General features: G+C 37.5%; 1 long non-coding RNA gene and 1 pseudogene across 1 annotated transcript; one reads left to right on the forward strand and one right to left on the reverse strand.

Moving 5' to 3' along the window:
• Positions 1 to 30,866: 30,866 nt before the first annotated feature.
• LOC129011710 (uncharacterized) lies at positions 30,867 to 85,968 on the reverse strand. Its single transcript, XR_008493408.1, has 5 exons — positions 85,858 to 85,968; positions 70,681 to 70,793; positions 35,689 to 35,830; positions 33,046 to 33,113; positions 30,867 to 31,027 (listed from the first exon to the last, which is right to left on the reverse strand). It is a non-coding gene; the product is annotated as an uncharacterized LOC129011710 (long non-coding RNA).
• A 9,147-nt stretch (positions 85,969 to 95,115) lies between these two features.
• LOC129011349 (60 kDa heat shock protein, mitochondrial-like) lies at positions 95,116 to 96,780 on the forward strand (annotated as a pseudogene).
• The last annotated feature ends 47,399 nt before the right edge of the window (positions 96,781 to 144,179 follow it).

Here is a 144,179-nt window from a genome sequence, read left to right on the forward strand (position 1 = left end):
GAGACTTTTATATTTTGTAAATTGTAGCCTAGGTATAAATTTTTCATGGTCCAGTTCACCTTTTTAAAAAACTTTCTGTCATCCTTTCTAGATGTGAGAATTTTGATTCATTTAGGAGCTGTGGCAGAATAAAATGCTGCTATCCTGGGATATTTGAGCAGACTTTTATCTTTAATTTTAAAATATGTAATCCCTATTTCTCCACTGAATTTTGAAAATTACAGGCACACATTCTGTGAAACATTCCTGTTTTTCTTTAGTTGTGTGTACATTAATTAATGGTTATTTATACACATGTGTTAAAAATGTCTCAGATAATGTCACTTGAATAAGACTTTGTATAGGTAGAACTAATATAGCAATTTAATAATTTACATCAGCATTAAGATTGGCTTAACATTCAAAATAAAAGATATTTAAGCAGGCAAAGAATTTAGCAGTAGCTTTTTATGTTTTTATGTAACCTATAATTAAAATTATTAATGGTAGAAATCTTTCAGTAACTCTACAGAATAACAGCTTGAATTCTCATGAACACTTGGTTACTGTCTCTAATATTGAGGATTGTACTGGCTCATTTCATCCCAGGTCCTAAATTTACTAAGGGATAGTGTCAAACCATTATTTAAAGGCTACACAGTTTTCTGATCATGTGCTAACTCCTGAACATATTTTGTTTATTTGTGTAATTACTCCTCTTAGCTGTGAGAATTTGGAAGTGCAAGTACAGGAATAATATCTGCATACCATATTGCATTTGTTCCATATTTTCATTTAAAAAACCCACACACATTCTGCAGTAAGATGACAAGCTAGAAATAGTCCCTAATATAACCTTTCCCAGCTTCTCATGAAAATACTCTCAAACAGCTCAACATCTTTTAGAAAACAGAGGCTCTTGGAAAGTTCCAAAATGTCTCATGGGGGATTGAAATGAACAGACAGGAAGAGCTACTGAAGAAAATAACCATTGATTGATGTTTCAAAAAGCAAGGGAAAGAAGGTCAAAATGTAAATATAGTAAAATTAAAAGTATGTTAAAGGGAATGAAAAGGTTTGAATGCTCCAGAAAATTAAAGCTAATACTAAACCATATGGCAGAATCTGAGGTGTGAAGGGGTTTGCCATCTGTGATTTGGAGACACTGGTTTGAAGAACCCAGTTGTAGCCTACACATGCATTTGAACCTGAACAGCATGGCTGGCTGGCATGCAGGATGGAGGACGTGTTGACTCATCAGTCAGCCTCTTGGATGAAAGAGTAGGGGCAGGTAACTGGACAGCTATCACCCATGTTTAGGACACATCTTTTGCATTGGCCAATACAGAAACAGCCTTTATTTTGTGTATACTGTTACTTACAGACTCCAATCATCCTGAATTGGGTGGTAAACAGATGCATACTGAAATTCTAGACCACATTTTGTTATTAGGTAAAGATCAAGCCCAGACACACACACACACACACACACACACACACACACACACACACACCACATCCATATATATATATATGATGTGCACATGTGCCCTTGGTAACATTTTGGAGAATTTGGAAACTATAATTTGTAAGGTTATATAGGCCACATTTTCTAACCAAAATAAATAAGAAATTCTATTTTAAAAAATCTAGATAGAAATGTTCAGGCCCTTAAAAGCTAAAAAACACTGTCCTAAAACTTGGTTAACGGAAACCAACCATGCAGTTGTAGATTAATTTAAACATACAAATATGAGAATATTATACATCAAAATGTATGGCATATTTAAAGATATGCTAAGAAATATACTAACTATTAAAAGATAGAAAATGTAAGTCATTTAATCCTTAAATTCAATACTTAGAAGAAAGCAAAGAAAACCCCAGAAGGAAAGAAGACAAAAATGATAAAACTGAGATAGGAACAATACAAGGTGGTCGCAGGAGAATAGAAAATTCCTGAAGGCCGTTTCACATGACTGGCAAAAGGGAACTGTTGAAATAGCTGCAGAAGCTAGTTACTGATAAGACCTGAAAAACCAGGGTGTGGGCCAAATTTGCTAAGACTGACTGGACCCAACATGGCACTGGATTTGACTTAGGTTCACCTAGGGCCTCATTAGATGCTCACGAACATACTAAATCACACACACACCAGCACCATGACAGTTCTGGGAACACACATATTTGATGCAAAAATGGGCGGCACCACAGTTCCAAGAAACCTCCACCTATTTCCAGGAATTTTTATGAATATTCTACCCCTTGGTTAAAGAAACCCATAAAGGTAGCAGCCCCAAACCCCCTTGCATGACTCTCTTGAGTACACTCATACTCCCCTTTCTTGAATGTGTACTTTTCATTCTGCAATAAATTTCCACACTTTCACCATTTTCCAACTTGTCCTTGAGTTTCTCCTTGCAAGATAGTGTCAACAGCCTGGACACTGGCCAGGGTCAGAGGTCCCACCAACGTTTGGAGACCTCCCTTAGCCCACTGGCATCAAAACTAACTGCAGAAATTAGTGAATTAGAAAGTAAAATGTGTGATTACAAAGTAAATCTGGCTGGGAACGGTGGCTCACGCCTGTAATCCCAGCACTTTGGGACGCCGAGGTGGGCAGATCACGAGGTCAGGAGTTCGAGATCAGTCTGGCCAACGTGGTGAAATCCCATCTCTACTAAAGACACAAGAAATTAGCTGAATGTGGTGGAGCGTGCCTGTAATCCCAGCTGCTGGGAGGCTAGGGCAGGAGAACCGCTTGAACCTGGGAGGCGGAGGCTTCAGTGAGCCAAGATTGTGCCATTGCACTCCAGCCTGGGCGACAAGGTGAGACTCCGTCTCAAAAAAAAAAAAAAAAAAAAAAAAGTGAATCTAAGAACTGCTTTAATTTTTACAAAATTCGGAAAGATAAATGTTTAGCAAAGCTAATTAATTAGATAAAATACATAAAATCAGAAATAAAAGTTATAAAAACTGCTTACATGAGCATATTATGTACAATTTTATATTAATAATTTTAGTCCAAATGAAATACATGATTATTTGTGAGGGGGGAACTATATATGCTCAAAATTGACCTAACAATTGAAAATCTGCATAGACGATTTTTTTAAATCTAAAAAAACTTTCCCAAGGTATTTGTACAATCAATAATTTTAAAATTATCTGCAAAATTTACTGGGGAAAAAAAAGTTACAAAGCAAAAGTGACATGCGCTTGGGTAGACACCAGCACGGCTTCACTAATCTCTGAAGCAAGGTGGACATGGGTCCTCTGTCAACTGTCAGCCAAGGTCCTTAGGAGACTTTGATAAGCAGAGCCCCCTACTGACCCACACTGAACATATATAATGTGAATGAGAAATAAACTTCTGTTTTGTTAGGTCACTGACATCTTGAAGTTATTTATTACTACCTATCTTGTCTGATACTGACACTGATATAAAAATATATTCAACAATGTAGAATAAATAACCAGAAAACAGCCCAAGTATCTAAAACAATATAATATGCAATAAAGAGCGGCTGGGTGCCATGGCTCACACTTGTAATCCTAGCACTTTGGGAAGCCAAGCTGGAAGGATCACATGAGCCTAGGAAGTTGAGACCAGCCTGGGTAACACAGCGAGATCCCATCTCTACTAAAAATTAAAAACATTAGCTGGGCCTGGGCATGGTAGCACATGCCTGTAGTCCTATTTACTTGGGAGGTTGAGGCAGGAGGATCTGTTAAGCACAGTATGTCAAGGCTGCAGTGACTCATGATTGTGCCATTGCACTCTAGTCTGGGAGACAGAGAGAGACGCTGTCTCAAAAAACATACAACAATCGAACAAAAGTAAATAAATAAATGAGGCATCACAGATAAGTGGGAAGGCACAAAGATAACTAGTTATATGGAAAAATAGAGATTTTGATTCTTACGTTATATCATAGAAGAAAAGAAAAATCAAGACATAAAAGTAAAAGGCATCATGAGGGTGAATACTGAAACTCTGAAGAGGGCTGTAGGCTTTTGAGGGGATTTAAAAAAATTTGGAACTGGAAAAAAGCTAACTCCAAAGAAAGTCTCATAAAATTTAAACTAATAAATGTTATATTAAATATTAAGAAACTAAAACCTAGTCCGCTGCCACTCAAGTCTTACATACAGTAATTATATGGTTCCAATCACAAAGATAAAATCAAGTAATGTCTTCTTAGCAAAACTCATAATTTAGCTTATAAGATCTTATAAGCAACATTGAATTCATCTTGGAGAATCCCAAAGCATCATTGGCCAGACTTAGAGCTTGGGTTTCCTACTTGGCTTTTCTGCTTGTCAGAGATGTGAGCTCTGATAGTCACGTAACTCTTGAAGACAGCTTCTTTTTCTGTGAAGGCATTGAATCAGGTGATATTTAAGGTCTCTTCCAATTGTCAAATACTGTGATAATGTAATTATCCATAGCAATCAAAATATTTTAAAATATTGTTAAAAGGAGATATAAAATAACACAAAACAGACTGGCCTAAAAGAGAAAGCGTATATTTATAAAAGCATAGCCTTTCGGCCAGAACCACCATCTTCCAGTAAATCGCCAAAACGATAAACAAAAGGGAAAGAGGAGAGGCACCCGATATATGTTCTCTAGACCATTTAGAAAACACGAAGTTGTTTCTTTGGCCAGGTACATATGAATCTATGAGAAAAGTGATATTGTAGACATCAAGGGAATGGGTACTGTTCAAAAAGGAATGCCCATAGGTGTTGCCATGGGAAAACTGGGAGAGTCTACAATGTTACCCTGCATGCTGTTGGCATTGTTGTAAACAAACAAGTTACGGGCAAGATTCTTGCCAATAGAATTAATGTGCATACTGAGCACATGAAGCATTCTAAGAGCTGAGATAGTTTCCTGAAGCATGTGAAGGAAAATTATCAGAAAAAGGAAGAAGCCAAAGAGAAAAGTACCTGGGTTCAACTGAAGCCCCAGCCTGCTCCATCCGGAGAAGTGCACTTTGTGAGAACCCATGGGGAGGAGCCTGAGCTGCTGGAACCTCTTCTCTATGAATTCGTGGCATAATAGGTGTTAAAAAAAAAAAGGCCTGTGGACTGTAAAAAAAAAAAAAAAAAAAAAAAGCATGTATTAAACAAGTTAGTCTTATTTTCCTCTTGGAATTCGACAATTTGATGCATGTGTATACTTAGATAAGATACAAAGAAGACGTGTGAATCTTTTACTGTAGCAAAACTCCAGAATTCCACAGTCATAAATTCAGTCCTATGACCTGGTGACCTATTTTTGATGAGCAAATTTTTTGCGAATTACCCAGTAAGAAGCCAACACACAAAGTAAAAGGATAACATACCATGACAAGTATTTAGGTCATTTATTTTGATATGTGAGGTTTGATTTTAATTATTTATACAATTTCATAGTGCAGGAGTAAGTGTCTTGTGGTATTTTTCCAAAAACTAATGAAGGTGTCTAAAGATAGGCTCTCACTAGAGCACTTTTCTGCGAAACTCTTACAGAAATATTTATTTAGTGAAACTTGCCAAATTTAGATTAAATGACATCAAAGTCAGTGAGGTTCGGACAAACTAAATGTGTTTTTAACTTACAAAATAATAGAAAGTAGATATGTGCTTAAGAATAGGAACTGAAGTCACCAAGTAATAGTTCTGATCTTTGCCCATTCAACCACTACTGCCCTTTTTCAAGTCCAGCAGTCAGACTGGACTGGGGGATGAGATCCTAGGCTTTCTTTTCACATTCAAGAGAAAGAATAGGTTTTTATCAAAGGCTATGAAATACTAGATGATGTCAACATCTGTCATTGACAGGAACATGATTGTCAAAACATTTATGAAGTAGATACTCTGTGCCAAGCACCGTACCAGATTCTAAGAATATAAAGGTGAACACAACCCAGTTCTTACTCTCAGGGAGCCTGAAGTCTACTGTGGAGATAAACACATGTATTAGTAAGGATGAACACACTATTCTCTGTAATATACAAACACCCAAAGTTCATATGACTCAACATAATATAAGTTTACTTCTTACTTGTGAGTGGCCTTCTATGTTGTCATTCAGAGGCTTGAGTTTCTCCCATTGTTGGCTTGCTTTCTCCTAGATCTGTGGGGTCTTCTGCTGGATCTTTGCATCCAATTAGAAGAGAGAGTATGGAGAATTGCACCAGAGGAGTTTATGAGTAAGGACAGACAGTGATACACATCCCTTCTGCGCACCTTCTATTGCCCAGAACTTGGTCACAAAGTCATACATAACTGCTGTGGAAGCTGGAGACTGGGGAACATGGGCCAATTTTGTGCCCAGGAGGTGGGAGAAACATGTCGGTTTGCTGTACTATGTGAAGAAAAGGGATCACAATTAATGCTCATTATTATAACAGAGATGGAATGCATTGTGTGGTGGAGGTCAAAGGAAGGAGGAAATGACCTCAGCTGGGATAAGCTCACACAGGATAGAAATTAGTTAAGGGCACCTATCAAGTTGCAATTGCAAGTTGCAATTGCAGTCATAGGCTCAATAAATCCTTGTAGAATAAATAGAATTAAAAGTATTCCTAAATTAGGTTAAATGAAACCTCAGGAAATTTATAATAAAAAAGTAAAGTGTTCATTTAGTTGAAATTTTTAATGTTTTTATTGTTGATTTTTACGCTGTTGTAAGATATAATACAAAGGATTTCTTGTACGCTCTAACCAGTTTCATCTAACGGTAATATTTTGTAAAACTATGGTAGAATATCACAACCAGAATATTGACATTGATCAAATCCACCATTGACATGATCCCCATTTGAATAATTAAAATTATTCATATTTTCCTAATTTTACTTGCACTCATTTGTGTGTATGTGTGTATTTCTATCAATGTTATCAGTTCCGCACTCCCAACCACATGACACAGAACAGTTTCATCACCACGAGGACCTCTCCCCCACTGCTAACTTCTAGCAACCCCTCTTCTTTCCTTTATTTCTAAAATGTTGTCATTTTAAAAATGCTATATAAATAGAATCATACAATTGTAACCTTTAGTGGTTGGTTTTTTTTTACTCAATATAATTTTCTGCATAGTCAACCAAGTTATTGTGTTTATCAACAGTTCACTCCTTTTTATTGCATGATATATTAATTCCATGACATGAATATATCACAGTTTGTTTAAGCATTTGCCATTTGAAAGACATCTGGACTGATTCCAGGTTTTGGCTATTGCAAGTACACTGCTATGAACATTCATATACAGGTTTTTGCAGGAACATAAATTTCCATTTTTCTGGGTAAATGTCTAAGACAGAGTGAAATTTGCTGGGTTGTATCATATGGAAATCACACATTTAACTTTATAAAAAACTACCAAATTGTTTTCCAAAGCTGCTGTACTCTTTTACATTCTCATCAGCAACGTAGAGAGATCCAGTTTATCTGCATCCTAACCAGCATTCCATGTTGTCATTATTTTTTGTTTTAGTCATTCTGATAGGTGTGGTTTTAATTTGCGTTTCTCTGGTGGCTAATAAAGGTGAACATCTTTATCAGTGCTTATTTTCCATCTGCATATCATAACCATATTATTTTTTATTTTAAAGAAGTTTAGAGGTTTTCCAGTTCTTACAAGTAATTTCCCCTTCTTTTTATTTTAATTTTAAAAAATTGCGGACAATTCCTATTCATCTTTGTACACCCCATCTAAACTTCCTGTTTTCTTTGAAGCCATCTTCAACTCTCGAGCCTAGTTAATTAAACCTTTGTCTGGCTTCCACAGGAAAAACGAATCTCTGGCTTTGCTCGGTTCCAGTTTGTTTTTCTTTCTATTGTAGCGGTTATCAAAGCATATTTTCATGAAGATGATTACCTGTCTGTGCTTCCCACTAAACTGTGTCCTGAGGGAAGGGACTGTCTTACATATTTTTGTCTCCTCAGCACCTAGTATGATGTCTGGTGCACTTAAATCCTTATAAACATTTTCAATTACTTTGGGTACTTTATGTTCTGCCTCTTTCCCCGAAGGATTTGAGGGTCTACTTTTTGGGCAGGCACCATGCCGGACACTTTCACAAATGCCATCTCATTTAATTCTCCGAACCACCATGAGGTATAAGGATTCTCTCTCTATTTTGCAGCTAATGAAGCATAAACTCAGAGGTAATGGGTGCAGCACACCAGCATGGCACATGTATACATATGTAACTAACCTGCACATTGTGCACATGTACCCTAAAACTTAAAGTATAATAATAATAAAAAAATTAAAAACAACAACAACAACAAAAAGTTAAGACATCAGCAAACAGCGGAGCTAACCCTTGGCTGTGGATACTTTTGCTGCTATGCCATATTGCACAGAGGGGGCGCAACAGAGCTGTGTTCTCTCCCCTGCACTATGGCGCCCCCGCCCCGATTTCACTCACTGTCTGCTACAAAATTGGTTCGTGCATCCTACTGACAGTCTGTACCTTTCTGGCCCACCACCTCAGAATGGGCAATGGCCATTGCTACATCGCCCTTCCCTGACCTACCTTTCCCAGAACACCTTCTTCCCCACTAGCCCCGAGGCTTAAGGCTTCTATTAACTCACTAAACAACTCTGCCAATGTCTTCACGGCTCTCCACTTTCTGTGGTGACCCCTGTGCCTTTAGCCTTTGGGTTTTTCCTTCCCATTTCACCTCTAACCTCCCCATACCATCTTCCTAGTTTTATACCACCTATTTCTCAATGGAATTAGATTCCAGTTAATTAGATATTTTTGAGGGTCTATTGTGGGAAACACGCAATAGGCTGTACGAGGAAGACAAAGATGGAGGCAGTGTCTTTTACTCTTAGAAAATTACCATCTAAGGGAAGTACGAAAAATAAAACCCCTATTCTTACTATATATGGCACTTAAGGTGCAGGCACTCTTTCTTTAGTTAATTCTGCTCTCAAATGCCCCAAATTTATAAAAATGAAAAGCCAAAGGGGACGGTGCTCTGGTACCAACCTGAAACCTGTCCCGTCACCAAGACAAGGCTGTGTTCCACCACGCTCCATTTAATGATACTAACCTCACTTTTTTTCTATAATATTGTTTGAATACTGAGAGCTTAGTGATTTTTTTTTTAATGTGAAGGAAGCACTGATGAAGAATAGACTCCAGATAGAAGAAATTACTATTATTTATGTATCAATTTAATAAAAAACATCTTGCACAAAGTTTATAGTATACTATGAATAAAAGATAAACTCTAGAACATTACACCTTGAAACAACCTAAGTAAAAGCAATGAAGTGTTAAAATTTCATTCCTTTACTCTTTCCGGGAGCAAACTGGTATTAATAACACCAAATCAATTCTATGATGAACAATTTCACCTCTGAAATTGAGACCTGTCTTAGAGGTAATGACACTGCATAGTTTAATTGGCACCATTTTTTCCTTCTCAGTGTTACAAAAATGGTGCATCTTGCAATAGACGGTGTCTTGGATTCTATGATATACAGTATCTGTTTGTCAGGTCCTAAAGGAAAAGAGGACTATTCCCATCTTATTTGATCTTATAGCTCTAGTCAGGGAGATAGATGTGTAACGAGATAAATTACTAGGTAAAGGGACAAATGCAGACAAGTGTGGCTGTGCAAATACCAAGGGAATTAATGAGGTGTCCAATTCAAACCCATTTCTTTCTTCTTTCTTGTTGGCAGCAGGTACTCTCAGAGGGGAGGAGGTGGGTACAAATGTCTTTTACAAGCTGAGAAAGGCTGCAAAACACCTGTAAAGATGTTTAGTCATCTGTCCTTGCTGTGTGCCCGACTCCAATTTTTAATTTTTATTTATGTATGTATTTATTTTTAACCAGAGGCCAAATGGATTCTCAAAACCATGGCTGGCAGAACCAAATTTCATTTGGGTGTTTCCCCTACCTCTTAGGGTACAGTCTGCTCACGGAAAGAGCTTCTCTCCAGCCCCAGGGGCACAAATCCTAATTAAGGAAGGCAATTAAAGTCAGCCATCCAGTTCCCTTCCCAATGACTGGTGGAGGCCTCAGCATGTGACTTCATCTTGGCCAATGACATATGGAGAGCAGTCTATGGGATAATTTCCTCAGTGATAAAAAGATGCTCAGGAAGAAACATTCTTTTTTCTTTCGAAAAACTCGCTTTGAACCATTATACCCTTCATCCATATAACCAAAGCCACTTGTACTCCAAAAGCTATTGAAATAAAAAATATGTAAAAATATGATATATAAACATATATGCTATTGACTCTGTTAGCTACATTTTGTTTTACATCTATGATCATAAGTGAAAATGGTTTTATAATTTTATTTTTATATTATCATTATTTAATTTGAGAATTTAAAATTCTAGTCTCATTTTTAAAAAGGCAAAAGCCCAAGTGGTGAGGATTGCAGACGGGGAGACTGGAGAGAGCGTGCATCCGTGATCTTAGATGTTGTTATTGAGCTCCCGGGTTAACCTACCTGAAAGCCTCACTTCTTATTATGTGAGACTGTATGTTTTCCTCATTGTTAGGACCTTTCGAGTGGATATTTTCTTCATTGCAGCCTAAAATACTTTAACTAAGATTGTGGCTAACACTGCCTAGGGGTATTGGGAAAACACTGTTCAAAATAGGTAAAATTCGAATCGGGTCTTGTAAAATAAAGACAAGGCATGGGGAGAAGAAAGAGCACTTGCAAAGGCAAGAGAACAGTGCTTGCAAATGCAAGGTGTGATTGACTAGGTTGTGTTGGTGTAATAATAAGAAATTTCATTTTGCCATAGAATAGAGATAAGGCCGGGAGATGCCAGAGAAGGCTTTTTTGTATCATGTTGTGGAGTTTACTTTTTTTTTTTCCCCTCTTGGCAACATGGAACCAGTGGAGCTTTAAAATAGGCGGATGCCTTTAAAACATTTATATATTAGTCATCAAACTTTGGTGGCAGAGTGACACCTGGAGTGAGTAGAAGCTGATGGCAAAAAGATCAGGAGAGATCAGACTCTTTTAAGGTGTTTGTTTTTGTAAATGAAAAAACGTCTTCACATATCTTCACATAAACTTAAGCAAAAAAACCAAAAAGTCCTATATAATTGAAAATCTGGAGACAGAACTTGCTACAGAGCTGACTGGATTCAGCTGCTCCTATGGTGTTGTCAGGATTCTGCCTGTCTCTCTCGGTCCTTGCATTTCGTGGTTTTCTTCTCTCTGGTTGGCTTCGTGCATAGCCAGTTCCCTGGCTGCATTCATTTTCCATCATTGTCAGAAAATCATCCCAGAAAAAAGAACACCTATTTCTCAAGAGCTCCAGCAAAAGCCCTGCGATGAATTTCATTGGCTTGCCTTGGGCTCCATATCATCATCCTCAAATGAATTACAGTGGCCAGAGAATTGGAGCATTCTAATTGCTCAAGCCTAGTCATATACCCACACCTGGACTCAGGGGGAAGAATCACTGAATGACAGATTGAGAAAGGGAGTGATTCCCCCGAAGGGAAGAGAAATGTAGAGATACAGAGCAGACTTAACTAGCAGTTATGCCCCATGAAGAGAATATAGTCCATGCCAAAAAAAAAAAAAAAAAAAAAATTGATCTACACAAAGGCATGGAACTAGGAATTGAGAAAATAGGCTGACCTTCAATGTGGGAGATGATACTATTTGTTGTTAGTTTTACAGATGAGGAAACTGAGGCTTAAATAAGAAAAACAATTTGCCAGTAGTCCCATAGCTTATTTTATTTTTTTTTAATTAAACTTAATTCTTTTTTTTGAGATGGAGTCTTGCTCTGTCGCTCTGGCTGGGGTACAATGGCACAATCTTAGCTCACCGAAACCTCTGCCTCCCAGGTTCAAGTGATTCTCCTGCCTCAGCCTCCTGCATAGCTGGGATTATAGGTATGAACCACCACACCTGGCTAATTTTTGTATTTTTAGTAGAGACAGGGTTTCACCATATTGGCCAGGCTGGTCTCGAACTCCTGACCTCAAGTGATCTGCCTGCCTCGGCCTCCCAAAGTGCCTGGATTACAGGCGTAAGCCACCGGTGCCCAGCCAGTCTCATAGCTTGTAAATGGCAAATCTAGGATCCAAACCAGGTCTGTGTGACTCCAAAGCCCATGGTTCTAACCCATAGGCAACAAGGCCTCCTAATAAACAGCTGAAGAAGGGGAATGGGAGTGGAAGCCAATTTACTAGTATGCTCACTCCAGCTGCCTAAATGAGAAAGGAATAAAAAGGAAATCATGTGCTGTCTCTGTTACCTGACTTCATCCTCAAGAAAACTGAGGGAAGTTGGAGAAGAAAGGTGTACAGGGAGGTCCTACCCTAAACCGAAGTTCTTCAGCCTCAGCCCCATTGACATATTAGGCCACATAATTCCTGGTTGGAGTTGGGGAAGGTTGTCCTGTGCATTGTAAGATGTTTAGCAACATCCCTGGCTTCTACCTGCTAGATGTTTGTAGCACCTTCTTCCAGTGTGACAACCAGAAGTATTTCCAGAATTCTCATGTCTCCTGAGGAGCAAATTCTGCACTCCCTAACTGTAAATCCTTCCTTGCCCCTACCTCCACTGGAAAAAAAACCTCCACCTTAAGTAGAAGCTGAGGCCTGCCAGGCTACCCTGAGCTGTGCTGTCCTCTGCCTTAATGGAGGCCCTGCCCCACTGTGAGCTCCAGTATTTTCAGCGTGCCTACTCTCTCCCCAGAGGAGACTCAGACCACACCATCCTTCTCGACCCTGCAGACAAGGTAGATTGCATCTCTTTGCTCTTGGCCCTTGGACCTGTATGATTTCTGGGAATGTTTTTGGGTAAGAAATTCACAGTTCCTGGGGTCCTGATATTTTCTGTTTATCAATGACAAAGACCATATGAGGAGGAAAGACCACATAGATAGTAGGTCAAAAGCAAAGGCAGATTAGCCATCATTGGTTAATTCAACTGAGTTTTGCCACTTAGATTGCCTGCGCTGTATTGGAGGCCACAGAGTGAGAAGGGAACAACTTAATTTCACCACTTACAAGAATTGCGACCCAGGGCAACTTAACTTCCCTGAGCCTCAGTTTTCTACAACATGAAACTGATAAGATGCCCATGCCTCTGAAGTCTTGATTTTATGGAGCAGTAGTGCTGAGCAATTACAAATTTGACTATCATCAAAAGGCCAGATAGTCAATATTTGCTATTTTAGATATAGAGGAGTGTAAGAACTGCGCTTCCAAAAGAAACAGCCTCTAAAAATGACCACTGATAAGGTTTGGCTGTACCCCACCCAAAATCTCATCTTGAATTGTAACAATCCCCACGTGTAAAGGGAGGGACCAGGTGGAGATAATTGAATCATGGGGGCAGTTTACCCCATACTGTTTTCATCATAGTAAGTGAGTTCTCACGAGATCTGATGGTTTTATAAGAGGCTTTTCCCCACCTTCGTTCCGCACTTCTTGCTGCCACCATGTGGAGGGTGTATTTGCTTCCCCTTCTGCCGTAATTGTAAGTTTCCTGAGGCTTCCCAAGCCCTGCAGAACTGTGAGTCAATTAAATCTCTTTCCTTTATAAATTACCCTGTGTCAAGTATTTCATCATAGCAACAAGAAAACAGACTAACACAACCACCATCCAAAAAAAAAAAAAAATGAGGGACAGAAGATAGAAGTAAAGCATTTAAATATGTTTCTGAAAAAAAATCACTTCTGTAAAATATTTGTTAACCTATGTGGTTTAAATTAGATATTTTTCTATTTAGTTTCTGATCTTTTCAAGTCCTAAAAGAGGCTAATTTTCAAGTTTTGATATTATCTCACATAAGAAAAATTTATATGGAAAGACAATCTATTACTTTTATTACTCATATTTGGAGAACTTGGGCCTCTGAATCTGCAATTAGAGAAGGCAGAGACCTCTCAAATTCAGATGTAAAACAAAAGCAGGTGACTTTCTGATATAGAAAAGGGGAGAGTGGTAAAAACTTGAATGCTTTTGTTCTTATGTCTAACTGGCAACATAAATATTGTTTTCTTCTAAAATATTTTTTAAGTGTTAATGCTCTCATAAAATTTTAAATTTTAAATCACTTTAATGTCAAGTAACAGACTAAGATACTTGAGTGAAATCGCTAATCTGTTTTTGCCACAGAGCAGACCAGCTCTTTCCATATGGACCACAGGGCTCCAGCTCTCTAGTATCCCCTGGCTATTTTCTCACTTGGACTCCAATAATTACCCCTCTACTGATTTAGTACAGCTTTCTTAACTCCTTGTAATCTCAGTGTCTTTGCCCTCTTTGCTTCCTCTTTTTATTCTGGTTAGACATTGTGTGTTTTGCAATTAGACTGTTTATTTGGTATCACCAGGAAGTAAGTTCTTACTAATAAGGAAATTTCAGAAACACTATAACTTTAAAAATATATACTATTGATAAAAATATTTGCAAATTATATCATTCATTTTCATGCTTTAGTTAACAATGAATTGACCACATTTGAATTTTGCTTAAAAAGCAGTCTGGTGGAAATATAGATGATATCCTAGAAACTGAGGTTTATAGGATTAATTGACTTTTATTAATACTTATTTCAACAAAGATTTATTGAGAAATCATTATATTTTATACATTCTTCTGTGTCGGCATTATATTCTTCCTGATCGCCATGATATTGAAATTACACAAAATCTAATATATAAGATTCAAGGGTTATACATTTTTCCTATTTTTTTTTTCGTTTTTAGAAAACAGACAAAAATTACAAAAAAAATGCAGTCAAAATGCACTAAAATTTGACATATTTATATATGTATTCAAGCAAGTTTTTTTTTTTTTTTTTTTTTTTGGTTCCAGCAACTTTCACCTTTCTGTGAGACCAAACACAAATGCAAAACTGAAGAAAGTGGAAAATGTAACTGAATCTGATAAAGTAATTGTAGCAAAGACCTAGAATATCACTCTGAGATGAAAGGAGCAATACCCTGCTTTTATAAGAATAGACAACAGTTGATTACATTTAAACACAGATGAGACTATGCTTGTACTTCACATCCTTGAGTTCTATGAGGAAGAAAACAGCAGAGGTTACAGATTATGATAATAAGACTAGTGATTAGTATGACTGCCAGGGAGGCTGAGTGGCACAAAAGCCCACTGATAGACTGCAGCAAGAATTAACTGAAGTACAACTACCAGTTCCACTGATAAAGGCTCTACTTTAACATGAACTTTGAGAAATTGCAAAGAGCAACTGAAAAATCTTCAAAAGTTATTATAAAGCCTAATTAAAAAATAATTGGCCATTGATCACAGAAATGGCAAGGGCACTGCATATACAAAAGGCTTAGTGAAAAGAGCAGTCTGTGGAACAGAAAATAATTCCATATGATTAGGGGAACAGTATGGTTAAAAGATGAGGCTAAGAGAGATCAACAGAAGTCAGCAAAAGGGCCTCTAAGCAATCTTACAGGTGGGTAATGAGAGCCACTAAAGGCCTAAGTAGAAGAATGACATGATCACATTTGTGATTGAAAAGATGATGGGCAGTAGTGTGAGAGCAAAAGGGAGAGGGTGAACCTAGAGGCAGAAGACATTTTTAAAAAAACAACTCAGGAAATGGGGGCTGATGGGTTGCATGGGAATGGAGAGAAGAGGACAGGTTGCAGAGACACGTGGGAGGCCAAAGCATGACAACTTGATGGCTGATTGGATGTTGTATTTAAATGATACATCATAAACAATGCCTTAGTGTTTTCCTTTGGTAACCAGGTAAATGGTGGGACCATTCCCAGAGATGGTACAGCAAAAGAACAGGTTTGAGGAAGAAAGAGATAATGAATAATTTGGGACACAATTAATTAGGGAACATCCACGTGGAAATGCCCAGGAATTTTACATAAGGGTTTGAAGCTCACTGGGGAAGAGATTTAGGCCGATGGTAAATACGCAAAAGCTATAGAATTGAAAACACTTTAGTGCAGGCTACATTCCATTATACATATTTGTTTTTCTTTCTAATTTAACTCCTCTTATGAAACTGCACAGAAAGCACTTACAATTCCATCTTCTGTCCCTGAAATTCAGCTGGGTCTGCATTAAGTTGAAATATTGATCAGCATATTTGATTTGCAATATCTACTTCCTATTTGGAACTTTAAAAAGCAGATAGGAATGTAAAAAATGTGTGGAACATGTGGAAATTGACATCTAAGGCTTAAATTTCACTGTAATTTAATAGTCTTTTAACTGGGAATCAGTCTGTATGGTGTTTATATTTTGTATGTTATGGAAGAGTTATTTTTAGGGACTTAAAACTTCTTAAAATTGTCTTCTTTCATTGAGAAATAGATTGCTGGTGGCTATATCCTGTATAACAGGTCACAAAGAAATAATTTGATGAAATTAATAAAGAAACTTAATGTTCTCTAGGCAATTGTATGCTGCCAATGTGCTAAATCTTTGTCTGTTAACTTATTAAATTATTGTTTTATGAATCTTCTGCAAGACTATATCCAAATTGAATGTTTTGCCAATATCAATCCCCTACTGGTAGTTCTAACAAAGAATTCTCTTTCAGGGACAGGTCTTTTTCCTTGGGGAAGTAAATAGAGCCAGTGATTTACTGATAAATCCACCCAGTATATACATCATTTCTGTCCTATATATCAATGTCATTGGCAACAGCTTGCTTTACTAAGTGATTCTGCAGTGTCTTCTCAGACTATTTTGTTTAGTAATCAGATCAAAGTGCCAACATGAATACTTTTTAGCATTGTATGAATTGTTTTTATCTTTAATAGCACAATTAGTTCTGAGACACTTTTATGAAATGATTTCCACTGCTGAAATTTTAAGTAAACCATATTGGTCTAATTCTTTAAAAAATATTAGTTTGTGTATCACCCGTGTGTAATTGAGCATGGATTATTTGCTACACACTGTATTTAAAACTGAAATGTTATTCTTGTTTCCAATTAGGAGAATTTTCACATTTGAAGCTCTTCCTAGCTGACCAGTTTTTAATTTGATGTTAATTGTCTAAACATTTTGGGAGACTAGACAGCCTCCTTGTTTCATGCTATTAAATGGCATTAAACATTCTCTCCAAACCTTGAAAATGGATCTTGAAACTAATGAGTGATAGCTTTGTGAAAATTTACATGGGGGTGAACAGAAAACCATAAAGGAAAAGGGCTTCTTTGATGATGACTGACAGATAGTGACAGAGCTTTCCATCTTGGTTTTAAAAAGGAGGTTTTACTGAATGGGTAGTTCAGTTTAACATCTTTGTAAGTTGATCCTGGAAAGGACTTTAGGAAGACAATCAGAAGGACACATTTCTTTTTTTTTTGAAATGAAACACTAAGACAAAGAAAAGTTTTAAAAAATGGTACTTTAAAAACACGCTATTGATTTTCTTCATGTGTTTGTGATGCAGGCATTTTAGCATGTTCCATTTCAAACTGGCTCTGTAGAAGTGTGTTGTGCTATGTACATAATCTTCAGTAAGAAATTCTACTTGCAGCATATTTTTCTTCAAAGGCTTTGCATTTCTGCATAAAAAGCTTATTAATTATTTGTAGCTGCTTGTCATCGTGTTCTGATAATAGAAGTCTGGTCAAGGATAATAATTACCACTTCACCTTTTTGGATCATATATATCCACTATTCCTAGTGCAATATTACCCAAAGCATCTCTTCTCTCCCTGTACACAGGACCAAAAGTGCAGGCACATCATTTATTGATAAGACAAAAAGAATGTAATGAAATTATCAATGTTCTTGAATTAATTATGAACATGATTAAGAAAGCTAAAATCTCAGGAGCCAGGATCTCATTACCCATTCAGTCTTAGGGATTGCTTTCATTCAGCGAGGCAAAAAGGCTTTGAGCAGCCCCACAATTGCCTTTCTCTCATTTATTTGTGCTAGAATTAAGGTTTATTTGTTTTCTGTTTTCTTCTTCTTCAGATTGTTTCTCTGTCTTTATCCATTAACAAACTGTTTCCTCCTGTATCTCAGAAGGATGCACCTTCTAGGGCCTACCTCTCTGTCTGCAGTCTGCATACCTTCTTTTGAGTGCATTTCTCTCAACTCATTTTGCTGGAGCTCCTAAATATCTCTCAAGGTAAGTCTGAGAATGTAGCCAAAAAGTTCTTTCAGATTTATGTCTGCAGCTATACAGCAGTTCTGTCTGAATCCCATTCAGCTAGGAGTCTTAATGACATCATTATTACGCGGTCTGGACTGGGCTAGATTTTGCTTGGAGCCTTCACTGTATTTTTACTTATCTTTCTGTGTGAACGTACAAACAATACTTGTTTAGGGTGGGGGAAATGATTCAAAACTAAGAGGGAAATACATTTTTTATTCAAATCAGGTTTCCAAGAGTAGTATAAATGATAAGCAAAAAGTAAATCCATTTTAAATTTATATTTGGTGTACAGATATTCTGATGGCACTAGAATGTTTTCCCTTTCATCCTTGATAGTATAACTGAATTGAGAAGGACAACGGCAATGTAATATCATGTTTGGGTTTATTTCTAAAATTTCCAAACGTTCCTTTTTAAAAGCCATTCTGAATTTCTGGTATTATAATGTCCAATGCAGAGGAATATTAAATTGGTGTCTGTTAAAAAATGTCTTGGAATTGTCCTAATGGCAGCTCAATGAAATGATGTTTTTTGTAAAATTAATCAATGGTAGTTTGGCAGCAAACTTTTCTGAATTGGATAATAGGTAATTTATAAACAAGGTTATTGGCAAAGCAGGTAAAATCCTGTCAGTATGCATTTAACAGGCAGATACGGAGTGATTAAAAATATCATACGGTTGGATGTTATTTTGGTTTAAACATATTAATAAGGGGCACATATTCTTCCATAAGCAAATTTGGTATTGCAAAGAGAAGAGAAAAGAACTATAGCTTTAGGCCATTGAATAAATACAATATATGTGATACTAAATCCATTGATCCTGCTTTTCTTTAAAGTGGTGATTTGATAAGATTGCTAAAACATCCAGGAATCTGAATGCATAAAATCATTGAAAATCCAAAGCATGTTAGAGCAATAAGTGACAAAGTGATTTGATTATAGCACACAATACATAAAAATGATCATCTCTCTAATATTAGGAACAACCTTGACATTTCATGATTTTTTAGAAAATGTGGTTAAATAACAAAGGGAGGAGGCTGTTTGACTTTTTCCACAAACCTATAGCCTGTGGACACAATATTTAGATAATTATGTATTTTACATAATTCTTTTTTCATATTAACTAAATATCCAAGACATTGAAATATACTGCTGGAATATGCTATGGTTTATGAACACAGTACTTTTAAATTTGGGGACACATTAGAGATTTCTGTCCTTGTATATGTTCTGCATTTTTGAATGCTATTAACTTAATAAGCAAATGGTTATTAGAGCTTACTAAAATCACAATTGCTAGGCATTGTTCTTAGTTCTTAAGTTAACTAAATTGAGATAGGCAATTTAATTTGAAAGTGTTAAAAATGCAACGAGGCACAGAATCTTGTTTTCAGGCATCAAAGAAAAAAAGCAGTAAAGAAAATTTCTCACTTTATGAACCGAGAATGTCAGGGAGAAAAAAGCATGTTTCTTAAGTAGAAGCTCCCTGTGCTTCATCTCATTCGGAGAAAATGGAAATATCTCTGAATTTCTTTTGATATTTCTTTCATACTTATCAAAAAGGGAAAAATGAATCATAAAATATCCTGCATGCCGTTTCTACATGAAAGGAATGAACAGAAGTCCCACGCGGCTCTCTCAAGGGGAAGCCCGTTATTGTGGTTCTCTAGGTGGTCGCCGGCACTTCAGCGATTGGACATGATCAGGCAAAACAGTTTGGAAGCTGCAAGACACAGATAGCAGAGGCTGAGGTGAAGGAGAAGGAAGTGCATCACTAGCAGAAAAGTTGGTAAAGAGTACTTTTCCTATTAGTTTCTTAGTTTCTAAGTAGTAATATATTTCCAAACAACAAAATACAAAAAAAAAAAATCAATTATGAGTGCCATAGTGGGCTAGATGTGACTAATTAATAAGCTGTTAATAAACTTTTAAAAAGTAGCATAAGTGAAAAGTGTGTAAATGCTGATCTCAGAAAATCAAAAAGCATACTCCCGTTTTACCAAATAACTGTCAGAAGCATTGTGGTTTATGTGTTGTCGTTAATTTTTATTCTAATAAAATGTAATGATAATTCCGTGTGTCATCACTAACTTCACAGAGTTCACAGAATTTGAAAACTAATAATTGTGTATCAGTGGAGAAGACTGAATATTTATTCCATATTTTGAAGGTAACATTATGTGGAAAAAAGGAGGGATAGTATTTGAAATCATGCACAGCTAGTACCATGTTTTTTTTCTTTTTGAGTTTATCTTTGACACTTTACACTTCTGATACTGAGTGAAAAGGTGAATGTATTCAAATCTAATTGATATGGAAATAAAACTTCAACTGAGCGTCAATATAAGTAATCTTAAATATTTAATATATGAATACTTCTTCATTCATCATTTGAATGAGTTCTGAAATTCAGAAAGTGCTGAAATCCCCTATGCACATGGAGTTATACACATTCACAAAGACTTGTCTTTTAAAGAAGCAAGCTACAGTAAAAAAAGCATTAGCAGATGTTAGGAGATTTCATTTCTGTCAATTTCTACTTGTGACCTTGGATAAGTTATTGAACCTTTCAAAGCCTCTGTTTTCTCTCAGTAAATCTAGTGGAGCAAATTCATAATATTTAAGGCTCCTTCACACACTAAAATCTATTATTTTGCATCTATATTTGTATGTGTATATATATTCATTTGACTGTATAAGTAAGCCTGAAATCTGCCTTTAGCATTTATTTATCCAAGTGTTAAGATATTAGAGAACATTTTTCCTTTAGAACATGAAACTCTAATATTGTATGTCGTATGTCGCTGGGACTTTAACATCTGAAGTATCTGCTAGCTGAATTCCTGAAATGCAGGGCTTAATTTGCTCTTAAACATTCCTCCATTCGCATTTATGCTGATCTGTGCCTCTAAACAGTGGGACTTTTCTTCCCAGCGAATATGTCTTCAACGAAATTCCCCTAGTGTAGAAAGAGCGAGTTGTTTCATCTTCACATTCCTCACAGCAAGTTGTTGGGTCTTTGCAAATTGCTAATAGGCTCATTAAGCCCCTGCTATGTACATCTACTGAGTGAACATGGAATTGATAATTGTTACTAAAACTGGATTTCAATTGTTGGTCAGTAGCCTCAATTCTACAATCTTTCAGAGCAGCAAGTTTTTAAAAAGATGCTTAGTATAGAAGATGAGAAGCAGTGTTTTGCAGTTTGTTGCATGTAAGTTTCAGGACTGGCAGTTTCCAGAGAGAGAGAGTTTGAGGGTGCTCTGTGGCAGGGCTTAGATCTGCTCCAAATGGGTTAAGGAGAACTACCTGCTTGAGATTGATTTAAATCAGTAATGGATCATCTCATAAAGCTGCTGTTACTAGATATTAGCCTGCTATCTCCGTCCTCTGATAGCACAGATAAGAAGTGCTTACCGCAGAGAAGGTTCCTAGAGGACAGATATTGTTTCCCGTACCTCAGGGAGTAAAAAGCCATACTGCTGGATCAGTGACTTTTCCTAACAGCAAGTAAATTCAGGCCTTATCAAGTTACAGCACAAACTGCACTCATGTTTTATTATTCTCATTAGAGATTTAAGGACTAATTCCAGTTGTTAGCGCTTAGCAGTTTAATGTTTTCCATAGATAAGAATTAAGATTCTTCTGGGGGATTTTTTTATTTGCTAAAGCTTGCAAAAATAATGCGGTGATGCACTTACTGTGATGTAATGCAGTAGAGTTTCTAAATGTCCTGAGTGTTTTCAAGGCATACATTTTAAAAATTTAAATCTAATGACGGAATTTTTCTGAGTTGGACATGCAGTCATTTCACTGAAACATGACTTTGTCTGGGATCCCAAATCAGCTCTCCCTCTGGAAAGAGTACCAAAGAGGCTGAACTTAATGCTTCCAAATCTTGTCCTTACTGCTGTGTATTTTCTTGAAGTAAACTCACTTAATGGAGACTAGTAGGGTCTGATTCAAAAGAAAACTTTGAACAAGACCTATTCTGTAAGTAAACTGTGCTTTCAATTACTTCCTTGAAGTGAAACTGACCTTCCTTTCCCAACCAAGTGGAGAATAGCTCTGACTGTCATGTTCATTTTGTTTCTGTTTCAAAGAGGTTACAAAGTTTGAATTTACAAGTAAAAATCCAGGCTTCTGTGAGCTTGGATACCAACATTGAATCAATGCTTTAATGACTTTCCAGTAATGGGAATCTGCTATTGCCCCAAGTTACCCTTCCTAATGTTCTTGAAGGGGGAAAAAATCATTTATGAATACAAAAGTTTAATCTAAGTTGCAATGTGATAACATTATTACTGGAATTAAAGCTCAATGATTAATGACATATTTTTTGGTCGTGTTTATTGAGATTCTTTTTGTATAGACTATCATGAAAAACTTTATTTCCATCCCCCTTGTTTCCTTGGGTTTGTCTAAAGATCTTTCGTTACATGTAGTACGTGGCTGTGTGGTATTTAAGAGGTGGCTGAATTTCAATAACGCAAGTCACGGATACTATAGTTGTCAAGTTTGGGGATCAGGTCATTTAAAAGAAAATGTGGTACATATAAATAGAATTTTCTGTCATTATGAGATATTCATTGGCTAACCCACTTTGATATCCATTCTTGGAAAACCATTTTCCTAAGGTAAAAACAGTTAAAAACAGTTCTAGCATCAATGACAGAAGAATGGTGTACTTTGTGGCAGTTCAGGAATCCTGGGTATACTTAGCAGATAGGAGTCATCATGTAGTAACAATAATAAGAATAGCAGTGATCATTTCTTATGTGCTAGATGCTGTGATAGATGTTTTAAATGCCTGATTTTATATATTGATCATTTTCAAAGAAATTCTCAAAGTGTCAAATTTACCTTTTTAATTTTTTTTTAAGACAGGGGGACCTCTCCTGGCTAATGTTTCAATTATTCCTGGCTTCATAGGCTTTGTGTCTGTTTGTGCCCCAGATTGTTTTCCCTTTTTGGCCAGTAATACTCTATCTGCCGGAAAAATGTAACATGCTTGTTCCAGTTACGTTACTGGGTGCAATCCTCCCTTATACATGAAATAAATTTATTATGAAGAACTCCCAGTAGAAGCCTTGGAAAACTTACACAGAGCTGTGCTGTGTCCAAAATGCTGTTCAGTAGGTTTTCCAAAGCACCCAGGTAACAGCTGGTGCAGGCCATGTGCCAGCTCTGACAGCCCATATGCTCTCTTTAGTGCAGTAATTATCTCAACACAAAACTCTGATAGCCTAGTCTACTGGGTCCAGTTTCCCTAGGTTAAATTGACTCAGTGGCTTTGTTAGTGAGTTCCTTTGGCACGGGAAGAACTTCATCAAGAGTTTAAGTATTGGGATAGGCTTCAAAGACCAATATGACTGCTACTTTCAAGACAGGTGGCTTATTAACCCTAAGAGATTCTAGGTGGCAGTTCGTTAGGCTATCACCCCACAGCAGCAATCTAGTTAAAGGTCTGCAGTTGTTTCTACCAGATATCCAGCTTAGGGGTGGTGGTAATGCATCTATTTTGGTCACAGGCTAAGAGTAATTTTGGTATTTCAGTTCTCAGGCAGATACCAGGATTTCTGTATTTCAGTGGTACTGTTGACAGTGGAAGAGTTGGAATGAGAAATTTTAAGAGAGAAGAGTCAAAAAAAAAAAAAAAAAAAAGCTGAGCTGGGTCAAAATGTGTACAGCTGTTCTTTAGAGTATCACAGAGAAAACTTTTTAAAAAATGTCCCCATGGCCTCTGAGATGTTAACAGTACATCTCTGTGTACAAAATTCACTTGTTGGAGGCTTGAAGTCCATATTCATAATCTCCTTTTTCCCTTCTGTCCTCCCTACCTCCCAACTTCCCTTCCCTTCTTTCTTCTTTCCTTTCTCCCCTCCTTTCCTTTTCCTATTTTTTCCACTTTTCTTTCTCCCTTCTTTTTTTTATTTCTGAGAAATACAAACATTCAAAGGACCAGCTGCAATAAAACCATAGATGCAATCCTGCAATTTTAGTACAGACAAAGCTTCTCATAAATTGAGTAGCAATAATCTTGAAAGATATTGCTGGTATGGAATCATAGAATTGAGCCATAGACGTTTGAAACTAAACGAAGGTGATACGATATTATCACTTCAGCTTCTTTCTGTTCTCTGTTCTCATGGAATTTAGTGGAGACCTTGAATGATGACTGTCATGTGACATATTTATTTCATGTGACATGTAAATCATGTGTCATGTGACATTTATGTCATGTGACATGTGACATGTAAATCATGTGACATGATTTATGTCAGGCGCAAGTTTAAACCTCACTTCTGGTCTGTTTATAAGATGACACTGGGCTTGTAATCTTAACAAGAAGGTTGAGTAGCTAGATCTTTTGGCCAAGATAAGCCTTCCCTGTACTGAGATCATCTGCTAAGATTTATGGGAGCAACATAAATGGCTGCTTCTCCACCAGATCTTTTGTGGGGAATAGTTTCGGATACCCCTGAGAAGAGAGATGGTGTTCTGTCCCATGTTAATCAGCAAGTGGTATAAAGTAATTAGATTATCTTAATTATTACTGAACATAAAGATGGATTCAAGAAAGTGCTATCTGCTTTGTCAGTATAGCTTTAGTTTTAGAGTTAAAATGGAATTCTGAGGTAGAGAGAAATGCAACAAAACAAGTGGAATGTAAGTTCCAAGAGGAACTGGTTATGTTTTATAATTCTATGGCATCTGATTTATTTCATCTTTAACCCCATACAGGCTAATCTGGTTCTGGCCAAACCTTGCCAGTATTTCTCACTACTGTCACTTTAGAGTAGTGCCTGGCATGTAGTTGATACCAGTAAATATTTGCTGGTTGAATAAATAAATGGATGGATGTGGGCTCTTTTTTTTAGTGGAGATGACTCCAGCTATAAAGGGAAGTGTATAATCTGGAGTAGGCTGTTAGGATGGAGGACAGTGTGGTCCTGAGTGTTGGACTATCCATGTAGGTGAGAAGATCTATTGTTGATAATTTCTGGTTTAAATGATCTCACGGGATATCCAAAGGGCTCAGGATATCCAAAGCCCTTTACAGTGACCAAGGTCTAGGGGTAGGGAGGTGACCAGAACTGGTTTATTTCAAGTCAGACTCTAGGTTGAAATGGATTCACTAGTAATATAATCTCATTGCATTATTGTGTTTTCAATTTAATAAGGCAAATTATAACCACAAAGAGCTCCTATAGAAAACTAAATCAGCTAGTTCATAAAAACACATACACGGACTCTTGTTATTTAGTTTTCAACTACAGGTAGTTATACTTCTAAAGTCATTATTTATATGTTGTCAGGAGTACTCACCAAATTTATTGACTTGTACATTATTCTTTGCAAATAAGTTCTGGCTGCTCTCTGCATATTATAATTAAAATGACAGGGACTTTAATCATTTATGAAATTTTAAACTACATACTGAATATAAATGTATCATTCAATGTGATAGAATGAATTAAATTCATCACTGTCAAATAACTGTATAAAAGATGAAATATCTCTCATCCCACATCATTAACTTATTAAAAAAAAAAAGACCCAGATCTGCAAGCATTGTTATAGTACTTTTATGGTATTTTAAGGACACTTTGAAAACTAAGACATTTAGCATATACAAGAAAAATGCTTTTGACCAAAAAGTTGATTTCTAATTTTATCTGTAAAAGCCCTAATTTGAATTTGATAAACGACTTTTACTTAGACAAAATCAAATAATCAAGATTAAAACACTTCTAAATGAACAAAACTTTTAAAAATCATCATGATATAAATATGTGTACAGATAAAATAGAGTTTTGTCAATCCAAATCATGAAGGCAAAAATTCTTTCTGTAGGTCGAAAGCGTGATTTGGGATAAAAGGGTAATTTAAATATTTATCTGGAGCAGGTAAGTAGCTGACGTGTGATCATTTCTCACTCTATTGTGCATGCGCGGACACAGTGTTAACATCTAGAGTTCCAAGGAAATCAAAACACATTTGGGAAACAATAATTCTGAACATTATTTTCATTTTCTAGTTTGTTATCAAATTACTATCTTCTGTTAATATCTATACTTGATAAATAACAGAATTAAACTCAAAATAAATTTTACCAATTTTACATCAAAACTCTTCTTCAAGTGTGAAAAACTCATTATTTATTGATTATATTAGGAAAATATGTGCTATAGGCTTTTTTTTTTTAAATCCTTCCCTAAATCTTCTGAGTCTTTCCGAGTTTCAATGATTTCACCTAAGTTTCTTGATTTTCATCTCTTCTTGGGCAGGACGTTTATTCACTCATTCACTGAATAAACTTTTATTGAGCCAGGTGGGGAGTGGGGAAAGTGGGGACTTGGTTTGGAATGACATGAGAAGCTGAGTCCCCCCAAGTACTTTCATGGGGGCTACACAGTCTTGATAAAACCTGAAGTAGGCAGTGTTTTTATAAACTTATGAGTTCTAATTTGGGGGAAAGTATAAATGAAGCCACTTACAACCATGTTACCATATCTCAATTTGTTTAATCCAGTTCATAGTCACACAACTTTATGCAATTTTTCCAAACAAATGTAAGGAAACATGACATGAATGGAAAGGAATATCTGTTGTGGTGTTCTAGGATACACACGTATTTTCACAGAGATGAAATTAGGAAGAAAATCTCAAGCACAGACAAGATATGTTACTGTGGAAACCCAATCCATGAGTTTTCAAAATGATCAACATTATAATCAGTGATATAATTTTATCTTGTCAAGAACTTTAGATTGCTTATTTTGGTAGTGTAGATAATGGTATTAAATTCCTCCTTGTCTCTGTCTTCTTGAGTTTTTGTCACATAACATCAAAAAACAAGAAAAAAATGCAATTTAGAATCTTATATATTGTTATATTTGCTACATGGTATCTGATTGCCCTGTAGTTATCTGAAAAATAAACTTTTTAAAGTAAGAATTATTTTGGGTGGAGGAGCAGAGTGAGGAAGTATGTATAAGACTTGGGGACGTACAGCAAAAACACATATTACCATTGATTAACATACCCTCTCCTGAAATAGCTGGTTAAAACCTGACTATCAACCAGTGTAGCTTGGTTTTCATTTTATGAAATTAACTTTACCTCTATTTTAATTAGCAAGTTTGAATAACTACAACACTACCAAAATGTAAAATTAAAAAGAAAACACATGCACATAAAAATCTGGAAATTAGAATCAATAAAGAAATATTTTAAATTAAAAAAATTTGTTATAAAAAGTATTTCTATGGTAGTAGCAATATTTTTTCCCCTAACATATGGGTTTCTATCTGTGACATGTATTCCATATGCATTTTCCTTGCTTTTAAAATTGGCATTACTACTTCCTTTGTACTTTGTCTTGTTTATACTTTTTTTCAGTGTGTGTGTTTTCACAAAGCAGTGCTTCCTTATTAGCCTGCTTTAGGAACTTCTAATGGACAATTTTTCATACTTACCTGATTGTTAAGCACCTGATGTGAAAATCATCAGTCTGTTTGAAGGCAAGAAGCCCTGCTGAAATGCTTTCCCAAGATTTCTAACAAGGCACAGCTACATTATAGACCTGTAACTGTATACGGTGGTAATTGGTATGAAGTAACAAAGCATGGCTCGGGGTAAAAAGACAAGTGCAATGTAAGCAACCATTTCTAAGAGCTTTATAATAAAATCTCTTCATATTGAGAGATTTTTATTAGGTTTGAAATATAATTTTCACAAAGTTGCCACAGAATCGGAGTAAAGTACATTCTAAACCCTTTACATTCTGTTCCCCGTGCTTCTCAGTATTGTTTCAGAAGAGAAGGTGAAACTGTATTCCTTGGTGTGCAGTTTAAAGTCAAGAGCAGCAATATTTAGCACATGCTTGGGCAACCTTGTTTGAAATCCATGCCGCCCCTCTCTGGTGTTCTGATGTGCCTTTAGGGGATGCTTGCCTGTTTGTAGTTTGTTTTCTTTTGTTTAAGGTTTCAGCTACTGCATTGACTAATGATTATATAGCAGTAAACTCTCATCCCTGCTAAATTCAGTAGTGATGCCTCAAAAGCATTTTTCCCTTGTGTGACATAAAACAATAAAAGAACTAGACAAACCCCTTTTGAGGAAGAATAATCCTTTGTTTAAAGAAAAGAAAGAAAAGGCATTTCCTTGACGCCAGAGGGTGGAGAATTCAAATCATCGGCTTAGCTAATTGACAAAAAATAAAACAAGTGTTAATCTGACAATTTTTTGTACTCAGTTACTATTTGTGGATAATTGTTAATATAATATTTTATCTATCCATACCTCTTTAATGATACCAACTACACAATATATATTTAATACATAATTACTTGATTGACATCTGCACTTGGATATAATGTCTAAATAATACATCTGTTTCTTCAGAATGCTGTTACCAGCATAATTTATCAGCAGAATTTTGGTCAGGCAGTTAGTTATATTTTACATTGATGATAAATAAGTATATCAATTTCCCCTGCATTTGTTCTTTAATACAAATTAAAATAGTTTATTTTGAAATATAACATACATTACAAATTTGACAAAAAAAGCAACCAATAGATGTACATAATGCATATGCTTAGCCTTTATCCAATGCCAAGTCCAAAGAATTTGAACATGCCATTTAATTGTTCTCCCTGCAATTTTTTTAATAAGACTTGTGGCCATGATTCCAAGTGATAAATTCTTCTTGATTTGCCTCCAGTTGTCACTGGCCAAACCTTAGGGAATGAAAGATTAGTTACGGTTGCAGAAGACTTATTATTTTAAACTGGAGAATTTTTAATGTTCTTAACCCAATTAAACAAAGTGAAGAATCTATCAATATTGTTGTCAGTTTATTAGAGGAAAAAAATCACCCAAATTTTAATTTAGCTGTAAACAATGTTCTATTTCTGCCTTTAAATTAGAATAAGATTGTATTAAATTTGAGTTGACTCTGGTGCCTAAATGTCGCATCCCTAACAGGAAAATTGCCTTGTGATTTAAACAAAGATTTCAATCGATGAGCAGGGTTTCAGGGCTCATCCAATTTTTAATAGCATTTGTCTTTTATCATTCAAGTCCTTGAATAATGTAAGCAAGCTGTACAACACTTTGCATATGCTTGGTCCTGTAATGAGACTAATATGTGTGTTCATAACTTAATTTTTTTAACCCCCAATTTTAAAACTCCAAGGGGAAAAAAGAGTTTTCTTAAGTTTAAGTAATGAATCTAAGAGACCACTTTCAGGCCACAAAATAGTCCAAGTTGGCCCCAAACACAGGTGCTCCCAGTTTGAACATTGTGCCTGGCTTTTCTACAGAGAAACTAAATGAAAGAGCAACTTCAAACACAGGTGCAAAATCCCGCATCTGTGAGGGACAGCCCGAAACCATGGCTTTCCCCTGACCATTTTCGGCTTGTAAACCTCATCCTCCATAGAGCACCTGTGTCAGAACCAATCAGGGCTGTGTATAAATGTTATCAACACCTACACATCATTACTTATTCATCAACATCAGCACCAAATATTGATGCAAACATGGAAGGGTGTTTTTTTGTTTTTGTTTTTTCCTATGGAGCTGCTCTTGTCTGGAGCTTCAGTCTTTTTGCCTGATGGCTGACGAGAAGAAGTAAAATACACAGATAAGAACATTCAGAATATTTCAGGCTCTAAGTCTGACGATCGTTTGTGTTTGTGTCACTTTTTAATCTTTGCACCTAGTTCCTTCGGTGGGAAAAAATGGAGAGTACACAAAAGGTTCAGACACATTGATTGCTGAAAGGCCTAATTGCAGTAATTCCATACTTTGTGGCATACTTTCGTGCAGCCACCTCCTCCATGGTCATCTGTTGCCTTCTCGCTGTTTGATTAGCACTCAAAGAACCTACATTTGAAGCTGTATAAGATTTTGTTTTTCAATAGTAGTAACAAGCAGCAGAAGCAGCAGGATCTGGCTTTCTGGCAAACTCCACAGGCATTTGGGTTGGTGGCTTTGTATTTGCCTCTGGGCCTTTCCTGCACAGGGCTGAGGAGGGGCTACCAGGCTGTTAGAAGCTTTGGAAACCATTTCTTCTTTGACAATTCAAATTTATGTGGTTTTTAATTGTCTGTAAACAAAGCCTTTTACATCTAGCACTAAATCTCCATCCGAGGTCAGCTGGCATCCAAAGGGATGGTTGCTGATTTAGTTTGTCTGCTTTTCTTTCCTAAAAAAAAAAAAAAAAAACCCTCTCAATCAGCTTATTGTTCTCCAATAGAGATACACAAAACACACAAATCACTTGGCCCCTCCCCCCCCACTTTGAATGAATAGATAAAAATCCATCTGTTTTTTTATCTGCATGTTTCAAGGGCCAAATCTGTGTCCTTTGTAAAAAATGGCCTCAGCAATACAATGTCCTAGCAAGCAGCTAGGAAAATTGACCAATACTTGGGTCAGCGATGGTTGTAGTTGGGAAACTTTCAGTATAGTTTTGGTTCTAAATGGTCATTAGATCTAGATTATTTAGGCTGTGAATAATTAAGAGACAAAAATGTGTACAATACATATGTATTGGTTATTCTGGTTCACAGTTAAACTATTAATTACATGAGTTTTTAAAATAAAAATATTTAAAAATTGGGAAAAAGAGTAGAGTCGTGCAAATGTTTGGTTTCCTATAGATTGTCACACAACTGACTACAGTCTTTCAAAAACATAATTTAAGACACATACAGATAAACATCTGGCTGTCGGTCCCTGGCTCCTGTGAGCTCCAGAAAACCTTGGACACACTTCCTGTTTGTGCATGTTGAGCTCTGGCTGGGGTGCTCCTCTCCTGCCTGCCTCCTACGTGCAGAGTCAGTGCTGTAGTTCTCCCATTTCTCTAAGAGCCTGCTCTCTCTGTCTCTGGCATAAGTGAGAGAAAAAAAAAAATGGACCATTACAAATGAGGAGAGACATAGAGCTCTTAGGAAAAGGGAATATAGAACCCACAGAGTTTAAATAAAAGCTGTCACTGCTGAGTGAACTGAAGGCTCCAACTCTGGCACGGGATCGCTTTTTAAAGCAGCCCTGGCTCAGTGAGGGAGAAATAAAGAAGAGCTTTCGAATACTTATTTGTTTCCTACAAGCACTCTATTTCTGCTTTGAAAAAGAACCAGAAAGCCAAAAAGAAATACTTTGGGTTTCTTTTTCTAAATATCTGTCTATATGAGTTATCGCATATGGAAGATTGATTTTATTTTTTCCAAGTCTATTTCCAATTTACAGTGATGCTAGGTAAAACAGAACCTGCCTATGTTTTTAGAAGACAGTGGATTGGTTCCCTACTTTGCCAGTTATAAAGCCTTGGACAAATTATTTAATGTTTAGGTCCCTTTTTCTCATTTGCAAAAGGGAATAATCATGTCTACCATGAGGGGATGAAATATAAACTAAGATAATTTGAAAAACCTTTTTTTTTACATTCCCGAACACATAGTTACACCAAAAATATTGTTGGCCAAGGAACAATTCAAAAACAAAACAGTAGGAAGGAAAGAAAAGGAAAAAGAAATTAAAACGCTCAAGCAAATAAGAAGAATATTCTGAGAGGGAGCCTCAAAAATATAAAATTATAGGAATTAAGTTAAGATTAGAAAAAGTCAGGGACTAAAATAAAAACTGCATGTCATTCCATTGCAGGTTTAGATAAAGTGAATGAAATTTGGTGTTTTAAAAATAGTTTCTGGCCAGAGGCAGTGGCTCACACCTGTAACTCCAGCATTTTGAGAGGCCAAGGAGAAAAGATTGCTTGAGGCCAGGAGTTTGAGAACAGCCTGGGCAACAAAGGGAGACCCCTGTCTCTACAAAAATTAAGAAAGTAAAAAAAAAAAATTAGCCAGACATGGTGGTGCATGGCATGAACCTGTAGTCCCAGCTACTCGGGAGGCTAAGGCAGGAGGATCACATGAGCCTAGGAATTAGAGGCTGCTGTGAGCTATGATTGTGCTATTGCACTCCAGCCTGGGTGACAGAGTGAGACACCCCATCTCTAAATGAATAAATGAAGCTCATTATGGAGAACAGATGCTTGAAACGAAATAGAGAAATTGCCCTCCTGATGAAGGGATGAAGAAGTTTGAAGCATGAAAATTGTAGTAAACAGAAGCTAAAAGGTTGAGCAGCTCTGGTCACCCTGAAGACAGGGGGCTGCAGTTCCTACCAGTGTGGCTGTTGCAGTGTCTTTGGGGAGGGCCTATGTCTCCTCCACAGATTCTTGCCATCTGTCAGTCATCCTTGCTGGTTCTTGAAGAGCTCCATTTTGTGAGTTTAGATCCAAATCAAGCAAGTCAGGGGCTCTGCTAACTTTCAGTTCATGGACTTTAGTTGAACTGATCTGCAGCAAATTCATTCTAGCTAAAATTTCAAGTTCATTCAGAATGAAAATACTGGGAAACAGATTCCTACCTCTTTATTGTAGGATCTCAGTACAAGTTTGTTTATTCAATTATTGGGTGTCGACTGAGTGACAGACACTGTGCTAGATTCTGGGAATGAAACAACCAACTACAGAAGAATGTTCCCTGTCTTCTAAAGGGTACAGTTATTTTAGGTAGTCTCACCCAACCCTCCCAGCATCCCTACACAGTTGTTTTTGGGGCCCTTCTCTACTGATCAATATGCTCCCAGCTGCCTTTGCACAAGGCTGCAGCATACTAAAGTCACCCAGGGATTCTCTTAGAACGCTTGCTAAGTTTAAATATATACACTATGTTGAGATCCTCTGAGCAACTATTAATAGCTGTATCAGGTCCAATGGGGTTAATCTGAGATCTAACATCAAATGGGGGAATAACATATCAAAACTAAGGTTCAAACAATAGATAATAAAGATGAAATAAGTTAGTGGATGGATTGAATGGCAAGTGGAACATGAAACATACATTTTGGATTCTTGATCACTCTCTTCTCTGATTATGACTCTTCCTTTCTGGCTTCACCTCATTCTAGTCTGTTAGGGATAATAAATAGCTAATATTTAATGGTGGTTTTTTATGTGCCAGATACTGTGCTAAATTTATCTCATTTAATTCTCACCTCAAAGAGATGGTTATTATCACCATTTTTTTCTGATAAGAAAACTGAGGCACAGAGAAGTTAAGCAAATCCTCTAAGAGCATATAATGGTAGAAAAATTGTGGGGCTACAATTCATATGCATGAGTTTCTTCCAGAGCTGACATTCTCAACTCTGTATTTTGTCTCCTTCAACCATCCTGCCTCTCTTTCTTTGACCAGATTTAATAGGCAAATTGATTTTTATCTTTTGTGTTCTCTATTTGGGATTCTTTCTGTCTTTTGGCTTTTTCTTCAGAAAATTCCAAGCAAACAAAAGTAAAAGAATGGTATAACAAACTCTGTATATGCATCAGTCTTAAATTCTCTTTACTTTCACCTGATCAATCATAGTTATCTTGTAGACAAACCTTAAATTTCTATCTCCCTGCTGATCTGATTATTTGATTGTGGCATTCTTGATATTTTTAATGTACTCCAACAACCACAGTGGTTCAGAAGGACTGATCTAAGGATTTTTCTAAGATGCTTTACCTCTAAGCCCTAAATTATCAATCATATAATTATAGGACTTTCCATCTGCTTAAATCTGTAGTGCAATATACAGACAGATCAGCATGTTAATTGCAAAAGGCAGACTCTTAATGAATGCTTTTTACTGAATTAATGAAACAGGGTGAAGTACTTAAAAAATTGTGACATAGAATAAAGAAGACATAGGCATGCTCTTAATTTTTGTAGTGAGGATAAAAGAGTTTGCACTTTTTCTTTCATGCACTAGGGGATTTTCTAAAGAATTTTTCTCATCTTAGGGAAAGATAAGGTTGTCCATAACCTGTTCCTATAGAATAAGACTCCCAAGAAGAGGATTTTTCATGGCAGCATTTGTTAAAGTGTTGATAAGGAAGGGTTGGGAAGGGTTCTACTAGACTTAGATTTAGGAGGGATAAAATACTGATGGGAAATAGCATGAGTAAAATTATACAGCAGGCATGAACTTGCAAAAGCATTTCCTTTGAAGTAGCCATTTCTTTCATGTTGTGTTGGTTGCTGTCTGAAGTTTGATCCTTCCTTCCTTCCTTCCTTCCTTCCTTCCTTCCTTCCTTCCTTCCTTCCTTCCTTCCTTCCTTCCTTCCTCTGAAGAGAATTTTCAGTTCTCTTCAGACTCTATACACTAACCTTGGAAATCCCACTCACTCTGATGGATTAAATTAACCAATGTATGAGACGATTCTTAAATGTCTAATTCCAGCCCTACCTTTTTCTTATCTCCAGACACATTAATTCAGCTGCCTTTTGGAAATTGCCACTTAGATGTCCTCACAGTTTCCTCAAACCTAGGATGTCTGAAATAGAATTCATCACCTTCCCATTAACCACTCCTCCTTCCATTTTTCCTACCATACAAGATGACATGCCCCAATTGCCTAAGCCAAAAACCTGGACTCCTCATTGTCTCTTTCTCTCCATTTGCCATTAATCACCATGTCCTGTTGAATCAGCTTTCTAAATATATCTCCAATCTGTCACCTCTCTTCATCCTCTCTACTGCATACCAGGCCTCCGTCATCACTGGACTAGAGTACTGTTAGATTTTCTAATGACATCTTTCTCTAGTCTTGCTTCCCTCCACTTCTTCCTCCTTCCCACCAAAGTGTTACTCTAAAATGCAAATCTGCCTGTATATGGCCAGCTTAAAACTCTTCAAAGAGTCCACATTAACAAACTCTGAACTTTTCAGCTTAGCAAACCACTCTAAGACCTTCTTCCTGTATGTTTCCTTGCGTCCTGGATTTCAGACATATTAATCTATTTGTAGCTCCCAACACACATAGATGGTTCCTCAGCTTTGTGCTTTTGCTCTTAATCTTCCTTCTAAAATGAAGCCTTTAGCTTTTCTCCTTCTTCATACCCCTATCAGTGACAGCCTACTTACCCTTCAAGATGTTCCAGGCTCAGCTTGAGGGGTCCTTCCTCTGTAAAGCCTTTCCTGAACCACTCTAGTAATTTCTACCTTGAAATGTGGTCATTTCAACGGTAGAATTGAACGTGTGCTCTACTGTGTTCATTAGAACCTAAAACACATCTAACTTTTGCTGACATTTTAATATATCCATACCTATTTATGAAGAGTGTTTTGTTTCTTCTACACCTAGCACCATTTCTGGCATAGAGTATACTAAAAATATTTTGGTTGTTTGCTTGATTGACAGATTGAATAAATGTGTACTCCCGAATAATTTTCTGTTATTATCATGAATGTGTTCTCATATTTTGTTTCCTTTTCATTATTAGAAGTCTTTCCTATGTCTTTACTGCTAAATGCTGTTATGGAATTAACAATTTATATAGAATAATTATCTTGTTTTAGGTTGCTTCCTATTCTTTCTAATCACCACTCCCCCACCCAAGATTTATTTACTTCAATTTGTTTACATAGATAACACCTTAAAAAGTTAGAATTTAAATCTTTAAAACAATTTCTACAATACCTTTTAAAGTTATACTTACAGTTTTTGTTATTATCATCTTTAAAATATCTTCTTTCATCTTATTTAGACACCATTACCTCTTGCTAATTACAATAAATTTCTGGAGAGAGTCAACCTCTTATCACTTCTAATTTGGTAATTTCACTTGGTTCCTTTGGGCACTGTTATTAGAAACTGATATGAGATGAGATTTGGTAGATTTGATTGCTTACTTCAAGATGGAATCTTCTTTACTCCTTACGTTGGAAATTTATTCAGAATGTATTGAGAGCTGAAGGTTTTCTGGGCTCTTAGTAGGCAGGAGTATGAGATGAGTAAGCAGAGCTGCTTACCTGAAGGAGTTTATAATACTGAAGGAAGAGAAGACAGTTATACAGAGAGCTGTAACACTGAGATGGGATAAATGCTAGGAGAAAAAGATGAAGTGCTGTGGGAGGAGAGAACAGAGACTTATTTCCAGTAAGGAGATCGAAGGAAAGCTTCATGGAAGAAGGGAGCTTGGAAAATTGCCTAGGATTTCAACAGGTGATGATTGGGAGAGGACATTACACACTGGAAAATAAGGGTGTTTGGTTGAGGTGGAGAAAATACATAAGGTATGGAGAACAGGGGTACAGAGCGCCCAGAGGGTGGGGTGGCAGTCGTACGGCATCGTGAAAACTGGAATGATGGCCATATTAAGGAAGCCCTTGAATGCCTCACCATCAACCGGAGGCCCACTGTGGGCTTTTGAATAGGGCAGTGAACCTTCTTTCCTTTTGCTATTATCTACCTACAGCAGCTTATTGTGTTCCCCTTATCTTTCATGCTCTGCATTTGCAAAGAAATTGCCAGGCTATCACTTCTGTTTAAAGACCTTCTTCTCTAACCACACTAAGTTATGCTATTTTTTTCCTTACTCAATCTTTTGACACAATGTTTTGCTATTCAAACTTCAGCCACACTTTTTTGTTGTTGTTGCTTTTGGGACACTGTTACTGGGAACTAGCTGATTTGGAGTAAAGATTGTTCTGCAAGTATATTCACTGTAAGAAAGGATTCTTACCAAAACTTTCTAGGTTGCTACATGTCATTTAATTTAAATATTATAATCTCTACTTAATATCTATTGTGTCATATGAATGATGCACACCAAGAAATGTTCTCTTGGGAATGTCATCTTCTTTTATCTTACTCTTTTTAAATTCAAAGATTTAGATTTCATTCACTTTTGTGGGGGGTGCAGTACAAGTCCTGTCAGACGTATATATCACAACTCTTTCCTCCCGGTTTATGTCTTGCTGTTTCACTTATCTTGAAGGAGGTATTTTCTAAATTGCTTTATTCAGATATGATCTATATACCGTAACTTCATCCATTTCAATTGTCCAATTTAGTAGACTTTAGTATACTTTCAGAGTTGTATAACTATCATAATATAATTTTGGAATATTTATATTTCTCTAAAAAAAGACATCTTGTACCTAATTACAGTTATTTCCCATTTTTTCCTCCCAGTCCTAGGCAACCACTAATCTACTTAGTTTCTCTTATTATTTGTTTTTTTTGGACACTTTATATAAGGAATTATACAATATGTGTTCTTCTATGTGTGTGCTTCAGTTAGTATAATGTTTTTGAGGGTTATCCAGCTTGTAATATCTGTCAGTACTTTCCTTTTTTATTGCTGATAAAATTTCATTATATGTATATAACACAATTTTGTTTATTTGTCAGTTGATGGGCATTTGGGTCATTTCCATTTTTTGGCTATCGTGAATAATACTGCTATGAATACTTGTGTACAAGGTTTTGTGTGGACATATTTTCATTTATTTTGAGTAGATTCCTAAGAGTGAAATTGTTAGGTGGTGTGATAAATTCATATTTGACTCTTTAAGAAAGAGCCAAAATGTTCTCTAAAGTAGCTGCACCATCTTAGATTCCTGAGATAAGTATTTGAGGGCTCTAGTTTCTCTGCATTCTTGTCAATACTTGTTATTGTCTGTCCTTTTGATTATAGCCATTTTAATTAGTGTGATGCACTAATTAATCTTATTAATGCACTAATAAAATCTTATTGTGATTTTGATTTGCTTTTCCCTAATGATTAATGGTGTGGAGAATTTTTTCATATGCTTTTGGTCATTTGTATATTCTCTGAATAAATGCTAATTCAGATGCTTTGACCATTTTTAATTGACTTATGTGTCCTTTTGAGATGGAAGAGTTTTATATATGTTCTAGATACGAATCCCTTATCAGATATGTGCAAATATTCTCCCACTTTCTGTGGGTTATTTTTTCACTCTCTTGATAGTGTCTTTTGAAATACAAATTTTAAAAATTTTGACAAAAGTTAACCTGTTCATTTTTTTCTTTTATTGCTGTGCTTTCAGAGTTCACACACTTTTTCTGAGGTGTGGGTCAGATTAACTTACGAAAACTCTATTTCCTATGTTTAGGACTATATAACAAATGGAGGCCTCTATCACCTTAATTGCAAGGTGATTGGGTCTGCTTACCCTGAAGCATCAGTTGATCTACTGTGGATATCCTGAAATCTCAGCAGTGAATTAGAAATTACTTTCAGCTTTGGGGATTCACTGCCTTCACAAACTTCTACTTCTTCCTCTTGCTATCCTGCTCTTATCCTTGAAGTAGTAAGCACTCTGTCCTGAGAGATTCAGAACATATCATCTGCTTGCCTCCTGAGGGATCTAGGCTAGATAATCATTTGTTAAAACCTGTCCTGTGCTTTGTAGGATGTTTGGCAACATCTCTGGTCTCTACCACTGCATGTATTAGTGTTCTCCTGGCTGTAACAACCTAAAATGTATCAGTCAGTGCAAATGTTCAGGGAAGTGGGGGTGGAGGTGGAGAGAAAGCAGGGAGGGAGGAAATCACCCCCTACTGAGAACTACCGCTTTTATCATGCACAGTATGTTCAAAGATAATCCATGAGCCTGGTGTTACTGGAAACAGACTGTTCCAAACCTGCTCTCCTTGACTTTGTCCAGGTCTCCAGAACTCAAAGCAGCAGAATTAAGTTATAAAAGAGTTTGGACTGGGAGCCAGAAGACCTGGGTTCTACTCTTGAATCTGTATCTTGCTTGCTTTGACCAAATTACTTAATCTTACTGTAATTTAACTTTCTCATTGAGAAAATGAAGTTTTGGATGTCAACTATTTCTCCTTTAAAGCAATGGTTCTCAGTAGGGGGTGATTTCCTCCCTCCCCACTTTCTCTCCCCCTCCACCCCCACTTCCCTGAACATTTGCACTATCTGATACATTTTAGGTTGTTGTAGCAAAGAGAACACCAATACATGTAGTGGTAGAGACCAGCGATGTTACTAAATATCCTACAAAGCACAGGACAGGTTTTAACAACAAATGATTATCTGGCCCCAGTTGTTAAAAGTGTTGAGCTTGAGAAATCCTATTTTAGAGTGTAATTTTTATTACCGTTTTCTTAGAAAATTTTCCTATCTTGTTTTATCCAAGTACTTCCTTTCTTTCAAAGTTCAGCTGTACAGTGGGGCCTTCTTTGTCCTTCTTAATTCATAATAGTTATTTTTTAAATTTTCTGAATTCCCATAGCACTTATTATTATCCTATTAATAAGTATAGTGTAATATATATTACACTATGTAATGCAGTATAGTAAAAAAAACTATACATAATGTTTTAAACCATAAAAAGTATATATTTATAGGCTAATCAATTCAATATCATAATTTATAAGATTTTCACTTGTGTCATCAAACTAATTGTGGGCATTATGAACTTTCTTTATCTCAGCTGGTCTCTTGAGGTACCTGCATCCCTGCTATTCATAGCTAACAATAAGGTAGAGGCTAAAGATTTTGCCAACTTACATGTAAGGATTATTTGAGGATCTTTCCCTGGCCCAGTCCACTCCATGCTTTTCACTAGAGGGTCAATCCCTCAAGAAAAGTCTGATGGTTTCACTCAGGAGAATAGAAAACCTGCTCAGGCTCTCCTAGAAACAAGTCAGCCAAACAAATGAGGGCAAGGCCTGGGTAAAGATTTTGTGCAGGACCACTGCATGTATGTGCAGGGAATCTGTTTTCTAAAATAAATTTTCCTTACACTTTCCCTCTGTATAGCAATCTGTTTAAGCATCTCTGTTTCTCCACTATATCATGTGGGTTATGAATTATTATTTTTACCAGAATATGAGCCAGCTTAAGAAACACAATCTGAAGGCCATCATTGGAGTCATTTGTGAAAACATTAAACAACACCAGGTGCAGGGCTGACCCCTTGAGGTCCACTACTCAATATGCCTCCAAGGCTGAAATTTAACCATTGATGACTTCTCAGTAGGGCCCTCTGACCAATATTACATCAATCAATAGTGTTCTTCCAACCCCACATCCCCAGAATCCCACTTCCTCTCTTTGGATCTGACTCCACTTATTAGTTATTTTACTCAGATAGGATAGCTAAAATGTTAAGGTATCTGCAAATGATTTATAAGAATATGAGTACATACTTATGTATGACTTTGTGTCAATGACTTACAAAGAGTACAGATTCAATTGGATGAAAGGCATCAGTTAGCTAGTGATATGGTTTAGATGTTTTTCCCCACCCAAATCCCCATTGTTGGAGGTGGGGCCTGGTGGGGGTGTTTGGGTCATGGGGATGGAACCCTCATGAATGGCTTTGTGCCATCCTCGTGGTAATGAGGCAGTTCTCGCTGTATGAGCTCAGGCAAGATATTGTTGTTTAAAGAGCCTGGCACCTCTTCCCTCTCTCATGTTGCTCCCTCTCACCATGTGATGCACCTGCTCCTCCTTTGCTTTCCACCTGATTGTAAGGTTCCTGAGGCCTTACCAGAAGCCAAGCAAATGTTGGTGCCATGCTTATACAGCCTGCAGAACTGTGAGCCAAAATAAAACTCTTCTTTATAAATTACCCAGTTTCAGGTATTCCTTTATAGCAAAGCAAATGGACTAACACAACTATCAAACATTTAAAAAAATGACTTTTCAGTTGTTATTTTACCTTAACAGGTTACTGAAACAATCTCTCTCCCCCACTGTTTGTGAAATCTTCTTTCCTAATTGTCTTCATTAAGCCTTAACTCAACAATATGGACTCTGTGCATGGGTCACGGCGGGGTAGTGGGGGCATGGAAAAGGGTTAATCTGTTCAATTAGCATTAGATTTTACATGGTATTCTCTCTGTAGAATATTCACTACTTAATTTTATAATTTTACCAAATCAATCCGACCAGGAGACTTTCCACTTTATTTACTAATATAATTGTAATTTGATAAAATATTTTTAGAAATAAAAAGTTGATAGACTTCATATTTAAAGCAGTTTTAAGTTTATAGAAAAGTTGAACAGAAAGGATAGAGAGTTCCTATAATGCTTTCCTTTCCCCCTTTCCCCCAGTTTCCCCTATTATTAACATCTTGCATTGGTGTGGTACATTTGTTACAACAGATAAACTGATATTTATTATTACTAATGAATATCCATAGTTTACATTAATGTTCACTTTTTGTGTTATACAGTTTTGTGAATTTTGCAAATGCATAAAGTTCTGTATCTAACATTACGGTGTCAGACAGAATAGAGGCATATCAAGGCATGTTCAGTAGGGTTTGGTTTCAGGCCACTGAAATAAAGTTAATATCTCAATAAAGCAAGTCACAAAAAATGTTTTGGTTTCTTAGCACATATAAATATTACATTTACATGATACTGTGGTCTATTAAGTGTGAAATAGCATTATGTCTAAAAATGTGCAAAACTTAAAAATACTTAATTGCTAAAAAACGTTAACAATCATTTGAGCCTTTAGCGAATGATAGTCTTTTTGCTGGTGGAGAGTCCCACCTGGATGTTAATGGCTGCCCACCAATCAGGATGGTGGCTGGGGTGGCTGTGGCAATTTCTTGCTGAAGGTTGGGGTGGCTGTGGCAATTTCTTAAAATAATATATCCATGAGATTTGCTGCATTGATGGACTCTTTCTTTCATGAAAGATTTCTCTGTGGCATGTGATGCTGTTTGATAGCATTTTAGCCACAGCAGAACTTCTTTCAAAATCATCTTAAACCCTGCTACTGCTTTATCAACTAAGTTTATGTATATTTTAAATCTTTTGTTGTAATTTCAACATTTCTCACAGCACTTTCTCCAGGAGTAAATTCTATCTCAAGAAACAACTTCCTTCGCTCATTTATAGGAGGCATCTCCTGATTTGTTCAAGTTTTATCATGATATTGCAGCCACATTCAGTCCCATCTTCAAGGCATCACTTCGAATTCTACTTCTCTTGCTGTTTCCACCACATCTGCAGTTACTTCCTCCACTGAAGTCTTGAACCCCTCAAGGTCATTCGTGAGGGTTGGAATCAAGTTCTTCCAAACTCCCGTTAATGTTGACATTTTGACTTTCCCTCATGAATCATGAATGTTCTTAATAGCATCTAGAATGGTGACTCCTTTCCAGAAGGTTTTCAATTTCCTTTGCCCAGATCTATCAGAGAAAGCACTATCTATGGCAGCTATAGCTTACAAAATTATTAAATAATGAGACTTACAAGTCAAATTTTTTCTTAATCCACAGGCTGAAGAATGGAGGTTATGTCAGCAGATATGAAAAACCCATCAATTTCCTTGTACATCTCCATCAGAGGTCTTGGATGATCAGGTGCATTATGAATGAGCAAAGATAAAAAAGAAATCTCAAGAATCTTTTTTCTGAGAAGCAGGTTTCAATAGTGGGCGGCTTCAAAATTCAGTAAACCATGCTGTAAACAGATGTGCTGTTATCCAAACTTTGTTATTGCCTTTATAGAGCACAGGCAGAGTAGATTTAGCATAATTCCTAAGGGTCCCAGGATTTTCAGAATGGGAAATTGGCTTCAACTTAAAGTCACCTGCAGCGTTAGCCCCTAAGAAGAGAGTCAGCCTGTCATTTGAAGCTTTGAAACCAGGTTTTGACTTTTTCTCTCTAGCTATAGAAGTCTTAGATGACATCTGCTTCCAAGAGAAGGCTGTTTCATCTACAACAAAAATCTGTTGTTTAGTGTAGCCACCTTCATCAATGCTCTTATCTAGATCTGAATAACTTGTTGGAGCTTCTACATTCAGCACTTGCTGCTTCACATTGTGCTTTTGTGGTTTTGAAGATGGCTTCTTTTCCTAAACCTCATGAACTAATCTCTGCTAGCTTCCAACTTTTCTTCTGCAACTCCTTACCACTTTCAGCCTTCATAGAATTGATGAGAGTTAGGTCGTTGCTCTGGATTGGGCTTTAACTTAAGGGAATGCTGTGGATGGTTTGTACTTCCATTCCAACTATTAAATTTTCTCTATATCAGCAATAAGGCTGTTTTGTTTGTTTTTTTTAATCATTGGTGTGCTCAGTGCAGTAGCACTCTAAATTTTTTCAAGAACTTTTTATTTCATTCACAACGTGGCTAATTGGTGCAAGAGGCCTAGCTTTCAGCCTGTGTCGGCTTTTGATATGCCTTCCTCACTAAGCTTATTTCTAGCTTTGATTTTAAATAGAGATATGCAGCTTATCCTTTCATTTGAACACTTAAGGGCATTGTAGAGTTATTAATTGGCCTAATTCCAATACTGTCATCTGTCAGAGACCCCAGGAGAAGGAGTGAGATGGCAGAAGGGCTTATTGGTGGAGCAGTCAGATCACACAAAACATTTATCAATTAAGTTTATGGTTTTGTGGTTGGATGGTCTATGGCATCCCAAGACAATTACAATAGTAACATCAAATATCACTTATTACAGATCACCGTAACACATATACTAATAATGAAAAAGTTTAAAATATTATGAGAATTACCAAAATGTAACACAGAGACATGAAGTGAGCATGCTGTTGGAAAATGGCACCTGTAGACTTGCTTGAGGCAGGGTTACCACAAACCTTCAATTTGTAAAAAGCACGGTATCTACAAAATGCAATAAAGCAAAGTGCAACAAAATAAGGAATGCCTGTAATTCCACCACCCTAAAAAATCCTCTGTGCTCGCTACTCACAACCCCATTTCCTGGCCACCACTGGTCTTTTTACTCTCTCCATAGTTTTGCCTTTTCCAGAATGCCATGTAGTTAGAGTCATACACTATGTAGCTTTTTCAGACTGACTGCCTTTGTTTTTTTGTTTGTTTGGTTTTTGTTTTTTGACACAGAGTCTGGCTCTTGCTCAGGCTGGAGTGCAGTGGCACAATCTCAGCTGGTTCACTGCAACCTCTGCATGCCTGACCCAAGCCATCCTCCTACCTCAGCCTTCTGAGTAGCTGAGAAGTGTGCACCTTCAATGCCAGGCTAATTTTTGTATTTATTTATTTTTTTTGGTAGAGACATGGTTTCCCCATGTTGCTCAGGCTGGTCTCAAACTCCTGGGCTCCAGTGATCCACTCCTCTCAGCCTTCCAAAGTGCTAGGATTACATGACAATATACATTTAAGATTCCTTCTTCTCTTTGTGGCACAAAATAATATTCCATCTATGGTGCATAGATGTACCACAGTTTGCTTATTCATTCAGGTGTTGAAGGATGTCTTAGTTGCTGCCAGTTTGGGACAATTATGAATAAAGCTAATATAAGCATTCTTGTGCAAATTTTTGTGTGGATATAGGTTTTCAGTTCACTTGGGTAAAGATCTAGGGGTGCAATTGTCAGATTATGTGGTAAGAATATATTTAGCTTTGTGAGAAGGTGCCAAACTATCTTTCAAAGAGGTTGTACCATTTTGCATTCCCACCAGCAGTGGATAAGAGTTCTTGGTGCTCCACATCCTTCTCAGGATTTGGTGGTGTTAGTGTTTTGGATATTAGTCACTATATTAAGTGGGGAGAGATATTTCATTGTTGTTTTAATTTGCAATTCCCTAATGAAATATGATGTTAACCATCTGCATTAGTCCATTTTCACACTAATAAAGACATACCTGAGACTGGGTCATTTTTATCTTTTTGATTTTTTATTATTTATTTATTTATTTTTGAGATGGAATCTCGCACTATCACCAAAGCTGGAGTGCAGTGGCGTAATCTCGGCTCACTGCAACCTCCGCCTCCTGGGTTCAAGTGATTCTCCAGCCTCAGCCTCTTGAGTAGCTGGGATTACAGATATGTGCCACCACGCCCAGCTAATTTTTGTATGTTTTAGTAGAGACAGGGTTTCGCCATGTTGGCCAGGCTGGTCTCAAACTCCTGAACTCAGGTATCCAGAGACTGGGTAACTTATAAAGAAAAAGAGGTTTAATGGACTCAAAGTTCCACATGGGTGGGGAGCCCTCACAGTCATGGCAGAAGGTAATAGACACCTCTTACATGGCAGCAGGCAAGAGGGAATGAGAGCCAAGCAAAAGGGGAAACCCCTTACAAAACCATCAGATCTTGTGAGATTTATTCACTACCCTGAGCACAGTATGAGGGAAACCACCCCCATGATTCAATTATCTCCCACCATGTCCCTCCCACAGCACACGGGAATTATGGGAGCTACAATTCAAGATAAGGCTTGGGTGGAGACACAGTCAAATCATATCAGTGTCTTGTCTTATCCTTATTTGTTATCTGAGTATATTTTTTTGGTGAGATGTCTGTTCAGATTTTTTACCCAGTTTTAAATTCAATTTGTTTTCTTCTATTTTTTCAAATTTACTTATTTGTTTTAAATGGACAGATAAATTGTATGCATTTATTGTGTACAACATGATGTTTTGAAGGATATATACATTGTAAAATAATTGAATCTCACTAATTAAAATATGTATTACCTAACATAGTTACCATTTTTATGGTATACTATCTATTATATAGTAATATACTATTTTAGCAAATTTCAACAATACAATACATTGTTATTAACTATAATAACCATGTTGTACAATAGAGCTTTTGAACTTATTTCTCCTATATAACTCTAATTTTGTGTCTTTTGAGCCACATCTCCTCAAACTTCTCCACCCCTAACCACCCTAGTGTCTGGCAACCACCATTCTGCTCTCTACTTTTATAAGATCAACTTTTTTAGATCCCACATAAGACTAAGACCATTATTATTAGCTTAATATGATTCATGATGTTAAGCAATTTTTCATATACCAGTTGGCCATTTGTATGTCTGTCTTTGAGAAATGTCAATTCAGGATTTTTGTCCATTTTTAATTGGGTGACTTATTGTTATTGAACTTTTAAAATTCCTTATGTTTTAAATACAGGTATTAATTTTTTATCAGATGTATAGTTTGCAATTTTTTTCTCTCATTCTGTAGGTTTTATCTTTAGTCTGTTGATTGTTTGCTTTGTTGTATAGAAACTTTTTAGTTTGATGAATTCCCGTTTGGCTATTTTTAGTTATGTTGCCTGAGGTAATATTCAATAAAAATATTTCCTGGATCACTGTCATGGAGATTGTATTAGTCCGTTTTCATACTGCTATAAAAAACTTCCCAAGACTGAGTACTTTACAGAGGAAAGAAGTTTAACTAACTCACAGTTCAGCATGGCTGGGGAGGCCTCAAGAAACTTACAATCGTGGCAGAAGGTAAAGGGGGGAAGCAAGGCACCTTCTTCATAAGGCGGCAGGAAGGAGAAGTGGCAAGTGAAGGGAGAGGAGCCCTTTATAAAACCATCAGATCTCATGAGAGCTCACTCAGTATCATGAGAACACCATTGGGGAAACCATCCCCATGATCCAATTACCTCCATCTGATCTCTCCTTTGACATGTGGAGATTATGGGAATTATAATTCAAGATGAGATTTGAGTGGAGACACAAAGCCTAATCATATCAGAGCTTTTCACCTATGTTTTCTTTTAGTAGTTCATTACATTTACATCTTTAACCCATTTGAGTTGATTTTTGTATATGGTTTGAAATGAGGGTCTAATTTTATTCTTCTGCATGTGGATATCCAGTTTTCCCAACACCACTTATTGGGAAACTGTCTTTTCCCTATTTTGTGTTCCTGGCACCTTGCCAAAAATTGCTTGACCATAAATGCATGAATTCATTCCTAAGCTTTCTATTCTCTTCCACTGGTCTGTGTATCTTTTTATGCCAGTACCATGCTGTATTGGTTACTGTAGTTTTGTTCTCTATTTTAAAATCAGGTAGTGTGGGTCCTCCAGTTTTGTTCTTTCACTCAAGATTGCTTTGGCCAACATGCTCCTCAGTGACCCAAGAATCAATGAAGAAATTAAGAAAGAAATTAAAATATTTCTTGAAACAAATGAAAATGGAAACACAACATACTAGAACCTATGGGATACAGTAAAAACAGTACTAAGTGGGAATTTTTTTTTTTTTTTTTTTTTTTTTTTTGAGACAGAGTCTCACTCTGTCGCCCAGGCTGGAGTGCAGTGGTGCAATTGTGGCTCACTGCAACCTCTGCCTCCTGGGTTCAAGCGATTCTCCTTCCTCAGCCTCCCAAGTAGCTGGAACTACAGGCATATGCCACCACACCTGGCTAATTTTTTGCATTTTTAGTAGAGACGGGATTTCACCGTATTGGCCAGGCTGGTCTTAAACTTCTGACCTTGTGATCCATCCACCTTGGCCTCCCAAAGTGCTGGGATTACAGGTGTGAGCCAGTGCTCCTGGCCCTAAGTGGGAATTTTATAGCAATAAACACCTACACCAACAAAATAGAAGGACTCCAAATAAATAACCTAATGATTCATCTCAAGGAACTAGAAAAGTAATAAAATCATTAGAATAAAAGAAATAATAAAGATTAGAGAATAAATCAAACTGCAACTAAAAAACTGTGCAAAGGATCAACAAAATAAAAAGTTAGCTTTTTGAAAGAATAAAAAAATCGACAAATTTTGCTATATTAAGAGAAAAGGAGAGAAGATTAAATAAGACCAAAAATGAAAAAGGAGGCATTACAATGGATAACACAGAAATAGAAAGGATCGTTAGAGACTATTTATGAACAACTATCCACCAAAAAGTTGGAAAGCCTAGAAGAAATGAATAAATTCCTGGATACATACAACTCACCAACATTGTACCATGAGGAAATAGAAAACTTGAACAGACCAATTATGAGTAATAAGATTGAATCAGAAATAAAATCTCCCATCAAAGAAAGGTACAGGACCTGATGGAGTCATTGCTGAATTCTACCAAATACTTAAAGAACTAAAGCCATTCTACTCAAAGTATTTCAAGAAATGGAAGAAGAGAGGATGCCTCCAAACTAATTCTACAAGGCTGGCATTATCCTGATACCAAAACCACACAAAGTCGTAATAAAAAAAATTACCAGCCAATATATCTGATGAACACGGATGCAAAAATTCTCAAAAAAGTACTAGCAAACAGAATTCAACAACACATTAAAAAGATCATTTGTCATGATCAAGTGAGATTCATCTCACAGATGTAAGGATGGTTCAATTCATGCAAATCAGTAAACATGATACATCACATCAAAGATATCAGGGACAAAACCATATGATCATTTCAATAGATGCTGAAAAAACATTCAGTAAAAGTCAACATTGCTTCATGATAAAAAAAAAAAACCCTCAACAAACTGCGTATAGGAGGAATATACCTCAACATAATAAAGACCATATATGACAAGCCCACAGCTAATATCATACTGAATGGGGAAAAGTTGAAAGCCTTTTGACTAAGATCTGGAACAAGTCAAAGATGCCCACTTTCACACTTGTATTCAACATAGTACTGGAAATCCTAACCAGACCAATTAGGCAAGAGAAAAAGGGCATCCAAATAGAAAATTAATAAGTCAAATTATTTTTGTTTGCAATTGACATGATCTTATATTTAGACAAAACATAAAGACTGCACCAAAAATGATCTTAGAACTGATAAATTTAGTAAAATTGTACAATACAAAATCAAAATACAAAAATTAGGAGCATCTCTGTAAGTTAAGTGCTCAATCTGAAAAGGAAATCAAGAAAGCAATTCCATCGCAATAGCTACATAAAACAACAACCTAGGAATCAATTTAACCAAAGTAAAAGATCTATACAAGGAAAGCTATAAAATACTGAGGAAAAAAATTGAAAAGGACACAAAAATGGAAACATATTCCACACTCATGGATTAGAAAAATTAATATTGTTAGAATGTCATTGATTAGAAGAATTAATATTGCTAATATTGTTAAAATGTATTTGGGTATATTTCTATACACCCAAAGAAATACACAGATTCAATGCAATTTCTGTCAAAATATCAATGATATTTCTTACAGAATAGAAAAAACAATCATAACATTTGTATGGAACCACTGAAGACCTCATAAAGACAAAGCAATGCTGAGCAAAAAGAACAATACTGGAGGCATCACACCACCTGATTTCAAATTACACTATAAAGGTATAGCAACCCAAACAGCATGATATTGGCATAAAAAGAGACACATAGGCCAATGAAACAGAATAGAGGACCCAGAAATAAGTCTATGCATTTATAGCCAACTCATTTTCAATAAAGGCGCCAAGAACATACATTGGGGAAGGAAGTCTCTTTAATAAATGCTTCTGGGAAAACTGGATATCCATATGAAGAAGAATAAAACTAGATTTTCATCTTTCACTGTGTACAAAAATCAATCAAATCAACTCAAAATTGATTAAACATGTAAATATAGGACCCAAAACTATGAATCTAATAGAATAAAATATTGGAGAGTGTAGCAGGACATTGGTCCAGGCAAAGATTTTTGGGGTAAGACCTCAAAAACATAGACAACAAAAGCAAAAATAGGCAAATGGAATTATATCAAGCTAACAAGCTTCTGCCCAACAAAGGCAACAATTAAAGTAAAGGGACAACCTACAGACGGAAGAAAATATTTGCAAACTCTTCATTCAGCGGGGAATTAATAACCAGAATATATAGGGAACTCAACCCAATGGCCAAAAAACAAATAATCTGATTTTTAAAATGAGCAAAAGACCTGAATAGACATTTCTCAAAAGAAGACATACAAATGGCCAAAAGGCATACGAAAATATCCTCAATATCACTAACCATAAGAGGTGTGCAAATCACCATTATAATGAGATACCACCTCACCCCAGTTAGAATAGCAATTATCAAAAAACGAAAAAATAACAAAAGCTGATGAGGATGTGGAGAAAGAAGAATGCTCATAGACCGTTGGTGGAAACATAAAGTGGTACATTATAGAAAACAGTATGGGGTTTTCTGAAAAAACTAAATACAGAGGTATCATACGATCCAGCAATTCCACTACTGGTATATATCCAGAGAAAATTAAATCAGTGTGCTGAAGAGATACATGCATTCCTATGTTTATTGCAGCACTATTCACAATAGCCAAGATATGGAATCAACTGGAGTGTCCATCAAGGGATTACCGGATAAAGAAAGAAAATGTGGTATATATACACAATGGAACAATAATCAGTGTTTAAAAAGAAGGAAAATAGATAAACCTGGAGGATATTATGTTAAGTGAAATAAACCAGGCACAGAAAGACAAATATCACATGTTCTCATTCATATGTGGGAGCTAAACACCATGGCCTCCTGGAGGTAGAGAGTAGAATAGTGGCTACCAGAGTCTGAGGAGAGAAGGGGAAAGGAGGGAATTAAGTGAAGTTGGTTAACAGGCATGAAAATACTGTCAGATAGAAGGAATCAATTTCAGGGCTCAATGGTATAGTACGGAAAGTATAGTTAATAATAATTTATTATATAGTTTAAAAGAGAAGAATTTTAACATTCCCAACACAAAAAAGATAAATGTTTGAGGTGATGGCTATCCTAATTACCCTGATTTTATTATACATTGTACACATGTATAAAAATGTCACATGTACCCCCAAACTATGCATAACTATGATATATCAATTAAAAAATACAAAAGAAGACTCCTTTGGCTATTCAGGGTCTTTTGTGGTTCCATATGAATTTTAGAATTGTTATCTTTCTATAATGAATGTCTTTGATATTTTCATAGGGATTGCATTGAATCTGTAGAACTCTGTGGGTAGTATGGAAACTTAAACAATATTAATTCTTCAATCCATAAGCATGAGGTATCTTTTCATTTATTTGAGTCTTTTTCCATTTCTTTTCTCAAGTCTTCTCGTTTATAGATTTTAGTATAGAAATGTTTCACCTCCTTGGTCAAATTTATTCTTAAGAATTTTATCTTTTTTACATATTGCAAATAGAATTAGTGTTTTCTTGATTTCTTTTTCAGATAGTTTGAAGTTAGTGTATAGAACTTCTACTGATATATTGACTTTGTATCCCCGAACTTGACTGAATTCATTTATTAGTTCTCATAGTTTTTTCATGGAGTGTTTAGGGTTTTCTATATATAAGATCCCTGAAAACTGGGACAATTTATTCCTTTACAATTTGGATGCCTTTTATTTTTTATCTTGCTTAATTGTTCAGGCTAGGACTTTCAGTATAATGTTGAATAGAAGTGGCGAGAGTAGGCATCCTTATCTTATTCCTGATCTTAGAGGACAAGCTTTCAATTTTCCCCATTAAATATTACATTAGCTGTGAGATTGCCAATGTATCGTCTTTATTGTGTCAAGGCACATTTCTTTTATACCTAATTTGTTGAGAGCTTTTTTTCATGAGATGATGTTAAAGTTTGTCAAATGCTTTTCCTACATCTCTTGAAATAATCATGTTTTTTTTTCTTCATTCTGTTAATGTGATGTATCATGTTTATTAATCGGCATAGGTTGGACCATTCATACATCCCTGAGATAAATCTCACTTGATCATGGCGAATGATTTTTCTAATGTGCTGTTGAATTTGGTTTACTAGTATTTTGTTGAGGATTTGTGCATCTATGTTCATTAGTGATATTTTTTCTGTAGTTTTCTTTTTATGTAATGTCCTTTCCTGGCTTTGATATCAAGGTAATGCTAATCTCATAAAGTTAAGTTTAGAGTATTCCTTCTTAAATTTTTTGAGAAGAATTTTAGAAGAATTAGCATAAGTTTTTCTTTAAATGGATTTATAATTTAGGTATGAATTGGCAAAATTTAGAAATTAGCTATCAAGCCATTTGGTCATTTGCTTTAATGGGAGACATTTTATTACTGATTCAAACTCCTTGCTCATTTATTGATCTGTTTGAATTTTCTATTTATAATTTAATCTTGGTAGGTTGCATGTGTCAAATAATTTGTTCACTAACATGTTGGTTATTCATAATAGTTTCTTATGATCCTTTGTATTTCTGTGGTATCAGTTGTAATAACTCCCTTTTCATTTTTTGTTTTATTTGACTCTTCTCTCTTTTTCTCTTAGTCAATCTAGATAAAGGCTTAGTCAATCTAGATAAAGGCTTGTCAATTTTGTTTATCTTTTTTAAAAAAACAACCATTTGTTTCATTGATCTTTTGGATTTTTTATTAGTCTGAATTTCATTTATCTGCTCTGATCCTTATTATTTCCTTTCTTCTACTAATTTTGGAGTTATTTTGCTCTTATCTTTCTAGTTTTTTGAGATGCAACATTAGATTACTCATTTGCATTTTTCTTCTTTTTTGATGTAAGCGTTTATTGCTAGAAACTTCCTTCTTGAACTGCTGTTGCTGCAGTTCTTATAAGTTTTGGTATGTTGTGTTTTATTTTCCTTTGTCTCAAGACACTTTTAAAATTTTGATTTAATTTCTTGATTAGCCCATTGGTTGTTCAAGAGCAGGATGCTTAACTTTTATGTATTTTGTAAATTTTCTGAAGTTCGTAGAAATTATTGATTTCTAGTTTTCTACCATTTTGGTCAGAAAGGATACTTGATGTGATTTCAATATTCTTACATTTGTTAAGACTTGTTTTATGGCCTAACACATCATCTATCACAGAGAAAGCTCCATATGCACTTGAGAAGAATGTGTATTCTATAGCTGTTGAACAGAATGTTCTGTAAATGTCTATTGGTCCATTTGGTCTAACATGTTTAATTTTGAGGGTTTTTAAAAATTGATTTTCTGTCTGGATGATGTGTCCATTGCTGAAAGTGTGGTGTTGAAGCCCCCTACTATTATTATATCTCAGTCTATTTTTTCCCTTCACATTTATTAATATTTGCTTGATATACTTTGGTGCTCTAATGTTAGGTGAATATATATTTATAATTTTTATATTATTTTGGTGGATTGACTTGTTGATTATTACGGAATGACCTTCTCTGTCTCTTTTTACAATTTTTGATTTAAAGTTTTTTTTCACCTAATGTAAGTATAGCTATTCCTGCTCTTTTTGTTTCAATTTGAATGGAATATCTTTTGCTATCTCTTCACTCTCAGACTATGTGTGTCCTTACAGGTGAGTGAGTTCCTTGTAGGCAGCATGTAGTGTGGGGTCTTTTTTTTTTTTATTCATTCAGCCACTATATGTCTCTTGATTGGAGAATTTAATCCACTTACATTTAAGGTAATTGCTGATAGGTAAGGACTTACTACTGCCATTTTGCTAACTCTTTTCTAGTTGTTTTGTATATTTTAGTTTCTTCCTCTTTTGCTGTCTTTCTTTGTTGTTAAGTGATTTTCTCAGTGGTATGTTTCGATTCCTTGATTTTTACTTTTGGTGTATCTACTAGTGGTTTTTACTTTGTGGTTACTATGAGGCTTAAAAAAAACAACTTATTGTTATAGCAGTGTATTTTAGGCTGATAACAGCTTCATTTTGATCACCCTGAGAAGCACTCTACAGTTTACTTGACTCCTTCCATTTTGAATTTTTGATGTTACAATTTATATTTTTTATATTGCATATACCTGCAGTTATTCATTAAACAATTTTGTCTTTTAATGTTTATACTAAAGGTATAAGTGATTTACATATCACTATTACAGTACTAGAGTTTTCTGAATTTGACTGTGTACTTACTTTTACTAGTGAGTTTTATACTTTCATATATTTGTATGTTGTACTTAATTTTACTAGTGAGTTTTATACTTTTATATATTTGTATGTTACTCATTAGCATGCTTTTCGTTTACCGTGAAGAATTCTCTTAAGCATTTATTATAAGATAGGTCTATTGTAGATGAACTCCCTCAATTTTTGTTTGTCTAGGAAAGTGTTTATCTTGCCTTCATTTCTGAAGGAGAGTTTTGCCGTGTTTTGTTTTTTCTTCTTACCACTTTGAATATATCATCCCGCTATCTCTTGGTCTATAAGATTTCTGCTGAGAAGTCTGCTGCTAGGCATTTTGGAACTTCCTTACATATTATTGGCTTTTTCTGTATTGCCGATCCTTAATTTTCAACAGTTTGATTATGTCACAGGATAGTCTTATTTGGATTGAATTTGATGGAGACTTTTGGATTGCCTGCACCTGGATATTTGTATCTGTCTTCAGGATTAGAAAGTTTTCTGCTATTATTTCTTTAAGTAAACTCTGTTTTTAAAAAAATCTCAGTTGTATTTGTTCTAACTCCCCAGTTTATTTTGAAAACAGTCTTTTCTGACATATTGATATAAATTTGAGATGAGTTATCTCAGCATACACAGACATCTTCTATATTTTCTATAATTTTTAAATGCCGATGAAAGAATGCATATTAACATATCAATATTTAAGCATGCCAACATAATAGAACTTTTCAAACTTTTTAAATTAAGTTTTTAAACTAAGTGTATTCATATTTGACATTTTGATGTTTGGGTTACATGTGCTTGTAAAAAATAGGTATATTCCTCAACTGACCATAAAGAAAATCAGCATATAAGTATCATTCTTTCTTAATTAATTTTTCAGGGACAAAGTGGTTTAAATGAGAGCAAATAAGCTGAACTCCTCATGAAATAAACTGGACAAACAAAAATCAAGAAGTGTTAAAGGTATTAAAGGTTAATTTAATAATCTTTTTCTCTTTCATGTCCTTTATGTATTTATTTATTTATTATTTTTTGAGAAAAAGTCTCACTTTGTCGTCCAGGCTGGAGTGTAGTGGCACAATCTTGGCTCACTGCAACCTCCACCTCCTAGGTTCAAGTGATTCTCATGCCTCAGCCTCCCGAGTAGCTGGAACTACAGGTGTGCACCACTATGCCCGGCTAATTTTTTGTATTTTTCGTAGAGACAGGGTTTTTCCATGTTTGCCAGGCTGGTCTTGAACTCCTGAGCTCAGGCAACCCGCCAGCCTTGGTGTCCCAGAGTGCTAGGATTACAGGCATAAGCCACCATGCCCAGCCTCATATATTTTAAATATGTAAGTGTTCACCATGGGTGTTTGTGAATTAAAATACTTCTAATCTAGACTGTGAGCTCCTATTGATGGGGCTAGTGTTATGCAATAAAAGGCCCTGGGACAAAAAGAGAGAGATGGCTCAGTAGACTACATTATTTAAGTCTCAGTGGGCTTAGATCTTGACCTGCACCTTAAAGTAATGTTTTACTTCATTATGTTTGTTTCGTTGTTCTATATGTTGTTTGTTTCACTATTTTTATAGATGAGGCAAAGTGGGAGGTTCAACTAGTCTAATATACCTCATCAACTGTCTGAGTAAGATTTTTATTTATTTTTCTGCCAAGCACACTGATTTCCATCTACAATTCTTTTAAGATAAGAATCACTAAGTCAACTGGAGAAACAGCTGGGTTCTTGAGCTATGGAACATTATTACACTTTAGCATGTTGTCTGAGAAATGCAGCTCCTTGGTGGTGCTTCTCCTGGTACTTCATTGAAATATACATATTCTCAGACCATGCTGCAAGTTGGGGCCTTACTTAGGCATTAGAAACTTCAAAGCAAGTGAATGCCCTCTTGGCTGGCCGTTTCTTCCTTCTTACAATTTCTTTGGGGTTTCTACTCACTTCTGGTTCCTCTCTTACAAAAGCCTCCTAATACTTCTTCTTTTTTCCCCACACAGTGGGGCTTGATGGACACTAGTCCAGAGTCCAAGACCCTAGCAAGATTAAAAAATATTGACTCTGAGAGTTTAAAACAAGCCTTTAGCAACATAAGTACTTTTTAGGAGGAGAGAGACTATTTAACTTATGTATTGGTACACGGGTTATAACGTACATGGTACATATATTAGTACGTTGGTTAGTGCATTATTACATTAGTTCTAATTAGTAATTAGTACCAATACATGTACTAATGTACTAACATACATGTATTATTACATGGGCTAAATAGTCTTTCTGCCCTGGGAAAAATCAGTAAACATAAATACAATTGAATTTTGCGTTAAATACAAGTTGAACTTTTCATATCTTGCCTCTTTTCTACTACACAGCTGTTCAATCTGCACAGCTTGAGAAGGTCACCAGTTTTGATCTTCTCCCTTTTGCAGGATCAAGCAGAAATGCAAATGGTTTCATTTTCCTTCTGGATCATTCTTGCCTCATCATTGTTCAATATAAGTCTCTGCAATGATTAAGGGTTCTATATCTGTGGTTATCAAACACTTGATATATAGCTAGTGTCACTGCAGAGCTGAATTTGTAACTTTTATAAGTCTAATAAATTTATTTATTTATTTTGAGACAGTCTTGTTCTATTACCCAGGCTGGAGTGCCATAGTGCAATCTTGGCTCACTGCACCCTCCACTTCCCAGGCGATCCTCCCATGTCAGCCTCCCAAGTACCTGAGACTACAGGCGTGTGCCACCATGCCCAGCTAATTTTTGTATTTTTAGTAGAGATGAGGTTTTGCCATGTTGGCCAGGTTGGTCTCGAACTCCTGGGTTCAAGCAACCTGCCCAGCTTAGCCTCCCAAAGTGCTAGGATTACAGGTGTGAGCCACCGCGCCTGGCTGAGTCTAATAAATTTAAATTTACACTTAAATAGTCACATGTGGCTATCACATTGGAAACTATCACATTGAAAAACATAGGCTTAGGTGTTCTGGAAAGCAACTTAATAGCATGTATCAAGAATCTGATGTTTCCTGACTTTTTAATGATTGCCATTCTAACTGGTGTGAGATGGTATCTCATTGTGGTTTTGATTTGCATTTCTCTGATGGCCAGTGATGGTGAGCATTTTTTCATGTGTTTTTTGGTTGCATAAATGTCTTCTTTTGAGAAGTGTCTGTTCATGTCCTTCGCCCACTTTTTGATGGGGTTGTTTGTTTTTTTCTTGTAAATTTGTTGGAGTTCATTGTAGATTCTGGATATTAGCCCTTTGTCAGATGAGTAGGTTGCGAAAATTTTCTCCCATTTTGTAGGTTGCCTGTTCACTCTGATGGTAGTTTCTTTTGCTGTGCAGAAGCTCTTTAGTTTAATTAGATCCCATTTGTCAAGTTTGGCTTTTGTTGCCATTGCTTTTGGTGTTTTAGACATGAAGTCCTTGCCCATGCCTATGTCCTGAATGGTATTGCCTAGGTTTTCTTCTAGGGTTTTTATGGTTTTAGGTCTGACATTTAAGTCTTTAGTCCATCTTGAATTGATTTTTGTATAAGGTGTAAGGAAGGGATCCAGTTTCAGCTTTCTACATATGGCTAGCCAGTTTTCCCAGCACCATTTATTAAATAGGGAATCCTTTCCCCATTGCTTGTTTTTCTCAGGTTTGTCAAAGATCAGATAGTTGTAGATATGTGGCGTTATTTCTGACGGCTCTGTTCTGTTCCATTGATCTATATCTCTGTTTTGGTACCAGTACCATGCTGTTTTGGTTACTGTAGCCTTGTAGTATAGTTTGAAGTCAGGTAGTGTGATGCCTCCAGCTTTGTTCTTTTGGCTTAGGATTGACTTGGCGATGCAGTCTCTTTTTTGGTTCCATATGAACTTTAAAGTAGTTTTTTCCAGTTCTGTGAAGAAAGTCATTGGTAGCTTGATGGGGATGGCATTGAATCTATAAACTACCTTGGGCAGTATGGCCATTCTCACGATATTGATTCTTCCTACCCATGAGCATGGAATGTTCTTCCATTTGTTTGTACCCTCTTTTATTTCATTGAGCAGTGGTTTGTAGTTCTCCTTGAAGAGGTCCTTCATGTCCCTTACCATCTCACACCAGTTAGAATGGCAATCATTAAAAAGTCAGGAAACAACAGGTGCTGGAGAGGATGTGGAGAAATAGGAACACTTTTACACTGTTGGTGGGACTGTAAACTAGTTCAACCATTGTGGAAGTCAGTGTGGCGATTCCTCAGGGATCTAGAACTAGAAATACCATTTGACCCAGCCATCCCATTACTGGGTATATACCCAAAGGACTGTAAATCATGCTGCTATAAAGACTCATGCACACGTATGTTTATTGCGGCACTGTTCACAATAGCAAAAACTTGGAACCAACCCAAATGTCCAACAATGATAGACTGGATTAAGAAAATGTGGCACATATACACCATGGAATACTATGCAGCCATAAAAAATGATGAGTTCATGTCCTTTGTAGGGACATGGATGAAATTGGAAATCATCATTCTCAGTAAACTATCACAAGAACAAAAAACCAAACACCGCATATTCTCACTCATAGGTGGGAATTGAACAATGAGAACACATGGACACAGGAAGGGGAACATCACACTCTGGGGACTGTTGTGGGGTAGGGGGAAGGGGGAGGGATAGCATTGGGAGATTACCTAATGCTAGATGATGAGTTAGTGGGTGCAGTGCACCAGCATGGCACATGTATAGATATGTAACTAACCTGCACATTGTGCACATGTACCCTAAAACTTAAAGTATAAAAAAAAGAGAATCTGAAAATATTAATATTCTTTTAATTCAAGAACTATATATAATGGCAAAATAGTAAAAGATTTCTATTCAAGAATATTTTAACACTTGCATTCTAAACAAAATTGGAAGGGTCAGGTAAGTTATGATATATTCCATGGCTGTTAAATATTGGTTTAAAATGAAATTTAAATACATAGGTTAATGCCTATGTTGTAAAGTAAATATACATGGATTCAAATTCTCCATAATGTTATCCCAAATTTATATATGTGTATGTGTGTGTGCATATATATATATAATTAAAGATATATTAAAGAAAACAAACCAAAAAAGTAATAGCTTTATTTTTAAAATAATGAGCAGTAAGTGATTTTATTCTTTGCATTTTTCTTGTAATTATAAATTTTTATATACAGAATAGGAGTTGCTTTTTAAATGAAAATATCCCCAGTAAACATTATTCTTAAAACAGTTGTAAGTAATATAGAAGACATGAAAGTAAAAATTGAGAAAAAAGCATTGTATTTTAGAACTAGAAGGTAAGTGATAGAAGTTGAGAGTGCAGATTTAGGTAGAGAGTGTCAGAAGTTGAACAAAAGGGATTGCAAAGTGAGTAGGGAGGAAATATCGAAAGACTCTGTTTCTTTGGAAGGTACGGCTCTGAAAGGAAGGAGGAAAATACATCATAATCATATCATATCAAACACTTGATGTTTTGAGTATCTACTAGGTATTGTACTTGACTTTTTACATGTAACTGACAAAACTATTAAGTATTGTAATGTCTGTTGTAATAAAACTCCTAGTTTTATTATTATAAAACATAATAATGAAACCTCCTAGTTTTCTTTATTAAAATGGGCATTACATTAGTTACTCAAATTACTCAGAGAAACTGAGTAATTGGTCTTGCAAAAACAAACCATCTGCCACTAAAATTTGGTGACTTTGTACCATGCTCCACTGTCTCCTACAGGATGAGACAAGTAACGTCAAGTGAGTAGTGGTTTTTGTTGTTGTTGTTGTTGTTTGTTTGTTTTCCTGCTAGTGCATATCTATCTAAGCAAAGAGCAGCAAATCACCATGGCACGTGTATACCTATGTAACAAACCTGCACATTCTGCACATGTATCCCAGAACTTAAAGTATAAGAATAATAAAAAAGAATCACACAGCACTGTGCTCTCTTACAATGCATATTTCATTTCCTCATCAGTAGGGTGGAATAGCTAATATATGAGGATGGACTCCCACCAGCCTGGATTCAAATCCCTCTGCTCCACCTTATACCCTCTGCATGACTGTGGGTAGGTTACTTAGCCCCGCCAGCTTCGGTTCCCTCATTTATCTAGTGGAGATAATATTATGTACCTCAAGAGCTGTTATGAAGATTGGGAGGACAATTTATGTAAACACACAATGCCTGGCAGAAAAATTACCCTGATGCACAGTGGATGCAGTTATTGATACCGTTTTTGCTGTAATATTGCTGAGGGGTTGCCCTGGATATTTTGGAAGTTATAGAGCGCAAGTCTTGAATCTGTTACCATTTTTAAAATGTGCTATATTTTACTATGCAAACACAAAATTTTTGTCACTGGCTGATTCATTCTCTCAACAAACATCTCTGAATCCCAACTGTGTGCCCAATACAATACTAGGAAATGGAGATGGAAGAATGAATTAGACATTGGCCCTCTGCTAAGAAGCAAGTGGAGAGACATTTGTGTACAGTGGTTAAAGTGACGTAGTGGATGCTCTGCTAGAGATAGGTGCTTACTGCTAGGGAAGCTTGGGGAAAGTAACACTCTGCCTGGGGTGGTGCAAAAGGCATCAAAGAGAAGGTGCCTTTTTATACTAATAATACCTAACACCATCTTCCACAGTCCATGAACTGTACCAAGAGTTTCACATATTTTTTGAATTTTCTTTTCATTATATAATTCTGCCGCCTATCACATGACCCTCTACAGGAAGCTGCAATATAAGCAAATCTCCTCATATGCTATTGAGAAAAAGTGAGGGTATGGGCTTCTCCAAGTGTATTTTTCTATGGGAATCTACCCCTCATAGGCGCTACCTAAAAAGAATGCTGTAGTCAAATATATTCGAGAAATAAGTAATGCTTTTGCATCTTAGAGTACTGCAGTGTATGGTAACATTTGCAGGTTCTAAGAAGACTTGTTGAGATTTTTTAAACGCAAGACTTTCCCCAAATAGCAACTACAATAAAAAAATAATAATAACTATAAATACTTCAAGGAACTAAGGTTTGTGGAACTCTGTGGAGGTGCTGATTTAGGATATATCTCTACCCTCTAAACAAATATCTGTATAAGTTCCAGAGTACTCTTTTTCACAGGGAGAGGCATGGAGGATGGTGACATCAGGCATATATTTTGGAGTATTTCTAATGAAAATGACACGCTTTGCATGGTGGGAATGGTAGAAGCTGAGAAGTTAGTGAAGTAGCATAAAGTACAGAACCAGAAAATGGCAAAGCTGTAGAAGATTGTATTGTTTAGAAAAGAGGGGAATCTGCTGAAAGTTTAAGTTAAGCCTTTGTGAAATTACAGAACGATGATGACATTACAAAGTTTTTAGAAAAGACATACACAATTATTATTCCACTAAGATGAAAGAATTATACTGTTTATATTTTTTGCTGATTATACTCTATCTTAAACTATTTCTAATTAAAATTTCTCTTATTTATTTCCTCATATCCTCCAATATTCCAACATTTGGTTTTATAATATTATCTGTTGATTAACAAGCCTTTTGAAATCACTGAAAAATATTTTAAGATTACAGTATTTCATTGCATGACTGGTTTTAATGATACTGTGGTCGTGACCTGAATTTTCTTATCAAGTATAACAAATCTTTTCTGATATCTGGTTAATTATTGCAATTTGATGAATACCTGTTTAATGAAGTTGAAGTGATTCTAACACTTATGTTTTACCTTAATATTGTTATGTAAATGGTTCTAGAAGATGATAAAATGGTTAAAAGATGTATTGTGGGGATGCCCCTTTCTCTATTCTGATTCTACCTCTTGCACTTTGGCTCTTTAAGTTTTCTAATTGTCATCAAATCAGCACTTCCAGGAGGTAGTAAATGCTCCATTGGATGATGCACACATCAAAACTTTGATCACTAGCTTAAACACACAGGCCCTCAAAGGAAAATACAAAAGGCCAGAATGGGGGAGATGGATTTGACTACATAGCAGCAAAGCATATGCCAGGGCTAAGCACCAGGTGTGGTCTGGGATCCTTCGATGGTGTCAGTGCTGGAACAAGCTTTGCCAGACTCAGGGAGAGGATTCCTAGGCACTAATGAGTAATTTGCCTCCACTGGGAGGAAAGGGGGTTACAGACAGCCAGGGTCAGAAGTGTTCAAGAATCTGCTTTCTTTTTCTGTCCACTGTCAGCCCAGATTTTACCATCCACATCTCCTATTTTCCTATACTACAGTAACAACAACAAAAAAAAACTAAGGTTTACTTTTTAATTAAATGTACTACCACTTAGGAAGATGTATGCTAATCTGAGGCCAAATCTGCCGCCCTCAGCTTTACAAAATGCTGGCCCCAGCAGAGCCTGTAAAGCTCTCGATAAGAGAGGCGAGGAGCAAGGTGCATGTCCCTCAGCGATAACCTCCTGACTCCAACATTATAGGTCTTTCTGCTGAAATTGAGTTCTACATCTTACTCGATGGGTTATTGTCACAGATGAGTAATGAACGCACCCTTCCTGAGTCCCGGGGTGCAAGAGGCAGTCGGTCAGGCCACAGGGAGGCCCAGCTGCAGGCCCGGGGCAGGCAGATAAAGGGAAGGCAGTTAAAGGCACAGGGACACCGGTGACTGTTCAGAGAGCAGCCACAGGACGGGCCTGTTGGCTGGGGCAGGGAGCGGGTGCATTAATCACAATGTTCCCTGGGCTAATGGGCAATGCCGAGAAAGCAGCCTGGACCTGCAGAACAAAGGCAGAACATGATGAAGAGGGCACTTTGCCAGCTGAGGGTTTCCAGGGTTGGTTTTTGGAAGGAGAAATAAAATAAATAATAGCTACCCTGAGCAGAAATTGCAGGTGGAAGGCATGATTAGGTAGCAGGTTGAGGTAGCATCCTTTGCAAAATGGATCTGTATATACTTCGTTTGGATGTTTGATTTCCTTGCAGCTTTCTAAGGAGCTCAGCTCAGGGGTGAAGGGCATCCTCTTTGAGGAACAACACTGCAGGCTCGATATGAGTTCTAGTAAGTGGCTGGTTATGATTTAAAAAATAATGTTGGAGTAACTCCTGAGATATAACAGGTGACATAATTAACTATAGTTTTAAAATCCTTATTTGCAATGCATTATATATTCTTAAAATTACAATTGCATTGATTTATCAAATAGATCTTCATTTTTTTAAAAAAAGAGTAACTTAACTAGCATGGCTCCCCTTGACTGTTCCCTCCTGGGTTTTCTGAGACCGATAAAGAGAGAAAGAAAAGAGAGAAAGAACATCCTTCTAGCCAAGAACAGCAAAACTTTAAAAGCAGAAATGAAAATATATGACCCAACTATTTCCCTGAGCTTAAAATACTCCACAACTTTCAGGAATTATGATTTAGAGGGAGGTAAACCAATCGACATTTTCTTTTGTATTTTTATAGCAATTGTATTGCCCCAGTTGATAAGATGAGGTGATTTATTTATATCATTTTTTATTCAGAAAGATTTGTATAATCTCCTTCACAGTTTTCAAAATAATAGCTTTAATGGTTGTTTAGAAAAAGTTTTAAGTAAGAAATTTTGGGAGAAAAAGGAAGAAGGGTGGAAGCAAGTAATGAGTAGAACAATTAATTCCAGCTGCGCCAAATAAGCAGAATACAGTTTCCATTCTGTCAAACCAGGAGCATCTCCTAAGAGTGTCAGGCCTGAGTGGCACAGCGTGATGAGCTTCCTGTCTAACCAGTCACTTGGACTGTAGTTGGAACAGTATTTGACGTTTTTTTCTTTGCAATGGTGAAATTGTATTAGAGATAGCTAGTGGCCTGAGAGAGCTATGTTTTCATTTTCATTCAGTTTTATTTTTAAAAAATTTTCTTGCTTCTGACTGGGCCTGGTGGCTCATGCCTGTAATCCCAGCACTTTGAGAGGCCAAGGTGGTCAGATCACGAGGTCTGGAGATAGACACCATCCTGGCTAACACAGTGAAACCCCGTCTCTACTAAAAATACAAAAAATTAGCCAGGCCTGGTGGCACGCGCCTATAGTCCCTGCTACACTGGAGACTGAGGCAGGAGAATCGCTTGAACCCGGGAGGCGGAGGTTACAGTGAGCCGAGATCGTGCCACTGCACTCCAGCCTGGGCGACACAGGGAGACTCCGTCTCAAAAAAAGAAAAAATTTACTTGCTTCTTTTTCACTTTTAGTAACTGTAGTATAGTAATATTTCCCCTTCCCACCCCTAAATTCTATGCTTATTAAAGTGGCAGCATATTAGAGACATCAAACTAATTGTCAGCAAACTTAAGAATCTAGTTCTGCTTTGCCAATTGCTAATTGTTTGGGCTTCGGCAAGCGGTTTCATTCGAGGGTAAAGGAGACCTCCTTTTCTAATCTGTAAAATGTAGACTTAGCAATAGGGTTTCATCGATTTTTTGCTCCTTCCCCTCAAATGCAATTAAACTACAAAATCTTCCTGTTTCTCTATTTGCCTTTGAACAAGGGATTCAGAAATCTACATAAAAAGTTATCATGAATTAAAGTATGCTACGTGTTCCATTAGTAAGAGTTATACTAAATTCATGTGTATAGTATATGAGATGAAGTACCCTAGTGGCTCAAATATAGGAAAATCTTAGATTTTTAGGTAACAACAGAGCATTCCAGCAACTGTAAAATTAATATATCAATTACCATAAACAGTGGTTCCTAATTTGCAGGAACTGTAATCATGAATAGGAAGAGTAGATACTTGGGAATTATTTATGTATGTAGATTTATAAATTCATATATATATAAATCTACCATACATAATTATATATATATTTTATATATATAGAAACAAAATACTTATCTTAGAAATAATATTCAAATTGAAAGTATAAATTTATATTATATATCCTATTTTAATATTATAAAGTAATATATAAATATTTATATTTATATTTATATAAATATATAAATAATATAAATAATATATATAATATTTATAATATATAAATAATATAAATAATATATATAATATTTATATATAATATATAAATAATATATATAATATTTATATATAATATATAAATATAAATAATTATATATAATATATAAATAATATAAATTATATATAATATTTATATATAATATATAAATACATATTATATTATTTATAATATATATTTATATATTATATTTTATAATATATATTTATATATTATATTTTATAATATATATTTATATATTATATTTTATAATATATATTTATATATTATATTTTATAATATATATTTATATATTATATTTTATAATATATATTTATATATTATATTTTATAATATATATTTATATATTATATTTTATAATATATATTTATATATTATATTTTATAATATATATTTATATATTATATTTTATAATATATATTTATATATTATATTTTATAATATATATTTATATATTATAAATATATACTTATAATATATAAATATATTTATAATATATATTTCTATAATATATATTTCTATAATATAAATATAAATATATTTCTATAGATTATAAATATAAATATATTTCTATAGATTATAAATATAAATATATTTCTATAGATTATAAATATAAATATATTTCTATAGATTATAAATATAAATATATTTCTAGATTATAAATATAAATATATTTCTATATTTATGTATTTATATATAATTTATATATAAATATATATATTTATATATATCCTATTTGAACATTATTTATAAGAAAAGTATTTTGGACCTATACCCAAATTTGGAGAAGGTATTTGATTTGAACCATAACCATATTTCTCCTGTGATTTCTTCTTGAAGCCTATCTGGGAGATTCTTGCTTATTTCCTGACTGCAGGAGGACCCTCACTTATCATTGTAATATAGTGACCTGAGTCCAAAGCAGACCCACCTCCTTCACAACAGGAGGGCATGAGTTAGAATGTATCCTCTGTGAAGAAATACCCAGGCCTTTATGGGGCTGAAGAACTCTCCTAACTCCTGGGTCATCATCTGGATAAATATATTTAGTTTCCATGCATGGTCCTAGAAATAAAGGAGGTGAACCAGAGGGCTCATAGCTGCTCTCATTTCAGAACAGTTGACTGTCCATTATTTAGAGTAAATCAGGGAGTCCTATTTTGAGCCAGGAAAGAGGTGATTGAAGGAGTACATCATGATTTGAATAATCAATTCTGTTAACCTTCAACCCTCAGCAGTACCCCAACAGGCTTAGGTCAAATGAGTATTAATGAATGTTTTTCTGAATGTGCGATCTGAGTGGGAGGACCATCATAGTATTACCAGTTTTATGCTAAAATTTTAGATTTTACAAATGTCTGAATTGGCTTAAGAAATGTACAAAATGCATAATCTCCAAAAGAAAAAAAATACCCCCCCTAAAAGTAGAAGAATAAGCCTAAAATCCTGGACAGAATCCTCAAAGTCTAATTTATTATAAATACATAAAGATATTGATCATGGATGAGAACCAAAAAATGTCATTTAGCTTCAAAACACATCAAATAATATGTGTGTGTGTTTGTGTATGTGTGCATTTTTCCACATTAAAATTTGCTCCTATGGTGTTCATTTTGAATCCTGTAGAAGCATCAAGAAGCAAACTTCTTAATATATTAAAGACTGATAAAACAGATATAATGGTAGCAAACTTTATCATGTATTAAAGACAGATAGGATGGTTATAATCATGGAAGGCATGCATGATTGTTTATTTCTTGCTTTGCAAAGATTATATTTATGAGAAAAAAATATTCTAGACTGAAAATAATTCCGATGCTCCATTTTCTAAAATGAGATTCTTTTTTAGAGTTTGCTGTGGTCTGTGCCATTACACATTTTGATGCATTTGAAGTGCTGCTAGAAAGAAACCAAGTTCTTGTTAGAATTTAAAACACAAGGATCCATTTCTGCCTAACAGTCTTGTACTTGTACATTCCCTGAAGTGTATCCCATCTGCTTGTGGGAGCTCTCATTGCAATATGCAGTGATTGCAGGATAAGCACACCATTTTCCTGTCAATACTTTCCTATTAGCCTCCTGGATCCATACATCATCATCTTGCTGGCCTGCAGTTTGCTTATCTTTGTCTCAGAGGTTGCCTTTGATTTATCTAACACCCAAGCTAATGAGGCATGGAGCCCAGGGTGGCTCCAAGGATAATGCACTCCTGTATAAAAATGCTTAAGGAAGGATCAAGTGCTAATCCATTCTAGACTAAAAGGCCTTAGTCCTTCAACAAATGTTGTATTTCTTAATCGCTAAACTAAGACTATAATAGCTCCCCCTTAAGCTACTACCATCAGCAAAATCACACACACTAACTACATGCAATTTACCAAAATAACTAAAAATTGGATTTTAATTTGTGCTTCCAAAAAAAAGCCAAAAAATAGTTTCTATCTTAGCAACAGTTATCACGATTATTTGACAGCATTCTTATGCAAGAATAAGTTAGCTTTAATATTTAATTTATAGTAATAGTTTTATATTCCCTCGCTGGGACCTATGTTTTTCTAAAGACAAAAATAACAGAAGCTACAGTGTTACTGTGATATGGATAAATCAAGCCAACCATTTCAATAATGGAGGTAATTACAAAGTGTACATATCCGAAATGTACCGAGTGGTTAGGGGTTGTTTAATTAACAGAAAAATTTCAATATCATCAGCAAGTGTGTTGGTATCACAAAAGCATTGTTAAGAATTTATTTTAAAATAGTAATGATTTTCATTATTTTAGTTATGCACAATTTAGCTGTAGAAACACTTTTCACTAATACACAGTGGATTCTACTTCACTGCAACAACACAGCACAACATGAAGAAGTAAGTGATTTAATTTGGTCAATGTAAATAACCAACCTAGAAATATAGGTCCAAAATATTTATCTTGGAAATAATGTTTAAATAGGATACATATATATATCTCATATATATATATATATAAAAATCTACATATATAAATCCCAAATTTTTCAGTGTAAAGAACCTTGAATTCACTGTACAGAGATTTTCTTAAATTGTTTTGCTTTTTCTATTAATCATTTGCCATAAAATTAGGATGCAGAAGTTTCTTCCCTTTATAAATCTTCTGCCAGTACTAGGATCAAAACTATTTTAGAGAAACAGAAGAGAGAAAAAGGAGAGGAGGAGAAAAGAGAAAGGAAGGGAGGGAAAGAAGCATAGAGGAGGAAAGAAAAAAGCTAGTCGGTAACTAAACTGTGGCAAAAGTTCAAAGAGAAGAAAGGCTCACTCAGAAACATTGTGCAACAATAAAATCCTTCACCCACTGGTTCACTCTGTGCCCCTGAGGACCTGACCAAGGTAATAAGTCCCTTTATTGGTCTCTAACCAAAGTTATTGAGAACCAGGGTGGAATTTAATAATGTGACATTATTAGGAATTGTTATTGAAATGTAAATGATCTTCAGTTCATTTATTTAAGTCACATAAAGAACCTAGTTTAGAATGAAAATTACTTATTGATTATTAGAGCAATTAACAGAATAAATTTTAGTGCTGGTATTAACATTTTCCTAAAGTCCAAACTGTTGCTGCTTCAACTCAGCAGGACACTTAATTAGTCTGGGACTCAAAGATTATCTTTTTTGAGAGAGTTACCTTTAAAGGATTTTTTTAAAAACAAGAAATTGATTGCCAAAATTACTCTAAAATATCTGAACTTTCAAAATTTTGGCTTTTAGTAGGGGGAGAAATATCCCAGAATAAGATGGAGCTGCATAGACGTAATTGCACAAGTAAAGGAATAGAATATTCTAATTTTGCTTTATTAAAAGAAACTTTGAAGTCAATTAAAGTGGAATCTGTAATGTCAATTTCCTTTTTTTCCCTTTTTGCTAGTTTCAGTCAGTCAGCATCATGTGACATTTTAGGGGTTGATTTTTCTTAGTTGTAATTCTTTCTTTCCATTAGTTTTTATTTTAAAGATAAGATCAGTTCTTAGAATATAGCTTTGTCAGAACTTGAACATCCTTTCGATGGCTTTCTAGATGGGATAATGATGTATACATTTACGTATAAAAAGGTGTATAATAGGCTGGGCGCGGCGGCTCACTCCTGTAATCCCAGCACTTTGGGAGGCCGAGGCAGACAGATCAAGAGGTCATGAGATCGAGACCATCCTGGTTAACACGGTGAAACCCCGTCTCTACTAAAGATACAAAAAAAAAAATTAGCCAGGCGGGGTGGCTGGCTCCTGTAGTCCCAGCTACTCGGGAGGCTGAGGCAGGAGAATGGCCTGAACCCGGGAGGTGGAGCTTGCAGTGAGCCGAGAAGGCACTACTGCTCTCCAGTCTGGGCGAAAGAGTGAGACTCCGTCTCAAAAAAAAAAAAAAAAAGAGGGTGCATAATAAAGATAATTAGGTGCATAATTCAACACCTAAATCTTTGAGATTTGCTTGAATTATTTTGATGTCACCAGCAAAGCTGCTGTTTTTTTAACCTATATTATTGCAATTAGCCTCATCCCAGTTCACCTATCTACCATTGTGTTGTACTAGAGACTTTTCAAAGGGAATTTCTAATTAACCTGTTAACTGACATCACTATTATATAGTCTTAAAAGATATTGTAAAGTCTGAGTGAGAATTTTGACTAAATTATTGTGTTAGTGTCTTGATGCTGCCGTAGTCAAGTGGCTTCAAAAAATAGAAATTTATTCTGTCACACTTCTGAGGGCTAGACGTCCTCAAGGCGTCAACAGGGCCGTGCTCCCTTGGAAGGCTGTAAGAAAGAATTCTTCCCTGCCTCTCCTAGCTTCTGGTGGCTCCTATAAATCCTTGACATTCTTGAGCTTGTAGATGCATCACTTTAATCTGTTTGTCTTCACATGGCCTTCTCTGTGTGTCTCCTCTTATAAGGACACCAGTGTTTGGATTTACAGCCCAGTATACTGGATTTAACCCAGTATAAGCTCATTTAATGTGAATATATCTACAAAGATCCTGTATCCAAATAAATTTACATTCACAAGTATCAGGAATTAGAACATTATCATATCCCTTTGGGGGATAGAGTTTAATCCACTTTAGTCATATAAATAATGATCCTTAACTTCTACCTGCTTCATTTATAATAGCTACTGTGTAGTGAGTGCCTAGCATGTGCCACTTTGAATGCTTTTTTAAACCTATATAAAAAGATACTATAATTCCAGTTGCACACAAAGAAACTGAGTTTTAGATACCTTACCCAAGACCAAAAAGCTTGTGAATGGCAAAGCCAGTATTTGAATTGAGCCCTTTTCCAAAGCCCATACACTTTTTCCTGTGTGATCTTCATGAATTAAAGGGAACATGAAGTGCTTATATTTGGTTTTGTGGTAGACTCACTCTTTAAATAAAGATGAGCTGTATATGTAAAACTTCATATATGATAAAAGAAAGCAATATATAATCAAATACATGAATGAACACTACACTGAATACAGACCCTAAATTTGGAGGTACCCTGAAAGACAATGGTATCACTTGAAGGTTCCATCCAATGTCCACTTTCATGATTTCAATGTTACTGCATATTTTAGAAGAGATATATGTTAAAGGATATTTATAAAGCAGACCAGTGAAATTTGTGAGGTTGAAATAGCTGAACAGATATCATTTTAGAAAGATCTTATAGGGATAATTTTAGATATGGGCACTCTGTTTATATTAATATGTGTTGTATTTTCAAATTGCTATGGTGTAAAATTTCTAAATCAACATTATGCATGCTGATGCTTCAAGTACTTTATGAAAACAGTTTATTCTATCTCCAAGTGAAAAAGGTAGAATAAAAATTTTTGTTTGTTTTATTTAACATTTATTTTAGTTGTTGATATATTTTGTTAAAACACACCAATCAACCAACTGTTTGATTGGTGTTGACAGAAACCCACAGACAAGTTATGAGAAGAGGGGTGCATGTGCAGGTTTGTTACATAGGTAGACTTGTGTCATGGGATTTTGTTGTACAGATTATTTTATCAACCAGGTATTAAGCCTAGTACCCATTAGTTATTTTTCCTGATCCTCTCCCTCCTGCCACCTCCACCCTCCAATAGGCCCCAGTGTGAGTTGTTCCCCCTCTATGTGCTCACGTGTTCTCATCTCATCATTTAGCTCCCACTTATAAGGGAGAACATGCGGTATTTGGTTTTCTGTTCTTGTGTTAGTTTGCTAAGGATAACGGCCTCCAGCTTCATCCATGTTCCTGCAAAGGACATAATCTCATGTAAAATGAGTTTTAAACATTATTTCCTTATTATACAATTATTGTAAACAAAATATTCTTATGAGACTGTGCATTTGTTTGGTTATTATAAGTAAAAATGGGCATTTCAAAATTCTATTTCTTGGCCATTTACAATTATTTGTTGCCTGATTATGTTCTAAGCTCTTTGTGTAATGTGTATGTTGAAGGGATGGCTGGTTTTTTCCCTGCATGTTTTGCATGAACTCTTTCTACATTAAGGATATTAACCATCTGTCTAGACCTGTTGCTTAATATTTTTCTATGCTAACGTATTTCCCTTTAACTTTGTTTATGGTGCTTTTATCTTAACTCTCCCTCCCCATTTTAATTCTTATATAATCAAAGTTATTGTTTTGTTTCTTTAGGGTTCTCTTTTTAAGGTCTTATTTAAAAAGTCATTCCATACCTCAAGATTATATAAGTATTTTTCTAGTATTTTTATGGTTTTAACCATTGTCATGATCTTCTTCATATTTATTATTTTGCATTTCAATATTTGATCCATGTGCTGGATGACTTCATTCTCATTAGGTACCAGGAAGAAATACTGTTCTCCTTAAGTAAAGTAGCAACTATGATCTGCCAGACTAGAGAAAGATGTTCCTTGCCAAGAAAGCTGCTGCAAAGTCTCACTGAATCTCAGATTCTTCTGCCTGCATTTAGTAACACGAGATAAAACCCATATGCTGTCAAATTGCTTTCCTCATCCTGGTCTCAGTTTCTCTATTATTGAACTGTGAAGTATTGCACTTGTCTCTAATTCCTCAGAAGTTATTGTCCATCACACAACTGCCCCTTGATTGTGCCATTTATTAGTTAAGAGTACTAGATCACATTTAATACAACAAGATGAGGAGAAATTATGAGCGCTTAGCATAGCCTATGAGCCTGTTTGCTAATGTATAAAGTGGAGATGACAATACTCCAGGTTGATATGAGGAATAAATAAAATGATTTATGCAAAGCAAATAAGAGTTGAAATTACTATTAGTGTTATTAATGTTATTAATATTTTTCAAGTCTGATAAAAGATTTGGCTTTGGGGAGTTTTTAATATCCACTAAGTTCAGGCTTACTTTTTGGATTTCAATTATCTGTACTAACTCTGTTCCTATTGGAGGGTTAATATAGATCATGTGGGGACATTGTTATTTAACTAGAGGAAATTTGGATGTGTTTACAGTAACTAAATACAGTATGGTTTGATGAAAAAAAATGAACTTTAAATAATTCATCTTGGGGCACAGCCACCAAATACTATTATCTAAAAATGGTTGGAACAGAGAAGAAGAACAATAATAACCTAAATTCTTGAAAACATCACCTAGGGATACTTAGAGAATGCTTGAATACATTTTATTTTGCAATATTTAGTGTTTTATAACAATTTTCTTTACATTACTGTATTTCAAAAGATAGAATGCAGATGGCATTACAATTTATACCTTATTCATTTTTATTTTTTAAGAACTGAATTGCAAGATTGAATCAGACAACTTAATCATCTTCTTAAAGACTAATAACAAAATAGATAAACCAGGTGGAGAATATAAACTACTTCATTCACTGGAGCATATACAAATTCTTAATTTTACTTGAAATTTCATTTGAGTCAGCAAAAACATACAAGGGCTTTGTTCTCTGAACCAATCCAAGCACATTAAGCCAATAGCAAAAAATTGAGCAACTGTCACTCTCCTGTAACTTCATCTATCAGAAATAAGCTTTAATTACAATCTTCCACAGTGCTTATTCAGTATTCTAAAACTACAGTTATTATAAAAGGATATTGTCAGAGGTGAGTAGGATTTATTAACCTATTATTTTTATTAGTCTTATTTACCAGCAGGCTTCATTGCCCTTCACAACCCTTCAGAATAAAAACTGTCTCAGATCATGCTGGAATCTTTTAAAGTTTATTCACTACACCAGGAAAATCTTAATTTCATAACTCATGTGTGCGTGTTTGTGTGTATGTATGTGTGTGTGTGTTTCTGTTTTAACTATTGAAGATATTTGCTTCAATATTTGCTTCCTCTATTCCCTAAAATCAAGTGTGTTTTCAGATGGTTATATTTTTCAGTCTACATAATATTCTGTATTATATAAAAATTTCCCCATGTTAATCATGGGCATTATTAATTAAAAACCACATGCTTAGTAATTATCCTGTAGGGTTTGTCCTCCTGCCAGGACAGGGAAGACTCCCTGGATGGAAGACGTCACACTGACTAAGCTGATGCTGTGCTTGCTGTTAGCCAAAAGGCCAAGCAGTAAGGCAGCCAACTGGCTGGAATTTAGCAGTCCGTCAAATGGTTTGGTCCCTGCTGGATGTAAAGTCATGGAGTAGATGCCATGGGGGCTCTGTGATGAAGCCGAAGACATAAAAAGAGGTTCAAAATCTAATGAAGAGAAAGGACTATTGAAAATGGAAGTAAACAATTATACAACTAACAGAAATGATGAATAAATGATTGGTTTTAGTGATTAAATATTCCAAACTGTGTAATTGTTGAGTATTATAGACACAATCAAATTTGCGTTTTTAAAAATTCTTCTTTGGGCAGTTTTTGCTTCAGGACTTAGAGCTAGACTACCTTTAGCTATCTTCAACTAATACTGCTGATTGCCTGCCCAGTGGCTGCTTCTCTCTTCCTCCAACCAGAATTCCAAGGCTGTTCAGGCATCTGTTTCTCCCCTGGCAGCCCGTGGAACTCAGGGGAAGCCGAATCCATCTTTAGCTTGAAGGGACTCCAACTGCCATTGGTCCAGCTGTGGTGGGCATGTGACCAAGTTGGACCAATCAAATGAAAAGAAAGGCTTTCATTCTATGCTGGGCAAAGACAGTCTTTTCCTTTCAGCTGGACATGAATGAGGAAAGTTGGGTCCCAGCTGCTGCTGGCAGCCCTCCTGCAACCAAGAAGAAAGCCAGCTTGAAAACAAAGCTGACATATACTGAAGGCATAGGACCAAGAGACATGCCAAAAGTTGGAGCTGCAGCCCTGCCTGTGGAAGGTCTTAGGTATGAGGTTGTCATACCTAAGGCTCTGTTACGTGAGATAATATATTTATAGCTTTTAAAAGTCAGTTGTAGTTGGAATTTCTGAAAGGATCCTAACTTCTACATCACTTTATAAGGAGGCATTTATAATTGAAGGCAATTATGTACTGCATTTTACATAGCATTTTAATTCATTGTATGATTTTTGGTATGTCTTTTTTAGGTACACATTTAGGGGGTACATGTGCAATTTTGTTACATGCATAAATTGTGTAGTGGTCAAGTCAGGGCTTTTAGGGAATTCGTCACCCAAATAATGTACATAGTACCCATTAATTACTTATTATCCACCCCTCACCCTTCTAAGTCTCCATGTCTTTGAAAGCTGCCTGACTTGGCAAGCCTGCTGTCTACTAAAGAATGCTAAAACATCTGGACAGGTAATAATAGATGTGCAGGTAAATAACAGGCAATCTCTATAAAGTATTTAGGTTTTTTAAAAAGCAAAGATAAATGCGACATAATGTCATGTAATTAGGCATTATTTTTACTTGTTGGGCCTCCAAACTCAACACATAATAAGAATATGTCCTTTATACCATGCACTTGACTTAATAGAGAGCATCAGGATTTCAGTTTATGTTAAATATGATCCTCAAAATCTAAAAGGAAAAGTCTTCAACCACTCTAGTTTTTTCTTTTCAATAAAAGTTTTACATAGATCATGTTGATGCAGGTAAAAGATGAGACTCATAGTTATGCACCAGGCTAGAAAAATTGCTCTAGCCCAAAAGATTGAAAAGGCTTCACATGTTTGATACACACACCAGAACAGAAGCATGCCTGGTTGAGAGCTCATTTGCGTGAACTCTTGCTCCCCAGGTAGCGATCCTAGCTACTAGAAGAGTAGGCTTTCTTTCTCCATGGGTTCTGGGGCTCCTCTGAAGACTGACCTTTTCCAATTGCAAATCCAGTATCCATATTCTGTAATTTGTGCAGAATGGTAAACTGGAGGTTGTTCACTTGAGTGAGATCTTGGGGTAGACTGGGCTTTCTGGGCACTTTCTAGTACTCTTTCACCTTGAGTTAAGACTCATCAGATACACACTATTCATGTTGGAAGGTGTGGTTCAGTGACTTGCTTATATAAGGGATATATCTCTGAAATTAGGCAAAATATAAGAGAAACTAAATTTAGAACATCTCATTCAGAAGGGAAGTGGACTATTGTTTTCTATATCAATTGTGAGGGTACTTCTGGCAATATGTGTATATTTCATTGGGTAACTCAGGGGAAAGTGAATATGTTATTGATCTGTATCTTTGGAAATAAACCTTCAGACTATTTTCATTCATTAACTCTACCGTTACAGATTTATTGAGCATTAACTTCACACCCTGTGTTGAGCCAGAAGCTGAAGATCTGTAAAATAATGATCATGGTCCCCACACTCATGGTGATTATGGTCTGGTGAGGAAAGCAGACAAAAATCAGATGATCATACAGGCAAAGATAATATTAGCTCTGTTTAAGTTCTGTAATAGAAAGTTATGTGGTGCTAAAGAGCAGAGAGAGAGTGTGCTAGAGAAAATTATTAATAGACTGATCACAGAAGTCTTCTGGGGAAGTTAACAAGGAAAAGGAAGGAAAAAATATACAGGGAAATGAAACATCCTGTGCAAAGGCCCAGTGGTTTGTGGTTGAGGGAATTCATCTTTACATTGTTACCATTTAGTTGATTATTTGGCATGTAGTAAACACTCAGTAAATGTTTCATAAGTGAATGAGTAGAATGGCTTAGTATATATTTTATCTTTTAACCATTGCCTTCTGAAATGAAGTATCCAACAGCAATTTTTCATTAATTTATTCACATGGTAGGTGTTCAATACATATTTATGGAATGACTAAACAATTTTTGAAAGCTTTTTTACACTGTCCAGCCCACAATGATTTATAACTCATTTGAATTCCTGTATAGAAATATTTAGAAATAAATATAGCTAAAACAAATTTATTTACATTAAATATAATTTATTCACATTAAATATAATTTCCTAAATGTAATTTAAATGTTTTATAAATTAAGTTATATTTAATATGATTTACTATAAATTATTACATATTTAATATAACTTATTATAAATTATATTCATTTAGGAATAAACATTTATTTGTTTTACCCATTTATTATCAAGAGCTCTTACACAGGATGAGTCAGAACTCATCTCCACCCTGAGGCTCTGAGACTCTGAAACCTAAAAAACTGTTGGTTGAATCTGAATATAAGAGTGAAGGAATGAGTGAATGAACAAATAAATGCAAATAAAGTGAAAAGGCTGTGCTGAGAAGGTTTCAGCAAGCTTTTCCCTTCCCCCAGTTTATCCATGGAGCGTTTCTTCTCGGTACGCTCTGAATTCAGGTCAAATCTTGCTTCTGGTCAGTTCAATATGGATTCATAACTTTCCTCCCCCCAAAAGAAATTAAAAATGAAAGGACAAAGGCAGATAGAGGAAACACTCTTTCAAATGTAATTCACAGAGAATATGCCTCAGAATCACTGCGGATAGAGTAGGTCATGCTGTGAAGAGGCTTTTTAAAAATTCAGATTCTGCATTCTGGCTCAGATATTCCATATCAGAATTTCGGGGTTGGGGGGAATATCACAACAAAGTGAATCTGCAGTCTTAACAAGCTTTCTTAGAAATTCTCACACTGAAATCTGAAACTGGTACATTCTCTGACTAAAAGGGAGAATTGACCTTCCCTTTAATGAGGATACTTAGTCTAGGGCACTGTCTATGGTTCTAGAGATGGTTCTATGGCTCCAGTGCAGAAAAATCCAGAAATTGACCACAGGGAATCCATTTCCACTGGGAGGTTTCTGCTTCTGAACTAAATTGCACACACATTCTATTATTAATATGTATGGAGTTAGAGGTAGGAATTCTGGATTTCTAGATGAAGCAAGCTTTAATGAATAAAAATATGACTACTCTGAATTTAGAGTGGTTTATAGCATACAAGGATTTTAGGACTAGAAAAAAGAGCTAAAGCATTTGTACTAGCAATGAAGCGAGGGTCCTGGCTGTGGTCTGATAGGATTTATGTGGGAGATGATAAACTTGCAACTATAGCCACCATTCTCTATCCATGGGAAGAACAGACAGAGGAAACTGAGAACTACAGCAACATGAATTTGAGTTCAGTATAATGTGTACTTTCCAGATCCTGACACTTAAAAATGCTGAATTGAGTTTTCCAGAGAGGGAAGTTTTAGAGTCTCTATCATTCAATGTCTTTTTCTTTGTTTGTTTTTGAGACAGGGTCTCCCTCTGTCACCCAAGCTTGAGTTCAGTGGTGCAATCATGATGACTCATTGCAGCCTCAACCTCCCAGGCTCAAGTAATCCTCCAGCATACCTGGGACTACAGGTGCATGCCACCACACTTGGCTAATTTTTAAATATTTCTGTAGAGATGAGGTCTTACTATTTTGCCAGGCTGGTCTTGAATACCTGAACTGAAGTGATCCTCCTGCCTTGGCCTCTCAAAGGGCTGGGATTACAGGTATGAACAACTGAGCCCAGCCCAGTCAATGTCTTTAAAATGGGACAGATATAAACATGTCTGGGGTGTTTGAGGCGAGTCATTGTTGTAAGGTAGAGGCATGGGCTCTATTACATTTCAGATCCTCTCTGGTTTCTAACTTTATAATTTGAAATATTTTCATAGTAATATTTTACAGATAATATGATGACAAACAAGATCTATACAGACAAATGGGTAGAAATTCAATAAATACAGAAACTTTCCAGTAGGAGCCATTTGGGAATTTGCATTCTGTAAGTTGCAGGGACAAAAATTAATTTTAGCTTCCATGTCTCTGCTTCATTAACTTGATCATGGGCAAAATGAGATTTCTGATTTTCACCTACAAAATGGCATAGAAACTAGTGGTTAATTGTATGTCCTAGTATCAAATTAACAAGCAGGTGTATTCAATAAGCAAATGGATGACTTTTTTTCTAAGTTAGCTTCTGACAGTCTGGAAGAAGAGTCATTTTATGGATTTCTTTTTGTTTTCTGGAATTTTTTATATGACATAGAGTTTAAAATAGTGCCATACTAAAACCTAAAGTGTAGTAGATAGAGAACTTGATGTGCAAAAATAGAAGCAACAGTAGCAGACAGGTTGATTTTAAAATTTTTGTCTTAGAAAAACATTTATAAATTTTAAATAGTGAATTTCTCCAAGTCATTATGAAATGTGCATTTTTACTTTAATATCATTTAATGTGTTCAGTTTTAAACTGGGGAGCCATTTAAACGTATACACGTTATTTAATTTCAAAACCATTTATTTGCATATTTTGATTGTGGTGTATAAGTCAATCAAATGTTATCTATTTTGTAAACATTCCTTATGCCTCATTTGGAAAACTATTCAGATATACGTCTAGGTGAGATATGTAGTCATTGGATTTTATAAATCATGTTTCTACCTCCAAGTTGTGGCAGAAGCACACATGCACATCTTCAAGGCCTGTGGCTGATCGTTGTGGAATGAGACCTTGACTGATGATACACATCTTTAAGAGAATTCCAGGGACCTCCAACCAAACTCTGAAGGCATGTGGTTTTTATGCAGTCACCAGCCTCTTTAGAACTTGGCTTCCAGCTGGGTTCCTGTGTAAGATAAAAATCCTGGTGCAGCATCTCCCCTCTTAAGTTTCTGGCAGGTGTGTGCTAGATCCAGCCTACTAAATACTGCGTAATTAGAACTCCTTGGGCAATCGCTGTCATCCTACATCTGTAAGGCAGTGAGGGCAGTGTTAGCATGACTGTGCTCATTTCTTTAACATCCCATGCTTATAGACCCAAACACAGCTGCCTGAAGGGCCTGTGTTTGATGCATGAACTATAGGAGGACCTCAGAAATGAGTCTAATTATATCAGTATCTGAACGCTTTGTGGAGGCAAGATGCATTATTCATAAGACTGCACCTCTGTATAAGGAAAAAATAGTCCATCATATGTACTGCCACTTTTTAAATAGCACTTGTCAATTTTTATGTTTATTATGTTTATTATCTGCCTTCCTAACACTGGACTGTCAGTTGCTAGAAGGCAAAGAAATTTTTTCTGTTTCAGTTAGTGATGGAGCCATAACTACTAGAACAAAGCCTGGCACAAAGTTGGGGATCAAGGAATAAATAAATGAATATTAGCTTTTAATATTAACCATGAAATTAGGTTGGTTATAGGCAAACCATGTGTTTAAACTATTCTATCCAATGTAATCAAGTGAGGGAAGCATCTCCCTCCTAAACTTTGTATTGAATATATTATTATCAGGTAACCAAACTTCACCGAGAAAGTGAAGAGAAAAAAGCAATATACTGTTTGTGGAAACTGTTGATCTGAAGAGCCCCAAATTCCTGAAAAAGAGTTGAATTTGAAGATGCCCAGCCTGGAGTATGTGTATGTTTTTAGTGATTACCGCATTAAAAGAATAATGATGAAATAAAATTATATCAATATGATGTCACTTCATAATGACTTAATTGCTAACCTCAGCCTGTAATTATTTTCATAGTTAACATTGCCATGTCATATCTACAATGTTATCTATCTTTTTTAATATATACATTAAATAGAATTTTGGTTTTTAACTTTGTTTTATGCCCCTTTGGAGAGAAAAAGCTTTATTACTGCAACTAAGAATAAGAACGTAAAATGTCCATAAATTTCTAAAAGAATGGTGTGTGCATTACTATTTTAACATAATTTTGGATTAAACCTATTGTTATTAGCATTTCAGACTATTTGGTGTGTATGCAAATAGTCATTTTTCTGAATAAAATAGCTATAAAAGTAAACATCTCTCCTTTCTTACAAATATATTCATAATCTCATAACCACGAATAATATATATTTGTTCATTGTTTCACTTCAGATTTCTCTCTTGCTGTCAGACAATGAACAAATATATATTGCTTATCATATTATCCCTCAGTTTTATCCTTCATTTTCTCTGGTCCTCACCTCATTCACTTACTTCCTTATGAGTATGATTAAAAACACACACACCATCTTTAAAGGCTCAGAAGACACAGGAATTATCTGAAATACCAAGGAGACCTTAAAGTCCAGCCAGGCTAGCTATTTTAATTTAAAGAAGCTAAAGGCCAGAGAAATGAGGGGCCAAAGGTTGTGCAGTTCCTTCATGATAAGATGGGCCTGAGGTGTCGTGGTTTTTTGGCAAAGGCTAATTTCCTTTGCTTTTCCTTGGTGACCCCTTGGCATTTAGCTGAGAATATGAGGGGAGCTGAATTAATACTGGCTGGTTTACATTGAGCTGAGTTAGAATACATTCCTTTGCATTTTATATGGAATTAAAAATAGTCAACTTGTTTCTTATTGGCAGTCTGAAAAACATCTTTAAAGACCATGCATGGATGTGGTATTAAGCATAGATACAGCATGATTAAGGAATGTGAATATTTATTGCTAGACAAACTGCTGAAGTATAGATATCAGGGCATTTTCCCAGTTAATTATTGATGGTCAGGAGCAATCACAGGAGACAGAGAATGAACATCAGAGGGGGATAAAAGGATTGGAAAAATTACAAATGGTCACCATAGAACTCTCAAGCAAGCAGAACTTTATACAAAAAGAGATTAACAATTTGAATGAAGTTGGTGGGAACGGTTTTAGCATTTACTCTTCACCGTTTATATAAGTGGGTTGACATGTTTGCTTATTAACTCTATTCCTTTAGACATCCTTCCAGTCTGTTCCAGCAATGCTGTAGTTTTGCAATTTTATTTTTTGGGACTCTCAAGCTAGAAGTCTACATTTTAAACTCTTTTTAAATTGAGTAATTATTTTCATTATATATTGAGATATATATCATTTCAAGTTTCATAAAGCAATGAAGGATTTGGAGGTTGGTCTGGTGCTGTTTATATTTCTTTATAAAAATATATAGGTGATGAAAAGCTTTACTATTTAAGCTTTACACACAGGCAAATGCAGGTCAGAAATGCTTTGCATAAAGAGGTCTTTCCTAACTTCAGTCGCATCTGTGTGGTGAGGACTGATTGACTGAGGGAAAGAGAATAGCTCCCCGAGCTCATCGGAATCCCCAGAGACATCTCAGCTTGCATCTAGGAGGTCAAAACTCCTTGATGGTCCGATTGTGCCTTGACACAGGAGGCTGATGAAGAAAGAGCAAGGTGATCCCCTGAGGGTCTGGGACACAGCTCAGGACATTTTTTCTAACTTATAAAAAAACAAGAAAATGTCACTTGATTTGCTTTGAATCTGACTCTGTGTCAAGAAATCAAGGTGAAATTTGACAAACTTTTTATGCATAAACATCTCAGAATTATTTTCTAGTAGCTTTATTTTCTGATTTGAACAGAAGTTCTAACAGGGCATTTGATAGCAGTTGCTTTGAAATAGAATTTGGGAAGTAGAAATTTTGGTAGAATTTATTCTTTTAACAAATCTTTTCTGGATTCATTTACTATAACAAGTAGTAAAGAGATAGAGAGATGAATGAGATAACACCCTTACAGAGATTTCACTGTAGTGCTGTATGTAGTGTTTTAGAACACAGTTGGTATTGTAAGATAAGAAAAATAGAACTGATTATTATTGGTGCTAAAATGTCTTCAGTGACAATGAGATAAATTTTCATGTAACATTTTAAACTAGACCATGAAAGAGAACACAATACTTGGAATATTGTGTACACTTATTCCTCCCTTTCATTTCTTCGTGCCTTGCCTTTCTTCCCTGCTTGCTTGTAGCTCTAGCTTTTAAGCCACCTTTAATTCCTTCTACTTTGTACTCTTGGGAGGGCCTGCACTTTGAAAATACTTGACATTCAGGAAAATACACTTTATATGTTAAAAATCAATGGTGACACAATATTTACAGCCCAAAGGCCAAACATTTGGAGTTTCTTTATAGAGAGTAAGTGCTCAGAGACCAGCTTTGTGCTACTAAGCTGTAGACATCAAAGAATAATAATACAGCAGTTTTCAACTTGATGGCCCGAATGGGCTTTAGCCCAGTGAAGTGAAGTATTGAGCTATTTCACAGATCTGTAATAGAGAGCCGGTGTGGGAATCCTTATTTTATCTTAATTACTAAGGAGCCCTTTATGTCTCAGAAGTCCCCATGTTTTGTTTCAGAACTTCTATCTGGAGAATGAGTTTATAGACTTGTGTCTACAAAAGAATGACAATACTTTGAATTAGGTTTTAAGAAGATTCAAAGTGCAGCCAGAAGGGGAATTCTTTTGCTAGTCCCTGCTACATTGCAGCGTTTCAAAGAAAGCTTATGGTAGGTCTATGATTTAGTAGAAAGAAAAGAAAATGTATTCGTTGGCAACTCCCATGCCACATAGCAAGTTTAATTTTCTTGGGTTAAGCACACACACAGATGAGTACACGTGCACACACACACCCCCCAAAGCATTTATTAGCTCATTAGAAGCTGTATTACGTGTCTGGGCGAGGAGTATTATTTGTTGTGTACATTTGACCCTTCATTGTTATTAGTTGCTCTTTAGCAGAAAGCCTCTCTTTCAGCAGAAAGAGTGAGGATGGCAATAACTATTACTAAGCTGATAATAATTACAAGGACCAAACATGATTATTGATGGCTCTTCCATCTTTCATATGTGTGTGCTCTGGGTAATACTGATATGCTACTTCTGTTATTGGGCATGAACTTTCTGTGACCTATCATTTATCATCAGTTGAAGTTCAGCCCAGCCTAATAGTTACATTATGTAACAGAGCTTTCTGGTGGTGAAAGAAATCCACTTAAACCACTGATGTGCTAGGGTTTCATATGGAGTGTGGAGTGTTCATTCTCTTTACTTGTAAAAGAGACTTAGAAGGGGCTATCTGAGCATTCACCTTGGAGAAAACTGTTGATGAAGCCAGATAGCACTGATAAAGGATCACTTTGGGAATCACTCCAAGCCTGCAAAACCTGGAGCATTTAGGAAAGAGGAACCCCTCAAAGTGTCAGGAATATAACGATCAGAGAAAGGATCCAGAGATTTTCTAGTACATTTGCCCCTCATGTTTTGGATGATGAGGCTGACAGTCTCAAGGTCACACATCTTTGTCATGCCTTTTTCACCAAACTACATTGTCTCTCAGGGAGGACAGGAAGGACATGACCTATGATCAATGTCTCTGGGACATCTAGGATACAAGTGCCTCTAAGATCACCGCCAAGCCAAGAAGTATGTTTTTTAGGTCCTTCCCTGAAATTATAGTGGAGAGTACATTAGTAAGGAAGCAGCTGGCTCTGGGGTAAGGTGGGACTGACTGCTTCCTTGGCATTCAGATCATATAGTAATAGCATATGGGGGTCTTGGATTGGCCTCACAAAGAATCCATCATCGGCTATGTCCCACTCTTCTATGGAGATGGATGGTACACCTATTGTGCTAGTGTGTTTGGGTGAATGCACTGTCACCAGAAGACCAGGGGAAACTATTGAAACTACACATATATGAAGATGGCTTTGTGATACAAAGACATGGACAAGTCTTTGTGTTGTTTCCCTGAATGCTGGTGTTAGGTTATGTTCTGAACCTTAGGAAGTTCTTTTATTCCAGCAGGCTTTGAATGTCTAGGTCCCTGAAGTCCAGAGGCCAGAAGCACTTGCCAATGGGTAATTATGCCCCCTCGCTGTGCACGAGCAAGAAAGTAGCAAGCAATTCAGAGGCTGCAGTGCAGAAGGCAAGGCATCTGCATCCCTGAGGTTCATCTTAAGGAGTCTCCTGAAGGCACTCCCGGGCAATCTGGAAGGTTGGGAGAGGGGTGCTGAGGATCTAGCCACTGGTAGTAAGACTTCCTAGCTAGGAAACTGTTTATTTGCTAGCGCTGGCATAACCAACTGAGTGGCTTAAACAACAGAAATGATCTATTTATTTATTTTTAAATGACAGGTAATAATTGCATATATTTATGGGGCACAACATGATGTTTTGATATGTATTTACATTGTGTATCACTACACCTGACTAACATCCATCACCACACATACTTATTTATTTTATGGTGGAAACATTTAAAATCTACTTTTTTAGCAATTTTGAGATTCATAATACATTAGTTTTTTTTAAACTTTTTAAAAATTATACTCTAAGTTCTGGGATATATGTGCAGAACGTGCAGGTTTGTTACATAGGTATACACGTGCCATGGTGGTTTGCTGCACCCATCAACCTGTCATCTCCTAATGCTATCCCTTCCCTTGTCCCCCACCCCCGACAGGTCCCGGTGTGTGATGATCCCCTCCCTGTGTCCATGTGTTCTCATTGTTCAACTCCCACTTATGAGTGAGAACATGCAGTATTTGGTTTTCTGTTCCTGTGTTAGTTTGCTGAGAATGATGGCTTCCAGCTTTATCCATGTCTCTGTAAAGGACACGAACTCATCCTTTTTTTTTTTTTTCTTAATTATTATACTTTAAGTTCTAGGGTACATGTGCACAACGTGCAATTTTGTTACATAGGTATATATGTGCCATGTTGGTTTGTTGCACCCATCAACTCATCATTTACATTAGGTATTTCTCCTAATGCTCTCCCTCCCCCAGCTCCCCACCCCACAACTGGCCCGTGTGTGTGATGTTCCCCTCCCTGTGTCCATATGTTCTCATTGTTCAACTCCCACCTATGAGTGAGAACATGCAGTGTTTGGTTTTCTGCCTTTGTTATAGTTTGCTTAGAATGGAACTCATCCTTTTTTATGGCTGCATAGTATTCCATGTTGTATATGTGCCACATTGTCTTTATCCAGTCTATCACTGATGGGCATTTGGGTTGGTCCCAAGTCTTTGCTATTGTGAACAGTGCTGCAATAAACATACATGTGCATATGTCTTTATAGTAGAATGATTTATAATCCTTTGGGTATATCCCCAGTAATGGGATTGCTGGGTCAAATGGTATTTCTGGTTCTAGATCCTTGAGGAATATTATGGGCACCATGATGTGTAATAGATCTTTAAAATTTATTCCTCCTAACTGAATCTTTGTATCCTTTGAACAACATCTTCCCATCCCCTTCCATCCCATAGCCTCTGGTAACCACAGTTCTATTTTCTACTTCTAAGAGTTTGATTTTTTTAGATTCTACATATAAGTAAGATCATCCAGTATTTGTATTTGTATGCCTGACTTATTTGTCTTAGCATAATATTCTTCAAGTTCATCCATAAAACAACAGAAACTTATTGTCTCACAGTTCTGCAGGCTAGAAGTCTGAGATTAAAGTATCAGGGGGGTTGGTTCCTTCTGTGAAGGAAGGATCAGTCCCAGGCCTCTCTCCTTGGTGCAAAGACAGCTGTCTCCTACCGTGACTTTTCCTATCGCCTTCCCTCTATGGGTGCGCCCATATTTTCCCTTTTTTCTAAGCACTAGCCATTTGAGTTTAGGGTCTCCCACTTCCAATGGCCTCATTTTAACTTTGTTACTTCTCTGAAGACCCTATGTCCAAATAAGTTTACATTCTAAGTTACTGGGAGTTAGAATTTCAAAATATGTGGGGAGGAGGGATGCAATTCGTCCATAACAGGAACCTGCCCTGGTATCTCTGAGGTTCATTTCTGTGACTGATGACCAGAGGCTGTGTTTGGATTCCAGAGACTTTCTTGAATGTGTGTGTGCATGTGTGTGTGTGACTGCATGTCTGTGTACATGTGTGCATGCGTGTGTGTGCACGTGGATATGCATTAGCTGACTTCTTCCTTAGGATGGGGTTCCTGGTCAGTCTGTATTCTTCCACAGCTTTCACTCATCTGAAAGCAAATCAGTTTCCTTTTTCAAAATGGAAAAATATCTCTTTCTCTGTGTCCTTTTAAACCCCCCTCCCCACTCTCCTTTTCCTTCTTACTGTGTGCCTTAGGCCATTCAGGCTACTATAACAAAATACTATAAACCGTGTAACTCATACACAACAGAAATATATTTCTTACAGTTCTGGAGGCTAGAAAGGCCAAGATCAGGAAGCCAGCAGATTCCAAGTCTGGTGAGGGCCTCCTTCCTAGTTTATAGATGCTGCCTTCTTGCTGTGTCCAGACATGGTAGAAGGGGCTAGCTCCCTGGGGTCCCTTTTATAAGGGCACTAATCCCATTTGTGACCTAATCACTTCCTCAAAGCCCCCTTGAAATACCATTACTTTGGTGATTATGACTTCAACATAGGAATTTGGGGGGACACAAATGTTCAGACCACAGCATCATCTCTTTTCTCTGACTTCCCTCACTTGCTTTTATTTATTTATTTATTTATTTATTTGATACAGTCTCGCTCTATCACCCAGGCTGGAGTACAGTGGCACGATCTTAGCTTACTGCTACCTCCACCTCCCAGGTTCAAGCAATTCTCATGCTTCAGGGTACCGAGTAGCAGGGACTACAGGCGTGTGCCACCATGCCCGGCTAACTTTTGCAATATTAGTAGAGATGGGGTTTCACCATGTTGACCAGGCTGGTCTCAAACTCCTGACCTCTGATGATCTGCCCGTCTCGGCCTCCGAAAGTGCTGGGATTATAGGCATAAGCCACCGCGCCCAGCCCCCTTACTTATTTTTTAATATATCCACATTGTGCTGTTTGTGTTTTGATTCTTTCACTGTCCCTCATATTCCTTCTTTCATCATCATAATTAATTTTTAAATGTTTTGTTTCTTCATTTACTAACATTACATTCCTGTTGGCTCAGATAGTTTTCTTCTGACTTCACTCTCCTTTAAGTTTTTTTTTTTTTTTTTTTTTTTTTACTCCCTGGGTCTCAGAAAGGCTGAAGCAAAGACCTGAAAAATGTTTATTCATTTATATTACTGGATTGTGAAATTTTTATTCTTTCTACTGGAATGTTGTCTGTCCTAGATTTTAACTATCCAGAGAGTAACCTCCCACCATGTGTAGACTACCCGTTAACAAATGCATTTTGTTGTCAATGGTTTGAAGCCTTGAAGATTTTGAAAAGAAGCTTAGAACAAGTTTAGAAAGAGGATGTTTCATCCTGAAACTTCACTGGAGTTCACCCGTCACTAGAGTTGAAAACACAGATACCACAGACTTGCTTGGCTTCCAGAGGAAGGCTAGCTTCATGTCATGATATTATTAGAAAAAAGCAGAACTAATTGTTGGATTTTTCTCATCCATTATTTTTCCTCCTGTCTCTCCTTTTCAGCTCCCAAAGCTAGTGTTCCATGATACATTGCTGGTAAATATTTAATTGCCATTCTCAGAAATGTGTTTTGCATTTTCACATTACACTCCTCCTCATGGTGATGAAAGACAAGATGGGTAATATATGTGTGCCTGTGTCAGTGAGTGTGTACTCTAGGTATTGTCTTTATCATAAAAGATAATATATACATTAGATTTCCTGTAATGGAGAACTTCCTCGCCTGCTTCTTAATGAGAGGTGCTGATGCGAAATGACCCTAGCTTTCCTAAACACACAGCAATCTAATTTGAACCTGTATGCCAATTACAGGCCTCTGTGGAGCACTTTATGGTGAAACAATCACGTCACAATAGGATTAGAACACTATGCCCCAGGACCGCAAGGGAAGCCAGCCCGGGCATAACTGCAGGTTTATTCCTCTAAATTGTCTGTAAACAGCATTGATAGCCACCTTGGTGCCACCTTGGTATTGTTTCTATAAATCCTCCATAGAAACAATCTAAAATGAATAGACAACGAGTCAGTAATGGCCTGTTAGTTCCCAACACAGGGTTGCACCACTGAACTGCCTCATGAATACCACTCATAGGGACTGATCTTGGGTAAACATTCACAAACAGCAGAGCAGACAGGCTCTATGACAACAATCAGGTTAGATAGTCTGAGAAATCATTGTGAATGGTGCCTTCCCCCTGATCTTTCTGTGCAAAAATTAGCTTCAGAACTGAACCGTTTTAGTTCTCTTAGTAAGTTTATACAGTCTTATACTTTGCACAGTCTCTTCAAGTTCAATAAGTTTTTTTTTGCAGTTACCTGACAATGCTAACTGCTTTTGACTAATGTAAAAAAAGCTAAAATTGTTATGTCTTGATCATGAGGGCAGGTTTGAAGAAGATGATGAGACATGCAGAAGTCAAGCCACCAGACTGGAAATTAATCACCAGGTTGTGCTGGTAGAATGGAATTAACTACAGGATATACAGCAGATGATCATTGTAATGTGGCAATATTAAAGGGCCAATTATATACTCTTGTAAATTAAATCCAAGTAGAGTAAAATTGTGCCATTAAACTCTAAAGAAGTATTAGTTATTTTTCCCAATATAGTATAAAATCCCCAATATCAAACCTCACTTTTTCTTTCATACATAGAAATAAAAGGAAAATATTTCATTTGCCCTGCTGTATTGCTTAATATTTTTCTTCATTTAGGCTATTTACAGACATCCAATGTTTTGTTTTGTTTTTTGTCTGAGCAGGCTAAAATAGTTTAGTAAAGTAGAACTACTATTCCATATGTGTTAATGAGCTGCCTAAAACGATTTCTGTGTTCTTTATTTAGTGATGCTGGTTGACTACAAGAAGTATTTTTAATTAGAAGAGAATTTAAGAAAGAATATAATATATTTGGGGGGAAATGACATTCCATATTCCCTAGGCTGTTGTCATTTGGGTCTCTGATGATGGTTAGAGGTTTTTAAGAGCACTCCTGCTTAGGTTTAGGTTTAGTGGCTTTTCTACCACCCAGGCAGGGAAATGAATAATGCTCACTCAGAAAAAAAACTAGTGCCTTCTGTGTGTTGGTTACCACGGTAGACAGAAGGCCAGTTCTACCTCAAGGATGGTACAGACTTTTGGTCATTCAAGAGTTGAGAGCATTTAGTTAATTCAGATTAAAAACACAAATGAAAAGCTTATTTCATGCTTGAGAGTGAAAGTACAGTTTGGGTTGGAGTGATAACTCAGCTCCTTACTGTCCTGTATGGAAACATGCATGTTTTAACTCAGGCTGCCATAACGAAATACCACAGACAAGGCAGCTTAAACAACAGAAATTTACTTTCTCACAGCTTTGGAGTCTGGAAGTCTGAGTTCAGGGTGCCAACATGGCGGGATTCCGGTAGGAGATCTCTTCCTGGTTTTTTGACTGCCACCTTTTAACTGTGTCCTCCCATGGCCTTTCCTTGGTGTGTGTGCAAGGGGGGAGAAAGTGATCTCACTCTGTTCCTTTTCTAATAAGGCCACCAATGCTATAGGATTAGGAGTCCACCTTTTGGACCTCATTTAAACTTATTTATCTCTTAAAAACCCCATCTCCAAATATAGTCATATTAGGGGTTAGGGCTTCAACATATGAATTTTGGAGAGACACAACTTAATCCATAGCAGTGTATCATTTATTTCAAACTGTAGGTGAAATTTATTTCAATGGAAGATTTCCAACAGACGCCAATCATTCATGTATTAAAAATAAGAGGGCTATTGTGTCCCCCAAATAGCACTTAGTTGGAAATCGAAGATCTGAATTTGAGGACTGCTTGGGACATTTGCTGGCTGTGTAAAGTTGGGCATTCTAGACCCAACATAGTCAAAGTAGACACCTTAGTCTTACCTTACACGTGTACATTTCTTTCACTTAATAATGAACACAATATTCTCCAGCAACTAAGGTGGAAAACCTGTTTTCATTCATTGTTTTCCTTCTGTGAGCCTTAAATTCACTCAGTTGCCATGTCCTGTTGGTTCTATATGTGGCAGATCTTCTCCATCTACCACCCTTGTGTCCCCGCCATCCCCTGCCACCCACGGCCTCTACATTGTTGAAGGCTAGTATGATCTCAGACTGGACAATAATGGTTTCCTCACATCCTACCACCAGTCTTTTTCCACAGCTCAGGTGATGTCCTTCCCTACTGAAAAATATTCAACCAGTTCCCCATTATACAAAGACAAAGTCCAGACCTGACATCCCAGGTCTTCTAATAGTTGTCTCCAGCTCAGATTCCTCACTTAGGCTCTCACAACTCTTCTTCATACTGCTATCACCCCAGCAAACTCAGCTCATCACCACCTGATACACTGTCTTTGCCCCTCCTCGGAGCTTCCATGATTTACCATTGTTGTACTTGTTCCCACTGTAATCAGTCAACATTCAACAAATATATGTTAGTGCTGTTTCAGTTCCTGTCTTAGCTGCTGAGGTTGTACAAAGGGATTGGACCTGGTCCTTTCAGAGTTCATTGTCTAGTAAAACAGAGATAGACATGTAAACCAATAGTTACAATTTAATATGATAGATAAGAGCTCAAAGCTGTAATGCTTGTCATATCCATCCTCTCAGGTCTGTATCTTACTCATCCAGTCCTAGTCCACATGCTACTTAATCTCTTATTCCCTTCTCTTATTTCCATGGTGCTTATCTGTGCTTTTCTTGTAATCTTAATCACTTTTGTCATATTTTAAATGATTGTGTTCTCAAGTCTTGTTTTTCTCAATTAGACTTTAAGCTTCTCACAAGCAACATCCATATTCCCTATAAACCTTTGTATTTTATCTAGCGCTCATGAATGTGCTGACAAAAATAATTCCTGAATTTGTGAAACCACACATTAAGACAGTGGACCCTTTAAATAAAACCACTTCCTTTGAATAATATGAAAATCTTTGTTGTTTTATCAGGTTTTAGCTTGCTAATTTAGTTAAATAAAAGCCTGATTAGAGGTGTAGAAACATGCATTTCAAAATTAATTCCAAAGGTTGAACATTGCATACAAAACAGTACATGAAACACTAATTATTACTGATATGTTCTAAGCATTAAAAATACATTTGATTATGATATTCTTTGAAGTGCTTCTGGAGAGTATATAAGAAAAATAAAAGACTCTGGAGGCAAAGTCATATTCATTAAATATATAAAAAAAGGAAATATAACTTTTAACAAATATTTCCCACATTAAAGGAGTGTCAGCCCTTAGGAGTTTTTGTGATTTTACTTGCAAGTGTTATTCACTTTGTATTTTAAATTAGAATTTTCCCTTGTAAAATCCTTTTCAAAAAAGGAAAAGGTTAATCTATACTCTCAGAAATATAAAATTATTATTTATTACTTGTTTGATACTGTAATAATTGTGAATAAGAACACAGTGAACTGGCACTTTTTTTTGGTAGAGAGACTTAGTATATATTCAAAACATTCTTATTTCATTCAGATAACTGACATAGACTTTCATAGCAACTCAGCTAAACAGTAACATATAATTACATGGTTTTTAAAAAAAATTTGGCTTTAATATATTAATTAATTAACTAATTTGACACAGGGTCTCATTCTGTTGTCCACACTAGAGTGCAGTGGTGCAATCTCAGCTCACTGCAGCCTTGACCTCCTGGGCTCAAGTGATTTTCCTGCCCCAGCCTCTGAGTAGCTGGAACTACACATGTGTGCCACCATGCCCAGCTAACTCTTTATTTTTTTAAGGAGACAGGGTCTCACTATATTTCCCAGGCTGGTCTTGAACTCCTGGACTCAAGTGATTTTCCCACCTCAACCTCCCAAAGTGCTGGGATTACAGTCCTGGGCCACCGCACCCAGCCTCTCTTTAGCAGACAAAAGAAAAGGGGGTATATATAAAGTCAATTTTGCAACTCACAAAATTATTGTAATGCTTAGAAAGGCTAAATTTAGAAGTTTTGAAATTTTAGAAAAACATTTAAACATATGGAAAACATCTCACTCATAATCCCACTATATAGAAAGACTTAAAATGTTGGCGTAAGTCCGCCCAGTCTTGTTTTTTTTTCTGTACATTAAAAAAAAATGCATAATGAATTTTATCTTCCTTCCTCTTTTCTGTTTTCTTCTTCAATATTTACTAGTGCTGCAAGGAATAGTAAGAGATGTGGATGTCAGGGACACAATATAAAGAAACTATACAAGGAACTTCACTGGTCTTTCTTTCCTGCCACCTCACACTTGATGTTCTCCAGGCTTCTGTGTTTGACAAACATCTGTGAAAAGTAATGTATGTGCTCAACTCTATGCTGATCTCTAGGTCTAGAATGATAAAACAATGTCCCTGCACTCAAGAATCTTGAGGGACTGTCAAAAATCAAGTGCCATGTGGCCATTCTTGCTTAAGGTCATACAGCAGAGCGGCGCATGGAGGAAGAAGTAGTCAGTTCTTGTGATTTCAGATCATCTTGTGGTCTCATGTGAGCTAAATGATCTCATCTATTTTGTTAAACTCAAAGCTATTTTGTTAATATTTACTTCCCACTTGAGCCAACACTAATGTCCCAAAGTGAGGGAAAAAATTACAGATAATATAGGTTAAAACATGCTTGGGACTGACTATTCTGAAGGGGACATGATCATAGGACATAACTGCCCTTATTCTTCTAGCTCATGCAGGCTCAAGCACAGGGCTGTTTGATGAACTCAGGTCCCAAGCACAGATAATGGAGAGACACAAATACTTCTTATAATGAAATATACTCATTAGGAATTACAAATGATTTTTTTCAGTGACAATGTTTATTACATATTGTTTATCATTCCTTTTCCTTCTGCCACTTTTATAAGAAACTGATCACACTCTGCAGGGAGGTACTATGTCTTGTTTATCATGTGCTCCTTACCCCATACTAAATGCCCAATATGTGTTTGTTGACTTGAATGAAACCAAACTAAATTATAACTGAGTTTTAAAAATGTGACCCATGTTGAAAACTTGGCAATATAAATCTAAGTGTGGAAGTGAAACCATTTCATTTTGAATATTGCAATGACTTTTTTCAATTCTTTGAGGACAGAGGCTATGTCCTCTTCATCTTTGCATTTTCAGTGGCTAAAATATTACTGAGTGCATAGAGGGTACTTACTTAATGCTCACTGAACTGAGTGAAATAGAATTGAATTTTTTTGCTAGTCTATAGCAAATCATTAGTACCTGGGCAGCCTTCTACTTCATGCAAACCATTTGCAAATCTTTACTGTCTATTCTCCTATTTTTAGAAGAAAGCAAACAAATTGACTATGAAGTAATTTCCTTAGCTTTCCCCCATCTAACCTATTAGATAACTTCTAGATGTGCCTCATTCTCAGCATCAGCACAGATCTTATCTTGGTATCATTCTTGGAGTTTGAGTTTTAAATTATTTATTTTAAGGGAGTAAAATATTTACAGTAATAAAATTATTTGTTGGAAATGAAGGAGGCTCTCACTTACAGAACAAGGAGGTAACCCCCCAGACACAAACATAAAAGTCTCACAGGCTGAACTTAGCTGAAAACCCTGTTGATAAGCTTTAAGGGAATTTGAAACCTGGCATAATAAAATCACACCCCTGAGTTTTGAAGGAATGATTACTGCACTGTAATATGTATTGTACTTAGATACTTAGATTAAAGATATATTTTTATTTTTATTTTGTTATCAATTATGCATCCAGAAGAGAAATTTTATTACTAATGGAACCATTGAAATAGATACCTAGAGGAGTGGATGGATCACTTTATTTCTTGTCAGGTTCTATATTAGGCTTTCCAAAGCCCATTTGAGTATTTGTCTACTATTGTTATCGTTGTGGAGTAGTGTACCTGGGGGAAATCTGTAAAGGAGAACGAATAGGGCTGAATTCTATATCTGATTCTGACATTCCTTGCTGTTTATTTTTAGACAAGTAACCTTACACCAGTACCTTGTCCATTCCACAATAGGGGAATACCGCATTTAGATTTTCAAACCTAAAACATTACCTTATTTTCAAGTAAACACTATCAGGTTTTTTTAACAGAGGCATAATTTTGTCTTCATGTTAGTTACTGGGCTGGACATACAGCTGAGAAAATAGAGGTACTTTTTGCTCGAGGCTTAAAAGCTGTGAAATGGTGGAACTGGCATTAATAATTGGCTTTGGAACATTTGTAGTCAAGGTACTTTTCTCTTGCTTTGTAATTGAGCAACTTGAGATTTATGAGTGAATGAAATGCCTAACTTCTGGAAGGACTCAAGATCTGATTTCAAAAGAAATGATTTCAAAACATTTCAGCTCTTGAAACAGCAAATGAAGAATTAGGGTAGTGGTTCTCAAAGTGTGGTCTCCAGACAAACAGCAGCAGCATTACCTGACAACTGGTAATTGGTAAGAAATTACCTGACAACTGGTAAGAACTGATGTTCTCTGTTCCCACGCAAGACCCACTGCATCAGAAACTCTGGGGGTAAGGTCCAGCAAACTGATCTAACAAGCCTTCCTGTTCTCTAGGTGATTCTGATGCCTGCTCAAATTTCTGAAGCACTGCTAGGTATAGGGAAACACTTTAGACCCTGTAAAAGGGTGAACGTGCTTTAGAATTCCTTATTTCCAGCCCTGTGATGACCAATGTAGAGGTCAACTATGGGAGAAAGTACCACTTCCAGGCCCAGATCAGGTCAAAAGCAGGATGGGGCCTTTAAGAACCGGTAGCACCTGGAGACTCTAGGACCAGCACAGAGCACCCAGCTTTTCTGAGAAATTTCGGGACATTGGAGCTCTTCAGCTTGTACAATTAGCCTTCACAATTTGAATGTGGAGGCGTTGCTCTAATCAGAATCTGGTTTGGGTTGGAAGCTGTTTGGGATTTAATGTTTCCCATCTGAGGCCTAGAAACAGACTTGCTTCACTTGAAGTTCTCACTAAACAATAACTCACATTGTTCTGGAGTTCTCACATAACAGTAAAGGCATTGAGCTCATTCAAGTTCAAGTATAACAGAGTCACTTTGGGCAATTTTTTTTTGCACTTCTTTGAGCTGTGACTTTCCCTAACTGCAAAGTGGGTATATTGATATGTATTTGAAGAACAGCTTCGAGATTGAAGTTAGAAAATGTTTGTGAACTCACTTCTGAGTTGTAAAGAACTTTAAAAATGTAAGATATGAATGAGTAGAGGTGTGGTATGAGTTACTACATCTCAAATAGGATCAGATAGCAACATTTTTGTGGCTTCAAAAGCAGCCCCTTTGTTTATTAACATTATTTTGCTTAATAAAGCAGTACTCTTAATTACGGCAAAATTTAGAAATAATTCTATGGGATGTGATGAAGCTATTTTCGCTTTGAATTTAAAAAAAAATGGGCCCTACACTCTGTCCCTCACTCGCCGCCAATGACCCGTCTCACTGTGCACACGTCCTGCTGCAGCCCTACAGAAATGCTTCAATTACCCACAATTTTTTTTTTTTTTTTTTTTTTTTTTTTTTTTTTGCCAAATAAGACTGGTGTCCAGGGTACTGAAGCCTCGTCTTCCCCAGGCTGATGCCAAAGATGTAAAATTTGATGCAGATGCCCAAACCTTAATGCTTCAAGGTGTAGGCCTTTTAGCCAATTCTCTAGCCATTACAATAGGGCCAAAGGGAAGAATAGTTATTATTGAAGAGAGCTGAGGAAGTTCCAAAGTAAAAAAAGATGGTGTGACTATTGCAAAGCCAATTGACTTAAAGGATAAATATAAAAATATTGGAGCTAAACTTGTTCAAATGTTGCTAATAACAAATAAAGAAGCTGGGAATGGTATCACCACTGCTACCATACTGGCATACTCTACTGAAAAGAAGGCCTTGAGAAGGTTAGCAGAGGTGCTAATCCAGTGGAAATCGGAAGTGTGTGAGGTTAGATGTTGATACTGTAATTGCTGAACTTAGGAAGCAGTCTAAACCTGTGACAACCCCTGAAGAAATTGCTCAGGTTGCTACAGTTTCTGCAAAGGGAGACAAAAAAAAAATTGGTAGCATCATTTCTGCTGCAATGAAAAAGGTTGGGAGAAAGGTTCTGCTCACAGTGAAAGATGGAAAAACATTGAATGATGAATTAGAAATTACTGAAGCCATGAAGTTTGATTGAGGCTACATTTTTCCATACTTATTAATACATCAAAAGGTCAGAAATGTGAATTCCAGGATGCCTATGTTCTACTGAGTGAAAAGAACATTTCTGGTGTCCAGTCCATTGTACCTGCTCTTGAAATTGCCAGTGCTTACCTTAAGCGTTTGGTCACAATTGCTGAAGATGTTGATGAAGAAACTTTAAGTACGCTCGTCTTGAATAGGCTAAAAGTTGGTCTTCAGGTTGTAGCAGCCAAAATTTCAGGTTTTGGTGACAACAGAACCAGCTTAAAGATATGGCTATTGCTGCTGGTAGTGCAGTGTTTGGAGAAGAGGGGTTAACCCTAAATCTTGAAGATGCTCAGCCTCATGACTCAGGAAAATTTGGAGAGGTCATTGTGGCCAAAGATGATGCTATGCTACTAAAAGGAAAAGATGACAAGGCTTAAATTGAAAAATGTATTCAAGAAATCATTGAGTAGTTAGATATCACAACTAGTGGATATGAAAAGAAAAAACTGAATGAATGTCTGGCAAAACTTTCAGATGGAGTAGCTGTGTTGACAGTTGGTGAGACAAGTGATGTTCAGGTGAAAGACAAGAAAGACAGATTTACCGATGTCCTTAATGCTACAAGAGCTGCTATTGAAGATGGCATTGTTCTGCTTCAGTGCATTCCAGCCTTGGACTTATTAACTCCAGCTAATGAAGATTTTTTTAAGTGGTATAGAAATTATTAAAAGAACACTCAAAATTCCTTCAATGACCAATGCTAAGAACGCAAGTGTTGAAGGATCTTTGATAGTTGAAAAAATTATGCAAGATTCCTCTGAAGTTGGTTATGATGCTATGATTGGAGATTCTGTGAATATGGTAGAAAAAGAAATCATTGACCCAACAAACATTGTGAGAACTGCTTTACTGCATGCTACTGGGGTGGTCTCTCTGTTACCTACCGCAGAGGTTGTAGTCATAGAAATTCCTAAAAAAGAGAACCCTGGAATGAGTGCAATAGGTGGAATGGGAGATGGTTTGTTCCAATTCCTAGATTAGTGCTTTACCTTTGTTACTGAACTGTGACAGGAAGCTCAAAACAGTGTTCCTCAACAATAACTTTAGAAGTCAGGTGAAGAAAATGACTGAAGAGAAGGCTGGCTGAAATTTAAGAAAATCACCATAACCATCAGTTACTGGTTTCAGTTGACAATATATAATAATTTACTGCTGTCATTGCCTATGCCTACAGATAATTTATTTTGTATTTTTGAATGAAAAAACATTTGTACATTCTTGCTATTGGGTGCGAGAGCCATGAACCAATATAGTGTTTTCAACCTAAATCACTGAGATGTGTTTACTGCCATTCTATTAAAATCAGGATTTTAGTGCTTGCCATCACCAGATGAGAAGTTAAGAAGCAGCCTTTCTGTGGAGAGTAAGAATAATAGTGTACAAAGTAGAGAAATATACAATTTTGTGACAGCCTTTGTGTAATAAAAATTTGTTTAAAATTTTAAATAATGCAGCCTGAAGATATTTTTAAATTCCCCAAATTGGCTCTTATGCAGAAAGGCTTATTCAGTACTTTTAAGGACCATTTGAATTGTGGGTAAAGGATTATGTTAGATGCTGAGTGAGTATTTAAGACATAGTAGTTGATATTTGCTCACTGCCCACCATTAGGAAGCTGACAATTAGGTAAGAGGGGAAACTCTTCTGGAGCACTTGAGTCTAGAAGAAAAGAGTGGCCGGAAAAAGATGTCCAAGAAAAATGAATATTAAGCAAACACCTGAAGAGATAATCCTTTGTTTGTATTCCTGAGATGGTAATCTGTGAGTCTGCTGTGAATACAAGCTGGGTACACTGCCAAAGAACAGAGTGAAAGGAGTAGTACCTTATTTCTGTTCTAGCTCACTAGAAATTAAGAAGATGTCTCAGGTCAAAAAATAAAAATAAATGAACCAGTAAATAAGCTGTAAAGTTCAAGAGTATGAAGAGCAGTTTAAAGTCAGTAACACTAGGTGGAAAATATGAGAGGGTAAAAGGCTGATTGTTAATTGGAGTTCGGAGTTCTAAAAACTTCTATTACAAAATAGGTTCAGGGAGCGAGAACATCAGCAAGGTGGAGAAATAGAACTCTCCAATGCTTGTCCCCTGAAGAAACATTAATGCAAACAACTATCCACACACGGAAATATCTTTCCAAGTGCTAAGGAAACCTGGTGAAGGACAATAGTGTCTGGATGTAGCACAGAAAGAAAAGATGCATTGAGGAGAGTAGGATGGACATGAGCCACATTGCCCATCTTTCAACCCTGGACAGCACAGCATGGAGACAGATACTGCCTAGGGGAGGAAGAAGGAAGTGAGCACAGGACTATGCCTCAGACTCCAAAACCAGGCCCTCCTCAGTAAAATCTAGCACTGATCTGACCCCATGGCCTCAGACTTTAGGCCCCTACCCAAGGACTGGGCCTCCAAGCCAGCACTAGAACCAGGCAAGATCCCCCACCAGGCTCTAGGCCTTCCCAGTGGACTTGGTCTCCAGGCTGCCCCACTGCCAACCTGACTTCAACAACTCCAGGTCCAAACCACCCCTAACAGTGAAGTGGCTCCCATGGCCCCAGGCTTCAGGCTGACCTCAGCACCAGACCAACCCTTGCAGTCCTAGTCATCAGACTGGCACCCCCAGACCCAGCTTCCAGGCCAGCTCCTGTAGCTCCTCACTCCAGCAGAACCAGGGTTCAGGCTGCCTCAATAGATTCCAGCATTTGACCAACCCCCATGGACCAAGGCTCCAGGACAGCCCCTGTATACCCAGGTAAGTGGCTATTCCCAAGGCCCCAAGACCTAGGGCAGCCCTCATGGGCCTATCCTCTAGGCCAACACCTGCATACCCAGGCTCCAGGCAAACACTAGTGGACATAGGCTCCAGGCTAGTACCAGAGTCTAATGCACTAAACCAACACCTGGAATCCTAGGCTCCAGACTGTCTCCTGTGGACCCAGGCTTCATACCAACTACAACACTGAGAAAACCCCAAGTGCCAGGCTGGTCCCTGTGGTCCCAGGCTTCAGATGACCCAGAGTCTAGGGCTGTACTACAGATCCAGGGCCCAAGCTCACCCCAGGAGACACCAGTAGACCCCAGTACCAGGCTAGACCACAAGGACTGAGGCTGCAAGATTACCCATGAAGACCCAAGTTCTAGGCCAGCAACTGTGCGCCCATAGCCCAAACCCATCCCCACAGACTCAAGCTCCAGGCCCACTCCAACACTGAGCCAGCCTCCATGGACTCAGGTTCCAGGCCTATTCCAGTGCAAGATCAGCCCCCATGGATCCAGGCTTTATGTCCAACCCAGCAGACCCAGGCACCAGGTTGCCTACCTGCTGACCCAGGCACCACACCAGCCTATCTCAGGACTCCAGCAGCAAGCTTACCTTCAGATTATGCCAAATGGCCTGCCCAGAATCTCTAGGCAGGCTGCCTGGAGCAGCTTTTCCACACAAAGCCAGTCTGCAAAGACTGGAATAAGTCCTCACTTTTTGAATGTGCAGCCATCCATGTTAGGTAACGAAAACACAAAAAACCAAGAAGATATAACAAAACCAAAGAACACACCACACAATAATCTCTTAGTAGCTAACCCACAAGAAATAAAGATATATGGACTGCCTGACAAAATATTCAAAATAACTTTTTTAAGGAACATAGGACAACTTCAATAAATGCTTAAAAAGCTTCAATAAGATCAGGAAAACAATAAAGTACCAATACTAAAAATTAACAGAGAAATTTAAGTTATTTAAAAAAATAGTAATTCTGGAGCTGGAAAATACAATGAATAAAATGAAAAATGCAATAGTGAGCATTAATAGCAAAATTGATCAAGCAGAAGAAAGAACCTATGATTCTGAAGACAGGTTATTGGAAAATATAAAGTCAGAGAAGAAAAAAGAATGAAAAGGAATGAAGTAAGATTATGAGATTGGTGAGCAAATGTTTGGGTTATAGGAGTTTGTGAAGGAGAAGAGAAAAATAAAGAATTAAAATGTTTATTTAAAGAAATATTAGCAGGAAACTTTCCAAATTTGGAGAAAGATATAAATATCTAGGTACAGAAATGTCAAAATTCTCTAATCAGATTCAATCCAAACAAAATTACACCAAGACATAATAAAATAAAGCTGTCAAAACTCAAGGAAAGAAAGAGCATCCTGAAAGCATCAAGATAAAAGAAGCAAATAACATATAAGGAAGTTATAGTACATATAGGAGTTAATTTCTCAGCAGAGCTGTTACAGGCCAGGAGAGAGTGGGATGATACGTTCAAAGTGCTGGGGGGAAAAAAAAAACAAAAACTGCCAAGTAAGAATACTATATCTGAAAAAGGTGTGATTCAGAAATAAAGGAGAGAGAAAGAGTTTCCCAGAGAAACAAAGGCTGAGAGAGTTCAGTCACACCAGAACTGTTTACAAGAAATGCTAAAAGAAGCTCATCAGCCTGAAAAAAAAAAGGATACTAAAGAGTAACACAAAAACAGCTGAAAGTATAAAACTCACTGATAAAAGTACATACACAAATTCAGAATACTTTAATACTGTAATGGTGATGTTTAAATCATTTATATCTTTAGTATAAAGATGAAAACATAAAACTATTAAAATAATAGCCATAATGATTTATTGTGGTATATACAACATAAGAATATGTAAATTATAACATCAAAAATTTTATTTTTTTTTACTTAACATTTTTCTTTTTTTTATTATACTTTAAGTTTTAGGGTACACATGCACAACGTGCAGGTTTGTTACATATATATACATGTGCCATGTTGGTGTGCTGCACCCATTAACTCATCATTTAACATTAGGTATATCTCCTAATGCTATCCCTCCCTGCTCCCACCACCCTGCAATAGGCCCCAGTGCATGATGTTCCCCTTCCTGTGTTCATGTGTTCTCATTGTTCAATTCCCACCTATGAGTGAGAACATGTGATGTTTGGTTTCTGTACTTGTGATAGTTTGCTGGGAATGATGGTTTCTAGCTACATCCATGTCCTTACAAAGGACATGAACTCATCCTTTTTTATGTCTGCATAGTATTCCATGGTGTATATGTGCCACATTTTCTTTTTTATTTATTTATTTATTATTATTATTATTATACTTTAGGTTTTATGGTACATGTGTGCAATGTGCAGGTTAGTTACATATGTATACATGTGCCATGCTGGTGCGCTGCACCCACTAACTCGTCATCTAGCATTAGGTATATCTCCCAATGCTATCCCTCCGCCCTCCCCCCACCCCACAACAGTCCCCGAAGTGTGATGTTCCCCTTCCTGTGTCCATGTGTTCTCATTGTTCAATTCCCACCTATGAGTGAGAATATGCGGTGTTTGGTTTTTTGTTCTTGCGATAGTTTACTGAGAATGATGACTTCCAGTTTCATCCATGTCCCTACAAAGGACATGAACTCATCATTTTTTATGGCTGCATAATATTCCATGGTGTATATGTGCCACATTTTCTTAATCCAGTCTATCATTGATGGACATTTGGGTTGGTTCCAAGTCTTTGCTATTGTGAATAGTGCTGCAATAAACATACGTGTGCATGTGTCTTTATAGCAGCATGATTTATAGTCCTTTGGGTATATACCCAGTAATGGGATGGCTGGGTCAAATGGAATTTCTAGCTCTAGATCCCTGAGGAATCACCACACCGACTTCCACAAGGGTTGAAGTAGTTTACAGTCCCACCAACAGTGTAAAAGTGTTCCTATTTCTCCACATCCTCTCCAGCAACTGTTGTTTCCTGACTTTTTAATGATTGCCATTCTAACTGGTGTGAGATGGTATCTCATTGTGGTTTTGATTTGCATTTCTCTGATGGCCAGTGATGGTGAGCATTTTTTCATGTGTTTTTTGGCTGCATAAATGTCTTCTTTTGAAAAGTGTCTGTTCATGTCCTTTGCCCACTTTTTGATGGGGTTGTTTGTTTTTTTCTTGTAAATTTGTTGGAGTTCATTGTAGATTCTGGATATTAGCCCTTTGTCAGATGAGTAGGTTGCGAAAATTTTCTCCCATTTTGTAGGTTGCCTGTTCACTCTGATGGTAGTTTCTTTTGCTATGCAGAAGCTCTTTAGTTTAATTCGATCCCATTTGTCAATTTTGGCTTTTGTTGCCATTGCTTTTGGTGTTTTAGACATGAAGTCCTTGCCCATGCCTATGTCCTGAATGGTAATGCCTAGGTTTTCTTTTAGGGTTTTTATGGTTTTAGGTCTAACGTTTAAGTCTTTAATCCATCTTGAATTGATTTTTGTATAAGGTGTAAGGAAAGGATCCAGTTTCAGCTTTCTACATATGGCTAGCCAGTTTTCCCAGCACCATTTATTAAATAGGGAATCCTTTCCCCATTGCTTGTTTTTCTCAGGTTTGTCAAAGATCAGATAGTTGTAGATATGTGGCGTTATTTCTGACGGCTCTGTTCTGTTCCATTGATCTATATCTCTGTTTTGGTACCAGTACCATGCTGTTTTGGTTACTGTAGCCTTGTAGTGTAGTTTGAAGTCAGATAGTGTGATGCCTCCAGCTTTGTTCTTTTGGCTTAGCATTGACTTGGCGATGCGGGCTCTTTTTTGGTTCCATATGAACTTTAAAGTAGTTTTTTCCAATTCTGTGAAGAAAGTCATTGGTAGCTTGATGGGGATGGCATTGAGTCTGTAAATTACCTTGGGCAGTATGGCCATTTTCACGATATTGATTCTTCCTACCCATGAGCATGGAATGTTCTTCTATTTGTTTGTATCCTCTTTTATTTCCTTGAGCAGTGGTTTGTAGTTCTCCTTGAAGAGGTCCTTCACATCCCTTGTAAGTTGGATTCCTAGGTATTTTATTCTCTTTGAAGCAATTGTGAATGGGAGTTCACTCATGATTTGGCTCTCTGTTTGTCTGTTATTGGTGTATAAGAATGCTTGTGATTTTTGTACACTGATTTTGTATCCTGAGGCTTTGCTAAAGTTGCTTATCAGCTTAAGGAGATTTTGGGCTGAGACAATGGGGTTTTCTAGATATACAAGCATATCGTCTGCAAACAGGGACAATTTGACTTCCTCTTTTCCTGATTGAATACCCTTTATTTCCTTCTCTTGCCTAATTGCCCTGGCCAGAACTTCCAACACTATGTTGAATAGAAGTGGTGAGAGAGGGCATCCCTGTCTTGTGCCAGTTTTCAAAGGGAATGCTTCCAGTTTTTGCCCATTCAGTATGATATTGGCTGTGGGTTTGTCATAGATAGCTCTTATTATTTTGAGATACATCCCATCAATACCTAATTTATTGAGAGTTTTTAGCATGAAGGGTTGTTGAATTTTGTCAAAGGCCTTTTCTGCATCTATTGAGATAATCATGTGGTTTTTGTCTTTGGTTCTGTTTACATCCTGGATTACATTTATTGATTTGCATATATTGAACCAGCCTTGCATCCCAGGGATGAAGCCCACTTGATCATGGTGGATAAGCTTTTTGATGTGCTGCTGGATTCTGTTTGCCAGTATTTTATTGAGGATTTTTGCATCAATGTTCATCAAGGATATTGGTCTAAAATGCGCTTTTTTAGTTGTGTCTCTGCCTGGCTTTGGTATCAGGCTGATGCTGGCCTCATAAAATGAGTTAGGGAGGATTCCCTCTTTTTCTATTGATTGGAATAGTTTCAGAAGGAATGGTACCAGTTCCTCCTTGTACCTCTAGTAGAATTCAGCTGTGAACCCATCTGGTCCTGGACTTTTTTTTTGGTTGGTAAGCTATTGATTACTGCCACAATTTCAGCTCCTGTTATTGGTCTATTCAGAGATTCAGCTTCTTCCTGGTTTAGTCTTGGGAGGGTGTATGTGTTGAGAAATTTATCCATTTCTTCTAGATTTTCTAGTTTATTTGCGTAGAGGTGTTTGTAGTATTCTCTGATGGTAGTTTGTATTTCTGTGGGATCACTGGTGATATCCCCTTTATTATTTTTTATTGCATCTATTTGATTCTTCTCTCTTTTTTTCTTTATTAATCTTGCTAGCGGTCTATCAATTTTGTTGATCCTTTCAAAAAACCAGCTCCTGGATTCATTTATTTTTTGAAGGGTTTTTTGTGTCACTGTTTCCTTCAGTTCTGCTCTGATTTTAGTTATTTCTTGCCTTCTGCTAGCTTTTGAATGTGTTTGTCTTGCTTTTCTAGTTCTTTTAATTGTGATGTTAGGGTGTCAATTTTGGATCTTTCCTGCTTTCTCTTATGGGCACTTAGAGCTATAAATTTCCCTCTACACACTGCTTTGAATGCATCCCAGAGATTCTGGTATGTTGTGTCTTGGTTCTCATTGGTTTCAAAGAACATCTTTATTTCTGCCTTCATTTTGTTATGTACCCAGTAGTCATTCAGGAGCAGGTTGTTCGGTTTCCACATAGTTGAGCGGTTTTGAGTGAGATTCTTAATCCTGAGTTCTAGCTTGATTGCACTGTGATCTGAGAGATAGTTTGTTATAATTTCTGTTCTTTTACATTTACTGAGGAGAGCTTTACTTCCAAGTATGTGGTCAATTTTGGAATAGGTGTGGTGTGGTGCTGAAAAAAATGTATATTCTGTTGATTTGGGGTGGAGAGTTCTGTAGATGTCTATTAGGTCTGCTTGGTGCAGAGCTGAGTTCAATTCCTGGGTATCCTTGTTGACTTTCTGTCTCGTTGATCTGTCTAATGTTGACAGTGAGGTGTTAAAGTCTCCCATTATTAATGTGTGGGAGTCTAAGTCTCTTTGTAGGTCAGTCAGGACTTGCTTTATGAATCTGGGTGCTCCTGTATTGGGTGCATATATATTTAGGATAGTTAGCTCTTCTTGTTGAATTAATCCCTTTACCATTATGTAATGGCCTTCTTTGTCTCTTTTGATCTTTGTTGGTTTAAAATCTGTTTTATCAGAGACTAGAATTGCAACCCCTGCCTTTTTTTGTTTTCTATTTGCTTGGTAGATCTTCCTCCATCCTTTTATTTTGAGCCTATGTGTGTCTCTGCATGTGAGATGGGTTTCCTGAATACAGCACACTGATGGGTCTTGAGTCTTTATCCAATTTGCCAGTCTGTGTCTTTTAATTGGAGCATTTAGTCCATTTACATTTAAAGTTAGTATTGTTATGTGTGAATTTGATCCTGTCATTATGATGTTAGCTGGTTATTTTGCTCGTTAGTTGATGCAGTCTCTTCCTGGTCTCGATGGTCTTTATATTTTGGCATGATTTTGCAGTGGCTGGTACTGGTTGTGCCTTTCCATGTTTAGCACTTCCTTCAGGAGCTCTTTTAGGGCAGGCCTGGTGGTGACAAAATCTCTCAGCATTTGCTTGTCTGTAAAGGATTTTATTTCTCCTTCACTTATGAAGCTTAGTTTGGCAGGATATGAAATTCTGGGTTGAAAATTCTTTTCTTTAAGAATGTTGAATATTGGCCCCCACTCTCTTCTGACTTGTAGGGTTTCTGCTGAGAGATCCGCTGTTAGTCTGATGGGCTTCCCTTTGAGGGTAACCCGACCTTTCTCTCTGGCTGCCCTTAACATTTTTTCCTTCATTTCAAGTTTGGTAAATCTGACAATTATGTGTCTTGGAGTTGCTCTTCTCGAGGAGTATCTTTGTGGCGTTCTCTGTATTTCCTGAATCTGAATGTTGGCCTGCCTTGCTAGATTGGGGAAGTTCTCCTGGATAATATCCTGCAGAGTGTTTTCCAACTTGGTTCCATTCTCCCCGTCACTTTCAGGTACACCAATCAGACGTAGATTTGGTCTTTTCACATAGTCCCACATTTCTTGGAGGCTTTGCTCGTTTCTTTTTATTCTTTTTTCTCTAAACTTCCCTTCTCGCTTCATTTCATTCATTTCATCTTCCAGGGCTGATACCCTTTCTTCCATTTGATCACATCGGCTCCTGAGGCTTCTGCATTCTTCACATAGTTCTCGAGCCTTGGTTTTCAGCTCCATCAGCTCCTTTAAGCACTTCTCTGTATTGGTTATTCTAGTTATACATTCTTCTAAATTTTTTTCAAAGTTTTCAACTTCTTTGCCTTTGGTTTGAATATCCTTCCGTAGCTCGGAGTAATTTGATCGTCTGAAGCCTCCTTCTCTCAGCTCGTCAAAGTCATTCTCCATCCAGCTTTGTTCCGTTGCTGGTGAGGAACTGCGTTCCTTTGGAGGAGGAGAGGCGCTCTGCTTTTTAGAGTTTCCAGTTTTTCTGCTCTGTTTTTTCCCGATCTTTGTGGTTTTATCTACTTTTGGTCTTTGATGATGGTGATGTACAGATGGGTTTTTGGAGTGGATGTCCTTTCTGTTAGTTTTCCTTCTAACAGACAGGACCCTCAGCTGCAGGTCTGTTGGAGTTCCCCGGCTGGTCATGTGAGGTGTCAGTCTGCCCCTGCTGGGGGGTGCCTCCCGGTTAGGCTGCTCGGGGCTCAGGGGTCAGGGACCCACTTGAGGAGGCAGTCAGCCCGTTCTCAGATCTCCAGTTGCGTGCTGGGAGAACCACTGCTCTCCTCAAAGCTGTCAGACAGGGACATTTAAGTCTGCAGAGGTTACTGCTGTCTTTTTGTTTGTCTGTGCCCTGCCCCCAGAGGTGGAGTCTACAGAGGCAGGCAGGCCTCCTTGAGCTGTGGTGGGCTCCACCCAGTTGGAGCTTCCTGGCTGCTTTGTTTACCTAAGCGAGCCTGGGCAATGGTGGGCGCCCCTCCCCCAGCCTCGCTGCCGCCTTACTGTTTGATCTCAGACTGCTGTGCTAGCAATCAGTGAGACTCCGTGGGCGTAGGACCCTCTGAGCCAGGTGTGGGCTAAAATCTCCTGGGGCACCATTTCCTAAGCCGTCAGAAAAGCACAGTATTCGGGTGGGAGTGGCCCGATTTTCCAGGTGCCATCTGTCACCTCTGGAAAGGGAACTCCCTGACACCTTACACTTCCCCAGTGAGGCACTGCCTCGCCCCTGCTTCGGCTGGCGCACGGTATGCTCACCCACTGACCTGTGCCCACTGTCTGGCACTCCCTAGTGAGATGAACACAGTACCTCAGATGGAAATGCAGAAATCACCTGTCTTCTGTGTCCCTCACGCTGGGAGCTGTAGACCGGAGCTGTTCCTTTTCAGCCATCTTGGCTCCTCCTCCTATGTGCCACATTTTCTTAATCCAGTCTATCATTGATGGACATTTGAGTTGGTTCCAAGTCTTTGCTATTGTGAATAGTGCTGCAATAAACATACATGTGCATGTGTCTTTATAGCACCATGATTTATAATCATTTGGGCATATACCCAGTAATGGGATGGCTGGGTCAAATGGTATTTCTAGTTCTAGATCCCTGAGGAATCGCCACACTGTCTTCCACAATGGTTGAACTAGTTTACAGTCCCACCAACAGTGTAAAAGTGTTCCTATTTATCCTCTCCAGCACCTGTTTTTTCCTGACTTTTTAATGATTGCCATTCTAACTGGTGTGAGATGGTATCTCATTGTGGTTTTGATTTGCATTTCTCTGATGACCAGTGATGATGAGCATTTTTTCATGTGTCTTTTGGCTGCATAAATGTCTTCTTTTGAGTAGTGTCTGTTCATATCCTTTGCCCACTTTTCGATGGGGTTGTTTGTTTTTTTCTTGTAAATTTGTTGGAGTTCATTGTAGATTCTGGATATTAGCCCTTTGTCACATGAGTAGATTGCAAAAATTTTCTCCCATTCTGGAGGTTGCCTTTTCACTCTGATGGTAGTTTCCTTTGCTGTGAAGAAGCTCTTTAGTTTAATTAGATCCCATTTGTCAATTTTGGCTATTGTTGCCATTGCTTTTGGTGTTTTAGACATGAAGTCCTTGCCCATGCAAGGGTATTGCCTAGGTTTTGTCTGAAGGGTATTGCCTAGGTATTGTCTGAAGGGTATTGCCTAGGTTTTCTTCTAGGGTTTTTATGGTTTCAGGTCTAACATTTAAGTCTTTAATCCATCTTGAATTAATTTTTGTATGAGCTGTAAGGAAGGTATCCAGTTTCAGCTTTCTACATATGGCTAGCCAGTTTTCCCAGCACCATTTATTAAATAGGGAATCCTTTCCCCATTTCTTGTTTTTCTCAGGTTTGTCAAAGACCAGATAGTTGGGGATATGTGGCATTATTTCTGAAGGCTCTGTTTTGTTCCATTGGTCTATATCTCTGTTTTGGTCCCAGTACCATGCTGTTTTGGTTACTATAGCCTTGTAGTATAGTTTGAAGTCAGGTAGTGTGATGCCTCCAGCTTTGTTCTTTTGGCTTAGGATTGACTTGGCAATGAGGGCTCTCTTTTGGTTCCATATGAACTTTAAAGTAGATTTTTCCAATTCTGTGAAGAAAGTCATTGGTAGCTTCATGGGGATGGCATTGAATCTATAAATTACCTTGGGCAGTATGGCCATTTTCACGATATTGATTCTTCCTATCCATGAGCATGGAATGTTCTTCCATTTGTTTGTATCCTTCTTTTATTTCATTGAGCAGTGGTTTGTAGTTCTCCTTGAAGAGGTCCTTCACATCCCTTGTGAGTTGGATACCTAGGTATTCTATTGTCTTTGAAGCAATTGTGAATGGGAGTTCACTCATGATTTGGCTCTCTGTTTGTCTGTTATTGGTGTAGAGGAATGCTCGTGATTTTTACACATTGATTTTGTATCCTGAGACTTTGCTGAAGTTGCTTATCAGCTTGAGGAGATTTTGGGCTGAGACAACGGGGTTTTCTGATATACAATCATGTCATCTGCAGACAGGGACAATTTGACTTCTTCTTTTCCTAACTGAATACCCTTTATTTCTTTCTCCTGCCTGATTGCCCTGTCCAAAACTTCCAACACCATGTTGAATAGGAGTGGTGAGACAGGGAATCCCTGTCTTGTGCCAGTTTTCTAAGGGAATGCTTCCAGTTTTTGGCCATTCAGTATGATATTGGCTGTGGTTTGTCGTAAATAGGTCTTATTATTTTGAGATACATCCCATCAATACCTAATTTATTGAGAGTTTTTAGCATGAAGGGTTGTTGAATTTTGTCAAAGGCCTTTTCTGCATCTATTGAGATAATCATGTGGTTTTTGTCTTTGGTTCTGTTTATATGCTGGATTACATTTATTGATTTGTGTAGGTTGAACCAGCCTTGCATCCCAGGGATGAAGCCAACTTGATCATGGTGGATAAGCTTTTTGATGTGCTGCTGGATTCAGTTTACCAGTATTTTATTGAGGATTTCTGCATTGATGTTCATCAGGGATATTGGTCTAAAATTCTCTTTTTTTGTTGTGTCTCTGCCAGGCTTTGGTATTAGGATGATGCTGGCCTCATAAAATGAGTTAGGGAGGATTCCCTCTTTTTCTATTGATTGGAATAGTTTCAGAAAGAATGGTACCAACTCCTCCTTGTACCTCTGGTAGAATTCGGCTGTGAATCCATCTGCTCCTGGACTTTCTTTGGTTGGTAAGCTATTAATTATTGCCTCAATTTCAGAGTCTATTATTGATCTATTCAGAGATTCAACTTCTTCCTGGTTTAGTCTTGGGAGGGTGTAGGTGTCGAGGAATTTATCCATTTGTTCCAGATTTTCTAGTTTATTTGCCTAGAGATGTTTATAGTATTCTCTAATGGTAGTTTGTATTTCTGTGGGATCACTGGTGATATCCCCTTTATCATTTTTTATTGTGTCTATTTGATTCTTGTCTCTTTTCTTCTGTATTAGTCTTGCTAGCAGTCTATCAATTTTGTTGATCTTTTCAAAGAACCAGCTCCTGGATTCACTGATTGTTTTGAAGGGTTTTTTGTGTCTCTATTTCCTTCAGTTCTGCTCTGATCTTATTTATTTCTTGCCCTCTGCTAGCTTTTGAATGTGTTTGCTCTTGCTTCTCTAGTTCTTTTAATTGTGATGTTAGGGTGTCAATTTTAGATCTTTCCTGCTTTCTCTTGGGGGCATTTAGTGCTATAAATTTCCCTCTACACACTGCTTTGAATGTGTCCCAGAGATTCTGGTATGTTGTATCTCTGTTCTCGTTGATTTCAAAGAACATCTTTATTTCTGCCTTCGTTTTGTTATGTACCCAGTAGTCATTCAGGAGCAGGTTGTTCAGTTTCCATGTAGTTGAGCGGTTTTGAGTGAGTTTCTTAATCCTGAGTTCTAGTTTGCTTGCACTGTGGTCTGAGAGACAGTTTGTTATAATTTCTGTTTTTTTACATTTGCTGAGGAGTGTTTTACTTCCAACTATATGGTCACTTTTGGTATCGGTGTGGTGTGGTGCTGAAAAGAATGTATATTCTGTTGATTTTAGGTGGAGAGTTCTGTAGATGTCTATTATGTCTGCTTGATGCAGGGCTGAATTCAATTCCTGGATATCCTTGTTAACTTTCTGTCTCGTTGATCTGTCTAATGTTGACAGTGGGGTGTTAAAGTCTCCCATTATTATTGTGTGTGAGTCTAAGTCTCTTTGTAGGTCTCTAAGGACTTGCTTTATGAATCTGGGTGCTCCTGTATTGGGTGCATAGATATTTAGGATAGTTAGCTCTTCTTATTGAATTGATCCCTTTACCATTATGTAATGGCCTTCTTTGTCTCTTGTGATCTTTGTTGGTTTAAAGTCTGTTTTGTCAGAGACTGGGATTGCAACCCCTGCTTTTTTTTTTGTTTTCTATTTGCTTGGTAGATCTTCCTCCATCCCTTTAATGTGAGCCTATTTGTGTCTCTGCACGTGAGATGAGTCTCCCGAATACAGCACACTGATGGGTCTTGACTCTTTATCCAATTTGCCAGTCTGTGTCTTTTAATTGGAACATTTAGTCCATTTACATTTAAGGTTAATATTGTTATGTGTGAATTGATCCTGTCATTATGATGTTAGCTGGTTATTTTGCTCCTTAGTTGATGCAGTTTCTTCCTAGCATTGATGGTCTTTATGATTTGGCATGTTTTTGCAGTGGCTGGTACCAATTATTCCTTTCCATATTTAGTGCTTCCTTCAGGAGCTCTTGTGAGGCAGGCCTGGTGGTGACAAAATCTCTCAGCATTTGCTTGTCTGTAAAGGATTTTATTTCTCCTTCACTTATGAAGCTTAGTTTGGCTGGATATGAAATTCTGGGTTGAAAATTCTTTTCTTTAAGAATGTTGAATATTGGCCCCCTCTCTCTTTTGTCTTGTAGAGTTTCTGCCGAGAGATCAGCTGTTAGTCTGATGGGCTTCCCTTTGTGGGTAACCTGACCTTTCTCTCTGGCTGCCCTTAACATTTTTTCCTTCATTTCAACTTTGGTGAATCTGACAATTATGTGTCTTGGGGTTGTTCTTCTCGAGGAGTATCTTTGTGACATTCTCTGTACTTCCTGAATTTGAATGTTGGCCTGCCTTGCTAGATTGGGGAAGTTCTCCTGGATAATATCCTGAAGAGTGTTTTCCAACTTGGTTCCATTCTCCCTGTCACTTTCAGGTACACCAATCAGATGTAGATTTAGTCTTTTCACATAGTCCCATATTTCTTGGAGGCTTTGTTTGTTTCTTTTTATTCTTTTTTCTCTAAGTTCTCTTCTGGCTTCATTTCATTCATTACATCTTCCATCACTGATACCCTTTCTTCCAGTTGATCGCATCAGCTACTGAGGCTTGTGCATTCGTCACGTAGCTCTCATGCTGTGGTTTTCAGCTCCATCAGGTCCTTTAAGGACTTCTCTGCATTGTTTATTCTAGTTAGCCATTTGTCTAATCTTTTTTCAAGGTTTTTAACTTTTTTTGCCATGGGTTCAAACTTTCTCCTTTAGCTCGGAGCAGTTTGATCCTCTGAAGCCTTGTTCTCTCAACTGGTTAAAGTCATTCTCTGTCCAGCTTTGTTCCATTGCTGGTGAGGAGCTGTGTTCCTTTGGAGGAGGAGAGGCGCTCTGATTTTTAGAATTTTCAGTTTTTCTGCTCTGTTTTATCCCCATCTTTGTAGTTTTATCTACCTTTGGTCTCTGATGATGGTGATGTACAGATGGGGTTTTGGTGTGGATGTCCTTTCTGTTTGTTAGTTTTCCTTCTAACAGTCAGGACCCTCAGCTACAGGTCTGTTGGAGTTTGCTGGAGGTCCACTCCAGACCCTGTTTGCCTGGGTATCAGCAGTGGAGGCTGCAGAACAGCAGATATTGGTGAGCAGCAAATGTTGCTGCCTGATCGTTCCTCTGGAAGTTTTGTCTCAGAGGAGTACCCGGCCATGTGAGGTGTCAGTCTGCCCCTACTGGGGGGTGCCTCCCAGTTAGGCTACTCAGGGGTCAGGGACCCACTTGAGGAGGCAGTCTCTCCATTCTCAGATCTCAAACTCCTTGCTGGGAGAACCACTACTCTCTTCAAAGCTGTCAGACAGGGACATTTACATCTGCAGAGGTTTCTGCTGCCTTTTGTTCAACTATGCCCTGCCCCCAGAGGTGGAGTCTACAGATGCAGGCAGGCCTCCTTGAGTTGTGGTGGGCTCCACCGAGTTTGAGCTTCCCAGCTGCTTTGTTTACCTACTCAAGCCTCAGCAATGGCAGGCGCCCCTCCGCCAGCCCTGCTGCCGCCTTGCTGTTTGATCTCAGACTGCTGTGCTAGCAATGAGCAAGGCTCCGTGGGTGTAGGAGCCTCTGAGCCAGGTGCAGGATATAATCTCCTGGTGTGCTGTTTGCTAAGACTGTCAGAAAAGCACAGTATTAGGGTGGGAGAGACCCAATTTTCCAGGTGCCATCTGTCACCCCTTTCGTTGGATAGGAAAGGGAATTCCCTGACCCCTTGCGCTTCCCAGTGAGGCGATGCCTCACCCTGCTTCGGCTCAGGCTCGGTGCCCTGCACCCACTGTCCTGCACCCACTGTCCAACAATTCCCAGTGAGATGAACCGGGTACCTCAGTTGGAAATGCAGAAGTCATTCGTCTTCTGCATTGCTCACACTGGGAGCTGTAGACTGGAGCCGTTCCTATTCGGCCATCTTGGCTCCACCCCTCCAAAAATTTAAAATGCATGAGGGAGGTGGAGAAAAGTGTAGAGTTTTTTTTTATGCAATCAAAGTTAAGTTGTTATCAACTTAAAATAGCCTGTAATAACAATAAGATTTAAAAAATAATCCTCATGGTAACCACAAAGAAAAAACCTATAGTAGATATGCAAAAGATAAAAAGCAAGAAATCAAAGCATACCACTAGACAAAATCACCTAATCACAAAGAAAGACAATAAAAGAGTAAAGACAAAAGATCTGCAAAACAAACATAAAACAGTAGAAGTAGGTTTTTATATATCAATGTCTACCTTGAATTTAAATGAATTAAATTGTCTAATCAAAAGACATAGAATATCTACATGTGTAAAAGACAAGACACAACTATATAGTGCCTATAAGAGACTCACTTCACATTTAAGGACACACATAGATGAAAAGTGAAGGGATATAAAAGATATGGATGTTAATGGAAACTAATGGGAAGCAGAAATAGGTGCACGTAAGTCAGATAAAATGAACATTAAGTCAAAACTGAGAAAAGAGACAAAGAAGGTCATTATATAATGAAAGAGGGGTAAATTAAGGAAGTGGATATAACCATTATAAAAAAAATATATATATATCCCACATTAAAGCATCTAAATATATAAGGTAACCCTATCTTAGAGCATTTTCTCATCTCTGTATCTTCAGTGTCTGGAAAATAGCAGATATGGATGAGTAAGTAAAGTAAGATTACCGCTTATGTAATTTTTTGGAAAGGATATTTTAACCTCTAAATGTTTATAACAATAAAATATAGATTTTGGATCAAATATTAAGTCTCTATGTGTGTGTGTATATACATATACATAAGACTTAGTTTCTTCACCTATGAAATGGGATGATTGTGGGCATATGCCCTCATTAAAATCTTTAAGATGGATTGATATCCTCAAATAAAAAAATTGAATCATTATAATCCATATTATTATGAATAGTTAATATTATAAATTATGGCATATCCGTAATAATAGGCAAAAATGATTTATGGAGCTATAATAATTTTTGCAAGGCATCATAAATGGTTATAAAAACCACACGAGTAAAGCTTGAGTGGTTGTGATCACATACACCTAAAATAGAATTATTGCCTCATAATTCAAAATTCCTATGCCTTTTATTCTTTCTGGTTATAAACTGCCCAAGGGATGAAATTGGCTCCTCAGGTCCTAACCAATCCAATTTAATTGGTTAGACTGTAAGTCTATGTGACTAACAATATCCTTGCTTCAAATAATTGCAGCATCTTGGAATATTAGAGTTGGGATTAGTCATTGAGATCTTCTAATCCAGTGGTTCTCAAGTCTGGCTATGCATAAGTATCATGTAGGCAGCTTTAAAAAATACTGACAGGCTGAAGAAAACAAAACTGTAAAGTTGAGTTCAGCCGTCAGTATTTTTAAAAGCCTACACTGAATTTTAATGTGAGATCCTCTGATTTTGTCCAACCCCCTATGTTACAAATGATTTACACAGATCTAGAGAGGTGACAAGAGAGGCCCAAATGACTGGCTGTCAGAATCAAGTTAAAGTCTAATTCTTGTGACACCTGTGTTGTTCTCATTACACTAGAGATGGCAATGAGTGTCCATTTGCTATGCTCACTCTGATTGATTGGTGATGGCTTCCTGCAATGCTCTGATGAGAAGGTTTCTGTAGCTGCACATGGCTTGGCAGGAGAGAAAGTGCTGATTGATAACAATGTCCACTGTGGAGTTAGGGCCCAAAAGTGGTGTTAAGGTTTGTCATCCTTAAACTCTCTGCTGCAAATTTTCAACAGCTCCATTCACTTATCTATTGTAATCTTTTTCATTCTTAGAGCTTTTCTGTTTAATGGAAGTAGAGGATCCAAATGCCTGCCTTTAGCATATCATGCTTAAATATTGAGCAAAAGAAAAGAGCATCTAGAAAGGAGAGGCAGACATCCTAACTTTTTTCAGACTCATATGATTATTCTAAGTGCCTCTGACAGATCCTTGGTCAGCCCGTATGTATTTCTTTCAGTTTGTGGGCTTTGGCTCAGTGCTATAATTGACCAAAATATTGGTAGCATTGATAAAAACAGATCTTGTCATAAAAACATTAATACTTAACCTCAAGATATTCAGGCTTTTTATTGGCCTCCTAAAGTATTCTCAAGCTCTCTGTGATGAAAGATCATTTTCTGAATAATTCCAATTGCTTGTGGATTGATACTTTTGTACAATATAACAAAAATGATTACTAGGAAAATGAAGTAAAAATCCCAAAGATATACAGAAGTCAAACTTCAATTTTTAAAATAATTATATTTAAGACATAATGAGTTTGTCAGTTGCTATACTCATTTCTTAATGCTTTCTCTCAGGTTTAATCATTATCTTATCACAGATTGGATAGAAACATTTCATAGATGAGCACCTGTCCATGGATCACACTTTGAGCAGAACTAGTCTAGAGCTTGTTTTTCTCCAACTACAGCTATAGTCAAGGTGACTGATTGTCCTAGGGACCTAAGTCCTTGAGTATTCCTGGCCTCTAGGAGATAAAATTGGTATGCATCAATTACTCAGGTTCTGTGACATATGCAGTTTATCCAAATCCTAGACTTCTAAGAACATTAATTGAAATGTACACTTGAAAATAAAATTCAATATATGCATTGTCACATAAGGTGCTTTGGTTCCCTTTCTCTCTTTTTAAGCATTCTTTATCTGGATAACTTTATATAATTAGAGATGGTTGATAATTATTATTTTACTCCTGTGCACAGGAATACACAAAACATTTGGCACAGACTGCAGAAGATGGCTCATTTAAGAGTCAACCATCTGGAGCATTGAACGACTGTGTCCTACAGGCTGCAGTTCCTTCCAATGACTTTGGAAGGATTGACTGTCCTCTGGGAAGTGCAATGGTTTCTCTCAAGGGTCAGCAAACTTTTCTACAAAAGGCCAGATAGTAAATATTTTAGGTTTTGCTGTCCAAACGTAGTCTTTATTACATATTCTTGTTTTGTTTCATTTTGTTTTTTACAACCTTTTAAAATTGTGAAAATAATTATTAGTTTTAAAGCTGTACTAAAGAGGATACGGGGTAGATTTGGTCCACAAGGAATGGTTTGCCAAACCCTGATTTATCTCCCGGTAACACTGGAAAGCCAGCTTTTTTGATTCAATTGTATTGATATTAGTTATGTATTTCTATATAAAGAATTATCCCCAAACTTAGCAGCTGAAAATAACATTTGTCATTTTACAGTTCCATGAGCCAGAAATCTAGGTTCAGGTCACCTGGGTGCCTCTGCCTCTATGTTGCTGCAGAGGTCAGTTGAGTTGATAGCCTGAGCTGCTGTCTCACATGAAGATTTGACTAGTGGGGAGGATCCACTTCCAAGATTACTCATGTATTTTTTTTGGTAGGTCTTGGTCTCTTGACACGTTAAACCTCCATGAGGCTGCCTCATGACATAGCAGCTGACTTCCCTCTGAGTAAGTGATCTGAAGGAGTGATAGTAATTAAGCAAGGCAGAAGCCACAGTCTTTTTATACCCTAAGCTCAGAAGCAACGTCCTGTCACTTCTGTTGTGGAAAGTAACAAATCACTTCACCCATACTCAAAGGGAAGGGATTCCACAAGGGCTTGAATACCAGAAGGCAGTGGTCATTGGGGGTCACCTTAGAGTCTGCCTATTTCAGTGGCTAAATCGCTTTTTATCAGTTCCAACGGGATACACATCCCTCAGTTACGATTTTATAATACCATCTGGTTTCTACCATAGACTTATTATACTGTTATTGTAATTAGCACCATGACATGTAAAGATATATTTGAAAGGCACAATAGGAATTTTTATTTTTGGATAGTTAACTATACAATTATGCTTTCTAAATTTAAAAAAGGTAAGAAATTATTTCTCTATGCAGTAGGCTTTAGAGAAATTAATGGAAGTGGCAGTGAAACTGAGAAGACTTTGGAATAGTTTTAAAATGAACATTTAACACTAGGTACCTTGAATTTTTAAAATATTTTCCCAATCTAATCTAATTTACTTCTTACAACTTAAGATAGTTCAATTCAATCTCCATTTTATAGATGGGGAAACTGAGGCAGGCAGACGTTGGGTAAGTTAGCCTAAATTACACAGCCAATAGGTGATGGAGCCAGGATTCAGAACTGGGTTTTCTGATCCCAGAGCCCTCACTGTCTTTAAGACACAAATACAGTCACGGAATCTAAATATAAATTGACAATTGGAAATAGTTCTTATAATAAGTCAATACCAGTTAAAATACCACACTAAGACCTTTTCTGAAAAATATATTAAGGTGGTCACTGGCCTCAGTGACAGAGAAAATAAATCAAAGTAGTCACCACTTTGATATTATTGGTTTTCTACTAAATATCATGGAGAAAAAACATCAATGAGAACTTACTTCTCTGTCTTGAAAGGAGCATTTCTAGGAAGATGCCCATATTTTCTGATTCAAAATCTATAATTATTATACAAAACAGATTCCTGCTGCTTGTGGTAGTCCCACGAGAACTCTATCTCTATAATGCAAGGATTCCAGAAGCTAATGTTTGTGGAAATGCACAATCTTATTTCCAATGTTGATAAACAGTTTATGGAACTATGTCATCGTATGAGTTTTTCATCAATATTACTCAGATAATATAATATCACTGATGATGAGACTGACATCAAGAAAGAATTATTCTAGAATAAGCACAGATTTTAAGCTGTTAAAAAAAATACTCTGGAGGAAAGCTCCAAGATGGCCGAATAGGAACAGCTCCAGTGTACAGCTCCCAGCATAAGCGACACAGAGGACAGGTGATTTCTGCATTTCCAACTGAGGTACTGGGTTCATCTCACATGGGCTTGTTGGACAGTGGGTGCAGCCCATGGAGTGTGAGCCGAAGCAGGGTGGGGCATCACCTTACCCGGTAAGTGCAAGGGATCAGGGAATTTCCTTTCCTAGCCAAGGGAAGCCATGACAGATGGTACCTGGAAAATCAGGACACTCCCACCCTAATACTGCGCTTTTCCAATGGTCTTAGCAAATGGCACACCAGGAGATTATATGCTGTGCCTGGCTCGGAGGGTCCTATGCCCACGGAGCCTCGCTCACTGCTAGCACAGCAGTCTGAGATCAAACTGCAAGGCAGCAGCGAGCCTGGGAGAGGGGCATCCACCATTGCCGAGGCTTGAGAAAGTAAACAAAGCGGCCAGGAAGCTCAAACCGCAGCTCAAGGAGGCATGCCTGCCTCTGTAGACTCCACCTCTGGGGGCAGGGCATAGCTGAACAAAAGGCAGCAGAAACTTCTGCAGACTTAAAAGTCCCTCTCTGACAGCTTTGAAGAGAGTAGTGGTTCTCCCAACATGGAGTTTGAGATCTGAGAACGGACAGACTGCCTCCTCAAGTGGATCCCTGACCCCCAAGTAGCCTAACTGGGAGACACCTCCCAGTAGGGGCCAACTGACACCGCATATGGCCGGGTGCCCCTCTGAGATGAAGCTTCTAGAGGAAGGATCTGGTGGCAATATTTGCCATTCTGCAATATTTGCTGTTCTGCAGCCTCCACTGCTGATACCCAGGCAAACAGTGTCTGGAGTGGACCTCCAGCAAACTCCAACAGACCTGCAGCTGAGGGTCCTGACTGTTAGAAGGAAAACTAACAAACAGAAAGGACATCCACACCAAAACCCCATCTGTACATCACCATCATCAAAGACCAAAGGTAGATAAAACCACAAAGATGGGCAGAAACCAGAGCAGAAAAGCTGAAAATTCTAAAAATCAGAGCACCTCTTCTCCTCCAAAGGAACACAGCTCCTCGCCAGCAATGGAACAAAGCTGGACAGAGAATGACTTTGACGAGTTGATGGTGATAGAAGTAGGCTTCAGATGATCAGTAATAACAAGCTTCTCTGAGCTAAAGGAGGATGTTCGAATCCATCACAAAGAAGCTAAAAACCTTGAAAAAAGATTAGATGAATGGCTAACCAGAATAAACAGCGTAGAGAAGACCTTAAATGACCTGATGGAGCTGAAAACCATGGCACGAGAACTATGTGACGCAGGCACAAGCTTCAGTAGCCGATTCAATCAAGTGGAAGAAAGGGTATCAGTGATTGAAGATCAAATGAATGAAACGAAGCAAGAAGAGAAGTTTAGAGAAAAAAAGAGTAAAAAGGAATGAACAAAGCCTCCAAGAAATATGGGACTATGTGAAAAGACTAAATCTACATCTGATTGGTGTACCTGAAAGTGACAGGGAGAACGGAACCAAGTTGGAAAACACTCTTCAGGATATTATCCAGGAGAACTTCCCCAATCTAGCAAGGCAGGCCAACATTCAAATTCAGGAAGTACAGAGAATGTCACAAAGAATACTCCTCGAGAAGAACAACCCCAAGACACATAATTGTCAGATTCACCAAAGTTTAAATGAAGGAAAAAATGTTAAGGGCAGCCAGAGAGAAATATCAGGTTTCCCACAAAGGGAAGCCCATCAAACTAACAGCAGATCTCTCGGCAGAAACTCTACAAGCCAGAAGAGAGAGGGGACCAATATTCAACATTCTTAAAGAAGAGAATTTTCAACCCAGAATTTCATATCCAGCCAAACTAAACTTCATAAGTGAAGGAGAAATAAAATCCTTTATAGACAAGCAAATGCTGAGAGATTTTGTCACCAACAGGCCTGCCTCACAAGAGCTCCTGAAGGAAGCACTAAACATGGAAAGGAACAACCAGTACCAGCCACTGCAAAAACATGCCAAATTTTAAAGACCATCGAGGCTAGGAAGAAACTGCATCAACTAACGAGCTAAATAACCAGCTAACACCATAATGACAGGATCAAATTCACACATAACAATATTAACCTTAAATGTAAATGGACTAAATGTTCCAATTAAAAGACACAGACTCGCAAATTGGATAAAGAGCCAAGATCCATCAGTGTGCTGTATTCAGGAGACCCATCTCACGTGCAGAGACACACATAGGCTCACAATAAAGGGATGGAGGAAGATCTACTAAGCAAATGGAAAACAAAACAAAACAAAAAAGCAGGGTTGCAATCCCAGTCTCTGACAAAACAGACTTTAAACCAACAAAGATCACAAGAGACAAAGGCCATTACATAATGGTAAAGGGATCAATTCAACAAGAAGAGCTAACTATCCTAAATATATATGCACCCAATACAGGAGCACCAAGATTTATAAAGCAAGTCCTTAGAGACCTACAAAGAGACTTAGACTCACACACAATAATAATGGGAGACTTTAACACCCCACTGTCAACATTAGACAGATCAACGAGACAGAAAGTTAACAAGGATATCCAGGAATTGAACTCAGCTCTGCACCAAGCAGACCTAATAGACATCTACAGAACTCTCTACCCTGAATCAACAGAATATATATTCTTCTCAGCACCACATCGCACTTATTCCAAAATTGACCACGTAGTTGGAAGTAAAGCACTCCTCAGCAAATGTAAAAGAAGAGAAATTATGACAAACTGTCTCTCAAACCACAGTGCAATCAAACTAGAACTCAGGATTAAGAAACTCACTCAAAACCACTCAACTACATGGAAACTGAACAACCTGTTCCTGAATGACTACTGGGTACATAATGAAATGAAGGCAGAAATAAAGAAGTTATTTGAAACCAATGAGAACAAAGACACAACCTGCCAGAATCTCTGGGACACATTCAAAGCAGTGTGTAGAGGGAAATTTATAGCACTAAATGCCCACAAGAGAAAGCAGGAAAGATCTAAAATTGACACCCTAACATCACAATTAAAAGAACTAGAGAAGCAAGAGCAAACACATTCAAAAGCTAGCAGAAGGCAAGAAATAACTAAGATCAGAGCAGAACTGAAGGAAATAGAGACACAAAAAACCCTTCAAAAAATCAATGAATCCAGGAGCTGATTTTTTGAAAAGATAACAAAACTGATAGACCACTAGCAAGAATAATAAAGAAGAAAAGCGATAAGAATCAAATAGACACAATAAAAAATGATAAAGGGGATATCACCAGTGATCCCACAGAAATACAAACTACCATCAGAGAATACTATAAACACCTCTATGCAAATAAACTAGAAAATCTGGAAGAAATGGATAAATTCCTTGACAAATACACCCACCCAAGACTAAACCAGGAAGAAGTTGAATCTCTGATTAGACCAATAACAGGATCTGAAATTGAGGCAATAATTAATAGCTTACCAACCAAAGAAAGTCCAGGACCAGACGGATTCACAGCCGAATTCTACCAGAGATACAAGGAGGAGTTGGTACCATTCCTTCTGAAACTATTCCAATCAATAGAAAAAGAGGGAATCCTCCCTAACTCATTTTATGAGGCCAGCATCATCCTGATACCAAAGCCTGGCAGAGACACAACAAAAAAAGAGAATTTCAGACCAATATCCCTGATGAATATTGATGCAAAAATCCTCAATAAAATACTGGCAAACCAAATCCAGCAGTACATGAAAAAGCTTATTCACCATGATTAAGTTGGCTTCATCCCTGGATGCAAGGCTGGTTCAACATATACAAATCAGTAAGCGTAATCCATCATATAAACAGAACCAAAGACAAAAACCACATGATTATCTCCATAGATGCAGAAAAGGTCTTCAACAAAATTCAACAGCCCTTCATGCTAAAAACTCTCAATAAACTAGGTATTGATGGGATGTATCTCAAAATAGACCTATTTATGACAAAACCACAGCCAATATCATCCTGAATGGGCAAAAACTGGAAGCATTCCCTTTGAAAACTGGCACAAGACAGGGATGCCCTCTCTCACCACTCCTATTCAACATAGTGTTGGAAGTTCTGGCCAGGGCAATCAGGCAGGAGAAAGAAATAAAGGGTATTCAATTAGGAAAAGAGAAAGTCAAATTGTCCCTGTTTGCAGATGACATGATTGTATATCTAGAAAACTCCATTGTCTCAGCCCAAAATCTCCTTAAGCTGATAAGCGACTTCAGCAAAGTCTCAGGATACAAAATCAATCTGCAAAAATCACAAGCATTCCTCTACACCAACAACATACAGAGAGCCAAATCATGAGTGAATTCCCATTCACAATTGCTTCAAAGAGAATAAAATACCTAGGAATCCAGCTTACAAGGGATGTGAAGGACCTCTTCAAGGAGAACTACAAACCACTGCTCAACGAAACAAAAGAGGACACAAACAAATGGAAGAACATTCCATGCTCATGGATAGGAATAATCAATATCATGAAAATGGCCATACTGCCCAAGGTAATTTATAGATTCAATGCCATCCCCATCAAGCTACCAATGACTTTCCTCACAGAATTGGAAAAAACTACTTTAAAGTTCATATGGAACCAAAAAAAGAGCCTGCATTGCAAAGACAATCCTAAGCCAAAAGAACAAATCTGGAGGCATCATGCTACCTGACTTCAAACTATACTACAAGGCAACAGTAACCAAAACAGCATGGTACTGGTACCAAAACAGAGATATAGACCAATGAAACAGACAGAGCCCTCAGCAATAATACCATGCATCTACAACCATCTGATCTTTGACAAACCTGACAAAAACAAGAAATGGGGAAAGGATTCCCTATTTAATAAATGGTGCTGGGAAAACTGGCTAGCCATATGTAAAAAGCTGACACTGGATCCCTTCCTTACACCTTATACAAAAATTAATTCAAGATAGATTAAAGACTTAAATGTTAGACCTAAAACCATAAAAACCGTAGAAGAAAACCTAGTCAATACCATTCAGCACATAGGCATGGGCAAGGACTTCATGACTAAAACACCATAAGCAATAGCAACAAAAGCCAAAATTGATAAATGGGATCTAATTAAACTAAAGAGCTTCTGCACAGCAGAAGAAACTACCATCAGAGTGAACAGGCAACCTCCAGAATGGGAGAAAATTTTTGCAATCTACTCATCCGACAAAGGGCTAATATCCAGAATCTACAAAATTAAACACACTTACAAGAAAAAATCAAACAACCCCATCAAAAAGTGGGTGAAGGATATGAACAAACACTTCTCAAAAGAAGACATTTATGCAGCCAACAGACAGATGAAAAAATGCTCATCATCACTGGCCATCAGAGAAATGCAAATCAAAACCACAATGAGATACCACCTCACACCAGTTACAATGGTGATCATTAAAACATCAGGAAACAACAGGTGCTGGAGAGGATGTGGAGAAATAGGAACACTTTTACACTGTTGGTAGGACTGTAAACTAGTTCAGCCATTGTGGAAGACAGTGTGGCGATTCCTCAGGGATCTAGAACTAGAAATACCATTTGACCCAGCCATCCCATTACTGGGTATATACCCAAATGATTATAAATCATGGTGCTATAAAGACACATGCACACGTATGTTTATTGCAGCACTATTCACAATAGCAAAGCCTTGGAACCAACCCAAGTGTCCATCAGTGATAGACTGGATTAAGAAAATGTGGCACATATACACCATGGAATACTATGCAGCCATAAAAAAGGATGAGTTCATGTCCTTTGTAGGGACATGGATGAAGCTGGAAAACATGATTCTGAGCAAACTATCACAAGAACAGAAAACTAAACACCGCATGTTCTCACTCATAGGTGGGCACTGAACAATGAGAACACTTGGACACAGGGTGGGGAGCATCACACACCAGGGCCTGTCTTGGGGTGGGGGGGTGGTGGGAGGGGGGAGGGATAGCATTAGGAGATATACCTAATGTAAATGACGAGTTAATGGGTGCAGCACACCGACATGGCACATGTATACATATGTAACAAACCTGCACATTGTGCACATGTACCCTAGAACTTAAAGTATAAGAAAAAAAATAAAGGAAAAAGGATTTCCAAAAAAAAAAAAAAAATCCTGAAAATACGTTCTTCAGTTAAGCTATAATTCCAAGGAACTTTATGGCTATGCAATTCTTGTTCTTTGATCAAACTGATTTTCATTTAAGAAAATAACACGTGTAAACTCTGTTTGCCTGAGTAACAAGACTCTTTCAGTTAAATTGTTACTGTGATATAGTTAGCAATGATTATTGTTTTTACTAAAATTTAGGTAAAGTCATTAGAAAGCATGGTAAACAACATTCTAAGACAAAAAGCTTATGGCAGTGAAACCAAAGCCCTTAGGGGACCCTATTGATGTGGGAATCAACTCCGGTAGCAGCAGCATCTTCATATATAAAAGATACAGAGACATAAGAGATGGAATAATATGATATACTAAAAAAATAACAAGACAGAAGTGTGGATGTGGAATGACTACAGGACTAGTATGTTTTAAATCATGACTTTAAGGATAAATCCTAGGCTACATATGTACCAATCTCTTTTATTGGGCTTTTTTTTTTTTTGACTCATGACACGAGAAAAGATGATTCAGGATTCAGGAGGCCTGGATCTGATCCGTGTACCTAGGAAAATTTGTTTATTTCAATCTTAACTTTATCATTTGTAACCTGAAGATAATATCTATTAACGCAAGTTAAAAGGAGAATGCAAGGATAGAGTGTATGTCACACAATAATCACTCGATTAAGTTAGTCTCTTTCTCTGAATTTTATTTTAGCAATCTTAAGAGCTTTAGACTTTTCTCTATCAACCATGGGGAGGCTCTGTTATCTCCTCTTAGCTTAGTGCCTTTCATGGTACACCTAGGATTACTATGGGACTTTCTTCTGCTTTGACATACTGCCTAGGAATTTAGCCAAAAATGGCCGAAAATTTCTGAACTCCCAGAAATAAGTAAAATAAGACACTGAGGACCTCAAGAGTCACATCACTGAAGAGAAGAGGCCTCCACCCAGCAATGAGGTGGGTTAACCCCATGGGTTAATATTCACATGTGGAGGAAATATAGATTCCACACAGGGAGAAAGGAAACAGAAAGTTCAAGTTGCCACACATAGCATTCAGCTTGACTGGAAGCTTCCCTGCCTGATGGGATCAGGTTGAAGTTCAGCCAGTCCAATTCTGTCATTTTTTCCTTTCTATCCAGAATCCAAGCCACAGAAAGTCAGACATTAACCTGCACTCCAGCTCCGTGAATCACAGCTAAAGCAGTTGAGATCAGGAAAATGCTCAGAATCATAAACAGTCAAGATAAAAACGCAGGCTTCCCATCTCCCCTAAATTGCCTCTTTTCAAATCTGAATGACTGATCTTCTGTTCTAATTAAATTAATTGTATGATAAACTCAGGAATTTGCCTTCGGTGTTATTTTAGGTTGGTGCAAAAGTAACAGCAAAAGCCACAATTATTTTTGCACCAATCTAACGTGACATTGAAGCGAATGTGTCTGAAAATGCATAATCTTATTTCCAATGTTGATAAACAGTTTACGGAGCTATGTCATTGTCAATATTTTAATGTGATCACATTTCACAAGTATCTGTTTGCCAGATGCCAAGAGAGGTGTGCTGTAATTCACAGAGATACATATAAAAAATGCAAATGAGATAGTCCTAGGTGGGCAGGATGATTATAGGCACTCCCTAACTGCTAACTGAAAACACTATCCACCAAAGCCTTCTCTGTGCATCAAATTCTTGCCACAGATCTTTCATTTCTTTCCTAATGGCTTTTGCACAGTAAGAAGTACACTCATCAATAATGTACATTTTTCAGGCACATTAAAAATGTTTGTGAAAGGCTATTAATGCAAAAGCAAAATGCCCACATTGAAAACACGAATCCCCCGTTTTTTAAACATTATTTTCTTTGAAAATACTTAAAACTAAGTCTGCATCAAAAAATATATATATCCAGTAGAAAACGGTCAGTGGAAGGACTAGCAAAAGTGCACCCATTTGAAAGCTTTAGATGTTGAGGAGTTTGTCCAATAGATATTATTGGTTTCTTGGATTGTACAAATCACACAGTTGTTAATTTCTTTTCCAATTGATATGAAAGATTATAAAAATACGCATGAGCTAAGATCCAGCATGAAAAGTTTTCTAAAGTACATTTTTACTATGGAGTTGTAAAGCCCCAGAAAAGTGGGGTGTATAATGGGAAAAGTGACAGATCCTTAACACTATAGTAGAGATGGTACTATTATAATGAGAGAAACTATTGCTTGGAACCAGAACAGCTATATTCTTCTCTGAGCTTCCACAGTCCCCACACCCCTGGAGTACCATTCAAGACAGTGATGAACTGTGGTCTCAATTCCCTTATTAGCTGTAAGACCTAAAAATTATATGTGCAATTAAAAGGCAAAATGCTGATATTACTCATAGGAAGCCCTTTGTACATTAGCAAGGTACAAAAGTCTGCTGACACTTTGCAACAGAGATAGTCAGCAGGGCAGAAGATTAATAGAGCCTCATAAATTTGCAGGGTGAATACAGTAGATGGGGCAGAATAAGCATGTTGTGTTAGAGATAAATAAAGGGCATGGTCAGCTTGACAAAACATTTAACAAGGAACACAACCAGTTCTTTTGCGCAATTTGCTTGTCTGGCATTCGTCCATTTTATATAACTACATATAATTACCCCACAGCAATTGCTGCTCATGTCACAAAGGCCTCCAACATGACCCAGAGAAGGAGCATTGGCAAAGCCAGCAACACCAATGGCTTACAGATTGTGTCACACTGCCCTGTTCAGTTACTTTTCTTAATCAAAGGTTTTGATGGTAAAGGTAGCATCTCATTCCAGTCCAGTGTCCTTCTGGGGTTAATGGGCTGCAATCTCATTTCTCTGTGTTTGGATTACTTGAATGAAAGCAAGAGAGTGTGCTAAAATCCCAAAGCAAGACAATATGGGAAATATTTTGAAATCTACTCATTATTTCTGAGATTTCTGTGATAGGGAACTGGTTTCATCCTTTTAAAAATAGATGTATAATGAGTTCATTACGTAAGTTCTAACTACCTTTTGTGTGATGCTAGTCTAGGAAGCACTATTTGTTTTCCTATGATATGTTGATTAGCTATAAGAAAACCTCAGAATACTTCAAATTTGCTTTCTCTTTTAAATGATTCCCAAGGGAAGAAGCTTATTTTAATGTCTATATGTGAAAAGTGACATGAAAATTCCTCTTAGGATTAATTTGTCTTGCAAGGAATTGCTGTTTTCTGGTTCTAGAAGAGCTTGTCTCCTCAATTGCAGATCACGCATTCATTGAACAAGTGACTATATGCCATGTTCATAAAACATGCAAGATCCACTGCTATGTAGAACATGAAGTAGCCACAAATGAAAGTTTGTGGCTTCTAAGTAGCTAGATGAATTAGTAAACAATAGTCATTTGTAATTACAACTGTCAAAGGCAGTCCAAGATTTTCTACATGAGAAGATGGCAGACACCTAAGACCAGGATATTACCTATGCAGAGTCTCATTAGAATAGTCCATCAGAGACTGAATCTATTTGAGTTTTAAGAAACTTAATTTTCTACTCAACTACTCATTCATTTGTGTTCCAGTCCCTATTTGGAAAGAGGAGTTCGGCTGAAGATTGACGACAAAGCCATTAGCAAAGCCATGGTGAAGTTTTCCACATTTTGGTAATGTAAGGACTATTCAAGGAGATTGTTAACTAGGCAGGTATTTGAAGAGTTTGTGTTCTAACTCCTTTTGTTTCCTCTGATAGAACTGGTAGATATGGATATATGGCAGTCTTCCCTGGGGTCAACTTGCTTGCCATTTGAATTTAATAAGCCCCAGCTTACCACAAAGTCCTCATCTGCTAAATAACAGGTTCTTGTTCCCTTTTCTGAAGGTTATTATGAACTTTCATCTTGGGAAGGGCACTGACCATTCAAATAAAAACCCTCCATACATGCCCTGGGGCAGTGATTTGTATGAACTAGTCCTCTCTGTAAATTTAGAAGCTTTATTGAAGCCCCCACCATTAAAGAGTTTGGTAACTTAAGTATAAAAGTGATGCGGCTGAAAGACCAAGGAAGCAATGGAATATGACTTGAAAATGTGCCTACTTTTAAAAGCGTACATTTGCTAAAATGATAGTTTTTTTATTGTATGATCCCTCAGCAGAAGCTGTAAAGAAAAGGAGAGTCAGATATGAAAATCCAATGAAACATGTTTTACAGTGCAGCAGATGAGCCTTCCAGAACCTTCCTCCATAGTGACAGAGAATTATAGCCACACAAAACCCCCTGCTTATAGACTGCTTTTCGTACATACTCATAAGTATCTCCACAACCTATCTAGAGGGTTGTTTTTCATGACATGATTTTCTCAACTGCAACGGTCTAATAAAGTAGCAATCACCTACCTGTTTTGTTTCTACTTAATGTTCTGAGTCTGCTTTTCTCTTGGGTGTGTTGGGGGTAAACTGTTAAAATGATTGGTCTTTGGACTCTGCCTTCTGGGTGAGCATATCTAGATCTAGCAAAACAGATGTCAGTGAAAACTCTTTAAGAGACCTTGGGTTGGAAATACACTTCGGTGCCCTACTTAACAAAAACTATACTCTAATAGAACTCTCACTTCAAACTTCCATGTGCTGTTATTAATAAATAAGCCTGAATTCTTTGAAAGGCTTTTTTTTTCTCTTTTAAATTTATGAACTAAATAATGCACCCTCGCTAAGGGAATAGGCTTGCCACAGACTTATTGCAAGTAACATTAAAGAACTGCAGACATTCACATGTTTAAATAGATTTGCTAATCAGACTGTACATTGTTCACCATGTCCTGGATCCTCCTGGCAAAAAAAAAAAAAAAAAGGCTTATCTAAAAATAACATGGCATTTCATTTATAGAAAACTGGGCACTTGCTCCTTCAAGATGAATGGCATTTCAGGATTCAAATCCCTTGTTAACCTTGTAATGTGCTGCAGATGTAACTCTTTTGTCCAAGTATTTGGAAAGAACAAAAATAAATCCCTCTTGACATTCAACTCCATAGAGCATACCTTCTGTCTCTCTGTCCCTCGTGTGTACACATGCATACACACTCATGCACATACATATACAAACTGTAAACAGAACTAAAATGAATTTTAATAAATAGTGTTAAAAGTGGAAGAAAAAAGTCAATAAAATTTGAGAAATTTAATGAACAGATAGAAGAAACATGTCTTTTATGTACTGTCTGATATGAAGCCTGGAAGATACAGACTTTAAAAAGTACAATAATTCTATCAAATCTCTTTTCTATCATTAGGATCTGAAAAGGTGCGTTTTATTGGTAACTATTAGAAACAAAGAATAGTCAATTTCATGCTGGGAATTGACCTTATATAAAATCAGTTATCTTTCCACCCAGTATGGGGGCACCTTTTAAAAAATTCCCTAAAAGTAGGTTATTCAGTTTTTGGTTGGACATCTCCAGTGATAGGGAATTTGATATCTTATAAAGCAGTCCTTCCATTGTTAATAGGCTCTGCCACAAAATCTGTTCCTTAGACGGCAAAGCTTTCTCATCAGATTACTAGACTTGGGCAGATTATTGTGTGAACTTGTAAAAGCTTCTTTCTTAGATTGAAAGCAAAGGCTCATGTGATTATCCACATGAAGGAATGATTCTTCCAAAGGGATGGACTTGTGAGCCATCATTATTTCCAGGATTAGGATGTTGAATGGTGTCTTGAATTCATCTTGTCCCAGTCTCCTTAACAAGAATATCAGACTCCATCCTCTTCAACTCTTCAGGCTCTCTCAAGGCATATCTCGTCTCATTCTAGCCTGTTGCACTTTGTTAGAATCAGTTTAGTAGCAGATATCTAAGTTGGTATTATAATTATTTATTAAACCTGTTTCCTCCAATATGATTCCTTAAAGGCAATAACTGCAGTTTGTTCACTACAGCATTTAATATATTTATACATTTATTTAACAACAAATTATTGAGCACACCACTAGGCTCTGGGAGCATACAGCAAAATAGATAATGTCTACAGGGAATTTATTTTCTAATAGGGAAAATAACCAAGTAAATTGTTTATTATAGCACAATGTGGTAGACCATGATAATGTAACATACAGGATTCAGTGGGAATTTGGATAAATGCTAACATAAAGTATATATAAATCAAATTCCGGGGAGTATTTTTGTGAAGATGAACAAGACTAGATTGCAGTTGATCAGAATCCTTTTAATATGGTTTATTAATATCTTACAGTAGGTATCCCTTAATATACAGCAGGAGATGAAGGGCTGGAAAAATAGGCAGAGTCTTAGACATTAAATATTTAATGTGCTTCAAATATATCCCTAATACATCAGATATTATGAAGTGATTTTTTGAAGGAAATAATGAAATAACTTCTATACTTTGAAAAATAATATTCTGAAAGCTGAACTGAGAATTCATATAATCCAGGAAAGAAGTGAAGAGGCCCTGAATTAAGGTGCAATGGTAGGAATAGCTACAAGGGGAAAAATTTGAGAAATATGTGGGAGGAAGCCATAGGCCTTGGTAACTGAGTGAATGTGTCAGGGTAACAGGTGAGAGGGAGGCACTGCCAGTGTTCCCACTGGAGGGGCTGGGAGGATCCTAAGATGGGGTGAGTTTGGGGAGAGGCATGTTTGTGGGAGGTGAAGTGGTGAGTTCGGGTTTGGACCTGTTGAGTCTAAGGTACTTATGTGACATCTAGGTAAAGAGGCTAAGCAAGTAGTTAAATAAATATGCTTAATAGAGTGGCTTAGGCTGTGGGAATATACTTAGAAGTCCAAAGTGGCAGGTGAAGCTATAGATTTGGATGAAGTTGCCAAGAGCAAATTGTTTAAAAAAAAAAAAAGAGTATAGGGCTGAGAACAAGGTCCTGAAGAACTAAGATTTAAACAGCAAGTGGAGAAAGAATGGCTTAATGCTGAGCACCAAAGAAGAGGGTGTAAAATTGAGGGGAGGGGGTGCAGGAATGTCATCTAAGTTTTAATGGGGAGGGCAAGCTTGGGAATTTGTGCCTGTTTTCCCCATAACTCCTTTCAAAGTGATTATCTTTCACAGATCACTGTGGAGGGAATCAGCCCTATGTCATTAATTATCCAGATACACAGATGACTATGATCTGGGCCACATGGTCTTTCATCAAAATTCAACCAATTTATAGTTCTGTAAGGAAGTCCTGGTGTGAGAACCTTGATCAAATAAATCAGCAATGACCAAGTGGATCGATAGGGCTCTTTTTATCAGGAATCTGGGGTTATACAGACAGAGGTGGCAGCAGGTGTTATGGTTTAAATTACGTCCCCCCAAAATTCATATGTTGAAATGCTAACTCACCATATCTCAGAATATGCTCTTACTTGAAAATAGGATTGTTGCTAATGCAATTAGTTAAGTTAGAAAGAAGTCATACTGAAGTAAGGCCCCTAATCCAATGTGACTTGTGGCCTTATAAGAAGGGGGATTTTGAACACCAATGCATGCACAGAGGAACATCATGTTAAGATGAAGGCAGACATGGCTGGGTGCGGTAGCTCACACCTGTAATCCCAGCACTTTGGGAGGCCAAGCCAGGCAGATCATGAGGTCAGGAGTTCGAGACCAGCCTGCTAACATGGTGAAACCCTGACTCTACTAAAAATACAAAAATTAGCCAGATGTGATGGCACGCGCCTGTAGTCCCAGCTACTCGGGAGGCTGAGGCAGGAGAATCACTTGAACCTGGGAGGCAGAGGTTGCAGTGAGCTGAGATTGCGACACTGCTCTCCTGCCTGGGTAACAGAGCTAGACACCATCTCACAAAAAAAAAAAAAAAAAAAAAAAAAAAAAAAAAAAAGGCAGACAGTGGGGGTAATGCTTCTACAAGCCAAGGAATGACAACAAATCAACAACAACAACAACAAAGCAGACACTATGAGAAAGACATGGAACAGATTTTTCTTCACAGCTGTCAAGAGCAAGCAATCCTGCCCACACTTTGATCTTAGCTTTCTAACCTCCAGAACTGTGAGACAACCAGTTCTTTAACCAGTTTGCGGCACTTTCTCCTGGCAGCCCTAGCAAATGAAATACATGTGTTGAGAAACACATGCAGAGAAAGTAAGCAGCAGGGTTCATGAGGTGACCAAAGCACATGCAAGTAGAAGCCATGAGAACGAAGAGGGGGTGAGGTGGCTGTTTGGCAAAAAAAGAAGCCAAGCTGTAAAAACAGAACTGAGTTTCTACCATGGTGGAGCATGAAGGTGGGAGTCAACAGACTTCAGCTGCTGGAGGGAGAATGAGATAACCTGGTAAATTAGGGTTGAGTTAAATCCTGGACTACATTATGATCCCTAAACTGTGTTTCAGTCTTTGAGACAACAATACATTGATTTTTCTGCTCTTGTTAAGAGACCTCATGGTTTACTTTTTAATTTACTTTTTAACTGTGAGGTCTGGTTACACAATCAAGAGTCCTATCTTCCTCATGTCTAGGTATATCCTCTTTATGACCAGCTGTATTAGTTATCTATTGCTGTGTAACATATTACCTTAAAACTTAATGGCGTAAAACAGCCAACATTTATTGTCTCATAGTTTCTGTGGGTTAGGAAGCAGTGCAGTTTAGGTGGGTGCATCTGCCTCAAATTCTCACAAGGCTACAATCCAGGTATTGGTCTGGCTGCAATCTCATCTCAAGGCTCAATTGGGGAAAGACTAAAATCCAAAAGTAACTTATGTTGTTGTTAGCAGGATTCACTTCTTTCATGGCTGTTGCACTGAGACCCCAGGTTTTCTACAGCTGTTGGCCAGAGGGCTCCATCAGTTCTTTGCCAAATGGACTTTTCCATAGAGCCGTTCATATGACAGCTGGCTTCATCAAAGCAAGCAAGCAAGAGGGTAAAAGGGTATGGCAGATGGGAGTGACTGTCCTTTTGTAACTTAATTTCAGCAGTAATGTGACAGGATCCTTCAGGTGTTGCTTTGTTAGCCAGAAATCTCTGTGGCTGGTGGTGCCTCTGATTGAGTTTTGTTCATGCTCGCTGGGCTTGTTCCACCCACTCAGCCCTGCAGGCTGCATTCGGCTTGTGTTACCATCCCAGATCCCATGCCTGCCAAGGGTGAGCCAGGCATGGAGTGGTGAGGGGTGTGTGACTGAGCAAGCACGGATCCAGCCACTGTGCACAGCCAGGCATGCCAGGCGGGGCAGGCAACTCCAGGTGGCAGTACAGGTGCTGGTTCCGTGGGAGGCTGTGGTTGGACCAGACACACTGCAAGTGGCTTCCACTGTGGGCACCAGCAACTGGACAAGGGGAATGTGATGGCCCCTGAAAGCTCAGAGATACCAGGAACTGCAAAGCCCCAAAGAGGGTGTTTTAGTGTGTTACCATTCTGGCTCAGGTAACCCTGAGGTCGGGGCTCCCAGAAGGGCCACAGATTTTTTTCTACTTGTCGTCCACAACATGGTGAGTTGGCGGGGAGGGGGGGCATGTTCCAGGGGGCGTGTTTCGGCCTATTTGTGTTACAGCTCTTTCAGTTCCACCACCCCACTCTGGCCTGAGGCTCCTGAACTGGCCCAGCCCTGTCACTGCTTCCTGTCACGTGGGGCAGCGACCTGGTGCCAGCGGAGGGCAGGAGGGCTATAGTGTTGCAGCAACTCTGGCTTGGAGAATCCCAAGGCCTGGGTCCCCAGAAGAGTTGCCACTCTTCACTCCTGCAGTCCAGGAGCATGTCACTGACCGCAGCTTGGCAAACTGACCAGGAACATGTTACAGCTCCTTTCGCTCCCACCATTTGGCAGGTCCCGAATTCTTCTTCCAGGTCCAGGAAGAATGAGGTTACATGGACAGCTGGAGGGTGAGCAAGGCAGAGAGAAGTTTTATTGAGTGACAGAACAGCTCTCAGCTGAGAGGAGACCCAAAGTGGGTAGCTCCCATCTGCAGACAGGTTGTCGAGCTAGTCTGAGTCTGGAGTTTATATCGGCTCAGAAGGGAGGGCGTGCATAATGATTGGTCCATGGGTGGCCATGGGTAGGCCTGGTAAAAGCACCATCTGATTGGCCAAAAGGCATCAAGGAAGTTCTCACTCCCTGTCACAGACACCACTGGTAAATGGCAGCTTGGCCCCCAGGCTTCAGGCTGTCTCTGGCTTGAAGGTAGAATTTCACTGGGGACCTGCCCCCTCCCACCCAGGAAACTGTCTGCCTCCCACTGCCAACAACATGCTGTCCACAGCACCTAGGCTTTCTGTGCCAAGAGACACCTGCAGGCCTGTGCCAAGCTGTCCTCAGCCACCACTGCCAGCCTCTCTCCTGCACTTGTAGGTGCCCAAAGTCCAGAGGGGGGCTGAGGCAGGAGGGAGCTGGTGTGTTCATGCTGCCCCAAGTGAATGCACACCTGGCTGGGTTGCAACAGCATCCAGCCTCGGCCATTACTTTGCTCCACACTGGAACAGGCACCAGGAGTGGGGAGAAGCCAGAGACTGAAAGCAGGCACTTCCAAGCCTGTGGGGCCAGGGGGCTACCTGGGCCCCTGAGAGTACAGGAATGCTCAGGTTTGGAGCTGTGGCTGGGTGGCTGCAGCTGCACCCAGTAGCATGGGCTTCCACCCTGGCAACTTGGTAGGGCATGGGGCTCCCGCTGGGATCACCTGCTCCTGGCCCCCACCAGCTCCACAGAGTGCACAGCTCCAGCCATGCTTATCTTGCTGTGGCTGAAATCCTTGTAGCAGCTGCTCCAGATGGGCTGCTGCCGCCATCAGTAACACACCATTGCTTTGGACATATTCTGTTCATTAGAAACAAGTCACTAGGTTCAGCTTACACTCAAAGGCCCATTACATAAGGGTGCAAATCCAAGGAGGGGAAATCATTGGGAGCCAGGTCAGAAGTTGCCTACCATACCACCCATTACTAGATGGAAACTGAGGGAGGTAATCTCATCGCAAAATGAGGAGCCTAACGAATGGAGAACACAGACAGGAGATCTTTCCCCCTGCAGGCTGAAGCAGTCAGGTAAGAAAAGGCCAAAAAGCAATCACTGGATTTGGCAACATTGGCATTATTGGAGACCAGTGAATGCCAGTAAAGGTAACCAGTTCAGAAAAGAGATAAGTGAGGAAACCAGATGGTGGTGGGATGAGAGTTACCAGGAGTGGTAAGGTAGATAAAGTAGTGTTCAAGATTGTTGGTGTATTAGTTTTCTATTGCTCTATAATAAACCATCATAAACTTAGTGTTTTAAAACTACACAAATTTATCATCTTGCAGTCTGAGAGGTCAGAAATCTTAAAAGTAAGGTGTTTAAAGGGTTGCTTTCCTCTGGAAGCTCTGGAAGTCAGTCCCTTTCCTTGCCTTTCCAGGTTCTGAAGGCTGCCTGCATTCCTTGGCTAGTGGCCCCTTCCTCTATCTTCAAGACCTGAAGCCTTGCACCTTCAATGGCTTTCTCTCTGACTTCTGCTTCCAACATCATAACTCTTTCTCTGACTCTAATCTTCCTGCTTTTTACAAGGAACATTGTGATAGATTGGGATCACCTTGGTAATTCAGGATAATCTATTTCAAGTTCCTTAATCACATTACAAAGTCCCTTTTGCCACATAAGGTAATACATTTAGTTTCTGAGAATAAGGACATAGACATTTTGGGAGGTCATTATGCTGTCTACTGGAGTTAGCTAGAGTTGGAAGAAAGAGGGTAATATTTGGAAGCTCAGAGTTCAGGAAAAGTATTTTGTAAACTGTGTAAATGTGTCCATTTTATCATTTAACAGGCTCTGTGGATGAGCAATTCTGTCTGTTTTATTGATTGATTTATAGCATCAGTAAGAGTCTACAGATGTTGAATGGAACAAAATAATGTCTAATCTGCTCACCTTTTTCAAAATTCTGAATATACTCTGAATATTAAAAGTGAAAATGAATACTCATGTTTGATGTTTGGTGAGATTAGACTTCTCAATATTTGTTCTCCTTTTTTGTCCAGATGAATAACTGACTTCTAATATTTTGCTTAATAATCAGTCCATGTTTTTAAATCAATGCATGGATAGTCAGTTGCAAAACTCAGTTCACATGACTGCAGATGGTACAGCATTGATATAAAATGGATATTTTATTTATATAACATTAAATCTGGAGGTTGCTAGGCAGTAAAACTGTCTTTGGATATTATTACCTATTTGTAAAATATGCCATTTTCATTTTAGGCTTACTGGGCCTATTCTTCTACTGTAGTAAAATTAATACTTTCTACTCTAAAAATGAAACTCATGTTCATGGGATAAATTGAAATATTTAATAGAAACATCTAAACACAGTGGACTGCCATTACCACATTACCATATAGTGAATAATATCATGGATAAAAAATAGTCTAAGAAGTGCATTCCACAGGAACAAAAACATTATTTTAATTATAATCTGGTGTGTTGATTACTAAGGAAATTTTTTTAAAATGTGACTGTCTGATGATAAGGGAAAAACCCTTTTCTTTTGCAGCAATTGATTGAATAATTTGAAAAAGGCCCATAAGACACCAAAGAAATAATAGTGATATGTCTTGACCATTCACAGGGTACATATAAGTAGATATCACCTCTGTTCTTATTTAAGGAAATCATAACTTAGTTATGGAGGCTAGAGAGACCCATAAATAAGTATAGATATATTTGATAATGATAAGCGAATTCACCACAGGGCTAAAGAATGGCTAAGAGGAGAAAGGAACACATTTAAAATGCATTAGGAAGGAGATTAGAGGAAAAATTTCCTGATATTCTTCTAAGGAAGGATATTAAATACTTCCCTCCTGTGCTTTTTTCTATCCAAATTTTATTAGAAAAAGGGCATAGAAGGGGCATATTTTGCTTCCTCACCTCTGAATCACAGCCACTGTTACTGACAGTCGTGGGTTGGGGCAGCCAAACTGTGAAAATAGCTGCTGGCCTACGCGATGCTTTAGTCTATCTGCTAATCCCCTGATTCCATGCAAATATTCAATTACCTTTTACTCCCGGTCTCCCTAACTCATATCCTCTTTGGCAATCTGAACAACTACTTCACTGAATCAAGAAAAGGCCAACTTCATTTGTGCCTTCACTCTCTTTTTGCTTTTACCTGAAAAATCTATTTCATCCTCCTCCTGTATTAATTCAAACTACTTTAACACTATCCTCAATAACTTTCTCTCTTGAAGCCTTTCCTGCCTATATATTCTTGTTATTCTCTTGTTTCTGGAAATTTCCGTGTATGTGTGCATGTGTGTGTGTCTGTTAAGTCCACAGTTTGTACAATAAAATGGAGTGCTTAATTTTGTAAAGTCTTACCTAGTTCAGCATTTTATTTTTAAGATCATATTAAAACACCTACCTCCCCTTACCCCAGCACACCATAAGCCTTTAGCCAAAATTTGTCTGATAGGTGGGATTACATTTACACAAGTCCAGGAACTCATGAATAACAAAGTTGTCATTGGAAGGTAGATCAACTCTGTATCCCTTAACTCTATGCCACAGTCTCTCACCACAGATTAAATTTTCTATACCGGGAGGCAGTTTTAGGGAAAGAGAACTACAAATCAAATTATTGCTATCCTACTCATTTGTAAGAATTTATTCTGATAGGGTGTGTAACCATGTCAGTAATTTGCCAGTTTGTTCTCAGATTCATTTCCTACCTTTGCTGTTTTGTTCTGCACTTTACAAGACTGTTCCCCAAAACTACACTTCCCAGCATTCCTGCCAGGTTTGGCCATGGGAGACGTTGATAGGAGATTGGAGGGTGGGAAAAAGAAAAAATGCCTCCCTGAGCCTGTCCAACTCCTGTTTGAGTAGCATCTCTGACAGATGCTGTGTCTCCTCCATGGCTTCATTTCCTGTCAAAAACCATTTCATTCTATGGCTTCTGCTTCAGCTGTGCAGCTTCCGTCGTATTTCCGACTCCCACCATAATGGCTGGTGTGTGAGATCTGGTCACAATTTCTCATCCCCGTATCTTTTCAGCCTTTGGAGTTGTGGCAGCTTTTTGCTGTTGATAATCTCTGGTTGCCGCCCAGTCCCCTGTCTGGCTTTCTAGCTCTTCCAACACCTCTCTATCTAATTCCACATATCAAATTTCCTCTATTGAATTACATAGCACGGGGTCTGTTTTCCTGATTGAACTGTGATTGAAACAATATCAGGGTCTCATATCTCTTCTTTGCCAAGCAGACACTAGCATCCTGGTGTGTCTGTGAGAGAGATACAAGGACACTTGAGGGAAAAGGAGCTTAAGATTTTTGTACTGAATAGAAGAAAAAACTTATATATACTTAGTGAATGTCCAGGTGCTTAATTTAGAATGTGTTCAATATTTCCACCTGAATTTTTTTTAGAGGGGTAATCACAACGTTAATCTAAGGTTCTCCCAGCTCCAAAACAAATATGGTTTTCTCAATTTGTTTTGAATGTATTTCTGCATCTTGTACAATGGTGGGTGATGTTTATCTTAACAGGGCTGACACAAAAACCAAGCCCCCCTCACTACCAAAAAATAATTGTATCTTTCTGGCCTTCCTTGGCTCCAAAGAGCAGCTAAACATACCCAAGTTCATTGAGGGAAACAAGAACACTAAGTTAAAGGATCTATGGACAGGAAGAGAAAGAGAGCAATAAAAAGTCTGAGTCCAGAGACTGGGCTAGTACAAGACATGATAATCAGACAAACTCTCCCTGTATATCTCCTCGTTGGCTTCGTCTGGAAACTCTATATTTTCTCAGTCACAGCTCCTACATGTGGGCTTTCAGCTGTTGGCAGCTGTCCAGTTTAGCACTTCATTTCACACAACAGCTCCAATTTTCAAATATTGACTTGAGAACTTGGTTTCCCTGGTGCCAGCTCAATTCCTAAACATTATTGCATTTAAAGCTTTGATTATTATGATGTACTATTGGGGGTTCCAGTTATCAGACTAAATTCATCTTTATGGCATTCCTCTTATTGTAGTTCACCAAAAGCACCACACCTGCATGTAGCCTTACATGAAGGATGCCAAATCTGTTTTTAAATATGCATTTATGAAAAGATGTATATTTAAAGTGTACTTGAACTATGCATATTACATATTAAGGATGATGAATGTTATGTAACTAAACACATAAATAAAATTGTGTGCTGCCCATTTTAAATGCAAAATAGTCTGTTTTTAGTATTTTAGAAGCAGAGCATTTTCATTAGCCTCACATCAGAAGGCACACTCTGCATTTGATCAGGGCTCTTGCGTGAGGTATAGTACATGGCAAAAGAGAAAAATAAGATTAATATTTATAAGTTGGTAATTGTTTTTCATAAGAAGGAATACAATATTACCACATTTCTTTCTTTCTCTTTTCTTTTCTTTCTTTTTTTTTTTTTTTGAGATGGAGTCTCACTCTATCTCCCAGGCTGGAGTGCAGTGGTGTGATCTTGGTTCACTGCAACTTCCGCTTCCTGGGTTCAACTGATTCTCCAACCTCAGCTTCCTGAGTAGCTGGGATTACAGGCGCACACCACCACACCCAGCTAATTTTTGGATTTTTGGTAGAGATGGGGTTTCACCATGTTGGCCAAGGTGGTCTGGAATTCCTGACCTCAGGTGATCCATTTGCCTCGGCCTCCCAAAGTGCTGGGATTACAGGCGTGAGCAATGGTGCCCAGCCCCACATCTCTTAAATGTGAGAAAAACTGATAATTACTGTGGAGAACACTACATTTCAATAAAATGCTTAAAACATAGTGATGGAATTCCGTACTGGACTTGACATTCTAGAATCAAGAAAATCAAGGGTAACTGATTGTGAAATAGGTTATGTAGAACATAATTCAATGTAATGACTCTTATTTCTTATTTCTTTTCCACTTTATTCTCGGGTAGTTCTACCTGAGCACAAATTGTTGGGGAGATAAAATATATTGATTATTTAGAGATCTTATTAATAAATACCTTGTATTTGATGATTAAAAAATAAAGTTGGGCAAAGTGGATATGTATTGGGGAAGAATATTCAAAGCACTTGACACTTTATGCACAAGGTCTTAAAAATGTGGGACAGCATGTCACCTTTAGAGATTACAATAGATCCATTATTCCAGGAGGGACATTTCTGGGGGAAGGACAGCAGGGGATAAGGCAGGTGTGAGAGGCAGAGTCCATGAGCCAAGGATCTCCAGTGCTTTATTCATGGGCAGAGAGGAGCCAGCAGCCTGTTTTAACTGGGGGAGGGGGCTCACTGGGCCAACTCGGTCACATTGGTATTACTGAGGAACAGAGAATGAATGGCAGAGGGTGTGGGGAAAACAACACCAATTCAGAAACTATTGCAATTATCTGGGGGAGAGTTGATGAGGATGGAATTAAGAGTGACAGTAGAGAGAGAAGGGGTAAATGAGGGTATGGGAACAATTCTGAAATATTTAACAAATATTTAAGAATGGAAGTTGATTAATATTATTTATGTTTCTCTTAATACCTTTCTGTATACAACTGGTTTTAATGCAAATCAGTAGAAGTAGAATGTGGATAAATGTGTCTAGGCAAGAACAGAAAATCTTTCAATCATTTATTTGAGTACCATTAGAAAATAGGTGTACCCAACACAGTTAAAGGATTGTATTGTCAGAATAGACATTAACAATTGTTCAGTCTCATCTCTCCTATTTATGCATGAATCTCATCTATGAATCTAACAGATCATTCTTTTATTCAAGCGACTCTTACCTCTCTCTACAGGCAGCCCTTCTATTAATGTACAGCCCAAGTTATTAGTCATTTTCTCTTCTGTTAATTAGAAAGTTGTGTTGGTGAAATTTTCACCCATTGGTCCTTGTTCTTCACTCCATGACACCAAGAAAGAATCTAAATTCCGTTTTGTTTTGCTATTCTTCAGACACTTAAAGATGGTTATTATTTCAGCATTTAAATTATCTTTGGTTAGTCATCCACAGCTCCTTCATTTACATCTTTAAACTCTTTTCATTCAGGTTATCCTTCTCTGATGACAATGTCTTTCTTAGAATGTGTTGTTCCAAATTCCACAGTATTTTAGATATGGTCATATCAGTACACAGATGGAGATCCCCAGCCAACAAGTCAGAATTCATAAGTATATCTCAAATAAGTATATTTGACAACATATTTGAGAATAAGTATATTCGAGATATATTTATGAATTCTGTATAGATTTCTGCTCCAGAAACCTCTGGCCTTAATTATTTGTTCTTCAAGTTACTTACCAACATCATCTCTTTTCTTTGCCACTTTCTCCATGTTTCTACTACCTGGTCCCCAGCTTCTTCAAGGTGTCATAGGATTCTTATTATGGATGGAAGAAATTTTATTATTAGAAATATTTTATTTTTAGCAGATTTTGAATGATCTCAAGTTTTTGGAGAATAGAAAAGATACATTCTCACAAAGTCTTGGGTAATGCTTTGAATCCTACCAACTCCTTGTGATAGATGACTCCTGGTGGAGCAATTAAATTAGCATTGGGGCAAGGGAATTTAACTGCAGAGAAGGGGGGAGAATTGCTCAGTTAATCTCAAAATATATGGCTCCAGAGGTAGTAGCTGTCTGACTCAACAGCCTATCAACAGCTAAGCAATTTGCTCTGATACATACAACTTTCATTTATCATGGGTCATTCTTTCATTCTTGTTTAGCCAGCACATAACTGATTCTCTCTTTCCTCTAACCACTCATTTTTATGGTTTTATTCTGAAGTCCTTCCAAGTTGTCTTTCTATTTCTTTTATCTAAATGCCCCAACTTGTTATAAAAGTAATCAGAGAGGAATATCTGCTAATTTTTTGATGAAAATACTGTTAATATTAAACACTCCCAAGCTAAACACATGTTTAGCTCTGCATATGACCTTCAAAAACTTCAGTTCCTACTCTCAGGGAGTTTCCATTCCAGGAGGCTAAATATAAAAAAGGTACAGACTGACTTTAGATCACATCCCATGTCTTTCCTAGACTATTCTGAAATAACTTTTCAAGGAAACAATATTATTCGTTCTGTCTTTGAATAGTTCCATTAGGAGGAGTGTAATAGGGAAAGTATCAGACTAACCTTGGGGTATAAGGCTGGCCCACATGAAACTGGCACAGGATTCAGTAGTATTGCTTAGGGCTGTTGCTGTCTGAAGGGTGTTTGGTGACCCTATTTAGCAAGAAGGATGGCATTGCCCAGCTGTGAGAGGGATTTTATCTTCAGACACTAGTCTGGGGAAAATATTTCCTTCAAAGGACGTTACAGCTACCCATGACCCTTTATATTACCAAATGGCACAGACTGTGCAAGTAGAAACCAGCCATCAGAAACACCCCAGGCAAGTTAGAGAGAGCGCTGCAGAATTTTGCTGAAAGGACTAGAAGAAACCCTAGCTTGTCATAGGAATCAGTGATAAAAAAGGCTTTATCTTTTAAAGTTTGAGCAACAGCTTGAATAAACCCAAGATTTAGCATTAAGCATCCAGAAGCAAGAAGTAGACTTTATAGCACACACTGGAGCAATCCTAAGAAAGCATAGGGCATGCTGACTGAATTTGAATTCTCTGTTTTCTAGTCAGTGACTGAAAATGTGCTAGTGAAACTGCTTCAGTAACAAACCTCCATCCATCCTAGGGCACTAAAATTAGGTGTGTAGAACAAGATCTCTCGACCTCAGCACAACTGACAATTTGGACAAATAATTCTTGATTGTGAGTATTGCCTGTAGCAGCATCGTTGGCCTCCACCCACTATGCCAGTAGCACTACCCATACAACCTGGGGTATGTTCCTTGATTTCTTTAAGGCTCAGTTTTCTCATCTGTTAGATGGGGCTAATAATAGTACCTACCTCATGGGGCTGTTGTGAGAAATAATGTTATGCAAAATGCATTAGCAGACTGACTACCACGCAGCAAGTCCAGAATATATCTGAGCTATATGTCATTTGGTTTCTGTGTCATTTACATTACAAAGAAGGGGTTCAGAACTTCTCAACATCTTCCTTCGTCAACCTCCCAAGTCAGAGATCCCTTTCAGATATTGTTAAAATTGAAATGAATTGTATGGAATTCTGTAAGTATTCTGATCAATATTTTTAACCTAAAAGAAGATACATTAGGAAAGATGACTCAGGTATGACAGATTGTTGTTACAAATAGGATTTATTCCCTTTCAGTGTGCAATATTTTACTCAAGATTGATAGAAAAAGAAGGAATAGAGGTCTGGTTGAAGAAAGAAAGAGAACAATGGTTGTTCCAAAGGACTCTTTATTTATAGAGTATCCATCCTAGATTATAAATTCTAAAGAACAAAGATAAGCATCTGTATGGAATTCTGCCCCTGCTTTGCATTAGTTCTTGATGATAATGAAGAATATTTTGTTTTCTTTAAAATTCATTACAGAAACTTTTGTTGAACCAGCTTGTTAAGATAGTTACCAGGACAGGCCGGACGCAGTTGTTCAGGCCTGTAATCCCAGTACTTTGGGAGGCCGAGGCGGGCAGATCACTTGAGGTCAGGAGTTTGAGACCAGTCTGGCCAACATGGTGAAACCCCATCTCTACTAAAACTACAAAAATTAGCCAGGAGTGGTGGCAGGTGCCTGTAATCCCAGCTACTCGGGAAGCTGAGGCAGGAGAATCGCTTGAACCTAGGAGGCGGAGGTTGTAGTGAGCCCAGATAGCACTACTGCACTCCAGCCTGGGTGACAAGAGCGAGACTCCATCTCAAAAAAAAAAAAGAAAGAAAAAAAAACTATTACCAGGACAAATCATTTCAGTTAAAGAGTAAGTAAGCTCTTGCAAGTTTGTGTTTTTGAGTTTTTAATGTACCATTAGATCATATTTCTTCTTTCTCATCATCACTTCCAATTTCCACATACAAACACATACAGTCTCCAGGACTGCCAGTAATTCCTCCCTTAAGGTTTATCAGTGTGCAAAGGGAAAACACCTAATTATAGTAAATAATTTAATAGGGTGTATTGGCCAGAAAATTAATTCATAAGAGCTAGGAAATGAATGATGACAGTGGTTTGGAATGTGATTGGAGCCCTGCTCAGGAAAAAACAAAAAAGGGTAGAGAGGAATCTGTGATCCTGATAAATAAAAGTTTATCCATTTAGAAGGAGTCATTCAGAGTCACCAGAAAAATCGGTATTAAGTCACTTTTCAGGGTCTACTATGATCTGAATGTTTGTGTTCCCCTAAATTCATATGTTGAAATCCTAACCTTCACACAGGGAGGCGATTAGGTCCCAGTTTGTGCCCTTATAAGAATAGTACCCTTATAAAAGAGGCTCCAGATAATTACATCATTCTTTTCATCATGTGAGATTACAGCAAAAAGATGGCCAGAGCAGGCCCTCATCAGACACTGAATCCTCTTGTACCTTGATCTTAGACTTCCCAGCCTCCAGAACTGTGAGAAATAAATTTCTGTTATTTATAAACCACCAGTTCATGACACTTTATTGGCAGCCTGAATGGACTACGACAAGGTCTTAATTA

The sequence above is a fragment of the Pongo pygmaeus genome, chromosome 14, assembly GCF_028885625.2.
Source record: "Pongo pygmaeus isolate AG05252 chromosome 14, NHGRI_mPonPyg2-v2.0_pri, whole genome shotgun sequence".
NCBI classification, from domain to species: Eukaryota; Metazoa; Chordata; class Mammalia; order Primates; family Hominidae; genus Pongo; species Pongo pygmaeus.